General features: G+C 50.2%; 1 protein-coding gene and 1 pseudogene across 1 annotated transcript; one reads left to right on the forward strand and one right to left on the reverse strand.

The window, feature by feature from the left end:
• Window positions 1-943: 943 nt before the first annotated feature.
• On the reverse strand, window positions 944-65,149 carry ZCCHC24 (zinc finger CCHC-type containing 24). Its single transcript, XM_070470926.1, has 4 exons — window positions 64,712-65,149; window positions 52,213-52,413; window positions 12,969-13,133; window positions 944-5,077 (listed from the first exon to the last, which is right to left on the reverse strand). The coding sequence occupies exons 1-4, from the start codon at window positions 64,955-64,957 to the stop codon at window positions 4,964-4,966; spliced, it is 726 nt and encodes a 241-aa protein (XP_070327027.1). The 5' UTR covers window positions 64,958-65,149; the 3' UTR covers window positions 944-4,963.
• Window positions 65,150-91,935: 26,786 nt separating this feature from the next.
• LOC110127747 (RNA-binding protein 3 pseudogene) lies at window positions 91,936-92,405 on the forward strand (annotated as a pseudogene).
• The last annotated feature ends 13,670 nt before the right edge of the window (window positions 92,406-106,075 follow it).

A 106,075-nucleotide genomic window follows, 5' to 3' on the forward strand; every position in this document is an offset into this window, starting at 1 on the left:
AATTCCACCTAAAAACCTGGACTTCTAGTCTCCCCCACCACCCACTTTCCACCACACCTCAGGCGGTGTATTCTCAGCAGCAAGTGGATGAAGCCGAGGATGGAACGGCCAACAGGGAAGTGGAGCCCCTTGCCCACGGTCTCCTCATCCATCCCCATCAGCCCCACGGGACCATAAGGCCCATTTCCAAGCCTGGTGCTGCTCAAGAGTGCATGTGGGACTGATCAAGACTCTAAGAACCTCAGGGAACCCAAGTCAGTGTCTCAGCACCTCTGGGGTGGGCCCAAGCCTCCCGTAGGTGATTTTGGTGAGCAGTCGGGTTGAGAACCAAAAATGCGCTGACCCTGAGTGGAGGGGCTTTGTATGCAGACGGTTCCTTAAGGCTCACTCGGCTGTGGCTCCAGGCTCTGTGAGCGGTCCCTCGGTGAGAGCCCCACATCGAGACAGCCCAGCCTGGTCCCTGCTCGGAAGAAGGGCCCTCTGTCTCCTCTCCCAGGGACTTTCCAGGAGGTCCCAGACACTTGAGTCTGCTCACTGTGGGATACTCAGCATCTGAGGCCCAAATCCCGGTCTTGGAGAGAAGGCCAAGTGGGAGCTGCAGCGGAGGACCGGGGCTGCCGTCTCTGAGGAAGATTCACTCCTATATATGGTCACCGGGAGCCCCACTGCAGAGCGAGCCGTGACCTAATGTGCTGACAATCTCGCCCAGTCTGGGGCCCTGCCGGGGAAGGGCCCTCGCCCCGGGGAATGTATGCTTGGGGACAGAGGGGCTGGGAGGAGGCGAATGCACGGGATAGAGACAAGGTGAGACAAGACATCCCAGACACCCAGAGACTAGAGGGGCGGCCCCAAGGCCCCCCACCCCTCATGGCCTCCTGCGTCTGTGAAAAGGTCCAGCTCCCCACTGATGCTCTGTGTAGACAAGGAAACCCAGGAGCCTCTCTTGCTTTTAAAAGTTCTTTTTAATACAGCATGAAAAGGCTATATCTCTATAGGCAGGCCGTATACAGATTCTCCAGGAATAAGGCACACGACGGAATGCCATCCCAAGGGCGGCCCTCAGGAGAGATTGGGAGGCTTCTCCACGCACCCTCCGAGCTGGCCCACGGGTTCTGTTTGTCTTTTTAGCTGGACATACACATATTAACAGATACAGACACCGACAGGGTCACCACACAGGAGTGGAGGAGGTTGAATGGTGAAGTTGACAACAGAGAGAGGTGAGCTCCCATAAGACGGGACGCCTCCCAGACGTCAGGGTTAGTTGTCACTCTGGGCTACAATGTAGTGATGCTGGATTTAATATTTGTTCCAAGTAGATTCAAGTCCGTTAGATGCTGGAGGGCAGGCGTCAAGGCTCTGGGTGACAAATCCAAGTTCAAAGAGCATAGGGCCCTGAGGCACGGCTCAGATGGCAAAACTCCAAAGAGGGAGGCCGGAGAAATCCTCCTCCTGCTTCCTCTCCCCTCCCTGGGCCCTGCTGAGTGGGAGCCCTGGACCAGGCCAAGGAGGCCATCTTTGGAGCTGGCCGACTTATGGAGGGGCTACATAGTCACATGTCGCCTCCTCCTAACCTGGCTCACTTCCGCCCCCCCCCCAAGATTAATAACCGTAATAACAAGATAATAATAAGAAGGTGCAAGAGAATGGATTCTAATGCTGTGCTATCCTCAGCTGAAGAGGCTCAAAGGGTTCACCATTCCCTTTTTCACTAAGTATCTAATAATAGCTTCCCTTACAAAAGGTAATACTTTCCCAAATACACATATGTATAAATACAGGACAGGAACACATGAATAAGTCTAAGCACTTGAATAATATGCTGGCTACCTAATACTGATATTTTCATCCAAGGAAAACAACAGAGAATAACAATAATATGGCTTAAAGAATTGCAAAGATTTTTTTTCCTCATCAGAATTATGTACCAACTTCATATAATATTCTATGTAGACAATATTTCCTTCTTAATGTAATTCAGTTGCAGACTTTTTACAGACCAAAGCATAGTAAAAAAAAAAAAAAAAAGAAAAGAAAACCAAAACAGGAAAAAGAGAAAAGTTCTCACCATAAATATTTTCTTGCAGCTCAACCAGAAGATTTGCAAAAAATACTTCCAGAAATCTTCCTTTGATATTCTATTGCCCTCCTGAAAGTTCTGAAGTTTTGAAAATGCCTCTCTTTTTGTTTAATCTCAAAAATCAAGCAATCATATTTTTCTTTTTCTTTTTTTTTCTTAAAAAAAGCCCTCAAATATATACAGACAAAAATCACTGTGAAGTTTTCGGGAGAAGGTAACAAATTCAGTGTTGTGAGAAAAATTGGAAACCATGCAGAAATTTTAACATCCATGAATTTTCGTTTCAAAATACACACATAGTATTTTTTTCTTTAAAAAAAAAAAACAAAAGGAATTCTGTGTCAAGTATAACTCAAAATAAATACAAATTCACAAGTAGAACTATCGAATACTTCATATGGGGTAAACACGGTTCTCTCCCAACTGGATCGCTAGACCTACTAACTGCAAGCGATTGTCCCTTTTGAATGTACTACAACCACACACTTTCTTGTCTCCTGGGCACCCAGGCCCTCTGAGCACTTAATTCTCACAGCACCAGCCTGGACAGCAGTGGTTCTTGCTGAGGCCAGAGAGCTCCCAAATTCAGCCAAAAAGTACAGGAGTGGGTGGTGCAGAAAGGCAGCCTCGGGGGGAGGCCCAGCCCCGCTGGCCGGCTCTGTACAGATGGTGGGGTGCAGTGACTGCCAGCTGGACAAGCCCGCTGCAAAGGGCAGTTTGGGGTGATAGCCCATCCCCTCTTGACCTGTGGGAGGTCCTGGCCTCCAGGGGTCTGGAGCCTGGGTCCTTTCTAGGGTGTGAGCTTCCCCCACAACTACAGCCCAGGCATTCTGAGACCAAGGTCCCCCCATGGAGCCAGGTCCCTGGAGGCGCTGAGCCTGGTCCACACAGCAGAGACCAGCGCAATGTCCACCACAACAAATGTTCTCGTTAGCAGGGCACTAGTATGACTGACAGTAACAGCTTCCCCTCCGGGAAGGAGAGCCCTGGGCCAGGATGACTCTGGCTCACCTTGACACCATGGAGCAGGCAGGGAGCAGCCGGGAGGGACTCCTCAGTGGTGGGCGGTGAGCGTGTTCACAGCCAGGGACCTGTAACTCTGTCCCTGCGGCCGGAAGGAGGCGGCTATGGGGCTCAGGCTGGAGCAAATACACTCCTCTTAAGTGCTCAGAGGGCATGGCCTCCCCCACAAACCTACCCTGCAGCCCTCTGGCTGCAAACACACTCACTCCATCTCTTCGTCTCACTCCCTGGACCCCTGATAAACACTTCGCTGTAACTCCTCAGTTGCACAAAGCATATTCATTTGAAAACAAAAGGCGACCGGACACAGGTTGGGTGTCCTTGAGCCGTGGTAAACACTGAATTTCAGGCCCATTTCATGGTCTGACTTTTTTCCCCCCTCACAGAGGCATAATGTTGGGCAAAAATCAAGTGACTCAGCTCTGACAAGCTGGCTCACCCCGGGAGAAAGGAAGGGTGACATAACAGTAAAAATAGGGCTTCTCACTGGGGAGAGAACCAAGAGGAAGGTGATCCCTCCCGCTAGCTGGGACAGCGTGGTCCTGGCCAGTGTGAGTGCCAAGAAGCCTCCCTGTCCCCTGGGGAGGTAGGAATCATCGACCTGGCTTTGCAAATGAGAGGTTCTGGAGCTTGTACTGGGGTTGCCTATGTAAGGGGGGGCACTTCTTCATGTTTGCAGGTAGGGGACAACAGGCAGAGCTGGGGCTTCAGGGGCAAACAGGGAAGGACAGAGGTCCTTCCACGGGACTTATTAAGTGACTGACGACTCCGTGGCGTACAGGATAGTGGGCGTACAGGACCTGGAAACCCTCTCCAAATAAAGCTCTCTACTCTAGGAGATGGTGTGCAGCCAGGACGAACCCCGGGACATCAGAACACCTCTCTGCTGTCATTCTCTCACGGATGAGTGGGGAAACGGGGAGATGAGAACCCTTCTCAAGACTCCGTAGGGCATCACTGGCGGGACCAGCATTAGAACCTGGGACTTGGATCTTCCAGGCCTGTGTACTTCCTGCCAGAGTGGCTATACTGCTGGGTTCTACAGCCTCCATCCAAGGGTGGCCCCCCCAGCAAGGGTGGGAGGGGAAGAGGGACAGAAGGGGATGGGACCAACAAAATCTAAGCAATAGGGGAAGTATGTGGCAGGGGGTAGGGGGGGAGTGGAGGCGTGACCTGACATGCGCCAGGTCACATCTTGGAACACTCTCCAACATTCAGTGCCTCCCCGTCCCTGACCCCTGGGTTTGTGGGGGGTGGGGTGCAGCACCCAGGTGCCAAGCCAGTGACATTAGAGGCGGTCAGATTTGGGGCTCAAAGTGGCAGGGGGCAGAAGTGCCCACTCCCCAGCAGCTGCTAGAACCAGTGTCAGCTCACTATGCGTGCTGACTTGGAAAATTGGGGCTTTGCAAGAGTGGCTTTTCACATAGGGCAAACTGGAAGGTTCTGGGTGGGAGAAGGCGGCCTGGCTGGTCTCAGGGAGACAGTCCCCCGCAGGCTCTGGGATTCACAGTAAATTTAGTGCACTTGTGGCCAATACAAGGCTGCTCACCCCAAAGGGAGTCTCAGAGGAGAGCCTGCAGGGGACACTAAGGACTCTGTGGGGTCCTGTGTGCTGACCTCTGCTCGCCCCGATCCCTTCACACAGACCCACACTCACTGTAAGGAGTCTCAGAGACTCAGCTTTCTGGGGGCGCGCAGCGATATCAGTAACACTGTCAACATACATGAGCCAGGAACCTAAGAGCCCACCCCCCTAGACCTGTCAGCCTGCGAGGACACCCCCGCACACACAGGGGACACATAGGTGGGTGGCGTCTTCTCTGGCGGACGGGAGGGTGGCGGGGCAAGGCCGGTGGCAGGTCATTGCACACGCCGGCAGTAGTAGCCCAGCACCTTGCACTTCTCGCACAGATGCTGGGGGTGCTCCTTGCTCTGGTCAGACACATCCAGGCCATCGGGTTTCTCCAGGGGTCTCTGCAGAGAGGAAGAAGCAAGCGAGCCCAAGGGTGGGGAGGAAGGGGGTGGAGAGAAAGAAACACCAAAGAAGGGGGGGGGGGTGAGACAGATGTGGGGAGAGGACAGGCAGACAGGAGGAAGGTGACAGATACACAGGGAGGGTGCAGAGAGAGAGCACATGAACCTGTAGTCAGAGGTTGTTGCCCAGAGCACCCAGGACCCTTCCTGCCTCTTGCCTGCTGCAGGTAACACACGTGTCTTATGAACCGAAGGGCTCAGGCTGAGGCCTTGAGCTGGGAGCAGGGCTGTGGGAGGGTGTCTTGTACCCAGAGCCCCAGGTCTAGACACCACTTTACCCACCACCTCCCAACACCCCACCCCCAGACAGCACTCTCTGAGCCGCCACCACCTGAAGCTCACAAATGGTACACAGGCGTGATTAAGCTGAAGAAACAGAGGCCCAGCTCAAGGGAGACCCAAGCTACCTCCCCTGCTTCCTAGCACACACTGCTTCTTCCCAGGCCACTTGTCACCCCCACATCTGCTCCTGTGGCCTCAAGACTCAAGGGGAGTTTAGGGCATTCTCTGGTGGTCCAGGGGTTAGGACTCGACGCTTTCCCTGTGGGGGCCCAGGGTCAATGTCTGGTCGGGGAATTAAGATCCTGCAAACCATGTGGTGTGGCAAAAAAAAGGGAAAAAGACTCAAGAGTTCAGCCATGAAAAGGAATGAGTCTGAGTCAGCTGAAGTGAGGTGGATGAACCTAAAGCCGGTTATACAGAGTGAAGTAAGTCAGAAAGAGAAAAACAAGTATCATATATTAACACATATATATGGAATCTAGGAAAATGCACCTATTTGCAGGGCAGGAATAGTGATGCAGATATAGAAAACGGACTTGTGAACACAGCAGGGCAGGATGAACTGAGAGTAGCACTGACATATATACACTCCCGTGTGTAAAATAGATAGCTAGCGAGAAGCTGCTGTCTAGCACATGAAGCTCAGCTCAGTGCTCTGTGATGACCTAGAGGAGTGGGACAGGAGGGGGGCTCAAGAGGGAGGGGCTAGTTGTATACACATAGCTGAGTCATGCTGTTGCACATTGTAAAGCAACTGCTGCTGCTAAGTCGCTCAGTTGTGTCCGACTCTGTGCGACCCCACAGGCTGCAGCCCACCCCGCTCCTCCGTCCATGGGATTTTCCAGGCAAGAGTGCTGGAGTGGGGTGCCATTGCCTTCTCCGTGTAAAGCAACTATCCTTCAATTAAAAGTAAATTTAAAAATAGAGTTTAACCTGGGTGGGGTCATGGCATTTCAGGCTTGAGGTAAGCAAGCCCTTAGCTCTGTGAGATCAGCAGCCAGTGTTCTGATTCATCCCGCACCCCAGGGCCTGGCACAGTGCCTGCCCCGTTTATGGAAGACTGAGGTCCAGACAAAGGAGGTGACTTGTCAGACCTCTGATGCTGATCACTCACAGTGTGACCCTACAGAACCTCAGTTTCCACATCTGTTAAGTGGACCATTTTTACAGCCTGTTTACAGGGAGGAGTCAGGCATCTAGATATTTGTAAATTGAGGGGTGTTCAGCATGTACAAGCACATTTCTGTTACACAGGGCGCTTCCCTGCTCCCTCTGGTATTCTCAAAAGCTAGCTTGTTTCTCTGGAAAACATATGGAGGCTATTAAGCAGACATTTTCTTGGCTGGCAGCTGTAGCCCCAGCCCAGAACCCCTACCTGTAGCAAGGTCCCCTGTACAGGACTTGGAGGGGACTCAAAGGAAGCTGGTCAGGACCAGATGGCAGCCACATGCCAAGGAGAGGGGCAGGAACTGCAGGCTGGTGTGGGCCCAGGGAGCCTTGGTGCCCGTGACCAGGACCTGGGATGGTCCTGGAGGGAAGCTGAGTGTGAGCGCTGCCCCCGGGCAGGCTGCAGACTGCTCAAAAGGAGTACACCAACATGTCTGCGTAATTATGCAGTGCCTGGCCTGCAGCTGACACTGCAGCAGGTGGGGAGCGGACAGGTCAGAGGGCTCTGGGAGGTGATAGACTGTGGGTGGGCAGGGTTCTGATGTAGGGTCATAAAAAGTCATCTCCGTGCTTCCAGGCCTACAACCACATTGGGAAGACATAGAAACAGGGCAGGACCCTTGGCCTCACCTCAAGAAGCTTTTAGATGACCAGCTTTCCTGCCCAGGGGAGAGGAGAAAAAGTTTGTCTTCATGTCAGACTTGGGCTCACGCTACCTATGAGCTGTGTGACCTCTCACAAGTCATTTAACCTCTCTTGCCTCAACTTTTCCCCTCTATTTCTGCTGTTTAATCTCTAAGTCCTGTCTGATTCTTTTGTGACCCCATGGACTATAATCCACCAGGCTCCTCTGTCCACGGGATTTCCCAGGCAAGAATACTGGAGTGGGTCACCATTTCCTTCTCCAGGGGATCTTCCTGACCCAGGGACTGAACCCACTTCTCCTGCATTGGCAGACGGGTTCTTTACCACTGAGCCACCAGGAAGTCCCCTTTCTCATCTATACAATAGGCTAATAAGGGTACCTACTTGATGGGGTTGCTGTGAAGAGTAAATATGTTAATACATGCAAGGTTACTAGAACAGTGCCTAGTACCTAAAGAGCAAACTGTCTATTAGTATTAATATCATGCATCATTGCTGTTGCTATGTAGAAGGGGGCAGGCTGGGAACAGGGGAACCAGCTGAACCCCTGGGGAAATGCACTTGCAGCATCCTGGCCATTCCCGCTCCTTGGCTGTGACCTGTCAGTGCCCCTTCCCTCCACGGGTCCTGGCTCAGCCCTGCCCTGGCGCTGGGTGGAGGAGGTGGGGAAGCTGTCAAGGCGACTGCCCTCTGCAGAGGGAAAACAGTCAGCAGCTGGGACTGATCACCCCAGGGCCACCCCCACCCCCCGCAGGGAGGCAAAGCCCATTCTTGTTTTCTTCTCCTGGAGGGCAGGGCCAGCAGGGGGAAGCCACAGCTGGAGTCTGACGGGAAACAGATGTAGTGGGGAACAGGGAGAGGGGAAGTGGAGAGTTCTCAAGAGATGGATGCCGACAGGTCAGAGCGCAGGGAGCAGGAGAAATAAAGCAGCCCCTCTCCACTGCAGGGAGCGGGGGAGTCTGGGGGGACAGATGCTTCGAGCCCCTCCTCTCAGCTCTTCAAAGGCTCCTGACTGCTGCGGGGCCTGGCAGGGCCATCACCCCCTCTGTCCTGCCCCCAGCTTGCCACTTCCCTGAGGGAGAAGAGCCCTGTGACAGGAGATTGAGGGGTAAAGCAGGGGCAGATCGGGGTCCCAGGCCCCCTTGACTGGCTGAGTGACCTCGTTCAAGTCCCTTCTTCTCTCTGGGTCTCAGTCTCCCTGTTTCACACAGTAGGGGCTCAACTAACAAGCACAGAACAACTGGGAGAGGGAAGAGCAGAGCCACACGCGCTCAGAAGATTCTTCTGCATTTGGTCCAGAGACTTCGGGTCTGGAGGCGATGATCAGGGAGGTGATGCTTGCACTGAGCTTTCAGGATGGAGACAATGAAGCACATGAGGCTGCTGCCAGCCTGGGGGATGGTGGTACAGCTCTGGCCTCTTGGAAGGGGTGCTAAGGCGATACAGAGGCGGGGTCAAGGAGGCTGGAGCCACTGCAGGGGGTTGGGCCCCAGTGGATTGGGTGCATGGACCGGACCCCTCTGCTTCGATCACGGGCCATGAGAGTCATCGGGACTGAGCCTCCCAGACCGCCAGCACAGACTCAAGCACCATACATCTGAGTTCTGGCAGGAACTGGCCTGTTCCCAACTCCTGCCCCAGCCAGCCAGCCTGACCTGCACTTGCTGCTCCCCCACCCCTCCCCTCCATCTGTCTCCTGCAGTGTTCTCTTTAGCCCCACCCTTCGTGAGTTTCGGCTTCTCTACTGAGCTTGGGTAAGTCACTTATGCCCTTTGCCTCAGTTTCCTCCTCTGTAAGAAGGGGAGACAATAGAGCTGACCTCCTGGGATGGCTGAGAGGATAAAGGGTATAAAACACACGGAGGAGTGCCTGGCCACTGCTCACTGCGGTCAGGATCTTCCCGAGTCTCCAGTGGCTGAGGCTCACCTGCAGCCTGGCCTCCTCCCTCCTGCGCTGGGAGCCCAGTGGTGTGCTCCAGCCCACCCAGTTCAAGGAGGGCAGTGCTAGGACACAGAGGCCTGCCTGGCCTCAGGACCGGGCTCCAAAGACAGGTGCAAACTCAATTCCAAGGCCCCACGTCTATGTGGGGGCATTGGAAAGGCCACATGACTTCTCAAGGTTGCAGGTTCACTCCCAGTGAAGCGGGATGAACTGGACACCTGGTCTGCGGGCAGAGCACACATGAAGGGTGTGCAGGCGCTCAGCAAATGGCACCCAGAGCATGGCCACACCTGTGACTCAGGCCAGGAATTCTCTGAACGCCAGTAGGTAGCCCTGTCTGATGGAATCCCATCCCTTGGGTTTGAGAGGAAGCTCCTGGAAGGCCTGGCAGCACCCTGACCTTGGTCTTCCTTTAGAACCTACACAGACCAGTCAAGCAGTCCTCAGCAGAGTGTGTCCAGAGAGGGAAAAAAGGAATCCTTCTGATAGCACTGGCCATGCCCCAGGGCCCTGGGTGCGTGTGCTGATGGTCGGACATTAAGGGAGGTGCTTTTGGACTGGGGTCCCAGACCTGCTCAGGAATTTCCAGGAAGACCTCAGGAGCCTGGATGCTGAGGATTCTTTACCCTGCTCCCCTTCAGCCCCATCCTTGATGTGCTCCACACACATGTGCATGCCACACGTCCTGGGCCCCAGTCACCGGGTCACCAAGCCCGTGTTGGCGCTCCAGGGCCTCGGTGTCTCCCTCGGTGTCATCAGGCTGTGGACCAGGCCCCTGCGCTAAGGAGACCCTCATCCGCTGGGCTGTGTGGCCAGCTTCCTATCTATTTGCCTGGGAGCTGCAGGGTGGGTGCTGGCAACCATGGACACCCTGGGGGACAGAGCCTGCACACAGAGACCACGGAGGCCTGCCCAAGAGTCATAAAATCACAGAAGAGTTCAGCCACGAAAGTGCGCCTGGACAACTCCCAGACCTCCTAGTAGGACAAAGACCAAATTCTGGGTCACAGTCTCTGAGCCAGCCCCTCCCTCCGAGCTCTGCTTCCCTCCTCGGCTCCTCCAGGCTCTCCTGTCCTCTCCACTTTGCACACGTTCTTCCCTCACCAGAAGCGCACTCCGCTCTCTGCCACTCCCACCCCAGTCCAGTCCCCTTGGTCTGCCGGCCCTCCACGGCCCCTTCAGGGCTCAGCCTGACACCACTGCCTCAGGGGATTCTCCCCCACCCTCCAGCTTCCCTTTCCCTATGCCCTCCTCCACCGCCTGCTCCTGCCATCCTCAGGGAAGACTCGCCCGACCCCCAGCTCCTCAGTACCCGGACGCCCTCACCAACCCTAACCTTCTCTCCCACCAGCCCTTGGCCACACCCTGGACTTGGTCTTCAGAAACCCGCTCTCGTGGCAGCTCTCAGCTCCTCCACTGAACCCAGTCCTTGCCCCACCTCTCCATCAGGGCTCCTCTGGCTTCGTTTCCTGACCAACTAGCTGATACCCCTGGACCAGGCATTTCCAACATCACACTTTTCCAAATATGCCCCAAACTCAGCCTTCTTCCCTCTGAAACACTCTCCTGGCACACCTCGGCCCTGAGCCCCTGCACTGTCTCTGGCCGCGTCTGCGTGTAGTGAACACTGCTGGGCAAGGTGCAGAACTGAGCTGACGGCTTTAGTGACACTTAAATTCTTGAAGCTCCCCTGGGTTTGGATGCTGCTGGCCAGTCTGGTTATGTTTCCCTGGTAGACCTGCTTCCTCCTTCATCCTTCAGCAGCCCACCATACCCCTCCTCACCCTGGCTTTTAGCTGAAAACTTCACATCCCATTTCACTGAGAAGCAGAAGCCTTGCAAGTGAAGTCCCCCTTCTCTGCTCCATGTCCCTCCCCAGTCATCCCCCACCTCCCTCCCTCTTGGGCTGACCATAAGGTATGCCTCTTGTTCTGGTATCACCAGCCTTTTACTTTCTTCTGGGCCATCCTCATTTACCCATAACATGCTCCAGGCTCTCTCACCTTATAACATCCATCTCAATGGCCTGTCTCTACTCCAGCTAGGGTCCCATTTCTCTGCTTCTCTCCACAATCAATGCCCTTTGGAAAAGTGGACAGTGAAGGTATTTCCTTTGCAGCCTGGCCCAGGGAACCTCAGCCAGCAGGGCTACCACCCAGGCCAACAGATCCCCTTGTGAATTCATATCTTCACACCACTTATGCCTGACCTGCAGGGCATTGGCTTCAGTGGTTCTCAGACCTGGGTTGCCGCTCAAAAAATCTTCCAGGTAAAAGTGATTCCACACCCAAAGCTTCGGGACCATCTCCTTGTTACCAAATCACAAGGGCCCTTCTCCGTGGTCATGACATCTGCCAGCTCAGCAGCAGCCGGCACCTGAGACCTGGAAGGGCACTCCCTCCCATCTCGGGGACTCCCTGCTTTGTGGTCTTTCTCACTGGATGCTTCTCCTTCATCTGACCTCTGAATGCCGGCACTCCACAGCACATGGTCTCGGGAATCCCTTCTCTACCTTGTCCACATTCTGCAGGAAATCTCATCATTCCCTAAATACCTTTAGGCCAATGGTACCCAATTATGGGTAAACCACCTTGAGTTCTTACATGAACTTCAGAAAAACAAACCCAACTGCCTTCTTGACATCTTGACCTGGATTTTCAGGAACATCGCAAATGTAACATGTAATAGAGGTCTCTTGCCTTTATCTAGAACACCTATGTCCCACTCCAAACTGCCCCCAGCCCAGACTGCCCACCATGGTCATGACCACCTCCATCCACTCAGGAGCTCAAGCCGGATTGCGACTGTTCTCCTGGTTTCCTGGCCCCACCTCACCATCCACATCCAGTCCCGAGACGCTGTGTCAGACCCACAGACTTCCTATGGCTTGCCTGGCACTATTGCCACGGCTTTCCTACAGGTCTCCTCACGTCTCCCAGCCCTTCTAGACCAATCTCTACACACAACCGGAGTAATCACCTGCAAACAAAGCTGTTTCTTGGCGTTCCCCTGTGAGGCCCCCCAAATTCCTCTGGGGACTGTCCCATTTAGCCCTCCTATTCCTCCCACTCCACCTTCCTGTTCCTTCACTGAGCTCTGAGCCTTGAGTATCCCAAGTCCAACAGCCTCAGGGCATTTGCACCTGCTCTGCCCTCTTCCCGGGATGGCCATCCACCCTCTCGTGACAGGTGTAGCTTTCCTCCCTCCTTCAGGTCCCAGAGTAAATGCCGCCTCCTCTCTGCAGCCTGCAGTGAGTGGGGCCTCCCTGGGATGATCCACCTCAACCCCCTCCCAGCAAGGCAGGCAGGCCCTTGGCCACCAGCCCTGTTGCACAGTCCCAGGCACCCAGCAGTTGCTTTGTGTACAGGCGCCAACTGGGCAAATGAACCAATGAAGTGCGCTTCTCTACAGCATTCTGCTGCCCCTCATCCCTCTTTGTGTCATGGTCGCACCCCCAGGCCGTTACTTTCAAAATTCACTGCGGTCTGTGGTCTCAGGGTCTTGGTACAGTTGCCCCTTTATCCTCCTTCCCTGCCTGGGAAAATAGGACCAACCTCTCTCCAACCCCCCCAACCAGTTTCCGATGAGACAAGCAAAGGACAGGGCTCACTTGGATAGATGTGGTCTCATCCCCATCGTATGAAGGAGCAAGCTGGGGCTCAGTAAGGGAAAAGATAACCCTCCCCTATCTGTTCCAGATGAAGGCCCTTGAGTATACCCAACTGCTCCCCTGCCCCTCCACCCACTCTGAACACGCCCCTGCTCCCCCGCCTGCTCCCTGCACACCGCCCCTCACCTGCTTGTGCGGGTACACGTTAATGTGGCACTTGATGCACTCCTGCCCCATGTTGGCCCAGGAGTTGCCGCTCATCCATTTTCTCTTGCACTTGGGACACTTGTACTCGCCGAAGCAGCGCTTTTTGCCCTGGTACGGGGTCAGACCCTCGCCTTTGGGGCGTGCCTAGAGGACAGGAAGCAAACACAAGGGATTGGGGTCCACCAGGCCACAATAATGCCCCCCCCAGGTCCCCACGGTCTCTCCCTTCAGCCTCCATGCCCTGCGTCCCCAGGTGCAGAAATGGGAACACCTTTTGTCCCAGGTCCAGAGGACACCAGTCACCCCAGAGCACACGTGGGAATCCCAAGGCTGGGAGACTCACACGGGAATGAAGGACGGAGCTGGTGGTGGGTTTTTAGAGTGAAGGAAGAAAGTACTTGCTGGTGGCGAGGAATTACTCCTTTAACACCGCCGTCATGAAGGGGCGGCTGGCAGTCACATGACCTACCGACACATGGCCCAGAGTGGTGTGGTTTAAATGGTTACTGAAGGGGCAACGTAGGCAGAACACAACCTTGAAAGCAGTGAAAGTGTGTCTCCCAACAGCATGTATATTATCTATAGTGAAGCAGATCACCAGCCCAGGTGGGATGCATGAGACAAATGCTCGGGCCTGGTGCACTGGGAAGACCCAGAGGAATTGGGTGGAGAGGGAGGTGGGAGGGGGGATTGGGATGGGGAATACATGTAAATCCATGGCTGATTCATGTCAATGTATGACAAAACCCACTGCAATGTTGTGAAGTAATTAGCCTCCAACTAATAAAAATAAATGAAAAAAAAAAAAAAAAAAGTGTGTCTCCCCTCAGCCCTGCTCCCAGCCACCTGCTCCCTTACTCGGCAGCTATGTTAATTTCGTTCAGACCACCCCAAAGATGGGCTCTCCATTTTCAAATGCATACAGCATATACATATGTATGCACATTCTTTCTTTTCCCTCACTCATACGGAGACAGATTATACACTTGGTTCTGCATCTTCCCTTTCTCACTTAATAATAATCCTAGACATATATATATATAATATTTCCCCCAGATCAATCAGTACAAACAGAGCTACTGTATTGTGTTGTCAACTCTGTGCAAGTTTTATAGTGCTTTCTTATCACTACTACAACTATCTAGATTGTTTCTACTCTTCTATTACAAGCAGTGCTGCAATGAATAACTTTGCATATATAAATGTGCGTTTGGAGATGGTAAAGAATCTGCCTGCAACGCAGGAGACCCAGATTCAATCCCTGGGCTGGGAAAATCCCCTGGAGAAAGGAATGGCAACCCACTCCATTATTCCTGCCTGGAGAATTCAATTCCATGGACAGACCATGGGGTCACAAAGAGTTGGACACAACTGAGCAACTAACATTTCCATGTGTGTATATATAATTTTGCACATAGGAGAGTACATTTGCCAAATAAGTTCATAAAAGTGAAATTGCTGGGTATATGGGTATGTGCACTTTTCATTTTTAAAGATGACAGTTACCATGAGCTTCCTCTCCCCACTCCCAGCTGCAGTTGTATCAACTTAACATTCCAACTCCTCAATAGATTTCATCATTGCTAATCTAGGAGGTAGACTTCTCAGAGTAGCTTTGACTTGTATGATATGTACTACAAAGAAGAGAGAATCTTTGCATTTAAGAAGAGAGAATCTTTGCATTTAAGAATCATTTGTGTTTTCTTTGTGATTTTTTTTCTGCTGGGGTTTGATATTTTTCTTGTTAGTTTGCCACTGTACTTTATATATTAAAGAAACTAGCTCTCTCCTACTTGTTTTTTTTTTTAAAGAATTTTTACTGAGATACTATTTATATAGCTAATATTTCACCCTTTTAATGTGTATAGTTCAGTGGGTTTTGGTATATTTGCTGAGTTCTACAACCATCACTACAGTCTAATTTTAGAACATTATTTGTTACTCCCCCACAGAAACTCTGCATTCATTAACTCATCATCCAGCCCCTACTTCCTTCCACCTAGGCCCAGGAAACCAGTGATTTAACTTTCTCTCTATGGGTTCCGTTCTTGACATCTCAGGTAAGTAGATCATACAATAATCGCCCTCTGTCTGGCTTCTCTCACTTGCTGTGACGTTCATCCACATTACAGCATGTATCAGGACTTCATTCCTTTTTGGTGCCAAATAATAACCCATTAGGGCTTCTCAGGTGGCTCAGTTGTAAAGGAGTTTGCCTGCCAAGCAAGAGACACAGGTTTGACACAGGGAACGCAGGTTCGATCCCTGGCTGGGGAACTGGGCTCTCACGTGCCACAGGCAGCTAGGCTTGCAGGCTGCAATGGCTGGGCCTGCACCCTCTGGAGCCAGCACAGCACAGCTAGAGAGCTCATGTACGGCAGCTAGAGGGATCCACACGATGCAAAGAGGATCCTGCGTGCCGCAGCTGAGACCGACGCTGCCAAACAAACAAAAGAAAGAAATATTAAAAAAAAAAGGAGTACTGTGCTATGAGGCAGTCTGCTTCCATAGTAAGGTTTCCCTGGGTATTTGTTTGTGTCCAAAGTAGTGCATAAAGGTCAAGAACACAGACTCTGGATCCAAACCCTGGTTGTGATCCTGGGCAAGTTATTTCACAAGATTAGTGATAGCAACTACCAGAAAAGTCTGTTCCGGAACAAGATTAAGTGAAGCAGAACACTTAGAACAATGTCTGGCAAATGAAATAGGAGTATTTGTTACTATTATTTGCTAATGTAGAACAATAGCGGTATATAAAATAATAACTTCTTCCTCCAGTAATCATGTCTTTTTTGCCCAGGCACCATTACCACCATTTGGTGATAGCCTACTAGAATTACAGACAAAATCCTAAAAAGGGCCATACATGCTGAATGCGTAAATCTAAACTTAGAAGGTGACAGCAACACTGCCCGGGTCTTCTGGGCCTACTGCCTTATGTCTTTTGGATCCTTACTGGCCTTCCTGGCAGCCGTGATATCCTGGGGAGAAGACTCCGTCTGAGCTCCAAGGCAGGGCCTCAGCACTGATCAGGTTCAGGGGAAGACCAGTTATGCCAGAAGGAGCGCTCCGCGTGCGGTCAAGGCCTAGGGTCCAGTCAGTGTGCAGTAGAGAAGCCACCTTGTGACTCTGAAGACGCTTTGAGTTGTGCTGGTCTCAAGACAGGGACAGTGCTGTCAGCCCTCCAACCGCTTCTGGGGCACCTTTTCTACCTGGTTCGTGATGCCCACAACTTCCACAGCCTCCCTTCTCCAGTAATCCTGAAATCAGGGACTAGATGAACTCAGTCTTGCGGTCCTTGTTCTTAAAGTGAAACTTGCTCAGTCGTGTCTGACTCTTTGCGACCTCATGGACTATACAGTCCATGGAATTCTCCAGGCCAGATAACTGGAGTGGGTATCTCTTCCCTTCTCCAGCGGATCTTCCCAACCCAGGAATCGAACCGGGGTCTCCTGCATTGCAGGTGGATTTTTCACCAACTGAGATATCAGGGAAGCCCAGGAGTGAAAGTGAAAGTCGCTCAGTTGTGTGCAATTTTTTGCAAACCCATGGACAGTAGCCTGCTCTTTCATGGAATTCTCCAGGCAAGAATACTGGAGTGGGTAGCCGTTCCCTCCTCCAGGGGATCTTCCCAACCCAGGAATTGAACCCAGGTCTCCCACATTGCAGGCAGATTCCTACCATCCGAGTCACAAGGGAAGCCCTTGAAAGACACCTACATTCCACAGGGGAACAGGGATAGGCATGGGGTGCCACACCAGTGGTAGGATTCCAGATTCCTTGGTTGAAGTGGGAAATGTGGGGGCCATGACCAGCCAGACCCACCCTGGGATCTGGTTCTGCAGGCCTCTTGGTTCAGAGATTGATGGGATCTAGCACCTGACCTCATACAGCTGGGGCCAAGGGCAGGGGTCAAGATGTCAGAGGTGGGCATCGAGGTATCCTGGGGCACTCAGCAGCGCAGAGGGTGAGGATCAGGGCAGGACTGACAATGCAGTCCCCCCAAAGTCTCTGCTTCAGAAATGAACAAGAAGGAAAGCTACACAAATAAAGAAGATACTGCATGTGCACCAAAGGAAGAAGCAGGGAGATGAAAGAAGAGCAAGGGGTGAGTTGGGAAGTATTGCCACACTGTGTAATTAGAAAGCCAGCCATTCCAGAGCCTTCCATCAGGGACCGTGAGCGGCCAGGCAGGCCCCAGGGACAGGGGCTTCTGCCGGACCAGCACACCGTTCCTACACGACTGTCCCCAGGCCAGGTACCAGGAGGGCCAGCTCTGACTCCCCACCATAGAGGATGTGGCTCAGATCTCAGATTTCAGGACCAGATGCTAGCAATGGCATATTCTGTCTCTACCTGTGAGTGTCTGGGGGACCTTCAGCAAATCATACAACCTCTCTGTGCCTTGATTTCCGCAGGCAGAAACCTGGGATGATGATAATGGGCCAGCCTCCCCAGGGCTATTGAGGGAATTTGATGCGTTCATACTGATGAAGGACTTAGCTCAGCAGATGAACATTGCAAGTGCTCAGTAACCATTAGTAATTTCAGTAGCATTTGCTTCTGGACCTTGTACAGGGAGAAGGAGCAGGTATATTCCAGGTGATGTGGAGACAGGGGCTGAGACTACTGAGCATAAACTGTAAGAGGGAAGTCCTAAATATGAGAGGGAAGCCTAGGGAGAGGCTGGGCTCACCATCCCCGAGTTGTGGTTGAGTAGGGAGGGGGCAAGCAAAAGATGAACAGCATTAGGTGTCTTCACCTGCTGGAATCCTCAGAGAGCACACCAAGAAAAGTACAGAAAGGCTGTGAAAGCTCTGTGGATGCTGTGGAGAGGACAAAGAGAAGAGGGAAGAGAACAGGTTTTTACAAAGCACCACCTGTGTGCTTGGCTTTGTGCTCACAGCTCCATGGCCTATTAGGCTCCCATTTAACTCTGCCCATAATCCTATGGGGTAGGGAATATCATCGACCCTCTTAACAGATGGTGCAACTGAAGCATGTGGAAGGACTTGCCGAAGAGTTTCCAGAGTACAAGGGCAGGAGGTCTGGCTTTTCCACAAGCCTACAGTTAACTCGCCCTTTCTGTTTGTCATTCCCAAGTGCGTCCTCACCATGAAGCAGAGGCCTGCGCTCAGGAGGAGAAATCTCCCAGGCCTCCAGCTCAGCCTAGCCCAGTGGCTTTGCCCTCCTGTGGGTCAGAGTGGGGAGAGATGACCTGTACGGCAGGGGCAGGGAGGCAGGGGATGGAGGGGAAGGCAGGCCAGCAGGCAGCTCTGGGCAGAAAGCAGCCGCTTCCCAGAAGGGCTCAGTCCTGTTGTGGCTGTGCTTACAGACGAGGGCAGGGCCAAAGGGAGTAGGAGTTTTGGATGGGACAAAGGCTTCTCTACCCCCAACACATCCCCCCACCTCTCCTCCCAGAAAGGCATGGCTTCTGCTCATAAACGTCAGTGTGAGCAGTGACTGCTGACAGCCTCGCAGGGGCTGCCACCCACCCCGGCTGGGAAGGAGGCCAAGACTGACTGGGCTCTCCTGACCTGGGCCCCTGCCACATTCCCCTCTGGGAGATCACATGTGCCAGGAGCCCAGTCAAAGCTCAGTGGGGCTCAGGAGCCAGCCCTCTTAGCACAGACAGGCCCCCCTTAAGGACCAAAGAAGCCAAGAGACTTGTTCAAGGACACATAGCAAATCAGGGACTGAGCTGAGGTGAGAGATCAGATCGTCTGACCTCCAGACCAGGCTAGAATCAGCATGGAGGGCAGCCTGGGAAACGAGAGATGGTGGAGGTGGAGGTGGGAAGGAGAATTTGTGCCAGGGAGCAGCCAGGGCAAAGCTGGGCAGGGGGTAGGGGTGGGGAGTCATCCAGGCATGCCAGAAGCCTGGGGAGAGATGCAGATGATGCTGACACTACCTGGGCACTTCTTGGGGATGGCTCAGTGTTTTCCTTCCAATAGCTCAGGAGATTTCCTGTGTGGATGAGCAATAGGTAGTGAGCTCCCCGTCACTGGGGGTATGCAAGCAGTGACTGAGTGAACAACTATCAGGGACACTGCCAAGGAGACTTTTGCCCTGGTCAGACAGTGGGACCAGGTCACTCTGAGGACACTTCAACTCTGAAGTCCTCCCAACTCTTGCTGCTGGTGAAGGCCAACCAGGCAGGTGTGGAAAGGGAACACACTCAGACACTGATGGGGGTGGAGCCTGAACAGGCACATTTCCTACTGCATTTCCATAGTGCAACTTGGCAGTAAGGTTTCAGACTTGAAAAGATGCCCATTCCTTTCCCCCAGCAAATCTATATCTGGGTGACCATTCTAAGGAAATAAAAGATCAGAGGTGCTGACCACAGGGAAGTTCAAAGATGACCATCACATCACTGTTTATGATAGTGACAAGTTGGAAAAAGCTAATGCCCTGGTTCCCTAAATGATGTTACACCCGTTGGACAAATGACAACAAAACCATTAAAACATTTATGAGGATTTCTTAAAAAGGGTTTGGGAAAACATTTTATAAGAAAGCAGGATAAACAATCAAATATAGATTGCTCCCAGAGTAAAACTTTAAAAAGAAAAAATGTGTGTCAGAAGAGGGCAGGAAGGAAATCAGTCAGAAATGTTCAGATGTTGCCTCTATGAGATAGGATGCTCGGTTCTGATTGATTGTCTCAAACGAGTAGGTAGGTATAACTTTGATAGAGAAAATGACGACCCTGAATTGCAGGCCCCTCCTACCCACAAGGGGGCGCCCTGCACTTTCCCAAGGTGGTGAACTGGAGATGGCAGCTCTGTCCATACTTGTCCTCTTGGGCCTGGGTGTGGGGCAACGGTCAACCTCCGGCTGCTGGGTCTGTTGGAACACGTGTGTTCGCAGAGCTGCCCTGCCCTCAGCCATGGTATGGGCTTCCCACCCCCTCGATCCCATGTGCTCCCTCAATTCTGAGAACAGCTAGAAGCATCCACACCTGTCACGTAACATGAGTCTGGCTGGTCACTCTGCCCATCAATTTCCCTGCCCCTGCTTCCTGAAGTCCCACCAGGAGTGAGTCAGGCTTCAGCGTGAAGCTTGTTTTCCTCTTAGCCTGTTTTAGACTGAGATTTTTGCAGGGAGATGACATCATCACCTTTGGTAACTCGAAGGAGAGCATCTCACAGACCATGGCTCCGGAGGAGGCAGTGAGCTGGGGTGATAAGGACCTGAGGCTGTGCCCTGCACATGATGACTCCACGCTGGCTTCTGTCCCATACAGCCTGTGCTCTCAGGATCACGGTTTCAGCTACGGGCCCCAGCTGCAAGGTCTCAGCCCAGCCCTGGTCACACCACCTCTGCCTGCCCAACAGAGCATCCTGTGCCCTGGTGAGCTTTGGGACAGACTAACAGCTGTACTCACTCTTAAGAGTGAGTCTTAGGTGTCTCTTAGGAGCCAGGCACTCTTTGTACAATCACCTGTGAGTCAAGTATGCTTAGTCCCAGGTTTTGAATGAGAGCACAGGCATGAAGAGGTGAAGTAACTCACCCAAAGCTATACTGCCAGCAGGTGGTGGAGTCTGGACTTGAACCCAGACGGCTGGCTGACTCAAGCCCACTCTCTCAATTGCTCTGCACTGTGCCCGGATGGCACAAAGATGAAGAACTCACACAGCCAGGACAGTAAGAAACAGGAAAAGGTTGCTACTGTCATGGGCCCTGGCATGCTGGGTGGCCCCTGGGAGCATCCCTTCTCCTCTCTGGGCCTCAGTTTCCCCATCTCTAGAATAAGAATTGATGCTTTCCAACTGTGGTGCTGGAGAAGACTCTTGAAAGTCCCTTGGTTTGCCTGGAAATCAAACCAGTCAATCCTAAAGGAAGTCAATCCTGACCATTCATTGGAAGGACTGATGCTGAAGTTGAAGCTCCAATACCTTGGCCATTGAATGTGAAGAGCCAACTCATTCGAAAAGACGCTAATGCTGGGAAAGATTGAGGGCAGGAGAAGGGGGCAACAGAGGATGAGATGGTTGGATGGCATTGTCAACTCAATGGACATGAGTTTGAGCAAACCCTGAGAGGTAGCAAGGGACAGGGAGGCCTGGTGTGCTGCAGTCCACTGGGCAGGCTCACTTTCCTTCTTGAGACCCACAGGACAGCCCCACGCACGCTGGCCCTCTCAGCCAGGGAGCACTAGGCTGGCCCCACAGTGCATCCAGCTGAGAGGGAATGGCCGAGTCGGGAGGAGCAGGGGAAGAAATAAGGATCAGATGGGCTCCTTGCTGGCTCCCTGTCCCCTGTCTGCATGCTCTCTGCGGCCAGGCGGCCGAGGTGGTGCTGGCCTAGAGTCAAGAGGGAAAGAGCCCTGGGTCCGAGATGCCCTTTCCATAGATGAAGACACAGGGTTGGAAGGGCCCAGGACTCTTGGTGCAGTCTTGCTGACTCTTCCTGGGAAGCCCAAAAGGGTTCTGGGAACCCTCTCTAAGGGCTGGGGGCGTTCTCTGGAGGAGGCAGCACCCCTTTCCTGGAACCTCTTCTCTTGAGCCCACCTTCCTTAGGCCCATGGGGGCACCCCTGCCCTGGGCACTCTCTTCCCAAGCCTGGACGCATGGGGAGGAAGCAGGGGCTACGATCAGAGGCCTGGGCTCAGCCCTGGCTCTCACAGGCCCAACTTGGAACTTCAGTTTCTTCATCTGCCAAGTGAAGGGGCTGACGTAGAGGACCTGGGACGCCAAGATTTCATGAGCACCCACCATGTGCCAGCCACTTGCCAACTTGTCACTCCACAGCTCTTCCATTTTATGAGAGAGCAAATGGAGGCCCAGAGAGGCCAAGCAACCTGTGCAGCGCCCCACAGCCGTGAGGCCAAGACTTAAACCTGATCTGCTACACCTCCTACCTCATGCATAGCTGCTCCTGAAACGGTTGTGAGAAAACAAGAGAACAAGCCTGCTCCTAGGACCACGACCCCACCTCTGAGTGCCAACCCTTGGCTTCCACTGCAATTATTCATTCAACTAACATTTACTGAGTACCTGCTCTGCACCAGGCTCTGTGGAACATTCCAGGAATATGGAAATAAACAGGACAGATGAGGAATGCTTGCACAGTCTGGGGCCTTCCAAAAGAGTTGACCCTGTGTGATCCTTTCACCAAGCGTGGCCTACACCAGTCACAGACACCCTCGGACAAGCACTTCCAGGCTCTGGCTCAAGTCAGACTCACACCTGCAGAAACACTCTCGGACCCGTGTCCTCGGGCAGAGGCGACTCTTCACCCAGTCCTTCCAGCTGACAGGCAACGGGGCCAATGCAGGACATCTGAAATGACCTCTAATCGATGCAACAGCCCTATAAGTCTGAGCCCTACTGACAGATGAGGAAACTGAGGCTGCAGATGGGAGCGGCAGTGCCCAGAGTCACAGAAAGAGGAAGCAGTGGGGCCAGGATCTGAGCTTAAGCCTGTGCAGTGCCGGTACCCACGCTTCTCTTTCCCCTGTGTTCTGTGACACCGTTTAAGCGACCCTCCCAAACCCCCCACGCTCACGTGTCCACACACACGGCCCGGTGAGGCTGGCAGGAGGGCTTCCTCGGCCTCTGCAGCCTGGTCGAGGCAGCTGCCGGCTCTGCGGAGGCCCCAGAGGAAGCAGGAGATCAGAGGGACAGGTGGGCTGGGCCCTGCGGCGGCAGGGAGGGAGGAAGGACACTACAAGAGGCCCCCCTGGGTTTCCTCCGGAGCTTCAAGGGCCCCCTTGTCTGAGCACTGGCATCCCGGCCGCCTCCCCTCGGCCCCCTCCCCTTTTCTGGGTTCCTGCCGCAGCCCAGCAGGAGCCCAGAAGGCCCAGCCTCCTCGCCACCCCTCCCACCCCGTTCCCAGCCCAAAGCCACCGCAAAAATGCCATCCTGATTCCACAACACTGGGGTTTGTCAAAGTGCAAGGGAACAATGCCGCTTTCACAGTGCCAGGAAAAGGTCTCAGGAAAACCCTGGGGAGGGGGCAGCGAGGGGAGCGAGGAGACAGGGACAGGGCTGAGATGGAGCGGAGAAGACAAGGGGCGGCTGAGAGCAGAGGCCAGAGGCAGAGCGCAGTCAGCAGTGGGGTGGGGAGGGGGTGTGGGCTGGGAGCCAGGAGACGGAGAAGACAGGGCGGCGGGCGGGGTCGGCGGGTGAGGAGTGACAGGCGAGGGGAGAGAGAAAGGGGGGAAACGAACCGAAAGGGAGGGAGAAAACAGATACCGGATGGGCACCCCGAAGGAGGCCAAAAAGCCCCTCCAGGACCCAGAGCGGTACAGAGGCCCCTGACATCCCCGCCCCCACGCCTCTGGGCACTGCACCCGAGAAGCTACCCTCCCTGCCACAGGAACCCCTCTCTCCAAATCCCACCCCAAGGCCAGGCAATTGGACTTGCTCTCAGGCAAAACTTTTTGGAAACCAGAGACTTTGTAATCACATGAACAGCCACTCCCTAAGCTATCTGTTTCCTGCTTCTGGCTTTCCTCCATTAGCAAAACCACACGGATCAGAGCCCAGGGGCGGGAGGGGAAGGGCGGCCAGTCCAGAGGGGTGGAAAACATCCGAATCAGAGCGATTGCAAAAGGCCTGGGTTTTCCTCCCCTCCTGTGACTGCAGAGACAGCGATTGCTCGTCCTGCCACCGCCGCCGCCACCGGTGGGTGGATGCAATGGACAGAAGGTCTGCAACCACTGTGTGGTTGGCCGAGAGCTGGATGCAGCTCTGAAAACCATTTGTTCTCCTGAGCGGGTTCCCAGAGCCTCTTGCATCCCTGTTTGGGTGGTCCATTTGCCCGGCAAACCCTTTCTCCGGACTGTGCCCCTCCCCTGCGGTGGCCACAACCTGGGTCCAGCCAGGCAGCGTCGCCCTCAGGTGCTTTAATGGCCACGTCAGGCTTGGGAGCCCCCAGGACCTGCAGGATGGAGGCAAAACACTCAAGACTTTTTTCCCCATCTGGCCCAGCCGACCTCACCTTTGTCACTGCTGCTCCCTCTGACCAAATTTCTATTCCAACAACAACGACGAAATCATTTCCTGCAAATAATTTGGCCCCCTCTGCCCTCACACCTTTGCTCTTTCTATTCCTTCCCCCCCCCCCCCCCCAAACTTTCTCCACCTGGCAGATGCTCCTGTACTCAAGGCCAAACTCCAAGGCCACTCCCTCTGGCCTCCCCCCTCCCAGACAGGGTTAACTGCCCTCCTTGGGGTGTTCACGCCACTCGAGTCCCAGGCCCAGGCCCTAGCACAGAGCCCTTCTACTGCCTCCCTCAGAGAAGCCCTGGCTCCCCAAACTCCCAGGGGACTTTGTGGTCTGCACCACTCGCTTGGCTGCGGGTCATGTCCCGCCCTGACCCGGCCTCTGGCATGCCAGGGATGATCTGGCATGCCAGAGATTTCATCCTGAATTTAAAGACCTTTTTGAAAACTGCCATTTCTTCCGTTTAGTTTCCCAGTAGTCTCTGAGTGCGCTGGGACCACGAGGGGCTTTTGAAGCACCTGGGTGGGGCTCAGGCCACATCCACAGCTGGAAGGGACAGTGGTGTGGGCAGTGCTAGTGATGGGTGAGCTGTGTGGGTCCGGGTGTGGGTCCTGCAGGCAGAAGCCTCCTCCCAGGATGCCCCTCCTGGGCTGTGCTGAGCTCTCTGGAGGGCCACCTAGGGACACCAGAACCATCTCTACAGATTGTCTGGCCTTGGTCTGCATCTGAGGCCATCCCTGGCGAGGTCTGGCCACATGCGACCTGGCTAGATGTGGCTGTAACTAGCTCAGCTCCACCTGGCTGGAGGGAGGTTCTGCACCAGTGCTGGGGCAGGAAGGTATGTGGGTAAGAGGTGATGGCCTCAACCTACAGTGAAGCTTTGGGTGTGAGGGTCACAGCCCTGGGAGGGGAGGACAGGGGAACTCAGCTCAAAATAGCAATGGGGGAAGGGTGTGGAGGGTGGCCAAGCGCCAGAAAAGAAATCTGATCTGCCCTGGCCAATGAAACGCTGACGTCAGCAGTTCGGGGCCACTCTGTCAGGAGCCAGGACTGGGGCTCCCAGGCGGCCTGGTGAGAAGTTGCAGGCCCGACTTCCAGCCTCGACTCTGTGCAGACATCAATCGCTCCTCTCTCTGGGTCTCTGCCTCCTGACCTGATCACGAGGGGTAGAAAGAGGAGAGCTGTCTACCTCTGAGAACTTTCATCAGGGGAGTGTCAGAGCTTGAGATGCTTAGGAGATGGCGACAGCCACGGGGAGGAACTGCGTGCCGGCACGGGCCATGTGTTTGGCTTGTAGGTGGCTTCGTTGTGACCTTGTTTCCAGATGAGGAAACAGAGGCCCAGAGAGGTTAAGTCACCTGTCCAAGGTCACAGAGCAAGTAAGTGGCAGGCCTTCAACCCCAGCCTTTCTGGCAGTCATCCAATTCCCTCGTGGCCGAATGAGGGCCATGTGGCTGCGGACTGGTTTCAGGGTCATCTGTGACAACTGTCATTGGGCAGAGCAGGGGTTAAAGAGGTTCCTGGAAGCCAGCCCAGACATCTGCCAGCCTTTACTCTGGTTCCAGGGTGATGGCTGGTATTAAAATCAGAGAACGGGCCGTGGAGAGAGGGTGCGTGTACATGAAAATGCATGTGTGTTTGTGTGCATACAGGCCTACGTGTAGCTCTCATGCTCACTGCAGGGCAGCAGACCACGGCACGGATCTTCCCACTGTGGGGCCTGGCAGAGGAAGAGCTGACCTTATGTGACTTTTCTAGGTGGTCACAGGGAGGAAGCAAGTTATTTGCCACCCCCACAGTCCAGGCTGCAGCTGACATTGCTTTTTCACCCAGGGGCAGGAAAAGTTTGCAAAACTGTCCCTCCTCCACTGTCTCCAAGAGCAAGGGTGCTCAGTGCAGTGGGCTCTGTAGCAGCCAGGATGATGGAGCCATACTGTCTGGCCTCAGATGGTCCATCCTCCTCCCTGGGCCCAGCTGTAAAACCCTTACAGCTCCGGCCATGTGCACTGTTACCTCCACCAGCCATTCCGTCCTCACTATAACCTTTACAGATGAGAAGTCCAAGGCACAGACAAGATGGGAGATGTGCCTGGGATCACACAGCAAGGAAGCAGCAGAGCTGGGATCCAAACTTAGGTCCGGCTGACTCTCACGGCAGCACGCAGACCTCTGCTGTGGTCTCCAGCACCGACCTTCTGGGGCGGCCCCACATGACATAAGCCTGATCCTTATAAGAAGGCAACAGTTAACTTGCCTTCTCTGTGCCTCTGTATCCTGAGCTGTAGAATGGGCACGAGGGAGCGGGGAGGAGTGGAAAAGAGAGTATCTGATCCTGAGCTGTAGAATGGGAATGAGGGAGCGGGGAGGTGTGGAAAAGACAATATCTGCTCCTGCTCTATTCTACTCAATATCCATGCTCCTACTCTAATAGGCTGTTATCAGAATCATCTAAAACAGTGGTTCCCAAAGTGGGTCCCTGGACCTGCAACGTCAGCATCACCTGGGACCTGGTAGAGATGCTGAGATGGGAGGGGAGGGATATGTACCCATTACAGGAGGAGGCTGGTTGGTGGTACTCATTCTCACATCATCTCTGCACACCAGTCCCACTAACTGGCATACCTCGTCTCCCAATAAAATCCCATGGGGAGTTGCACTTCCCCCTGGAAGCCTTCCTTGACTACTCCTCTTGCAGGCGCCACTCTGGTCTCAAACCCTTCTGCAGCTCATCTCGTGCCCTCTGTGCCCAGATCCAGCATCACTGGAGCTCACTGCACTCCTATGAAGACACATGCCCCTTCACCAGGGTTCTGAACCTGCTCCTTTAAAGTGCTGATGGGAGTGTGAGCCAGGTGTGGAACCTGCCCTCGCGGAGCATCTGTCCCAGAAGAGCTCAGGTGTGTGGTAGCTGGGCTGACCCGGCTGTGTGATATCTGTCTTATTTAATCAGCACAGTAATCCCACCACGCATAGTATAAGAATATCCATCCGCTTTCCTCACCAGGAAACCAAGGCTCATTTCCAAAACCACAGAGCTTCGAAGTCTGTGTGCCATTTTTATGACTCCCGATGCCTCAGCTCTTATTTCTGGAACACAGGTTGCTATTCATCTCAAGCTGCATCAGAGCCACCTGGGGGCTGTCACCACACTGGCCACTGCCCATCCCTAGAGCTTTGGAATCCACAGGTCTGGGCTGCGCCTGAGAATCCGCATCTCTACCAGTTCCCAGGTGATGCTGACGCTGTGGGTCCAGGGACCCACTTTGGGAACCACTGTTTTAGATGATTCTGATAACAGTCTGTTAGAGTAGGAGCATGGATTAGATACTCTCTTTTCCACACCTCCCCGTTGCCTCACGCCCATTCTACAGCCCAGAATACAGAGGCACAGAGAAGGCAAGTAAGTAGCCCAAGCCATACAGGAAGTTAGGCTCAGAGCTGGGAATGGAGCCCAGGGCTCCTCACCCCAGCAGTTGGTCTGGATGCAGGACAGTGAGGCTGCTAGGCAAAACAGTACAACAGCCTCGGATGAGGAGAAGAGCCATCTCTTTAAAAGTGGGACTGGTGGTGGAGGTGGTGGCGGGGTGCTGGGGGAGGGCTGGCCTGCTCTCCTGGCCCAGCCCCAAACCTGTGACTCCTCGGCATCTGGAAACCATCACGAGGAACAATGGAGGGAGCAGGGGGCCTGGCTGCTCGGGGACTCCGGCCCCCGACTGTTCAGGAAAGCAAAGGAACTGGGGCCCTGCAGCCATCTCCCGCCCCCACCTCCATCACCGCTGTTTGTTTTGGCATCGGCACACACAGCTCCCAAGGGGCCCAGCTGTCAGGAAAAGTCAGCCCCTGAACTATAGACACGGGGGCTGGTGGCCAGGTTGGGTGCCCAGAAGCTGGGCCGGAAGTCAGGAGACTCCGCCCACTCAGCTCTTGCTCAGTGAGCAGCTCTCCTGCATTACTGTAGCTCTGGGGGGCGTGGAGGGGAGGCCTCAGTTTCCCCACAGGAGGTTCAGGTACCACCTGGGCTGGCATAGATCTGACCAGCCTGGTGCCCGGGCCCACTGTTGCCCCCAGGGGCCCACTTGTCCTCTGTAGGCCGGCGGGAGCCAAGCAGCCAGCCATGGAATGGGAAAGGGGTGCGGACTGGGCACATTCACCCCGCCAGCTCTTCCGCGCACGCCCTCAACAACACACTGCACTGAGTGCCTGCTGTCCACGAGGCACCGCAGCGGAGTGGTTAAGAAGACAGGTGTGACCCCAGACCCCTGAACTTACAGCCAGGTAGGAAGGAAAAAAACAAGTATCTCATTCAAATAATTACTGTGATGAGAGCTATGAAGGAATGGCATGTACGACAGAGGCGACCACCACAGAGGGAAGTAACCACTGTGGGGTCTGTCCCAGCCTCTGGGGTTTTGCAACTTAAACTCAAGGTGGGTGTTTCTTTTCTAAACTTTTATACAGTTTTAGAGGTTATTTTCCATTTACAGTTATTACAAAATATGGGCTATATTCCCTGTGCCGTAAATACATCCTTGAGCCTATCTTACGTCCAATAGTTTACACCTTCCACCCCCGCCCTGTATTGCCCCCCAACCCCACCACTGGTGAGAACTAGTTTCTTCTCTGTGTCTGTGAGTCTGCTCTGTTGTTTTATTCACTAGTTCATTGTATTTTTTCGATTCCACTTACATTTAGATAACACAAGTGATATTATACAGTACTTGTCTTTCTGTTCAACTTCGTTCACTTAGCATAATACTCTCTAAGTCCATCCATGTCACTACAAAGGGCAAATTTTCATTCTTCTGAAATGGTTGAGTGGTATTCCATTCTGTGTGGGTGTGTGTGTGGCGTATATATATATATGTGTGTGGGTGTATACATACATATTCCATATTTTCTTTATTCATCTGCTGATGGGCATTTAGGGTGCTTTCATACCTTGGTAATTGTAAATAATTTGCTATGAACATTGTGATGCATATATCTTTTGGAATTACTGTTTTAGTTTTTTTCAGATATATATCCAAGAGTGGGACTGCTGGGTCATATGGTAGCTCTATTTTTAGTTTTTTGAGAAACCTCCAAACTGTTTTCCACAGTGGCTGAATCGGTTGATATTCTAGGGTGGGTATTTCTTAACACAGCCCACCCCTACCCAAGCCCCAACATGCTGCCACCAACATGCTCTCTGCCCTGGGACAAGGCCCTTCCTTGTCTGGGTCTCAGTTTCCCCCTCTGTCAATGAGAGCATGACAAGGAAAAGCAAATACCTCATCTAGTGCGTCCAATTACTTGCTATCAGTGTACTGTGTTAAGAAAGATTCTGCAGCAGCAGCCTAGCTTGACAGGCAAAAATAGTGTAACTTTGGTGACTTCTGCCTTGCCATGGCCGTGGGCTGGGGGTGACAGGCACACGTGACTTGTGTTGGCATTCTAGGCCTAGGTGATCCCTAAAAATCCTTCCAGTGCAAATGTCCCACAAGAAGACAGCACGTGGCTGAAGAAGGACAGGGGTTGAGTCTGGTATGGCACGAGCCTTCGCTTGCCATAACGCAGAAGCCATTGCTTCTTCCCACCTCTGGGCCTATAACAGATGCTAGTCTTGCCCTGCGTATGCCTATGGCTGTGTTGTCTTGTGACTCTGGCTGCAGAAACACTTCAGAACTGTGACTCCTCTTCCAGGAAGCCTTCCTGATAGGCCTTCCTGGCAGACACTGTGCCACCCGCACCCTCAGCACTAAGGATGCTCCGCGTAGTCTGTGTGCCTGCTCTCTCCTCCCCAGCTCTCTCCCCAGGGACAGAGACCATGTAGATTCCTCTCTGATCCCCAGGCCCAGCATGGTTCTGGCACAGAGCAGGGAGCCTCTGGGGAGGAGGTGAAAGACAAAGTGACCATTTTGGACATGACCGTCATCCTGAAATAAGTAGCCAGGGGAGCAAGTCAGGAGGGCTGGGGAGGCGTGGGGAGGGGGTAGCAACGGGCTGGTGACTTCCTGCAGAAGCATGCCGGCGACGTTCCTGGTCTTCAGTGTGGCTATTGTCCTCACTGGTCCAGAGAGCAGGCTCAATGGGGCCTCTGTCCCTCCTCGGGCAGGCCGGCCGGCTCGGGGGCGTCCCACCCGGGCAGCTGGGAGGCAAGGGCCGACGCTTCCTGTCCCCGCTGCAAGTGTTCCGAGGGGCAGGGAGAGGGGAGGGGGACCCTCCAGACAAGCACCCATCTATGTCCCCCAGGGGAGGGCTGCCCAGCTGGGGGAGGAGGCGGGAGAAGCACTGGGACACACTCAGCCCTGTGCTGCTGCCTCTGTCCTCCCGACCAGCTCTCCCTCTGAGCTGGAGCTGTCAGCAGAACCACTCTGGCCCTCTTGCTCTGCCTCAAACAGGCCAAGCAGGTCCTCGCCTCATCTCTTACCATTCCCTCGGCCGGGAGGGCCCCTCTCCCGCATCTCCCCACCATTCGTTCCCTGTTTTATCTGTCTCTATTCAGGCTGCTGCTGCCGCAGAGAGGCTGTCCCAGACGCGCCTGTCTGAACATGACCTAACATCCATTTGCACCTAGATCTTTACTGTAGGTCATTCTGCACAGGGTGAGCTGTATTCTTTCCCTTTCTTTCCTCCTCATTATGGCAGGTGAGAATTCTACCACCTTCTCTCCTTTTTCCTTTTCAAAAACCTTTTTGGCCATGCCACATGGCATGCAGGATCTTAGTTCCCGGACCAAGGCTCAAACCCACACGCCATGCACTGGAAGTATAGAGTCCTAATCAATGAACTGCCAGGGAAGTCCCTCCTGTTTGCTATGGACTGGCCCCAGTGCCTGGGGCAGTGCTTGGCACGTAATAGGTGCTCCATAAAAACATGCTGAATGAACAGATAAAAGTAACTCACTTGAACATCAATGTGCACACCAAGAGATGTGCTCTGCGGGAACAGAGTCCTGTGTTTTGGGAGTATATGACAGGGTGGCTGGGGCGGAGGCTGTGGAAAGTACAGGCAGAGCCAGGTGAAGATAAAGCAAAAAAGGATCCATGCACACCAGGTAGCATGTGCAAAGGGCTGGGACGGTAGGAAGCACGGAGGGCTTAGGGCTTGGAGGCCAGTCCACACCACGCCCCAGGACAATGCTCCAGAGCCAGATTTTAGGTGGGGGTCACGGGAAGCTAGGGAAAAATTTAAAGTCAGGGGTGGGCAAGGAGAGTCTGGCATTTCAGGAAGTCTGGCTGGGTTTAGAGAATGAATTGAATTGGGGTCTGGGCAAAACATGAGGGGACACCTCGGGGGCTGCGGCCACATGGCTGGTGAGAGGCGATGGTGGTGTGGTCTGAGAGGAGTGGCAGAGAGGAGAAAGGTGAAGGGACTCCAGAGATGGACAGAAAGTACAGTCAGGATCTGGGGTAGCCCTGGGGAAGGGAAAACCAGGGATCAAGGCTCAATCATCCTGCCTGGCTGTGGGGGTCAGGCCAGGCCCCCTCCGTTGGCTGGTGACAGTGCTAACTCTGGCTGGGGCTGGACAGGGCAGGGGGGGATGACGGCAGTGCCTTGCGGCTGACAGTGACAGATGGAAGAAGGACTGGCCGTCACAGGGCAGCCGGTGGCAGTGGTGGCTGGGACAGCCTCGTGATAATTACCTGCTGGGCTCCTGCCCAGGGGCCTGCCCTCAAGAGTCAGGAGTTGCCCATAAACCTGTCACCTGAGCCTGTGCAAGCTGCCCTTGGGGGGAGGGTGTGCCCCAGAGCTGATGTGGACAGGGAGTCAGATACCCTGGTGTGATGCTGCAATTATACACACACACATGCACGCATGCGCACGCGTGTGCACACACACACACACACACTCTCCTGCAGGTGAGCAAAAGGCTCTCATTCCAAGAAGGGCCACACTAGAAACACCCAGGCCATGAGCACCATAGGCACTCGGTCCCAAGGCTTGTCTACAGTTCTGAGTTGCCTGCGAGGGCCCGGAGCAATTCTTCAGAGCCCAGAAGGAAGAGTTGATGGAAGAGGTGCTGAGTCTTAAAAAGGGAGAAAACTCAGGAGGAAGGGGAAGAAGGTGGATTCAGAGGGAAAGATGCCCCGGGCCCTCCATGGTCCAGCCACGCAGTGTGCTCAGCAGGGAATTAGCAGGGTATCTGGGGCAGGGAGGGGACTTCCAGCATCACACAACCCGTAACGGGCAGGACAGGGCTCAGACCTCCCCGATCCAAGTCCAGTGCTGGGGGAAAGCCTGAGGCTAAGGCGGAGAATGAGGAGTAGGGAGCACTTCCAGAAGCTTTTCCAGCACCTCCTCAGCCCTGGGACCTGACCATGCTCCCTGAGAGGGTCTCTCAGTTCCAGAAAAGCACCTTACACCAACCACATCCCCACGAGGACAAATCTCCTCCCCAGGGGTGGCACCAGGGCAGCACTCAGTACAGGGACCCAAAGCAAGCTCCCCAGAAGCCCATTGTCCTGGTCCCTGAAGCCCACCCACACATGCTCCTTACGGGTCCCAGACCATCTCTCCCATCCCTGCCTCACTCCCAGCATCCCCAAAGATCAGAATCACAGGAGTGGAAGGAATAGCGTGGGAAAGACTGGCATGTGGAAGCTGTGGAGAAAAGCCTCCTTATTCTGCCCACAAAAGGGCGCTGAGCTTGGGTCCTGAACTGGGCCTGGACGGGCACGTGTCTGCAGACATGCAGGTGCACACGCAGTGCCCAAAGTAACGACACACAGGTGCCTCTCTGGGGGACACACCTGGGGGGCTGCCAGCTCCATTTTAAGTCCATCGACAGGGAAGCATGTGGTTAAGACGGCAGCAGAGGCTCCTGACATCTGCCTGGGGCCCAGGGGAGGCAGTTCACAGCGCCTCCCGTCGACCTGGCAGCTGCCGGGGGCTCAGCAGCAGCAGAGCCTCTGTGGGCTCATGTGAACCGGATACTGCAGAGGGGAATGCGTGCAGCATGCACACTTGGAGCTCCGGGTATTTGTGCTATACACGTGACTGCACAGAACCTCCACTCTGGACCCATCCCCACAAGCTACTGTGGACTGTGGGGAGGCCCAGGGCTGGGCAGCATAGGCAGCTCAAAAGTTTCTTAAAACCATCAACAGAAATGCATGGAAAACTGGGAGAATTATCCTGAAGGAAGCAAAACTGCAACCACTCATCTCTCCTGGAAGACGTCTTTCTAGTCCCTGGCCACTGTCTACCCACGACCCCACATCTTCTCAGCCAGCTGAGCTCAAAGTGAAAGAGCCCTGGCTGTGCAGCTCTGAGACCTGGGTTTGAATCTATGCTCTGTCATTCCTGGCAGCAGGAGCTTTGGGAGGTATCTAAAGCTCCCTGAGTCTCAGTTTCCCATTGCTCAAGTGGGAATCATAATATCTATCCACTGGGGAGCTGAGAGAATTTCCTGAACTCATGAATACAGAGTGCTTGGCATGCATGCATGGGTGCTAAGTCACTTCAGTCATGTCTGACTCTTTGCAACCCTATGGATTGTACCCCACCAGGCTCCTCTGTCCATGGGGATTCTCCAGGCAAGAATACTAGAGTGGGTAGCCATGACCTCCTCCAGGGGACCTTCCCAACCCAAGGATGGAAGCTGTGTCTCTTACATCTCCCGTGTGGGCATGTGGGTTCTTTACCACTAGCGCCACCTGGGAAGACAGAGTGCTTGGCACATAGTTGGAACTCAGTAATTGGTAGACTTCATCATCCTCCTCATCGTTATTTGGATACATAAAACTTTACATGTCCAAAATTTTACATTTATATTTTTTCCCCCTCTATCTTGCCAACTTTCTGAAAACCCAGAAAAGTCTCTGGAATCCCAAATTTCATCCTTTCAGCGAATGTAAATAAACTCACTCAGTCTTCCTCAACAAACACAAGTTGTTGGTCAGACCTGGGCTCTTTGCTGAGGGTAAGGAGCCAGGAGCATGTGAGGCCGGCCTCTGTCCCCCGCTATGTGTCAGGTTTTCCCACCTAGGATCTCATGTCGTCCTCACAGTAACTGGGAGCTGTGATCCATGGGCTCCAGGATGGAAAGGCCCAGAGGGGAGAAGGGACGTTCTCAAGGTCAGAGTGGTAAGTGGCAGGACTGCCACCCCAGGGCCCCAGCTGTCCCTCTGCCTCCTTGCCTCTGAGCCAGCCCTGTGCCCGGTGGGGGTGGTACCACTCTAGGTCAGTGAGATGGAAGATGGTGTGGTCGGGCCAGCAGAAAACAGCCAGGGCTGGGGGGTTACAAGGGACAGGAAGAGCCACTCTTGGGTCTGGTAGAATCCACCAGGCTACATGATATCCTGAATCTTAAGACTGGACCCTGTCATCTCTGGGTGCTGTGACAGGTTGACGATTCTGTGCAGAAAGCAAGGCCTGGGAAGGACTAGCTGGAAGATACATGCAGTAGCTGGACGCTTAGTGAGGAGGAATTGGTTTGGACACAAGCTCTACCAGGCAAGTCGCTTCCTCTTTCTGGGGCTGAGTTGTCCCATCTGGAATCAGGGTGCATGTGTCTAGAGATGCTTTAGATGCAATAGACTCTAATGTCTGAGCCACAGCTGACCCTCCGGGGACTGACCACTCTGCTGCGGGATGCGGTTAATGCACTGAGTGAATAGGAGTTGCTGCTACATGTCTAACCTGCAGCCCTTCCTGCTGCATGGTCAAACACGCCCCTCATCCTGCTCTACCTTCCACTCCTCTATTGACAGCGATGGAGCAAGAGCCAGAGCAGAGAGAGAGCTCTGTGGGGTCTCTTCTCTCCCCACCCCCACTCTCCCTCTAGAGAGGCCGTCCAGGCTGAGCAGGGGAGGGGGCACTTGTCCAAGCTTACACAATCAGCACCCTGTCTGGGGGAGACAAAGGCCAGGCTCTGGGCCTTGGCGGCCAACTGCCCAGATGGAATGACAGATCACAGAGCTGCTGAATTTAGAATTTTTTTTTTAATGTTAGCTTAGATTCTGAATCTCTGAAATTCAGAAGAATAATGTGCGAGAATCACAGACGTGGAGAATCTTCATCTCGAAGAACAAGAATAACAGCATGGTGAAACAGAAACAGTGGGAGAGTTCAGAATCCCACAACTTAGACATGAAATGATTGTAGGAATCTCAGACTCTTAACAAACTCAGAACAACCAAGTGTCAGAATCATCCCGTGTGGGAAGCCTCGTTTCCCAGGATAATAAAATGTGGGAATTGCAGGGTCTCAGAAATCCAGGACTGAACGTCGCACAGAGTTGCAAGTAGGAACTCCTGGAATGTTCATTTTCATCTCACGGAACCATCTAATCTTGCCTCCCCAAGACCTCAGAAGGACAAATAATGGTTTTGCTCACCTGAAGGGCCTTTCTACACACCTGCCTGAGCTCCACTTTGGACTGGGCAAAAGTGTATCAGAATCACCTGGAGAGCTGAAAACATGCCCATGGCCAGGCTGATCCTGGGTCTACTGAGTCAGAATGTCCAGCATCAAACAAACAAACAAAAAAACCCTGAGGTGACTCTCCTGTGAAGCCCCAGTTGAGAAGCACTGATCTGGTCAGCCTCACTGTCTTATTCCAGACAGGGTGACAGAGAGTGCAAGTAGCTGGCTCCAGAACACACAGCAGTGGTCCCTAGTCTCTACAACAAGGTCATGCCCCTCAGGTTGTGTTCCATCTCCGCCTGGACATTGTTGGCTCCAGGGGCCCTGTTCCCAACTCTCTGTGTCTGCCTCAGAGTACCCCTGCTCCAAGGGCGTCACCAGTGGTCTTGGGGGACAAGCAGGCCGGGACAGAAACTGCTAGGCTCACAAAGCCAGTCCCTCCCTCCCTGCTCCCTAAACCCTTATACTCAACGTCCTCCCGGTGGTTTCCACCCGTGTCAGAGTACTGCAAAGGTCATCAAGGTCAATCCCCAGCCTCCAGGAGGCCTGTAAGGAAGCGATGTCCCAGGCGTGGGGAGTCATAGGACAGGGGTCCCCACTGCATTAGCTTGCTGAGTGACCTTAGATAAGTCGCTTGACCTCTCTAAGCGAAAATGGTTTCAAGGACAGGAAACTCCTGGGAATCCTTTCTTTCTCTGCCTTTTGACCTCACCCAACATGGCCACACATTTAATCGAATGGATGCCCTCAGCAGCCTTTGCCACACTGACCTCAATCCATTAGGAAGTTCTTTCTTATGTCTAACCTGAAACACTCCTGCTGCAGTGTTAGCCCTTGGCCCTCCTGCATGAAGATGGAGCCTATCTGGCCACAAATGCCCTCTACTTGCTCAGAGGAAATCCCCAGCCATCCTACAGCCCACCAAGGGTGCCCCTGTTGCAGGTCTGGCTGGCCTTGCTGACTCTGGTGGGAGCTAACCTCCCAAACAAATGATGAGGGGGTGGCACTCCTCAGGGGCCACCAGAGCATCAGAGGCCGACACAGCTGTCTGACTGCAGTTTCAATCAGACATGCTCACAGCTCCTAAGTTGTCCAGCAGGGCAGGGGTCCTACTGGGCCAGAGTTTCCTCCAATTAGATGGAGATTTCCCGCCAGGCCATGGAAAGAAAACCCAAAGACAGTCTCCAGGAATGGGGAAGTAGGAGCCCAGATAGTCCCGAGACCAGTGTTTCCCAAATATTAACATGCCCACCAGCCACCTGGGAGCTTGTGAAAATGCCCATGCTGATTCAGTAGGTCTGGGTGGGGCCCAAGTCTCTGCATTTCTGATAAGCTCCTGCTGCTGCTGCTGCTGGTCCATGGGCCCCTCTTTGAGAAGCAAGCCTCTAGATGTTCATAAATAAAAAACTTTCTATTCCTAAGAATTCTTTACTTTTGTCAGGCATGGTATGCAATTCATTTCCAGCTCTGTCAGCTTATGAAAGCCAAAAAGCAGCCTGAGGGGGCGGAAAGGATGCAGACTGTTGGGTTCCCTGCACAGAAGGGAAAACCGAGGTGAAGCAAGGGCGTGGGGCTTGTTCAAGGTCGCCCACCTGGTTACCATTGTTGTTTAGTACTTAGTCATGTCCAGCTCTTTGCAACCCTATGGACTATAGCCCACAAGACTCCTCTCCATGGGATTCTCCAGACAAGAATACTGGAGTGGGTTGCCATTTCCTTTGCCAGGGGATCTTCCTGACCCAGGGATTGAACCTGTGTCTTTTGCAGCGCCTCCTCTAAACTCCTTCCCCATGGCTGTTCAGAACCACACACACCTTGGCAATGAGTGCCCTGAACCAGCGACTGCCTGTCTTGCCTTCTACTCAGCTGTGCCAGCCTGGAGGCAGAGGCCAGCTCCTGTGCTCTGAAGTTTCCTGGGGATCTCCAGGGTCCCTCACTGAGCTGTGTTGGCTGTTGATCTGGCCCCCAGTGGCCTCAGCTGACGGACCAGAGGGTGAGGAATCAGTCAGGCTCACTGAGCTTACACCCACACCCTACCCTTGGCTTCTGGGTGACTCTGGGAGAATTCCTTGACATCTCTGAGGACACAGATGATGTGCCAGGACTCAGCACGCGCCCTGGTACGTGGAGGCTGCTCAGCCAACATTCGCTGCCTGCCTTCTTTTTCTTCCCCACCTCCCAGATGAGTCTTGTTCATTTCTCCCTTCCTCCCTCACACATTCATGACAGCACAGCCTTTGAAGCAAGACTGCTGACTGGATTAGACCTGAGCAGTGTGACCCTGAGCAAGTCACTTACTGTCTCTGTGACTCAGTTTCCTCCTCTGGGCAGTGGGGATGATACGAGCCCACAGAGGGCTGGTGTGAGGATTAAATGGGTCAATACCTGTGAAGGGCTTAGAGCAGAGCCCAGGACACCACGAATGCTCCCTGCACCTGTCAGCTACCGTGCTGTTCACAGCATCTCCACACGATGGCCTGGCTCTGCAGCAGGTGCCACGGCTGATGCTGGGAGCACCGTGAGAAGCAGCACTTGCCAGTAGTGATTTCATGCACTCCTGCCCATCCCCGCCCCCGCCCCAGATCACAGTCAGAAGAGAAGACAAAGATACTACGCTGGTTGTGCAAGGGTCCTTTGGGAACACGGAGGAAGGACTGGTGGATGCGAGGGACTGTGGAGGGGAGGGCTTAGAAGGCCTGGGAGGGGAGGAGATAACAGCCCTGCTTAAGCCTCATACTTAATACCAAAGAGTGAGGGGAGTTTGGGCTTCTGTCTGCTTTTGCCCTGTGTCATCGTGCTTACCGCCTTGGGAACACGCCCCTCCTCACCACTTTCTCATACACTCAACTCCTGCACACAGCCTCCCTCTCTGGCCAAAGTCAGGGAAGTGCGGGGATGTCAGGCAGAGAGAAAGCCGAGGGGCAGGGGGGTGGGGGACACTCTCTCCGGCAGCCTGATTATTGCCTGGGCCAGAGCACAGCAGGTATACAGCGTGTCCTGGAGGATGGGTCCATTCTCATGGGCAGAGAGGGCTGGTGGGAAAGGTGGGCTCCTGGGGTCAGAGAGACTTGGCCTGACCCTAACCACCTTTGGGACCAAGGGCAAGTTGCCTAACCTCTCTGCGCTACTTCGTTACAAAATAAAAGAAGGAAGGGAGAGAAGAGGGAAAGATGAAGTGGGAGAAGAAGGTGGCCAGATGGACTGTAGACACGGTGCAGGCTAGAATGAGCATCCTAGGAGATCATGAGATGCTGGCACTTTGCAGGCCGGGTATGAGGGTGGGCACATTTCTCTAGGCTTTCCACCCCACTCCATGGTCGCTCCTTCCCTGCATTTGTTGCCTGATTTCTCTGTAGCCCAAATCTTAGATGTGGGAGGGGGTGGTGAGAGAAAGGAAGCCTAGATCTTAAAAGCAAGCCAAGTCAATGGTATCAAGTCCTAGAAACCAGACACAGAGCCACCTCCTACCCCATACAAAGCCATGGGGTCCAGACTCCATCCTGAGGGGCCACCCAGATGCAATGGGAAGGGAAACTGCCACTATCAAAACGTGCCTCCGAGAACCCCCAGCAGATGAAAGCAGAGTCAATGGCAACCTCCGGGCTCACACTTACCCTAGGAACCCATGCACTCTTACTCATTCACCCCTAATTATTTCAACACACACTTTGTGAGTGCCGGCTGTATGCAGGACCTGTGCTCAGCTGCTCACTGGGCAGTGGGGCAAATGGTACGACTTTATAGTTTTCTAAATGGGTTTGCCTGCCCCTATCTCATTGTTTCTGGAGCTCACAGAAGCCCTGATTGATGGGCTTCATGGCTTGACCCTGCTTTAAGTACTCAGGGGTGGTGAAGGCTTATGGGCAGGGTTGACTTGGCCAAAGTGGACCAGCTACTGAGGCTTGGGATAAGGACTCAAGGCTTTTGACCCCAAAGCCCAGGCCCTCTTGCTGGCCAAGCAGACCTAGACCTTACCCGCGGTGGGCCCCCCAGGAAGCAGGAGAGCTGATCATGGGAGGATGGGCTCCCGGCTAGGCAAAGCTCAGCAAGAGAGTAGGAGCAAGGTGGGAGGGTGAGGGGCACAGGGGCTCCTCCACAGGAAAGGGCACATTTGTGCTGGGCTTGGAGGAAAGGATGGAGCAAACGAGAGCGAGCTATCAGCTGAGGGCACAGCACAGGCAAAGCCTTGGGATGGGAGGGGCTTAGCAGAATTCAAACAGCAAACAGCCAGAACCACCTCCCGGGGGGCCCAGGTTGGGGCCACACTCCAGGGCAGGGCACTGAGGCTATAATGAGGGGGCATCATCTGTCTTCCGAAGATAAGGTGGGGAGGCAGATGGATGAGAAGCCATGGGAGGCCTTAGGACCAGGCTCTGGATGGGGTCGCAGATCATGAAAAGTGGGATTCTAGAGAAGAGCTGGTGGGCCTGGGTTGCTGGGGAAGGAGTCTTCACGGAGGTGAGTTTGAGCTGAGCCCTGAAAGGGGGCGGGAAGGAGATGTTAGGGAAAGGACTGCAGGCCGGGGGGCTCTGTGGGCACCGTTCACCTGCGTGTGTGGTTGAGCAGCCTGGCTGGGGTAGGGCAGGGAAAAGAGGAGGTTTCAGGGACTACGGCATCCTAGGCTGCCTCTCATCACCTACATATCAACTCTACAAAGCCAGGCTCGTGGGGCCTCCCTTTACAAATAAGAGCAGATAAGGCTCAGGGAGGCCCAGCAACCTAGCAAGTAATACTAACAAGAGCTGCCACTGAGCGCTCATGTGATGCCAAGCACTGGAACAGCTAGCCCATTTCCCACAAATATGTTGCAAGTGGGTAAGCCCATCTCACAGATGGTTGGGTGATGCTGTGTAACACAAAGACAGAGCTGGGGAAGGGGAGAAGTGAGCTCTGAGCCCAGCTGGTAAGACTCAGAGGGTGGTCCCTTTGAGCTTAGAGGAAAGGGGAAATCAAAGAGGGCTGCCTGGAGGAGGTGACATCAGCAAGCTAGTCAGACCAAGAATACAGTCACTCTGCTCCAGCCCTCCATTCCCTGGGCTTTGAAGCTGGTTAAAGGACCAGGGACAGGTTCTGGCTCCCAGACTCTGCCATCACCCCTGTCCCTCAGGGACCAGAGATAGAGAACTGAGGTGAGGCCAGCTGACACGGCGAGATTACTGGGGGCCTTGAGTCACTCTCTGTGATCCATTTAAAAGCAGAACTGGCGGCAGAGGATGTGAAACCGGCCCTCTCAGACTCTCTCTTGCCAGGCTCGGGGCAGCAGGAAGGATGTAAAAGTGGTTGTCCCGTGAGCCCCCACACCCTGTCTGTCCATCCCTCCCACTTGTCTTTGCCCGGGTAAGCACTTGGCGGGGCCATCCCTCTGCCTGGCCAGAGGGCAGCTGACAACCCACAGGTGCATTTGACACCTTCTAGCCGTGGTTCACCATCCCTCCTCCCAGAGCCCCCACCCTGGACAGAGTGGAGCCTCTGGGACCCAGTACCTAACCTTTCGTCCCTCAAGCCAACCTGCAAGACCCAAAGTCATCAGAGCCTGTCCCAGTCACCCTCCCAAGCCTCCTGAGAAAGCCCAGGCTCGTCACATGGCCTTCCTGCAGCGCCCCCTGAAGGCAGCCTGTCCTGTGCGGTAACAATGGGATAGGAGAACCAGCGACCCCTCTGATGACTCCATAGCTTTAAAACACTTTTTTAGACCTCTGGGACTTCACAACCACTTGGAACAGCTGAACTGAGGCATAGCAATCATGATGGTCATTAACACAGCCACAACAGCTAACACGATGCATATGAAGTGTTCTCCATGAAGCGCTTCAGATAAAATAACTCATTCATTCTTACATCTTGTGAGATAGGTTTCTATCATCTCCACTTTACTGAGGAGGAAACTGAGGCCTAGAGACCTTTCACTGATTTCCCCAAAGGCACACAGCTAGTCTGAGGCACTGTTGGAGGTTGAACCCAGATGAGCTGGCTTAAAGGTTCTGCTTGGAACCACCACACCAGAAAGTGAGGGCCTTGGAAGGGGAGGAAGGAAAGACTCGAGGCCACAATACAGGGTTTGGGGAGGACCACCCCAAAATTAGCAGGCACTATACCATCCCTATGAACACCTGTCCCAGCTAACATTCTCCAAGCGCTCACGACATCCCAGGTTCTGTGTGGAGCTCTGGAGTATCAAGCCCAGGCACCAAGATTAAGAGGAAGCCTGTGCGATGATACCTGCTACGTGCAATGCAAGCCACCTCCCTGAGCCCAGTCCTTCCTCACTGGAGTCACAAAATGACCTTGTGTGTCCACCCTCTTTCCTTCTCTCTCCCTTCCTGCCCTTCCTTTCTTCCTTTTCCCTCTCTCCTTCCTTTCCTCTGTCCATTGATCTTTTGTAACTTGTAGTCCTTATAGTCCCTAGCCCAGTGCCATGAGAAAACGTCGGTTTCCACATCCATATATTGATAGCTCTGAACTAATCAGTGGTCCCTGCCCTGAGCTTCTGTCTGTCCCTTTCTGTCTGTTCCCTCCCCAGGCTCAGACACTCTGGCCTCAGAGGAAACTCAGGTCTGCAGGGAGGTCAGGGCCACAATGAGGGGTTGGAAAACCCAAGAAGAAGTCAGACATGGGCTGGGGGCCACAGCCCTCCCAGTCTCCTTGGGACACCACACAGGAACCAGCCTGCTCTAGCCAGGGGTCCAGGAACTGCAGAGACCAGGTGGGGAGGAGGGGATCTGTGCCAACCTTCACTTTCCCCTTATCTCCTGCCCTGCCCCCAGCAAGACCCTGAGACTATTCACATCCCACCTCTAAGGTTTCAGCTGTTCTAGGATTCAATTCTCTCCCTGCTCTATTTTTCTTCTTCTTTTGCAATCTCCAAGAAACCCGAGCTGCCAGATGGGTGGGGGAGATGATTGTTTTCTGTCTGACATCTGGATTTCATTAGCAGCCCTGGGCATGCTGACTCAGGAATGGCAGCTCCCCTGGGCTCAGACCTTCCCCAGACCCCTCAAGGTGCCTGGTCCTTGCTGGACGCAGGAGGCACAGGTGCCAACATCCTTCAGACCTCCCTCAAAGGAGTAACTAGCCCCCCAAGAACATCTTGGGCGTGGTGGAGGCTGAGGACTTAGAGAATTTCTGCTCCCAGCTCAGCGCCCGCCTGATGGGTGGCTGCCAGCTGGGCGTGGCTGGGTGTGACCACCATGAAGGGTGACAGATGGCTGCAGGAGAGGACGCTAGGTCCTGGACGGACTGCCCCATCTGTACCCCAGTCTCCATTCCTACAGAGGCTCTGGTGGGCCATCGAGGCAAAGAGCCCTTCACTGATCCGCAGTAGCAGATACAATTTGGAGATGAGGAAATGTGGCCCAGAGAGCAAGTGACTCATCCAAGGTTGCACAGCTGGTAAAAAGTAGAGCTGGAACTTGAACTCTGGCTTTGAGGTTATACATTTGAAGCTGTTTCCTCTGACCTCAACAAGATGTCCCTTCACTAACACCAGGGTTCTTCCTGTTGGCCTAGGGACCCTCAACCCCGTCTGAGTTTCAGAGGAAAGGTAGTATCTGGAGTTTTCACATTATATCATCCATCAGAGAGGCCTACAGTGGCCATCTAACCTAAAGCAGCCTCAGACACTCTTCAGGGAGGACACCTGTGGGTCCCCTCCTCCATGGTGAAAGTGAAAGTGTCTGTTGCTTAGTTGTGTCCAACTCTTTGCAACCCCATGGACTGTAGCCCACCAGGCTCCTCTGTCCATGGAATTCTCCAGGCAAGAATACTGGAGAACACTGAAGAATATCCCTTCTCCAGGGGATATTCCTGACCCAGGGATTGAACCTGGGTCTCCTGCATTGCAGGCAGATTCTTTACCATCTGAGCCACTATTTTATGACCTTATTGGCATAAACATAAATATCACTCAGACTGGATTCATTATTATACACTTACTATTATTCAATTTTTCCTTCTGGTTTTAAGATAAATGAAAATTACGATATTTTTGTGGGCCCCTGAAAGAACAGGGCATGCCTGCTGTTTCTCCCAGAGACGCTGGCCTGGCAGTCTTGGTCAAAGCACTCATATTCTGCACTGCAGTTCTTGTCATCTCATATCTCCTTCTTCTCTTATTGATTTGTGCTTATTGTCTGACTTCACCCAATACTACATGAGCTCCAAGAGAGTGGGACTCTTTCCTAGTTTGTTCACTATGGCATCCTCAAATGCCTGCTACGTGCTTGGCACATGGTAGGTGTTCAATAAATGTTACTAAATGAATAAAGGAAGAGAAACCTATCTTCTCAGGCAAGTGTATTTGAATCCCAGGTAGTGGCACCCTATTGGCGACTTCAGCGATCTAGCAGCACCTCCTTAACTGCTTACCCCTGTTGCCCCTATTCACCTGGTCACCAGGCCCCACGAATGCTACCATCTCATCATGTCTAAAATTTGTCTCCTCACCTCCAACTTTCCTTGCCCTTGCCTTGTATCCAGTCTTATCATCTCTCCCTGTGCCTGGACTGGTCTGGTCTGCAGTCTTGCCTCCTCCAGCCTGGCCTCCCAACTGCCACCAGCGTGATCTTTCAAAATGCCAATCTGAGTGTGTCACCTAAAACCCCTGGATGGCTTCTTCTGGCCCTCCAGATAAAGTCCAGACTGTGTAGCCTGGCACACAAATCCTCCACCACCTGCTGCAGCCACACCTCCTGCTCCTCCCCTCAGGCACCCAGAGTGCTAGCTGTCGCCAAGGGCTCGTAGTTCCCGGAAAGCAAATTCCTACTATTAACACACTTTCCTGGAAGCCTTCCCCGCTCCGCACTCAGACTCCTCCTCTCTGAGGCCTCCCATGAAGCCCCAGGCAAAGCTGGTCCCTCACTGCAAATGTTATAGCCCTGACCACCCTGAACAGCCAACAGCATTTCTGTTGTCCACACTGGGCCACTGTGGGCAAAGGTCAAGCACTTGTCCAGCACAGGCCTGACATACAGTAGGAGCTCAGGAAGCACTGGGAGATCGTACTGAGGGCTGGGCTTGGCTCTGTCCTGGACAGATTGTGTGTCCTGAACACGGATGTGGCACTTAGTCAAGGCCCCACCACATACACACATACCATACAGGCAAATGTGGATGATGCAGAGCAGGTCCTGCCACATTCGTGTGCAGAAGCCAACGTGAGACACACGGGTGACCCTGTGGGCAGCCCTAACAGAGAGCACCCATGACTCCCCTACAGCTATCTGGAATTTCTGCGGTCACCACAGCTGACACCCCAACCAGCCCTGGCCTCCTTGACTGCACTGGGTCAGCAAACACCCTGAGGCTGGACCAGTGGAGGAATCTGCCAGATACAATGACTTGGACAGACCAGGCCTGATACAGTTTTTGTCCACATTGTCCTTATCCCTCTTTATTTCTAGCAACCCATCTTTTTATAAAAACGCTGACTTTCTGAGAATGATGGTGGAGATCAAAACCTGGATGCTGATGCTGGTGGTAGGATCTAATTTAAAAAGCAAGGGCTCTGGAATCAGGAAGGCCTGAGTTTCAATTCCAACTTTGCTGTTCATTAGCTGTGTGACCTTAGGCGAGCCACCCAACTTCTGTGGGCCTTGGTTTTATCATCTGGCAATTGACCTGATGGAGTTTTTGAGATAATTAAAGGAACTGGTACATATTACACACTAAGCTCAGAGGTAAACTCAATGCTTAGAGAGTACTATTATTGCTGTTCATATTATTACTATTACCCTTGAATATAAACCTGGTACACTGTATACGGATAGCTACAGGGACAGATTTTTTAAAGAGGTCAATGATAAATATTCTTGAATCCTAGTTTTCTTGGGCCACTGCTGACATTAGCTGGAGAGAAATCCTGGCCAGGCACAGCCTCACCCCACAAAGAGGGATTGCCTTTCACCAACACTGGAAATTTATCTCCAGCACTTTCTGCCTCTGCTTTTGGGCCTCCTCTTCATACAGTGCCCAATCCTCTTGCACTGCACCTGGTAGCTATGAGAAGTCTCACCAGCCTAAGGAGCTGAACTCTGGACACCTCTCTCTATCCTTAAGGTTGGAAAAGAATCAATTAACAGGTTACCATCCTCTGGTGCCTGTATCCCACTACCCAGGCTGTTGGCAGTGAATGCTTTAACCAGGTTTTCACTGCTACCTTTCTCTGAGCCTGGGGCTGCATGGCAGCTTCAGGACCCAGGGAGGGCTGGCCTAGGGTTCTGCATATTCCACCCCTAGTCAGACCATTTGAGATTTTAAAAGCATTTAAACCATTTAAAAGTCATTCCACAAAAAGGGAGGAGAGAAAGAAGTAGAAAAGTCATTCAAAGAAATGATGGCTGAAAACTTCCCGAATCTGATTTAAAACTTTAATTAACACATCCAAGTAGCTCAACAGATCCAAAGGAGTATCAAGATGAAGAGATTACAAATGGACACATCACAGTAAAACTGCTGAAAGCTAAAGATAAAAATCTTGAAAGCAATGAGAGAAAAATGGCATGTCATTTACAATTGATTTCTAATAATAACTGACTCCTCATCAGAAACAATGGAGACCAGAGAGCAGTGGTATAACATATTCAATGTGCTCAAATTTTAAAAATCTGTCAGCCAAGAATTTTATACCCAACAAAGCAATCTTTAAAAAATGAATGTGAGATAAAGACATTTCCAGATAATTCCCCACTGCTAGCACACCAATCTTTCAAGAAATACTAAAGGAAGTTCTTCAGGCTAAAAGCAAGTGACCCCAAAGACCAATGAACATACACATTAAAAAGCAAGGAGCACTGATAAGGTGATTATGTATTTATAAAAGACAGTATAAGTGTGTACTTTTTTTCTTCTCTTAGCTAATTCAAAATATCTGTCTTATAACATATAGAAATATAGTACCTTTTCCAATAATAGCACAAAGAAGGTGGGTGGGAGAAAATGTGTCTTGAGCTAAGGAAATGACACCAAGTGGTAATTTGAATCCACAAGAACAAATGATGAGAATTCAAAATGTGAAATAAGAAGGCTAATATGAAAAAAACAATAGATATATAATTGGTCTCATTTCTTCTCTCAGCTTCTCTAAAACACAAAAAGTTAAATGAAGTAATAATTCTAACAAGCATTGTTGAGTCTGTAATATACATAGATGTAATATGTATAACAATAATGCCACAAGAACAAGGAACATAGAACCATAAGAGAGTAACATTTTTATTTTGGAGTTAAGTAACATTTCTCACTGGAGTTAAGTTAGTACAAATATGAAGCATATTTTGATGAGTTAAGGGGTATAAGACCTGGAGCAACCACTAAGGAAATAACTTTAAAAAATGGTGAAAAAATACTTAAAGAAATTAGAATGCTACATTAGAAAATTATCACTTAATGAAAAAGGAAGCAGTGAAGGAGGAACAAAGGGACAAAATGGACATGAGCAATTTCAAAAACAAAGTAAAATGGCAGATCTAAATCCAACTATATCAATAATAGCATATATAAAAAGTGCATTAACAATAGCGTTATCAATAATGTAAATGGATTAAGCAACCCAAACAAAAAGCAAGGATTGTCAGGTTGGATAAAAAGTAAACCGAGATCTAACTATATGCTGTCTACAGGAGACACACTCTAGATCCAAAGATATGAACTGATAGAAACTAAAAGGATGGGAAAAGATATATCAGGTAAACAACAACCATAAGAAGGCAGGCTACACTAATATCAGGCTAAATAGACTTTAAAACAAAAAATATTGCTAGATAAAGAGGGACGTTTTCTAATGACAAAAGGATTACTCCATCAGGAAAACCCAGCCATTATAAACAAGCATGTGTGCATGCTCAGTCGCTTCAGTTGTGTCTGACTCTGCAACCCTATGGACTGGAGCCCACCAGGCTCCTCTGTCCATGGGATTCTTCAAGTAAGAATACTGGAGTGGGTTGCCATGCCCTCCTCCAGGGGATCTTTCTGACCCAGGGATCAAACCCGTGTCTCTTGCTCCTCCTGCATTGCCAAGCAGATTCTTTACCACCAGCACCACATGGAAAGCCCATCGTAAACACAGATGTACCTAATGGCAGGGCATCAAAATACATCCATCGAAAAGCAGCAGAGCTGAAGAAAAATTGTCAATTCAGTAATAATAGAGATTTCAATACTCCTATTTACAATAATTTACAATATAACTAGGTTGAATGTCGACAAGGAGTCAGAAGACATGAACAACACGATGAACCAACTAGACCTAATAGACATCTGCAGAATACTCCACCCATCTGTATACTTCTCAAGCGCACATAAACCATTCTCCAGGACAGACCAAATTTTAGGCCATGAAACACCACAATAAATTTAAAAGCACTGAAATAATATAAAGTGTGTTTTCCAACCACAATTGGATAAAATTAGAAATCATTAAAAAAGGATACTTGAGAAACTCACAAATATGTGGATATTAAATAACATACTCCTAAATAACTGGTGGCTCCAAGAAGAAATCACAAAGGAAATTAGAAAATATGCTGTGATAAATGAAAATACAACATACCAAAACTTATGGGATGCAGCTCAGAAGAAAATTTATAGCTAAAACCACCTCCATTTGATTAAAAAAAAAATGTACAATCAGTATTCTAACCTTGAACCTCAAGAAACTAGAAAAAGAAGAGCAAACTAAACATAAAGCAAGTTGAAGAAAGGAAATTATAAAGATTAGAGTGAAGAATTGAAAGCAGGACTAAAAGATATTTGTGCATCCATGTTCAAAGCAGCATTATTTACAACAGCCAAAAGGTAGAAATAATCCAGTTGTTCACTGATGAATAAATGAACAAATAAAATGTGGTAGACACTCAGACACATGGATACACACACACACACACACACACACACACACACACACACACAATGGAATATTATTTAGCCTTTAAAAGGGAAGGAGGTTTTTAATAAAAATATATCACAAGGCAAAAAAAAGGAAGGAACTTTTGACACATGCTATAATATGAATGACCTTCGAGGACATTATACTAAGTGAAATAAGTCAATCACAAAAGGATAAATACTGTATGATTCCATTGATATGCGGTACTTTGAGTAGTGAAATTCTTGGAGACAGAAAGTATAATAATAGTTTCCAGGGGTTGGGAGAGGGGAGGGGAGAGAATTATTGCTTAATGGGTACAGAGTTTCAGTTATTCAAGATAAAAAGAGTTCTGGGGATGGTTGATGGGGATGGTTGCACAACAATGTGAATGTACTTGATGCCACTGAACTGTGTACACTGAAAAATGGTTAAAATAGTACACTTTATGTTATATGTATTTTGCCATAATTTTTTAAAAGAGTAGCATAGAAAGTAATGAAATGAGAGTAGAAAAAAAATAGAAGAAATCAACCAAACCAAAAGTTGGTTCTTTGAAAAGCTCAACAGAGTTAAAAAACCTTCAGCTAGAATGACCAAGAAAAACAGAGAGAAGACTCAAATTATAAAAATCAGACATGATAGAGGAAAACATAAAATAAAAAGGATTATAAGAGAATATTATGAACAAACTTCTTGCCAATAAATTAGATAGTTTAGTTGAAATGGAAAAATTCTAGAAATACAGAAACTACAGAAATTGATTCAAGAAGCAACAGAAAAGCTGAATAGACCCGTAACAAATAGATTCAATTGGTAATTTAAAAGAACCTACCCACAAAAGAAGACCCACACTTGGATGGCTTCACAGGTGAATTCCACTAATCATTTAAAGAAGAATTAATATTAATTCTCCACAAACTCTTCCAGAAAGTAAAAGCAGATGGAACCCTTCCCGAATCATGGAGCTAATAAACGCTATTACATGGACGAACCTTGAAAACAATATGCTAAGTAAAAGCATATGCCAGGGACAAAAGGCCACATATTATATGAATCTATTTATATGAAATGTCCAGAATAGGGAAATCTACAGACATAGAAGGTAGACTAGTGGTTGTTAGGAGATGGGGTGATAGCTAAAGAGTATGAGGTGTATTCTTAAGGTGACAAGAAAGTTCTTTAATTGACTGCGGTGATGGCTGCACAACTCTGTGAATATACTAAAAATCATCGACTTGTCTATTATAAATAGTTGAATTATATCTCATTAAAGATGTTCCCCAAAACAAGCATTCCACTTTTAAATATTAAAAGTGCTGAGCTCTTACATAATAGTTCATTTGGAACAAGGGTTTCCACCTGTTCCTTCATTCAGGAACATACTGAGCACCTGTTGCACTGTGTGGTACCTGGGTAGGCAGAGGGGTACAGAGATAAATTCAGTTCAGCACCTGGGGCTTGTGGTCAGCAGAGAGGTGGGGAGCATGCAGTCCTATTCCAGCCTGCTAAAATCCTTAGCCAGGCATGTGCACTCCACATTGTGACATAAGGGAGACAAAAACAATGCTAGCCAACAGTTACTGAGCACTTACTGGGTGCCAGGCACTGTGCTAAGCACTTTTCATGCATTACTTCACTGAGTCCCCACAGCAACCCACGATGTGAGTGTTCTCGACAGCCTCATTTTACAAATGGTGACTCTTGTGAAGAGTAAAGGGCGGCCCTCAGGCCTGCAGGCATCCTAGACAGAATCAGGTTTGAGATGGGGCTAGAAAAGGACCTCTAGGGAGAAAGTGAGGCTCCACAGGCTATGGCTTCTCAGCTTGGAGCAGCAAGGATGCTCAAGGAAGCAGAGAGCACCGAGGTCTCAAGAGCAGGGTTCAGCCCTCTCTGCAGCCGTCCTCTCCTGAGACTCTGTTTCTTCAGCTGTAAAATGGGGCTATTATTCCTACTTCGGCCACAGAGTTGAGAGCCCTGCACAAGATTCGTGAACACACTGTGTAACATATAGCACCATGCTAGGAAGCAAGAGACCCTGAGGAGAGGCACCCTCTATCCTGCACGTTGGCAAGACTCTGGCTCCATCTGGGAAAGAGCAGCGCATACACAAAACTCACACACACACCTCGTCACTGTCCCTCTGTCTCTGTTTCATCCTCCATTGCCTTTGGATACCGGTCACCCCTTACTCATCAACTTGCCAGCCCCACTCAAGCCCCTCTCCTAGAAGCTTTCCTGGGCTGCCCACCCAGTAGACACTCTCCGGGGGCTCTGAGGAGGTGCGCTCATGCACCCGTAACAGGAGGTTATTAAAAGCACTCAGCACACTGGGCAGATGTGAGTGTTAAAGGAAATGCTTAGAGAGCACTTAGCACAGTGTCCATCTCCTCCTTAAACAGAGCGGAGTCCTGCTCCACCCTGGAGGCAGGGTGACTGAGAGCTGACAGGCCCTGCGTGTGGAGTGGCCTGGGGGGCTCAGTCAAGGAAAGCACAGGGGGCTGCTCCCTGGGTGGGCCTAGGCGTATCCTTGAGAACCAGCCAGATCCTCAGCCACCTGCTGGCTTCTTGTCCCATCCCTAGAACCCTGGGGGCTAGGGGCCTGACCCTCTGCCAGGGTGCCCTTGTGCCAAGGGTCCCTTGCTCACTGCACACATCTGCCCAGGGGGTGCGGATCTGGAGGTCAGCCAGCAATGGGTCCAGGTTGGGTGGGCCTCTCTTGGCCAGGGGCGGGGGGAGGCTGAGATCACCGGCTGAATCACCAGGAATCACAGTTCTGGCTTGGGTTTGCAGTTCTGCATTTCTAATAAGCTCTGGGGCGACATTGATGTGGCGATGGCTGACTGCACTTGAAGGAGCAGGGACCTAAAGCGTGGCGTGGCCATTCCTGAGAAGAGTGGTGATTGGCATCTCGGCACCCCCACAGGTCTTAGAGGGACCCAGCCCTGCCTGGCCACACCCTCAGCTGCCAACATCTGGAGAGCAAGACTACATGGATTTTCTGAGTTTCCAGGATTCCATTTCCATTACACGTATAAAATAAAAGTAGTACCACGCCATGAAAACAGTGAAAAGTATGAAAAAATAATAGGAAAAAAAAAATCGCTGATAATCTCATACTGTATGTAACCCAACTGTTAATCTCTCCCCAGGATTCCAAAGCCACACCTGTCAGAGTCAGGGGTCGCCCGGTGAGTGAGGTCTGCCCCCGGAGCCCCACCTTGTTGCAGCAAAACACTGGGGGAGAGATGGGGGCTGCTCCTGACCCTTTTCCCACCACAGGGAGCAATGCCCAGCCCTCCGTGCCCGAGGCCTTCGTGTGTGCGTGCTCAGCTGCATCTGACTTTGTGACCCCACAGACTGTAATGTAGCCCGTGGGATTTTGTCCATCTGTCCCATGGGATTCTCTGTCCATGGGATTTTCCCAACAAGAATACTGGAGTAGGTTGCCATTTCCTCCTCCAGAGGATCTTCCCGACCCAGGGATCGAACCAGTGTCTCCTGTGTCTCCTGCAATGCGGGCAGATTCTATACCACTGAGCCACCTGGGAAGCCCCTGCCTGAGGCCTTCACCCAGACCTATACTGGGGGCACCCCTCCCCCTCACAGGCTGCAGGCCGCAGAGCAGGCAGAGGTGGGGTCTGGGGGAGGGGGCGCACATCTGGGTTCCTGGCCCGGAGCCCACATTCCTTCCCTGTGAGTGGGAGGTGATGGGCTCTCAGGAGAGCCAGCCCCTCCTGCCCGACGGTAACAGGACCCACCTTGGCAGGAAGACTGGGGTGGGGTGAGGGGAGACTGGAAGGCCCAGAATCTCACTCTGAGGTGCCTCTCCCAGACTGCTGACCGGCCAGTGCAGGCCCAAGCTGGAGCTCTGTCCCATCCACACCAGCTAGCCTGCCCCAGGAAAACCAGAGGGGACAAAGAAGTGGCGGCCAGCGATCACGGGGCGAGGTGCTGGAGGAAGGGACCCCGGCGAGCTGTTTTGCCTCCTCTACCCACGGAGGCTGGTCCACAGGCCAGCCAGGGCCCCGAGCCCCCACTGGGGCCGGGCTGCCTTACCTGGGGGCAGTCCTTGATGTAGTGTCCTTTGTTGAAGCACAGGTGGCACAGGTAGTTGGGTGGGGGCCGCTTGCTGGGCTTGCGGGTCTCGGAGGTGAGGGTCAGGTCGGAGAAATGCTCGGTGAGGGAGCTGAGGCCGTCGGCGATGTTATTGAGGGAGCCGTAGGGTGAGGCACTCTTGTACACGCTGCTGCTCAATGCCTGAAGGGGACAGAGGCTGTGAGCCCTCTGGAGGCCTGGCCGCTGGTGCAGCCACGGCCTTGTGGGCACTTCCACAGGCTTGTACACACACACAAATTCATACCGATTCTTTTTTTTTTTTTTGTCTTCCCTGATCTTTTCAATTTATTTTTTATTGAAGAATAATTGCTTTACAAAATTTTGTAGCTTTCTGTCAAACCTCAACACGAATCAGCCATAGGTATACATGTATCTCCTCCCTTTTGAAGCTCCCTCCCATCTCCCTCCCCACCCCACCCCTGTAGGTTGATGCAGAGCCCCTGTTTGAGTTTCCTGAGCCATACGGGCAGTTCCCATTGGCTACCTATTTTATATACGGTAATGTAAGTTTCCATGTTACTCTTTCCATACATCTCACCCTCTCCCCTCTCCCCATGTCCATAAGTCTGCCCTGCCCATGTCTCCATTGCTGCCCTGTAAATAAATTATTCAGTACCATTTTTCTAGATTCTGTAATATATGCATTAGAATATGATATTTATCTTTCTCTTTCTGACTTACTTCACTCCATATAATAGGTTCTAGGTTCATCCACCTCATTAGAACTGACTCAAATGTGTTCCTTTTTATGGCTGATAATATTCCATTGTGTATATGTACCACAATTTTTTATTCATTCATCTGTTGATGGACATCTAGGTTGCTTCCATGTTCTAGCTATTGCAAATAGTGCTGCAATGAACAACGGGATAACTTGTGTCTTTTTCAATTTTCGTTTCCTCAGGGTATATGCCTAGGAGTGGGATTGCCGGGTCATATGGTGGTTTTATTCCTAGTTTCATACCAACTCTTTAGTCACCTGCAGGCTCTGGCTTCTTGGAGTCCGTGTTCAAATCCCAGCTTGAGTTGTGCATCCATGGACAAGACAGTGAAACACTCGGGACCCCAGTGACCCCATCCAGTAAACAGGATTAATGACAGCTACCTCCAAGGGTTTCTAGGAGGCTAACATAACCCTTTATTTCCTGCCTGGCACTGGGGAAGTACTCAGTATATGATGATGGTGATGATGGTGATCATTAGTTCTTTACACACTGCCAGGGGGTAAGACAAGCAGCAGAAAGCCACCTGCTAGAGCCAGAACTCTGCCATGTGCTGGTGGGGTGACTAGCAGGCAGCCTTGTTTCCACTGTACAGAAGAGAAGACTAAAGTTCGGCACTCTGCCTGGCCTCCTGCAGCCCGTCGCCCGTGCACCGTGTGTCCGGGGAGCCCTCAGCCCAGCCCGGGCCAGCTCTCTGGAAGCCCGGGGAGGAAACGGCCCACCTCTCTCACCTCTCCCACCTCCAGTTGACAGGAACCAGATGTCTTGCCTGGCTTCAAAGCAGACGCGGCCCAGACCCCCTCCTGGTGTATACAGCCTCTATTTATAGGAGTCACGGGCTCTGGGCGGCCAGGCACACTGGAATTCAGCAAAGGTGGGGCCTGCATTGAGGCTGGCAGGGAATGGCCATGAGACCCTTCTCCTGGGGCCAGGCCAATGCTAGAAAGAGGTAGCTTCCCCAGGGCCTGATGACAAACCTGGGCACGGGGCTCAGGCTTACTAGGCTCCAGTTCTTGGGCATACCAATGGGGATAGTTCTTTTTCTGTGTCCCTTCAGTGTTGGAAGGGAGGGGAGTAAGCTGAGAGCTGGTCCCAGGGAATCAAGACACCCCTCCTCCAACGAGGACAGAGCCCATACCTCACACATGTATGCCTCTGGAGGTCCATCACTCCTCACTGGAGGACACAGCCCTTACTCTTCTTGGCTCCCTGGACACCCTGCTCTGTGACCCTGGCCCAGCCCTTTCCCTCTCTGGGCCTCTTTTCTCTCTCATGTAGGCTTGGACCAAAGCCTGGGATCTGGAAGGAGAGACAGACACGACAACCAGGGCAGCTCAGGCCCAACACACAGTCAGTCCTAAGGGACTGTGCATTGAACCTAAAGGCTCCTGATGACATCCTGGGCTTCCCTGGTGGCTCAGCTGGTAAAGGATCCGCCTGCAATGCGGGAGACCTGTGTTCGATCCCTGGGTTGGGAAGAGCCCCTGGAGAAGGGAAAGGCTACCCACTCCAGCATTCTGGCCTGGAGAATTCCATGGACTGTATAATCGGTGGGGTCACAAATCTCTGCTCTACCACTGCAAGGGCCACTGTGGAAGATCCCACAGGAACCTGCATCCAGTCTGAGGGCAACCTTCCAGCTCCCAGGTGGCCCCAGACGGTCCATCCTGAAAGGGAGAGGGTCCCCCATCCTTGGGGGAGTGGTATGCGAGCCAAGAGAGGACAACCTTAAGGGATGTGGGGAGAGTCCCAGCGGAAGTGGGATTAGATGATACTAGTAACATGAACTGAGCACTTTAATGTCCCTGGTGTTGGAAGCTTTACATGTATTAAGATAACTAATGCTCACCACAGCGCTGAGTCACTGTCCCCATTTTACGGATTAGATCAGTGTGTCCAAACTTGTATTGAATGACCTGGGAAACTTTTAACAAATACAGTTTTTCTGGGTCCCACCTGAGACCTACCAAAGCAGCCACCAGGCCCAGAATCTGCTTTGCCTCACTGTGGTAGAATATACGTTATATAAAAACCTATCCTTTTAACGATGTTTAAGCGTGCAGCTCAGCAGCATGAAGCACATTCACATTATTTACAGTGCATACATCACCACCATTCATCTCCAGAAATTTTTCATCATTCCAAATTGAAACTCTGTCCCCATTAAACACTAATTCCCCACACCCCATTCACCCCTAAGCCCAAGTCAGCATTTTCAATCTCCCTTGGAAGGTACAACCTTCCCAGCCCTACCTGGCCTTGGGAGCACCTGGACTTTCCAGCCATCAAGGTTTCTCCTTAGCTTGTCTCTAGGCCTCTCCCCATCCAAACTGGTCTGGGGGAGGGCAGTGTTGCCCCAGCCTCCCAGAGAAAAGTTCATCCAAACAAGAAACTTGAAGTTCCAAATGGTGTGACTCATTCTCATGACTGGGAAATGCAATTTCACAAATAACAACCCTCTTATTTTTTTTTCTTTCTTTCCTTTTTTCTTTTTCTTTTTTTTTTTTTCTGGATAAGATTTAAGCAAGTCCACAGGAATCAGGGCTGTTTTGGCAGCAAATTGTCAAGAGGAAGGGGAAGTTTGGTGGGTGCCAGAAACTGCACTAATTATACCCTGAAAAACCTCTCCCCTATCTTGTGGCCACACACCCCTGTCCACGGGCAGCCCCGCGGGTATCCCTGGGCAGCCAGAGGTCTCTGAGCAGGCTGTTCCCCCACCCCCGGCAGCCTGACACCCCTCCCACCACCTCAAGAAGGTCACGGCATTGTCCCTGAGGAGGGTCACAGAGGCAGCTGTGGGTCAGAGGAGCGGGGCCAGGCCTCCCCTCCCCGCTGCCTCTTTCCACCCAGTGCACACTGGCCTGGCCCTCACAGCTCCTCCAACTGCCTTCCCCAGCCCCAGTTCAAGACGACACCAGGAAAAGACGAAAGGAAGGCACAGTCAGCAGACCCAGCCTCACTCTGAAGTTACGATGGAGAAAGTGAGACCAGGGGCACAGACCAGGGCGCGCAGCCAGGCCTAAGGGCCAGGAGTTCTGCTTGCCGGCTGGCTGGATGGGCGGGTGGGGCGGCAAGCTGTTTCCTCTCTGAAGCCCTGAGGAGCTCGGCCCATAGAGGTAAAAGGCAAGCCGGTCTCTCAGCCGTTTCCACGGCCTGTGGAAGGCCAGGACACCCAGAGCGCCCTCCCCTCTGCCCATGGAGCTGGGCCCTGGGCTTTTAGATTCCCCACATCTAACAGGGAGCAGGGAAGGAGGGCAAACTTTATGATCTCTGCAGGCCTGCTTTATTAAGGTCCAGACAGTCAGGTACTGAAAGATGCCCCCAGAGCACGGTACACAAGAGGGCACTTCATTCACAAAGGCTCTACCTCTCCCAAGTCCTGCCGCCCGTGGCTAGAGGGCAAGGCTGGACAGGGCTTCCCTTCATCAGTCAGCCCCTAATTCTACAACAGTGAGGCTGCTCCCCTTGGTGTCTCACTGGCCACTGTTTTTCTCTCTCCAGGCCTGCACTTTCTGTCCACTCCTGGGATGCCCACCCTGGATCCAAACCCTCCAGGATCTGGCTCTTGACCTGGTTCTGACCCCAGTGATGTGGCCATGAAACCACCCCTTCTTGCTCAGGCCTGAGCTGCAAGGGACAGTGTGAAAAGCACAGGTCCAGGTGCTCCTGAAGTCCCACTGGCCACAGAGGCCCCAGCCCCTTCCAGAGGCCTTCCAGACCTCCTGGCCATAGCCCTGTACTGTGGGCTGGGATGGGGACTCCTCTGCCCTGGCCTGAAGGAGCTCTGAAGTCTGTCTCTCATCTCCTTATACAGAGATACCTCTTCATCTCTTCATAGGGCTGAACATTCGCAAAGGCAAAGATTCTGCCATCCTCCACTGCCCCAGAGACCAGACTCCAGTGCTCCTGCAGCCCCTGATAGTCCTGCATGTAGGCAATCACAGGCAGGAAGGGGGCTCCATTTGACAGATGGGGGTCTGGATGCCCTAATACCTTGAAGGATTTAGCCCAGGGTCTCTGAGTTCCCACAGACTAAGTCAGAGGGTGCTCTCACCCCAGATTTTGTTGCTCTGGCTGGGGGGTGAGGGCAGCCCCACTAGTGTATGGTTCTGGGTCATCTAGGCCCAAAAGAACAGCCTTGGGGAGGAGACCACCCCTCCTTCCTCCCTGGGTCAGTGACCCCAGCAGCGAGCAGGAAGCGTGGGATCCTTATGCCACATGCAGGGAACAAAGCAGCAGATTCCTGTCCATGGCTGGAACTTCTCCAAGGTTCTGGCCCGACGGTTGGGGAAAGTTAGATGGGAAGAACTATAGTTTATTCTGAGCCTACTTGTGTCACATACTCAACTGGATCCTTTCCCTTTCTTAGACTCATACCTGGCAAGAACACTGTTCAGATGGGCCTTGTCGGGCCGGTTTTATAGAACTGGAAACTGAGGCTCAGAGAGGCTGAGTAACTTGCCCAAGGACACACAACCAGTACGTGTCTGAGAGGAGATTCACAGCCCGATCTGCTGGCCTGTTATGTTTCAGCTCCCAAATGGCCTCCAAGGCTTGTCTTCCCCTACAGGAAGGGGAGCCACCTGGCAAGGACCATCCTCCGTGGCACAGAGGCCCTGTGACTCCACACTGCCAAGCCCCTCAGGCCTGGTGAGACAGGGTACCAGCTTCTCTGGGCTGTGTGAGGGGCTCGGGCCCCAGGAGTGGTGGTTCTGCTGAGGGTACACAAGGAGAGATTTTCAAGGACAAGTCAACCTGACAAACTGTGCTTCCTTTTGGCCACCATCCCCAGGACAGAAAGAGGGCACAGTGGGAGAGGCAGGCAGGAGTCAAGGCAGGTGGGCAGGAGCTTCTGAGGGCAGCCAAGAAGAAGAAGAGATGGGTGCAAGAAGAAAAGAAGGGACAGCAGGCAGAGGTGGGCGCAGCACCGCAGGAAAGGTCTGTGCAGAGAAATGTGGAGTCTGCTGCCCCTGGGGCCTGAGAAAGCCTTAGAGGAGGAATCCTCTTGTCCTAGTTCCCAGCTCTGTGGGGGTTTTTCCATTCTTCCATCAGCTGAACAACTGCTTCCTTATCCCCCAAAGCCATCCCTGTCCACACTGCTATACACACACACAGACATGCGCACACACACATGCACACACAAGCACCCCCACATGCCTCTCTTTGGGACAAGAAACCATTCATCTCACAAATGACTCCACCCCTTCTCCAAGGATATCTGCACTTCTTCACCCCTAGGGTCTATCTGGGGCTCCAGCTCCTGGGGTCAGACACATACACATGCTCACAAACTCACACACATTCTATAGAAAAAGCAGGGGTGGAAGTGGGCTGGGCTCAGGGATGGGAGACAGCCATGGCCAAGGATGGAGCGGGCCAATGGGAAAAATGAAGCCAGACCAAGGGTTTCCCCAGCTGTGGTTAGACTCCAGTTCTGCTCCTGTCTCCTAGGTCCAAAGATGACCTGTGGACCAAGAATGCAGCAGTGTTGACCATGACAGATACAGCAACCCTCCACTCAAGACCCCTAAGGGCACCATTGCCTCCTAGAAGTCCATTCACCTGGGGTGTGCAAAACACAGCCCCCTGGACACAGATAGAACTTGATGGGAGATTCAGATTTCAATAAGCAGGCTGTGTTCTTCTTGGTAAGGGGAGTTGGGGAAGAGAAATGGGAAAAGAAAGGACCAAGGGATGGAGGAGCACAGTGACAGCAAGATGGAGTGGAACAGACCCAGAGGAGGCTCCCCCTCCCTACTTAGTCTCTCCTGCTCCCCACTCACCCGGCAGGGGTTCACATTTCATAGCCACGTGCCTGCTGCCCAGCTCCCCAGCTCGAACATAGGCACTAAGGAGTGGGCTGCCTCTCGCGACTAAACCAAATACATTGAGTGAAAGCAGAAAGCATGGATCTGAGAATCCGAGGACTAGACGGTCCCTAATATTTAGACAGTCTGGGGCACCACCAAGACGTATAGCCTCTACAGCAAGGGGCTTGGATTTGAGGTCCACTGTCCACATGATCCCCCTGAAATCATGTGCAAATGCGAGTTCTGCGTGTACATGGACAGGTGTGCTGTGTGCATTGCACTGAGGACAGGAACTTGAGCTGCTTTCAGATTCTCAAAGAGGCCTACAGCCAAAGAAGGTCAAGAACACTTTGCACACCTAAACTTCTGCTGGGACACCTCTAGGCATAGGGTTTCATGACTCCCACGTCAGCTCTTTAAAATTTATCAAGCAATTCATAAACACTTCTTCCGTGAGATAAAACAAAAGGCTAAGAGGCTGAGGAAAGTGTTCTCTAGTCACAAGTCTGGGGAAGGAAGAGGAGGAGAGAGTTCAAATCATCCATCCACCCATCCACCTAGCAAATGTTACTGAGCACCTAGTCTGTCCCAGACAGTGACCAAGCATCGGATGCTGGGATTGCCAAGTGAAATATGACAGGATTCCTATTCTCAGAGTGCTGACACATAGGGTAATATTTCACAGCAATGCCGACTGTTCAGACATGCTTTACCAGAAGCATGTACCATTTCTCTGTCACAGGACATGGAAGGAGGGAGGTGTGTTCCCCATGGCAGCCAGATAAAGCCTTCAGAGAAGAGACATCCACTGGGGCCATCAAGAAGTAAGCTGGAATCTGTCAGTCACACAAGCACAGTCCGCAGCAGTAGAAGCAACAGCAAGTGCAAAAGCTTAGAGTGAAAGCTTGGTGCTTAGTGTTTTCAGAAACCTCAAGTGAATCTATATAGCCAGAGGAGGGCAGAATAAAGATTATACATCACAGCCACCACCACCCACATACACACCCACACACAAGAGGCCAGGAACCCTGAGACACACCCTGGAGCCCTTATCCTCAACTGATTCCCTGGCTTTATCTTCCTCCTCTTGAAGAGCCTTAGTTTCCCCATCTGCATAATGGGGACGCCGCACTCAGTGGGTGCTATGAGACAAGAGTGCTAGGAAGTGCTCGGTGTCCATCTCCTCTGACTCCCCCAAGCCAGGCCACCCTTGGACTCACGCCCCACAGAGTCCCAGGCTGGAGCAAGGACATGACAGAAAACCCCCCCATGAGCAATGCCTACCACTCCTCAGAAGGTTTGGGATCGGGGACAAATCAAGAGAGGCACTGAAGCCTGGGAGAGCACCCTGGTTAATGCATGCCCCATACTGGCACCCAGGACATGATCCAAGTGAATGCCACCCACACCAGCAGGGTGAGCCAATGGGATGGCTGTAGTCGGAATGGAGAAGACTTCTAGGTCAAGTTCTGCCACTGACTTGCTGAGTTACCAGCCAGGCCTCTGTTTTCTCTTCTGTAAAATGGGGGCCATGAAGAAAAGATGCCTAGAATAAAGCGCCACCACCCAGAGTAAGGGACGCTTCTCTGCAGGGTCTTTCTCTTGGTGCTGACGGCGCCTGACTTTCTGCTGCTGCTAATTCCCTATTACTAATGCTGCCTGCTTTCCTCCCTTCCACCTGACTCAGAAGGTCCACGAGGTGTGGTCTCCCTCCGAGTCTAGGCCCGCCCAGTCAACTGAATTTGACGGAGGGAGGGTCAGGCCACCTCGGCCAAGAGGCCCTCAAACAACGGTCTCCCTTGCCTGAGTCAGAGCTCAGCTTTCCAGGGCTGGCCAGAGGGAGCCGGGCATCTTCCCAAGCTCCCAGCTGGGCTGGAACGGCTGTTCATCCCAGGCCCTGGGGCTGCCCCCCACCACTTCACACGACCACAAAGGCTGCTGGGAACAAACCTCAGCTCCTGAAGCCCACTCAACCCCAGTGAGGCAAGCTCCCACCCTCAGCAGACAGGTGGCTTTGTTCTACACATCCATGCCAGTCAGGCAGCCCCTCGGCTCAGCTGCACCAACGGAGAGCAAAGGTGATATATCCAAGCCTTCAGAAGACTGTCAATACCTAGGACCTTTTAAATCAGGACACTGTGGTTACCCCCCTCGAAGGGTTCCAACAGCCTCATGTGTGTATGAGCCTGAAGCCCTGTCTGGTAAGCCTCATGAGACCCTTACTGCTGTTCTCAAATCTCCAGTGAGACCAGAGAGGCAAAGAGGAGGGTGTCCTCGGTGCTATGAAGATAGCACTAGGACCCAGGAGGGCATCTGGGTTAACAGCTGCAGGAAGAGCCTCCTACGGGTTGAAAATATCCAAAAAGGAAGAGGTCTGCTTTGAGGGAGCATGCCCTGAACTTGGAGATATTCAGAAGAACACTGGCAGGTGTTCTATGCCAAAAATGTACTCCAGTCCAATAGTTATAGAGAATGTTGGGCTGCAGGTTCTGCCCTGCAGGACTTCTCAGAGCCTTTACTGTGTTAGTGGGCAGTGTGTGTCTCCAAGGGAAGGATACTAAAGCTGTGTTTCCCAAATGGATTTGACTCCAAAGCCCTTCCCCTCAACCTCCACAAAGCATCACTTGACAGTAGAGCCACAACTTCAAGCCACATCTGGCCCTGGAGGAAGAAGAAAAGAAAACAGCTGCCCTAAACATCTGACCTGGAATGAGACAGCTCCATCTCCCTAAAGGGGTGCTGGACCTACCCAGGAGGGGCTCTTGGCATCACTCTGAGGTGCTTGAGCACTAATGCTCAACAGGAGGGTACTCTACTTTTCTGGAGGTGGAGTCCCATAGCCTCCGCACTGCTGTGAATTTAAATTCCAAACAAAACCTGGCAGGGAAGACCCCCCACCCTCATGCCACCAACCCCAACTGCCTCTAAGACCTGCCTTCCTCGGGTACCCAGAGAAAGAGAGGAAGGGCATAGACGAGGGCCTCACAAATTTCCCTCCAAAGACATATATTAATAGTTGTTTCCACAGATCAGGGGTTGAAACAGGGGTTCGTTCACAGGGTCTAGTTTCTATACCCAGAGGCCTTTTTAAAAACTACACCAAGTCCCCGTGTGTGCTTTGGCCTGGCGGGCTTACCACACACTAAGAAGCCGAGAAAACCCCCACAAGCAACCAGTCACCCCCCAGTGCCAGTTTCTGCACTTGCCCATGAACTCCACCATCTCCCTCTCTGCTCCCAGGGCCAGTGTTCCACTCAGAACCCCTGGCTTATCTTCAGCTTCCAGAGCTGAGGTTCTAGGGGCACAATGGGCTTCTGTGCCCCCATGTCCTCAGCCCCCACCCCCGCCCAAACCCCAGCTGCATTCATGGTGTTCTGCTATTGTGGTGGGAGCAGCCTGGGGGTGGTGCAGAAGGGGGTGGGCTCTTGGCACGCAGACTGGCGCAGACAGGCCATGGTCAGTGGTCAGCATGCAAGTCACATCCGCAGACACTGCCACTGGGCCTGCCAGGCTCTGCACGGAATGGCGGCGCTCCTGGGGCCCTGGGGCCCTTCGCAGAGTCCCTGCAGGCCCACACACAATTTGCTTCCTGTCGGACAAGCCCCTCGGTGGCATTCAGGTGGGGGGTATTTTTCCTTGCCTTCTCAACCAGTTGCTATTTTGGAGCCATATTAGGTCACCAGCTAAGCCCTAGATGCAGGAAAGGCCTGTCCCTAGGAGCACAGCTGGGGCTTCAAGAGGGTTTAGTAGGCGAAACGGGTGAGGGGGAGGTGGTGAGAGCGGGTGAGTCTGAAGCCAAGAGAGTCTTCCGGAAGTCAGCAGGCATGGCCTTCCAGCCCCTGCATGGAAGCCACTGGCCCATGAGCATAGGAGAAGCCCCTCCTTACTCTCCCAACTCAGCTTGTCTGTAGGCACATCCTCTCCTGTACAGCTCTCAAATCTTACACACATCACCCTGGGGGAGAGCAGAGACTACATGTTACAGATAGGTAAACTGAGGCCCAGATAGAAATGAGGGTTCTTCCAAGGTCAGATCATGAGAGAGTGTTTTCCACCATTGCTCTAGATAACCTTTACCAGCTCCTTCTACACTGGCACTAGCAAAGGAATGTGCCCCTTCAGTGGGTTCACCGAGGTAAGCAGCTAGCTGAGGCTGCTTAGGGACCCCCACTTGATCTGTGAACCATGGTCTCCCTTCTACCTTTGGGCTCCTACAGGATCCCCATGAAATCACCCACCATTCACACAGTATCATCTTATCTGTCTTCTAATCGGGGGTCCCCATGGGACTATGGTGGAATCCCCAGGGGGCCAGGCGGAGCTCAAAAATGTTCTGTAAAAGAACAAACAACTGACAAGACCCAGGCACTGTCCTCCAAAGCCCCTGGTCTCAGAAGACAGTTCCCCGAAGAGGAGGCAAAGTCCCTTGTAAGAAAGAAAGATTTCTAGCCAAGAACAATTCCTCACGTGGAGAGAGTGCTTTACAGTTTACAAAGAGTTCTGGAATACGAATGCTGTCGCCTGGCACCAAAGGGTGCTTTCCAGATTCATCTCCCCCAGCTATGCCTGATAGTCCAATACAGGTCAACCATCCCTTCTTTCTGCTGGCCTGCCGTTGGCCCATCTCTAGGCCTCAGGCCAGCAATTCAATAGCCATGTCTTCCCTAGTCAATAATGGCAGAGGCAAACACATTATGGGGTCACAAAGGGTGACCCTCTGTCTTTCCCACCTCATCACCAGCACACTGGTGTATACACAGGTCTTCTCCAGCAAACTGGTAAGGGATTCTGACTCTCCTAAAACTAACTGGTATGCCCTGGTCTAGAAGGCAAGTGCCCCTCCCGTGGGTCCTCTTCCTGGGCCCCTCCCTCTGCACTTTTGCAGGGAGAGCTGCCAGAAGCAGAGTGAGGGAAGGCCACAGAGGGTGTCTGCGGTTCTCACATGAGGCAGGAGTAAGTGCGAGTGGGGCCCAGGAGGAGTCCAGCTGAAGGGAGAGAGGATGGTATCCAGGAAGGCTCTGAAGAGCTCTCCAAGGGGCTGGGAGGTCCTGGCAATCTGGGTATTTATCTAGCCGGGGAAAGATGCAATCTGGGTATTTATCTAGCTGCCCGTCTGACTTTGTAACTGAATCCATCCAACAGGCAGACTTTGCAACGGCAGCCGGCCCAGGTTTCTGGAGAAGGCACTGGGCAGCTGGAACCTCTCCCCCTACCGAGCCCCCTCCCAGGAGCTCAAGAGATTTCCCTTTCATTTCCTTCCAGGCTGGAAGGGCGGGGGACAGCACAGTCTGTGGGGTCAAGCCCTCAAAAACCACTTCCTATGTGGCTGGGGGAGGGCGAGCGGCTGAATAGTGTTATCTGGGGGTCCCTGCGTGAGAAGAGCAGAAAAATTCTGCGGGTGAGTCACTGCTCTCCAGAGTGCCCGTCGGGTCGGGAACAACCGAAGTCGGAGGAGAAAAGATTTCAGGGCCCTCCGGAGGAACTCGGAGAAAATCCACACTCTCCGTCCCAGCGAGCGGTGGCCAAGAGGGGGATGGGATTGGGCGTGGGAAGGACACTTGGAAGGGGCTCCCCGCACAAGCCGCGCCCGGGCTGTCTGGAGACAATCCGGAACCCACCCACCCGGTCGGGCCCCTCAGCCTCCTTGGAGCAGGGCGCCCCAGGCTGGGAGAGAGGGAAGGAGGGCTCCACCCGCCCCAGAGCCACTCCGGGCCGGGCTCAGCGGGGAGGTGACGCGCTCCCGGCGCCCCGGGGACTTCGGGAGGCGAGTTTGGCAGAGCTGAGCGAAGTCAAGCCAAGCAGGGCCGGGCAATACGGAGCCGGGCCGGGCCAAGCCAGGAAGAGCTGGGCAGATAGAAAAAGGCCCTGCGCGGTCGCCGGAGGGCGGGGGCGCGCGGGGGCACCCACCTCTCCGCGCTGCAGCTGGAAGAAGCTGTTGAGATAGCTGGAGTGCAGGGGCGAGCCCAGCTGCTCTGGGCGGCCCTTGCCGAAGGCCAGCTCTGGGGGCGCGGCGCCGGCGGGCGGCTCTGGCCGGAAGGCATCGAAGGCGCTCGCCTGGTGCGTGTCCTGCAGCGACAGGTAGACCCAGTTGAGCAGCTGGGTCGGCTGGTACACCGAGGCGGCGCTCGTATCGATGGCCGACAGCAGGCTCATTTTGCGGCGGCGGTGCCGGCTCCCCGCCCCCCACCCCGGCCGCCCGCTCGCGCCCCCCCCTCCAGCGGAGGGGCGGGCACCGGGGAGCCTGCGCCCACTGCCGCCGCCTGAGCCCGGACGGCGATCGCCTGCACCCCGCGCTCAGCCCGCAGCCGCCGCCGCCGCCTCCCCCCAACTGCAGCCGCAGCGCGCGCGGGCGGAGGAAGGAGGCAGCGAAAGTTGGGCAGGAAACTTTTGGGCCCGCCCCCTCCGAGCCGCCCGCCCCGCCCCGCCCGGCGATCCGCTATCTGCCTCTGTGCTGACCCCTTCAGCGGCCGCTGCTGGGGTGGGGTTCTATGAGGCCCCGCCCCTTGTGGCACTATCCTCGCCTTTCATTGGCTGTCTTATTGAATATAGAGTAGCGGGGGCGGGGTGAGAGGGGGGAAGGGGAGCTCATCTACATAGGTAGCACGGTGCGGGCCCGCCCATGGGCGGTCCTCTTGCAGTCCCCGCCCGCTGTGTGCGGCGGGCCCACCTCCCCAGCTCTGTAGGAACCCTCTGCTCCCCGGGCCTGATCTGTCCAGGCTCTCTCTGCTTTCGGCTCACTGCTGTCTCTTTCCAACTCCTTTACAGTTACTTCATTTTCACTTGTTTTTTCCCCCTATTTTCTTAGCTTCCACATACTCTCCTTTCTCTCAGACTAACATCTCCTGTGTCCATCGTCTCTGTCAACTTCCTCGGCGGATCTGTTTCAGTCTCTAGTCTTTCCTACATTCGTCTAGTCTGATGTGTGTCTGCCTCTCCCCTTCCCCTCTCAGACCCAGACACACGCGCGCACACACACATACACACACACACACTCACACACACATCTCCCTCCTCTCGCTATCACCAAAGGACCCTCCCCCTCCCACTTAATTCCTTCCATCTGCAGAATCGTTTCTCGGGTCGGCGTAGCCAAGGGGGGCCTGGGTTCCTGCCCCAGGAAGGACTCCCCGCCCCCTTCCCTAGCCTTCCTCCCTCCCCCTCTCTCTTCTCCTATTTCTGCTCCTCGGCCACCTCACTTCTTGCATTTTTCCTTCGCCCGGACCCCGGGTCCCAGCCCACCCCAATGCCTCTGCGGGTCGCCAGGACTCTAAATGAGTTTGGGGAACTGAGGAAGACATCTGTCACTCTGCTCCCCAGGGCAGCCCAGCTAGTTGAAGTATGCCTGCGGTGGGAGGGTGGGGGCCTCCACAACCATCCTTCGCCCCGCCCCGCCCGACACACTCCGAAGCCCCGAGGCCTTCACCTTCTCAGACTTAGGTAATCTTCGGGCGACTGCGCTGCGCCAGCGCCAGGGACCTAGCGACAAGGCGCCTAGAGGGGGACGTGAGTCACCTCTCCAACCTCCAGTGGTTCTGGAGCCATTCAGCCTGGCGTTCAAGTGCCAGCTTGGCCTCCTTCCAGATGAGTGGCCTTGCCATTGCGCCTAACCTCTGCTGATGAACCTTTCTCTTCTGTAAGATGGGGAGGGTCACTGTCCTACCTCTAGGAATATTTGCGAGCTTACCAGTTTGAGCTTGAAAGTCAGAAGATATTCCTTGAAGGTCAGCTCTCTGCTATCCCCTGGAAGAGGTTTTCTCCCACCACCTGCATGGGCACACATCTGTGGATGCTGGGAAATGAAAGGACTTCAGTGGTGACCAATTGCCAGCCACCCTTTCCAACCATGTCACCAACCAAGAACCCCTTGGATTTTTTTTTTTTTTTTTGGTCTCATTTGATTATGTTTTCAAAGATTTTGTCTATCAAACAGTTTGGGATTATTAAAACAAATGATAGCACACATACCAATCTTAATATTTTTCATCATCAGAGACACATGTATATAGTACCCTTTATATTTTAAACCTATTAGCTGAAAGAGAAAGTACACATTTGTTGGGAATAAATGTTACAACCATTTACTTTTGGAAACATTTGGGATCATCTCTGGAATTCTGATACTATCTTTAAGGTTCCAAGGGGAGGGGCTGTATAGGATTTGGAACTACTGACCTAAACTTTCCCTAAGTTTTACAGAGAAAACTGCTAGTCAGAGAGGAGACATCTTCCAATTGCACATCTTCCAATTCCAAAAGCAGGCAGTTGGGAAGCCTAAAGGAGACCCCAAGTTTCACAGCACTAGCCCAGAACTCTGTCTCTACCCACTACTCTTCTTCTGGGCAAGGATAGTCCTGTTATCTTGAAGTGCATATTTTTTCCTAGTATGGGTTACAAATTCAAATTGCTTTAGAGACCAGGCAGGTACCAGGCAATAAACAGGTAATGATGGGGCATGTGGAGAAACAAACTGCTAGCCACACAAAACCCTACTGCTGTGGTTCTCAGCCTCAGAGAGCCTATGCATCTCAGGCACCTGGTCTGGGAACCCCTGTCCCTAAGGACGATGTGATGCTGCAAGGGTACTGGTCCTACCTGGTGACCACACTGGTGGCCTCTGCCCTCTTCACCACCACCCCCACTCCATAGTTCCTACACAGGGCCTGTACATAGATAGGAGATGATCCAAAAATGTTTGCTAGGTCAATGGTTGGATGGAGGGATTATGGGAGCCTGATAATTCTCCCCTTTGAAGCCTGAATGGCTTCTTTGCTTTGTACTTTTCTCCCTCCCCTTGCCCACAACACACCTGCTCAACACGTGGGCTCTGTACCCAGTCAGTGATCAATAAATTTGAGCAACTGACAGGCAGTTTGCCTGGATAGCAGCTGACTGGGTCCCTCATGTCCCTGAGGCAACTCTTCTCATGGGATGGAGGGTGATGGGTAAGAGTGACAAGATAGGTATCAGAGGCCTGGGTCCCAGGATAAGAAGATGGGTCCAGGCCCAAACTCTGTGCCTCCCCATGCCCCATCATGTACACATTAAGAAACCTTGCATTCAAAATGTCAGAGGGGCCTTTCCTGGTGGTGCAGTGGATAAGAATCTGACTGCCAGTGCAGGGGACACAGGTTCAACCCCTGGTTCGGGAAGATCCCACATGCTGAGGAGCAACTAAGCCCATGAGCCGCAACTACTGAAGTCCACGCACCTAGAGCTTATGCTCTGAAGCAAGAGGCCACCACAGTGTGAAGCCTGAGCACCACAAAGAATAGCTAGCCCTGCTTGCAGTGACTAGAGAAAGCCCATGCAAAGCAATGAAGACCAAACACAGCCAAAAATAAAATAAATAACTTTAAAAAAAATGTCAGAGGTCCTATATCAAGCCTTCAGTTTACAGAGAAGGAAGCACCCTGACCCAGAGAAAGAAAAGGACTGGTCCAGGGTCACCCAGGAAGTCTGAGGGCTAAGCCACCTGCTCCTAATCCAATCCACATCTAACTTGCTCTTCCTTGGCCCTCGTCTGGCAGTCTCCTACATGGCCACTCTGGCCCCTACACCGTCCTCAGGACCACAGGGAACTCTCAGATGAGGGTTGGATCCATGTCCCATTCCCTTTCCATCCAACTCCATCCACCCTGCGGTCTCCAGGATGGGACAACAGAGAGAAGACACGGTTTGGAGAAAAGAAACCTGGCTGAGTGGCTTTGGACAAGTCTCTGTTCACTCTGTAAACCTCAGTTTTCTCAGTTAGTGCCCGACAGGGTCAAACAAGGAGGCAAACAGGAAGGTGCTTTGCTAGCTGGGAATAAGCAATCATGTGGGAAGGAAGTGTGGTATTAATAATTTCAATAAGAGTGATATTCAACTTTCCTGGCATGGTGTTTGGAGGAGGAGGACCCATGTAGGGAAGTGTCTCCCTCTAAAGTGGCCCAGGCAACAGATTTGATAGGTCCTTGGTGGCATTTCAAACCATGAGCTTTGGGGTCTGAGCAGGAGAAACTTTGGACAGAAGAGCAAGCAAGGATCTAGGGTGGGGGGAGGGATGGGGGTCTTGGGCAGGGGAGGGGGAAGAGGGACAGGAATCAGCCTTCAATTTGGGCTTGAAAGGCTGGCAGAGATGAGCAGAGGAAGAAGGGACTTCACAGTCCTGTGCAAATTGATGCTGCTTATTTCACTAGAAAACATCCTATGGTGATTTGTAATGCAAAGAAAGCCCTAACCCTCTTGAACCCACCTGCACTCCATGTGTCAGGAATTAAACAGCTGATACCCACTGGGAAGGCTGACGTTTGCCTTTCCTCTGGGCCGGGGCTGTGCACTGGGCTCCTTTGGGCTGTGTGTTGACACAGAAGGTGTCAGTTTATAGCAGTGATAGCAAAATGGCAAATACTCTCCCTGCACACTCTACTGCCCCATCCCCCAGTGAGGGCAGAAGTCACTGAGCGCAGCACTCCTTCCCAGATGGGACTCCAGACTCCATCTCCACACAGCACTCTGGGTTTGCCACTAAGAGTGGAGCTGGTCCACAAGATGAAAACTATTTGCCACCCCTGATGCAAATCCACCATCCCAAAGAACCCTCTGACACATATGGGGACTTTGTGTAGAATTACAAAGAGGCTGCGCTCAATCCCAGTGGGCTCAAATCTTGTATACAAGTCACCTTTGTACAGACACACAAAAGGTAATCCTTCTTCCCAGGGATGCAGCTCCCTTGTTGCCAGGGTCCAAGACTTGGTAAATGCCAGCTAGAGTTTGGTACCCACCAATCCCAGATATGGTTGTGCAGTGCTCTGATGAGAAAACCAGAGGCCAGCCTCATCACTCCAGGCCCCGCTCACAAACTCTTGTCCAGAAGGGAACCACACAAAGTGGGCAGAGCCGTGAACCTTGAACTTAGCTGGCCACTGCATGCAGGTTTGGAGCTGTGAAAAGTGCCTGGGCCTTTGGAATCTACCCCCTTTCTCACTGTGTGACAGTGGTAAGCTGAATATCCTCTGCTATGCAGTTTCTTCATTATAAAATCTTTCCGCTCCTTGAATTCCAAGACACAGGAAGGACTTGGACACCTGATGGCCCTGGCCCTTAGAAGGCCCTCAGAGAGTGCTTGCCCAGTTTCAAGGCTAGATTCTGTGAAGTGGATGCGAGGGGCACCAGCTTGGATACATCCAAGGGTTCTCAGCCCAGCCCTCTGGACGTGACCTGGGGCAAGATGACAAATGCCCCTTCACCTTTGATCCCAGTAGTCACAGGGACAACCCTAGCAGACCTCGTGCTCCCCAAGGAATGGTCTTCAGAAAAATGGTGGGGCAGAGATGGGGGCTTCCTCACAGGGACTGTGGCAGCAGCGACTCCCCGCCCCCCGCCACTTCCTTCTAATTTCCCATCCACTTTTCTTACAAAAAAAAAACCAGCCATATAAATTTTACCAATAGTCTCAACCACCTCAACTCTGTGGAGAGACCCCAGACCTTCAGGATTGGAAAGAAGATGCTTGGTCACTGAGAACCAGGGATGGAAATATGTGGAGCACAAAGGGCTCTGAAATTTGTATGAATTTAGGGTTGTGGGGCATCTGTTTGGAAGATGGGAACTGACACTCACCCAGAGTTGAGTGTGCAGAACTGTGCACATGTATTGGGGAATGTTTTGTCCATATCAAAGGAAGGAAGGGAAACTGGTTAATGGAGACTTTGGGAGTGGCTTAAATGGCCCTTCCAGTGACCTTTGGCCTTCCTTGCCTCCTTAGAATCTTTCCATGGCTGCCCAGTGGATAAAGTCCAAACATCCACTGGGCATGACATTCAAGGCTCTTTTGATCTCTGACTCTTGACCACCTTTCTACCTTAACTGCTGTTACCGAGGACTTCTCTGATAGTCCAGTGGTTAAAAACGCTCCTTGCAATGTAGGGGACACCAGGTGGATCCCTGGTCCAGAAGATCCCACATGCCTCGGAGCAACTAAGCCCACAAGCCACAACTGGAGGAGAGCCAGTATGCTGCAACAAGAACCTGACACAGCCAAATTAACAACAACAAAAAAATTGCTGTCACAATCTACCCTTCAACCCCTACACCATATGTGCCTTGCCTTCCAATAAAGTGAAAACACTGGCCTTTTCCCACTCACGCGAGGCCTTCTTGGCCTCCACACCTTTGCACATGCTGTTCCCCTACCAGCAAGAGCCCCCTCTTTCAGTTTTCCCAGTAGGCTACTCTTACCCTTCAAGATCCAACTGAAAAAATTACTTTCCCAAAGACTTTTGTAATCACAACCCCCAGCTCCACCGTCACCCAGTAGATATTTTTTCTTTTACTCTTGACACCCGTGGCTCAGTGGTAAAGAATCTGCCTGCAATGCAGGAGACTCAGGCTCGATTCCTGGGTTAGGAAGATCCCCTGGAGGAAGGCATGGCAATCCACTCCAGTATTCTTGCCTGGAGAATCCCCTGGAGGGAGGAGCCTGGCAGGCTACAGTCTATAGGATCGCAAAGAGTCACACATGACTGAAGTGACTGACCACGCATGCATTAGTGTTTGCATGGTATCATATCTGTAAAACTGTTATTCCCCCCTTCTCACTCCCTTCCACTCAGCACCACTGCTAACTGGACTATGAGCTCCTCTGCCTGACACAATGCTGGATCAGAGCACGCCCTCTGTTTACTTAAGGAATGAACGAATAAACTCAGAAAGCCTTTGTGGTTTGTAGACTCACAGACAGGAGACTGTCAAATCTGGTCTGGAACGACTCAGAGGCTCAAAGGATTGTAGAAATGCAGGGGGCTCTGGCAGGGAGAGTCCCCATTCTCTGAACATCCATGCCCTCCCTCCTTTTCCCAGTATCCTCTGCAATTGGGCTGGGGCCATGGGACTCGTTCTCAGCGACAGGGACGTGAGAAGAAGAAGCAGTGTGTCTCTGGTGAGGCAGCAAGCGTCGGTGGGGCTTCTCCACATTTTCTCTCTTCCATTTTGCTGGTGGAGAGTGAAAAATTGCAAGGCAGAAAAGGCCAGATCCCTAAGTCAGCATTTCAGGAGAGCTGACAAGGAGGGCCTCTTAGACTGCAGTGGGAACTGGAACCAAACTCTCTGGTGGTCAGCTTCTGAGACGGAGGTGGAGGTGGGAGGATTATTTGTTACAGCAACAGAGCCTGCTCTAGCCCTGCTAACTGTTGTTGTTGGTGGTGTTTTAGTTGCTAAGTTAGGTCTGACTCTTTTCATCCCCATGGACTGCAACCCACCAGGTTCCCCTGTCCATGGGATTTCCCAGGCAAGGACATTGGAGTGGGTAGCCACTTCCTTCTCCAGGTGATCTTCCTGACCCAGGGATCAAACTCTTGTCTCCTGCATTGGCAGGTGAGTTCTTTACCACTGAGCCACCAGGGAAGCCAACTCAGTGAATAGGGGGGCTCAAAGTTGATATGGTCCCCAAACCTCATTTTACTGATATGAAAACTGCCACTTAGGGAGTTTCCTGGTTGTCCAGTGGTTAGGGCTTGTGCTTTCACTGCCATGGACCCAGGTTCAATCCCTGGTCAAGGAACTAAGATTCTGCAAGCTTCCCACAAGCTGTATGTGTGGATACACACACACACACACACACACACACACACACAAGAAATATGAACTCCTCTGGAGGTCCAGTGGTTAAAACACAACATTTGTAATGCAAGGGGCGTGGGTTTTATCCCTGCTCTGAGAACTAAGATCCCATATGCCACGCAGTGTGGCCAAAAAAAAGAAAACTGCCACCTAGAAGAGGAAAATCACGTGGCTTCTGGTTCTGTGATTTTTGAACTGTTGCCCTGAAAACTACCTGGTAAAAGCAGCCAAGTCTTCTGATTTGCAGTGCCAACCTTCTCCCTCTTCCTCAGCCTAGGCAACAGAAGGCCATTAACCATAATCCTCACTCTGTAATTTTATTTAATTGTTTGTTTATTAATATAAGTCTCTATGAACAAGTCAGTCAAAGTAAAAACTCAGATCTTGACAATACCTTATATCTACCTATGAGGTTGACCCTTAGCCAATCTCCGAGGTCTCCCCAGCCTCCAGAACCATTCCCTTGCTTTCCTATTTTTGAGTTTTGTCTCATATTTGTACACATATCCTAAAAATATTTATCTTTGACTTGTTTAACTTTATTTAAAGAGTATCATACTATGAAATCTTTGACTTATTTCACTTTGTATAGTCCTGCTAAACTGCAATCTTTTTGAGAAAGGCCACCATCACCCATTCATTCAGATGGCTGTAATTCTATTTCATTGTGTGATTACAGCACAGTCTCCTCAACCATGCTCTGTTGATGGCTCTTGCAACAGTGCAGCTGGGACTTTTCCTGACCTACCTTTGCAAGAGTATTTCTGGAGTATATGCATTTGCTGCACTGTAAGATCCATCAATGTTCACCTTTGCAAGATACAGCTAACTGTTGTCCAGCAGAAGAGGTCCCACTGGTCCATACCCTTCCCAACACTTGATTTTAGACTTTTTTAGTTTTACAAAGTGTGTGCAGTTCTCTTGACACCGCGGCAGGCTCCCTGACCTTCCTGACCTCAATTTCCAAATCCTCTGAAGGGTGGTGATATTCTCAATGCCTATACAGCTCCCAAGGGCTTCCCAGGTGGTGCTAATGATAAAGAACCCGCCTACCAATGCAAGAGACGTAAGAGACACAGGTTCGATCCCTGAATCGGGAAGATTCCCTGAAGGAGGGCATGACAACCCACTCCAATATTCTTGCCTGGAGAATCCCATGGACAGAGGAGCCTGGTGGGCTACAGTCCATAGGGACACAAAGAGTTGGACATGACTAAAACAACTTAGCATGCATACACACATGTGTGGCTCCCAAAGTGAGGCCAACAGGGAAAATGTGTGATGTTCGCGCAGGACACAGGAAGCCATGGAGCAGGAAGGCTGGCCTTGCTCTGCTGTGGTCTGCACAGCGAGGGACAGGCAGCTAGCTACTCCCTCCCAAGTCTCCTGGCCATCCTCTCCATTTCAAAATACAAGAGGCTGAGACTCAGCATGTGCAACCAGCATGCTGGGATGCAGAAAGCAGAAGCAGGCAGACCCTGAGAGCTCAGAGCTGGGAAAGGACTCCAAGTCCATCCAGATTAGCCAACTCATCCAACCCACACTTAGGGGGTTTTCCTGTTGGCTTGTGAAGTGATATTAAGTCAGGGGTATTGTTCTCCCCAGTCTCTGCCATTGATAAAACAGAGAATAACAGCTCCCACGATACTGATGCCGCCAGTCTTTCCTGCCACTTGCCTTCCTGGTTGGAGTCCTTTCTCCTGTGCTCCTTCCTCTTTATCCTCCCAGAGACTGTGATTCAAGCCAAGATGCCTTGTGGGGCTGAGGAGTAGAGGGCGGGCTCAGAGCCCACCTTCCATGCCTAGCCGGCTCCTAGCTCCTTCTAACCTTGGACCTTCAGACTGCCAGAGGCTCCTAGGCAGTGGCGTGCAGGAATTGGCTTACATTGGCTCACCAGAGCAAATTGCTCAGTGTTTCCGGATTCTGTAAGCCTGTTGTTAAACACAGTCATTATTAAAAATTAAATTCTATAGTATTACAATTAAATAGCTTATAATAAAAGCACAGGTAATGAATACTCAAAACTCATCACATCCTAATTATTTCATCACCTTCTGCTATTATTAAAAACACTGCACAAAGTACTGTTTTGTGATACTTTTGTTCCATTCATAGAAAACAGACACTTGTATACATACCTGGTATACCTGATCATGATATAACATGTAGCTTTTCCTTTTTCTTAGTTTTAATAAGAACACTTCACACAAGATCTACCTTCTGAGCAAATTTTTGAGTAAACAATACAGTATTGTTAACTATAGGCACTAAGCTGTACAGTATGTCTCTAGGACATATCTTGTACCCCAGAAACTTTGTACCCTCTAACCAATACCCCTCCCAGCCCCTGGAACCCACCATTCTACTCTCTGCTTTAATGATTCTATGTTAGCTGCCTCATGTAAGTGGTAGCATGTAGTATCTGTTCTCCCAAGTTTGGCTCATTTCACTTAGCACAATGTCCTCAGATGTATTTCTTAAGCCACTGTTTAACATCTATCAGCTGCTATTATGCTGCTGCTGAAAATCCTCCAATAGCTTCCATCATACTCAGAAAAAGCCCAGAGGCCTGATCCTGTCCACAAGCCCTGCAGAATCTGCCCTCTTTCTCACTTCACCCACAACCGTTCTGGCCACTGGCTTCTTGCTCTCCCATGACCCTCAGCTCGCTTGCCACTAAGGTCTTTGTGCTAGCTGTCTCCACTGCCTGGACTGCTTGGCCCCAAATTTTTACCTGGCTGCACAGACCATTCAGATTTCAACTCAAATGCTGCTTCACTACTCATCTATTTGTTCACTTATTGTGTGTCTTCCCCGCTCTGTTCCCATTCCCACACACACCAGGATATAAGCCCCAGGAAGACAAGGACTTTGCCCAACACACGGCATGCTACCTGGCACACAGTAGGGCAACAGTTCACGTTGGTGAATGAATGCACCGATGCCAGCACATGGGGTCATCACTCCACATCTAACAATTGGAAACTAGTTTGAAGGTCTCCCTAAGCTCATCAGCAGAAAGCAAGTCCAGAAAGATAAGATATGCCATCAGGTCCCTGAGGGAATGATCAGGGTTATGCAGCCTTGGGATCCTGACACCACTGTCCTCTGTTGCCCTGGCAACCCAGTCTGCAGCCAGAGGCTCTGTCCTACAGCCTATCTCAGGTCTGGACCTGTAGTAATTCTGACGCTCCTGGACCTTTACCAGAGGGTTTGGCACCTTTATTCCTTTTAGTTTGATTGCTTTGTTTTGCTTTCTTCTATTTTATTTTATTTCACTTCATCATTTTCTAATAATGATCCACAGTTCTTGTGTTCCAGTGAAGGCTAATGATTTACTAGTGGATCCTGAGCGTTGGTCATGTTTCTTCTCCCTGCCTTTCCCTTCCTCCCCATTACTGGCTCTCGCAGGCCACTCACTGTGAGTGGCCTTCCCACTGTGCCCCACCTGTCCCCTTACTGGTAGGAAAATGCAGTGCTCCCCAGGGCCTGCTGGGTGGGTTTTAGGGCCTGTCTCATTCACCTTGCATGAGCTAGTGCCCTTCTCTAAGGCCCCTTCCTTTGTGGGCTCTGACTCTAGAACCTTAATGAAATTTCCCTGAACCTCAGTTTCCTTACCAGTGCTTTGGGCTTAAGTGTCTGTGCTATGCCTACGCCCCAGGGTTGAGAGGATCCAATTACAATAGGAGTTGTGAGCATCCTTTGTGGGCCCTGAGGTTCTATCTGATCTTAAGCATGTTTTTGTAGTTATGAGCAGGAAGACTTTCTTACTTAGACCATTGGCCTTTCCATCCAGAGGCTGACTTGGCCAGTTTGGGGCTCTTTCTGCACACTGTCTGCCTCCTTTAACTGACATGCTTCTCTCAGCCTGGCTCAGACCTGGTCCTGCCCTCTCAGCCTCCTGGGCCAATAACAAGGCTCTCTGATGCATACAGCTACTCAGACCTATTCCCCTTCCTCCTGAATTGCCAGACTTAGCAAAATAAACAAGCAAGGTTGCCCAGAATTGATTTTTTTTTTTTTTGATGTAAGTATGTCCCGTGCAATATTTAGGACATCTTTTTGTGTGTGTGTGTGTGAAGTTGCTCAGGCGTGTCCGACTGCTTGCTATCCCATGCACTGTAGCCTACCAGGCTCCTCCATCCATGGAATTTTCCAGGCGAGAGCACTGGAGTGGGTTGCCATTTTCTTCTCCAGGGGAATCTTCCTGACCCAGGGATCAAACCCAGGTCTCTCGCATTGCAGGCAGATGCTTTACTATCTGAGCCACCAGGGAAACAACTCAAAGAACTATTCGTTGTTTATCTGAAATTCAAATTTAACTCAGTATCCTCTATTATCTTGGGGTTCCCTGGTAGCTCAGCTGGTAAAGAATCCACCTGCAATGCAGGTAACCCCACTTCGATTCCTGGGTCGGGAAGATACCCTGGAGAAGGGATAGACTACCCACTCCATTATTCTTGGACTTTCCTGGTGGCTCAGACAGTAAAGAATCCACCCACAATGCAGGAGACCTGGATTTGATCCCTGGGGTTGGGAAGATCCCCTGGAGGAGGGCACGGCAACCTAGTCCAGTATTCTTGCCTGGAGAATCCCATGAACAGAGGATCCTGGCGAGCTACAGTCCATGGGGTTGCAAAGACTGACACGACTAAGCACCTAAGCACAGCAGAGAACAGCATCCTTTTGCATCTTATCTGGCAACCCCACTTCAGAGGTTTCCTCAATTTGTCTTGGGTCAATAACCTAGATCACACTCTGCCTTGGTTCACTTTCTGAAAACAGGAAGCACAGTAGATAGCTCTCAAGAAAGTTATGAGACTAAAAGAAAAAAATGCTTTGGAAAGTCCCCCCAAAGTGTGACTTGTGTACAAGATTGAGAAAAATCTCATTCTCAAGCTTAAAACACCCTACCAGGTCTGGAGGTGGTGGAGCCTGTGTCCTCCGCCCTCCCTAGCAAAGCTTCCCACCTGGGCTTCCCCACCTCTGTAAAGCCCCCACTCGGGATCTTCTTGGCACAGACCATGCCCCTACTCTGTCCTCAACTGCTTGAAAGTCCCATCAGTCCCCTGGTGACATGTCACCAGGGCACTGATTTTCTTCTCCATCCAGAGGCCTGCCATCAACCCAAGAGGCTAAACACTGGGATGACCCTATGTGTTGGTTAGCTCATGAAAGTCCAGGCTCCTACCTGTCATTCCTATGTGGGATTGTAAGTTAGTAACACCTCCTTTCACTTTCAAACAGAGAAGGCAATGGCACCCCACTCCAGTACTCTTGCCTGGAAAATCCCATGGACGGAGGAGTCTGGTAGGCTGCGGTCAATGGGGTCGCTAAGAGTCAGACACGACTGAGCAACTTCACTTTCACTTTTCACTTTCAAAAGTGGACAATAAGTGATATGTGACCCATCACCACCCTGCCTTCTCAGCTCCCTGTCTGTCTAATCTCCAGGGACCATCACATCCCACTGCACTGCTATACTCATGCTTTCCCATATTCAGGCCATGCCACTAAAGCCTTACTACATCTGACATGGAAAATGCAAGCATCTCTCTTTGACCATAACCCCTCTCCTTCTACACAGCTTCTCTTATTCCTTTTTTAAAATTTTTCCCCATCTCCCTTACATGTCTTGGTGCATCTTGTCAATCACACAGGTCAGCTTCCCACTGGTTCCATTGGCCTGGTATCTCATTCACCAGAAATTTTGCAGGGTAGATTCACCCATCATCTGCCTTCTCTGGACTGGTCTGGACTGTCAGAAGATGCTGGAGAACCTCACACAGTCACACAATCTGAAGCCATAAATTCTCAATCAAAGGTATTGCATCACTGAATATGTGCTTCTGACAGGACGCTTTGGCAAGCAGTTTACACTGGGGTGGGGAGGGGGGTGCCAGCAAGCAGGAACTGTTCGTTCACCAAGACTTTACTAAGCACCTACTCTGCAAGAGGTGCTAGAGATAAACCGTAAACAAAACATACACAAATCTTTGCTCTCAGCAAACTAACAGCTTAGTGGAAGCATTTAGACAGTAGACAAGTGTATTAACCTGTGTTACACTAACAGAACCAGTGGAAGATATATATATATATATATAAATATATATATGATCTATATCTATAGCATATATATCTACATCCACATAGAGAGAGAAGCTTATTGTAAGTAATTGACTCCTCTGGTTATGGAGACTGAAAAGTCCCCTAATCCATATGGCAAGCTGAAGACCCAGGAGAGTTGATGGCCAATTCTAGTCTAAATTCAAAGATCTGAGAACAAACAGAACCTATGATTAAAGTTCTGGTCATAACCTGAGTCCGACCAACGTTCCAGCTCAAAGATGGTCAGATGAGAGAGAGAATTCTTTCTAACACCACCTTTTATACTACTGAAGCCTTCAACAGATTGGACAATCTTCTTAATTCAAATGGTCATTTCATCCAAAACACCCTCACAGACACACCCAGAATAGTGTTTGACCAAGTATCTGGGCAGGCTTCCCTAGTAGCTTAGTTGGTAAAGAGTCCACCTCCAACACAGAAGACCCCAGTTGGATTCCTGGGTTATGAAGATCTGCTGGAGAAGGGATAGGCTACCCACTCCAGTATTCTTGGGCTTCCCTTGTGACTCAGCTGGTAAAGAATCCACCTGCAATGCCAGGGACCTGGGTTTGATCCCTGGGATGGGAAGATGATCCCCTGGAGAAAGGAAAGGCCACCTACTCCAGTATTCTGGCCTGGAGAATTCCAAGGGGTCACAAAGAGTTGGAAAAGACTGAGAGACTTTCACTTTCAAGTATTTGGGCACAAAGTCAAATTGACCAAATAAACCATCACCATATGTAGCTAACTAAAATAGCATGTGAGAAAATGTAAGTGCTAAGGAGAAAAAAACAAAGCAAGAAAGGAAGATAAGAAAAGTTAGCAGTTGTTTTTGATGGGGGCAGTCAGGGTCAGCCTCTCTGAGGAGGCAACAAACGAGGACATGAATAAAATGCGGAAGTAGAACTTTGGGATATTAGAAGGAAATGCGTTCCAGGGAGAGGAATCACGAAGTTCAAAGGCTTCGAGGTGGGACTAGGGTAGTCATATTCAAGGGACACAGAGCAGAACCTAGGCGAGCAAGAGGAAGTATAGACGGCGATAAGGCTTAGAGAGGAAGTGGGGTCCCATTGCAGAGCCTTGAAGGTCATTGCAAGGATTGTGGCTTTTACTGGGTGTGACATGCAGAAGCACTGGAGGGTTCTAAGTGTAATGACAAGATCTGACTTTCACTAGAAGCAAGTGAGCGTGGAAGCAGAGACAATGATTGGAAACCATCATAGTGATCCAGGCAAGAGAGGATGGTGGCTCTTTCCGGGGCCTCTGAGCTTAGCAGGGATATCAGACTCTCAACCCAAACACCCACAATCAGTGTGCTAGGCCCGGTGCTGAGGTCCTGGCACGAGCACACAGTAAGAACCCTCTAGATGACTCCGGATCACAATGTGCTAGTGAGTTCTGCCAAAGTCCACAGCTGTGTGCAACCCAGAATCTGAGGCGGGTCAGCTGTAGTCCCTGTCCTCTGGCGGAGCATGCCGGGTTGGCTTGCCTGGCACAGCCTAGGAAGATCCCCAGATACAAGCTTCCCACAGGGGTCAGCGCCAAGTCGGCCGACCTAAAACAGCTACAGCCCACAGAGATGCCCCTGCAGACCAGGAGCCGGGCAGCCACCCTCTGTGGGTCCCTGCAACTGCCTTTCTCACCCTTGACTCCCCTTAGCCAGAGCTGACAGGGCTGGACACTTGATCTTGTCCAGGCAGCACAGTTTTCTCTCTTGCAGCAAGAGAGGCCCAACCAAGTCCCAGCCCCTACCATCGTCCCAGCACAACACTGCCCTTGGTTTGGTGGAAAGCCAGATTTATCAGAAACTCTGGCTCGGGTGAGCAGGCTCCAAGCAGATCAGCCATTCCTGACTGTCTGTCTGTTGGGTTCAGGAGTCTCCCCTTTCTCTGGAGCCTTCACATCAGTCCTTCTTAGAACCTGTAAAAGGGAAATGGATTTGTTCTGGAATATGAAGTTAGACTCCAGGGAGGACTCACTGATCCCCGAGTCACTATCACAATCATCATTAAAGCTTAATTAATTGCACAGCTTGGACTTGTTTTTCAGAGTTGGTCACCACCCCAGGAATTTGTAATCTGAGACAGATAGACTTGTTCAAGACACGAGTGATAGAAAAGACTTTGCCAACCTTATGCAGAATTCAGAACTCCACGATGGACAGACTCTGAGATAAAGACACTGAGTATATCTTAGATATGCCACCAAACATATAAGCAACAAAGGAAAAAAATAGTTAAATTGGACTTCATCAAAATTAACTCTTTTTGTGCTTGAAAGGGCACAAAATAAAATTTTTAAAATAGGTAATAAAATAAAGTAAAAGGGCAACCAACAGAATGGGAGAAAATACTTGCAAGTCATATATCTGATTAAAAAAATTGTATTCAGGATATATAAAGAACTATTACAACTCATTAATAAAAAGACAACCCATTCTTTTCAAAATTCAGCAAAGGATCTGAATACATATTTCTCCAAAGAAGATATACAAATGGCCATTAAGCACATGAGAAGACACTCGCTATCATTAGTTGTTGTTGTTTAGTTGCTAAGTCATGTCTGACTCTGTGACCTCGTGGACTGTAGCCTGCTAAGCGCCTCTGTTCATGGGATTCCCCAGGCAAGAATACTGGAGTAGGTTGACACCTCCTTCTCTTGGGATCTTCTCAACCCAGGGATCGAAACTCCTGCATTAGCAGGCAGATTCTTTACTACTGAGCCAACAGGGAAGTCATTAGGGAAATGTAAACTAAAACCACAAGGAAATACCATTTTATAGCCACTAGGATGGCTACTTTTTTTTTTTTTTTTAAAGGAAAATAACAAATGTTGGTGAGGATATGGAGAAATTAGTGGTGGGAATATACAATGGTGCAACTGCTGGAGAAAACAGTGTCTCAAAAAATCAAATGTATTACCACATGACCCAGAAATTCCACTCCTAGCTATATACTCCAAAGAGTATATACTCGAACAAATAGTTGTACACACATGTTAACAGTGTGTGTGTGAGCACTACCCACAAGCGGCAAAAGTTAGAAACAACAGGGACTTCCCTGGTGGTCGAGTGGTTAAGACTCCAGGCTCCCAGTGCAGGGGGTGCAGGTTCGATCCCTTTGGGGGGAATTAACATCCCACATACCTCCCGGCTCAGGAAACAAACAAAGTTGGAAACAACCAAAATGTCTCTCCACTGACAAATGGGTAAATGAAATGTGGTATTATTCAGCCATTAAAAAGAATGAAGTACTGTTGTATGCTATAACATAAACTCTGAAAACACTCTGCTAAGTGAAAAAAAGCCAGACAAAAAATAATTCATTGTGCAGGATTCCATTTTATATGAAATGTCCAGAACACGAAATTCTATATATAGGGAGAGAGCAGTTTAGGGATTGCCAAGGGCTAGGGAGAAAGTGAGGAAAAAGAAGAATGATTGCTAAAAGGTATGGGATTTCTTTTGGTAGTGGTGAAAATGATTTGGAATAGAGCATGGTGATGGTTGCACAACTCTATGAATACACTAAAAAACACTGAATTGTATACTTTAAAAGGATGAATTTGTGTATGTTAATTACACCTCAATGTTTAAAAAAGACTTGAGTGTAAACGCCCAGGCTCTGCAGGGCTGGGGGTGGGGCGTTCTCCAGCGCCCCCTATGGGGGAACAGACTCTGGTTTGTTGCCTCCATCTTGGTCTGAGTTGAAAGAATGGACAGCTGGCGGCGTGGAGCAGGGGCCCTCTCCAAGCAGCTGGAGCAAAAAGGGGAAGATTTGCCAGGTAGATGCAGGAATGGCTCATGATGCCTGAGGGCAGGCAGTGCAGGACTCGAGGCGTGAAAACGGGAAGGGAAAGTTGTCTGGAACCAAGGCCGACTCTCTCCCAGGCTCCTTCCTGTCTCTGCTCCTTGCTCCTCTGCCCCACAAGTGGGGAGCACTGCTCTCTCTATTTTTGTGCGAACCCTCATGACTCCCCGAGAAGGCTCTGCCCTTGAAGAGCTCCGCACCAGCTAATAGCTGAGGCTGACACTCCATGCTCCAATTCTAGGAGACACAATATGATTGGACCAAATCCACCTTCTGGATTGATTCCCCCAGGTCATATGCACCCACAGTCTGATCACTTGGAGCTCGGAAGAGCCACTGCGGGGTGGGCAGGGCGGGGGGGGGGGGGGGGTGGGACAGACAGGGCTGAAGCTCAGTTTTCTCTGCTTCTCTATGTATGTCGGCTTTGTCCCCTCGCTACAATCTGGTGTTTTCCGTGTGGCTGCCAGCAGCTCCACACCTCAGAGAAGGAAAGATTCGTCTGCTTCCAACCTGAAGAATCCCAGAGAAGATTTCTGCCTAGTCCAGTTTAGGTCATGGCCCAGTCCTGAGGTCAGTGGAGACCCAGAGGATGGGCAAGAATTCAGCAAGGTGCTTCCTCCGTAGATGTGTGAATGGGGTAGGGATGACTCCCAGGAAGAGGGTGGGATCCAGAACTACAGGATCTTCTATAGGGTTTGTGAAAGTTGGCGGTTGGGAGAGGATAGGACCTCCTGCCTATCTGATCAATGTGTGAGGGCACTTTGGAGAAAAGCAGGAGTTGAGGGGTGTTTACCTGATGGAAGATTATCATCAGGTTCCTTGAAAGCTGTGAAGTCACTAGAACAAGGCCTTAGGAACCATCTCAACAGATTCAAATAATTAGGGCAGCCTCTAGGGAAGCCTTCACCAATAAAGCACCCTAATACACATGCCTGGTAAGAACCTAGCACATGCTCAGTACTTCCATATCCAAGAGCACCTCCACAAATGAGTTCCTCTCCCTGTTTTTTAGATAAGGGAAACTAAGGCTCTGAAAGGCAAAGTCTTACCCATCCCAGTGGAGGAGGGCTCATTGGAGGGTTTCTGACTCCAGCTGAGACTCCGCCCATTGTCCTGTCCAGCCTCACCCTTTGCAGACCTCTGAGATGGTGGGAGAGGTCACGGCTGGGGCTGGGTGTGGGGCCTGAATGTGTGCAGCCAGATGGGAGCAGCCCAGACCTCAGGAACTCCCATTACAGAACATGCAGCCATCGCTAGGCTGCTTGAAGCCCCGTGTGGGAGCTGCTGGGGCGGGAAGCAGGAGGAATATTTGTGCGTCTGGGAGGTCACATCCTCCAAATAAACACATCCGTGAGCGAACTGGGGCACCTCCCTGTGACTGTGGCCATTTGTTTCTGAGCAGTAAACTGTGGCTGACCTGGAGACTGGCCGATGCTTCCAAGAAAGAATCTAGTCTGATGCTCCACCAGCTCTGAGATGCCTGCCCCCAGGGCCTACCCTAGCTCCCGACTCCGGATGTGGGGGCCTTTCTGTGGTCACCAACTCTGAGGTGACAGGCCTAGAAGTGGTCAGTTTGTTCCAGGGAAGTCCTGAGGGAAATGCAATCACTGTTTACATGTCCCTGTAGGGCTCAGCTTTAGGGCAGATGTGTCCTGCAAACCCCAGAGATGACAGAGAAAGGAAGATTCCCACCCGATATGACAAGAGTCTTCTAGCGGTTGGAGATGTCTCTCGAACAAATGTGGGTCACTCTGAGACTGGGTGGGCTCCCTGTCATTGGAGGTGTGCCAGCTGAGCTTGAATGTTACCATGGGGGACAGACCAGGAGTGAATTGCAGTTGCTTTGGTGGACTAGGCTAGGTGAGTTTTAAAGTCCTCTTCCAGGCCTGTCTTCATGGTTTCTGTACTCCTCCTCTTCCAAGCTTTATTTTCATTCCATTTCTTTTGTTCTAGGAAATACTTCTGTGATGAACATTGCTGTTTGCTTCTCAGCATCCTTCCCACTCTCCCCAGCATTCCAGAACAGCTGCCATGCAATTCTGATGGAACTGACCCCACCCCCAGCACAGGAGGAGGCCTGATTGGCCTCAGCCAATCAGCATGACCCCATCTCTTGCCACAAGGATGGGTTGCTGGGCGGGCAGGAGCTGAAGACAAACAGGAAAACTGACACAAATAAGAAAACACCAGGGCAGAGTATTCCCCCAGACATAGGTTTTGGTTCAGGTGTGGGGTGGGTGCGGACCTCAGCAGGATAAACCGGAGTGCAGTCAAGGACTATGGTGTGATGGCGGTGGGAAGGACCCCTCCCTGTTGCCCAGGGGCATGACTGAAGAAGCACACACACTGGAACAGGTGCATTCAGCGCCCTCCCCATATTCTCTGTCCCATTTCCAGTTGCCAGCATTTGATTTCTTTTTTTTCAGACTGAGGCTTTTTCTGGCTGCTGGAGCCCACTCTGCCTGCTCCTAGGACAGGCCAGACGTAGCTGGGCCACTTGGTGGGATAACTGTGGTGCAGGGTCTACATGGTTCCCAAAATTCCTCAGTGAGATTGCACTCTAGTTTTCCAAAGATAACTTTCTCAATAACTCTTTATGGACTGTTTGTCTTTTCTATCTCAGTTTCCCATTTTCCTACTACTGTTTTGTGGGATATCTTCCCAAATATATTGCTTATTCTCATATCCTCATCCCAGGATCTGGGGCAGGGGGTGGAGCTCTAGATTAAGGCACCTAGATTGTTGCTGACAGCCATCCCAAGGCTACATGGGAACCAGGGTTAGGCTGAGACCAAGAAATGAAAGAAGGCAACACAGGAAAATGAGAAGTGGGATCTTGGGGACATTGATAAGCTGCTGGATCCACCAGTGCTTGAAGTCTGCCTTCCTTCTAGACATTGCATTTTTGTGATCAAATTCCCTTTCTAGTTTAATCAACTGGCTGCAGTTGATTTTCCACTAGTTGCAACCAAAAGCATAGAGAATGATGTGATTCACAATGTGCAGAACCTGAAGCATAGCCTTGCAGGTTGGGGTGACGGGCAGTGAAAGTTTGATAGTCAGACAGGGAGAGGTAGCTTGCTATGGGAGACAGAGGTGATGGAAGTAGTTAAAATTGCAGATCTGCCACTTAGCATTTTACTGCATCAAACACTGACTTTCCCTCTCTAAGGCACTGTTTTCTTATCCATAAAATGAGTGATGTCCCCAGTCTATCAGGGTTATTGTGAGTTTTGAAAAAAAAACCCAACATTTGAAAAGTAACTAGCCTGTAGCAAATGGTCAATAAATGATAGCTATCATTGATAATAGAAGGAAAAGAAGAAGGATAAAGAGAGAAAGAGAATTTAGTTTGTGCCTAGTTAACAGAAATTCAGAGTTAGACAAGGGAACAGGAAATGGTCCAGGCTGATTGAAGAGGGACTATTTTGGGATGCAAGGAGTAGCTGACAGCACTTTCTCAGCATCAGGCGCTGTTCTGAGTCCTTTTCACTTATAAATTCATTTAGTCTTATCAAAAAAGACTAAGGCACATATCCCTGAGGCACATACTATTTTTACCATCACTCACCACTTCACCGAGAAGGGAACTGAGGCACAGAGAGGTTGAGTAACTTTCCCAAGGTCACACAGTATGTGGCAACTTGGTTGGGAAGCCAACAGACATACAGAGCCCACACTCCTAACCTCAACGCTCCATTGACTCTTTTCAGCCCCAAGATAAGGGAAATGCTACAGATGCTGAGTGGTTTTGATTACAGGATAAGGCACCTGGGCTCTACTTATAGGCAGTAAAGCTCTACTAGCACAGGCCCAGGGACAGTAAGAACATTGCATAAACCCCTGGTAACTGTTTAAATAGTTATTGACTCATCTCTGGAACTAGATTTTCATCCCATCCTTCCCATGGGAACAAAACCTCCAGTGCATTTTCCAAAAGGGAAACCAGGGACCTGGGAAGCTGTTCTTAACCCCAGTGAGAGAGAAGAGATGAAGTAAGAGAAAGAATGAAAGAGAAAGTAAGAAAAACTTCCAAGCACTTCTGAGACCCTAAACTGAGCTCTCGTAAGAGGTTGGGAAACATTCTTTTCCAAAGAAGGCAAACTTTCACCAGTCTTAGGATGGTTTTGGGGCTGAAGGAGTACCACAAGACCCTTCCAAAATGAACCCTAGCAAGGACTTCCCTGGAGGTCCAGTTGTTAAGACTCCACTCCTCCAGTGCAGGCGGTGCAGGTTTGATCCCTGGTTGGGGAACTATTAATAAGATCCAACACACCTTGCAGCATGGCCAAAAAAAAAAGAACCTCAACAAAGGAGATAACAGTTTTTTCAAGTTTTATGTCACATAGCCCTTCACCCAACGGCCTTAAAAGTTATTGCAAATATATTTTAAAGCTACAAAATAAATACATCACACTTCACAGAGATAAGAAGATATATAAGTGAATCGGAAACTTGGAGGAATCTTTAGGAAACCCAACACAGATGATGGGCTCTGATGGGAGGAGGGAAAGCGTGGCACAGGGTACCCATGGCTGTGATAGCTGTGGTAAGTCCAGGGCAAGGCATCGTGACTCAGCTCGAGTTCAGGAAGGGGACTGGGGCTGGAGCTATGATTTGGGGAGGCCTTCAGATCCCTACTGAGAGTGAGAGCAATTCAGGATGGAATCACCCAGGGAGAAGTTGCTCTGGGTAGAGTAAAAAGAGATCAGGGCAAAGGAGATCAGAGGCTGGGCAGACGGAGGTAATTCTGTTCAATGACCAATTATCTAATTTCTTCATTGCATCCCTGACTTCACCTTCTTTCTTGGTTTCTCTTTCCCTATCACTCCCCCGACTCCCAGAAGGTTTTCTACAAGACATTGTTTGTTAGGGAGGTGAGCGTGGATGTACCAAACAGGGACTCGAGAAATACTTTGCTCCAATCTATTCCTGGAGTCTTGCTCTCTTTGCCCCTTCCTCCTATCCCATCATTTGCATCACTTTCCCAGTGTAAGCCATAGCCACACATGACCTTGCTCTGAGGCCTCCAGCTCAGAATGTTGAGCCAGTTCCCCTCCCTTCCTGAGAGGTTCCAGCCTTCAAAGCCCTAAGGTCTGGATTGTTAAGGGCAGGGGGTTGGAACTGAGATCCTGACCCTCAGGCACTGGGAGAAAGACTGGGAGCAAAGGGTCTTTCCACACACAACTGGAGTCACAGCAGCCCTGACTTCACATTCCCAAGGAGATCAAATCTCCATCCCTCAGAAAAGAAGCAGGGGTAGGTGTTGGGGGAGTTGGTATTTCTGGTTGAAACTGGTGGGTGGAACACTGACATTAGCATTCACTCCATCCCACCAAAATGACCATGAAAGGGTCAAGATATAAACCCACAAAACTAATGGGACTATGAGAGGGGATTATGCAACATACTTTTCCAGGCTGGAAAGCTGATGGGAGAATGTAACTGATTTAGCAGACCAGAGAGAGCTGAACCACAAGCGGGCAGATAGGAAGACATGAAGCAAGCTGATCTGCATTGCAGAACCCCTCAAAGGCTTGGAAATAAAAAACATCCCTTTTCTCTGGAAGTGGGTATGAAGGTGAAGCCAAAACAAGGAATGATTAATCAAAAGCCTATTTAATTATCCAACTGATTTAAACACTTACACCAACACAAAAACCCTCAGGCAAATATTTATAGCAGCTTCATTCATAAATCCCCCAAATGAAGCAACCAAGATGTCCTTCAATAGGTGAATGGATAAACAAACACATAAAATTGTACATACATACAATTATATATTATTCAATGATAAAAAGAAATGAGCTATGAAGCTGAGAAAAGACATGAATGAATCTTAAATACATATTGCTAATGAAAAGAAGCCAGTTTGGAAAGGCTACACATACTGTATGAGTCTAAATATTAATATGTGACATTCTGGAAAAGGAAAATCTATACAGAAAGTAATTGCCAGTGATTGCCAGGAAGTAGGGGGAGTTGAATTGGTAGATCATTTGGGAATTTTTAAGGACTTTGAAACTGTTCTATATGTTATTGTAATGGTGCATTTGTCAAAATCCATAGAACTTTATAGCACAATGAAATTTAACATATGCAAATTTTTTTAAAAAATCACTTAGGTTATTTTTATCTAGGATGGGATACCTATCCCAGGATGGAATGTATAATATGATAAAATGGTCTAACTTTATTGTGAATGTATGAATGAGCCTGATTGAAGGAGACGGGGGAAAATCTGCTGACCTAAGTAACTTTGGAAATGAAATAAGAGTGCAGGCAAAAGAAACTGTACATAATCACTATATTCTAGTTGTACTCTAATTCTTTCCCATGACTTTACAGATTAACAGTTCTGATAATCTGTACATGTGTAGTGGAAGTGAGTGATTAGATAAATGAATAGGTAAATGGTCGTGGTTTCTCACTGTTGGAGTGGGAGGTTACAAATGAGTAAGAAGAGGCTAGGATGATCCACTTCTTAATGGATCAGAGTGAAAGGGGAAGGAAATGGGATGAATTTATGTTTAACTTAATATACATACCATATAGATGGTTACATATAGAACTATTTACAGATATGTGTGTGTGTGTGTGGTTTAGTATACACACACACAATTTTTCTTCTGTCAGCTGAGCAGGCCTAGAAGCTACAACATCCCTATATCAGTGAGCATATCCAGCACCCAAATCTTGGTTTCCAATACCCCTGTCCAACAAAAGGAACCAGGACTCCTTGGAAAAACGGATGGTTCTAGAGTTGGGGCAGAAAATATACAAACAAGCCTGGGATCAAAAAGTAGGAAAGTGCTCACACATACATAATGCACACACAATGGTGAGGGCATGTCCAAGAGCAAGGATGACAACTGGAAAAGCTCCTAACAGCCGAAGTTGGAACAAGTTGAGCAACTACAGTAACACTGGATTATAACTCAAAGTATAAAATAGATGCTCCTGAATTCATACTGATACAAATAAGGATTAAATAAACAAGCAGAGGAGACTAGTCAAATCTCCTGTACAGAAGAATTCCAAATAATTTATGCACATAGTCTGCCCTCAAGAAGTAGAGCGTAACACCCAGTCCTTAAATATGGGTTGTGCATAGTGACTTCCTTCCAAAGATTACAGGGTTGAGAATGGATGGAAAGATTCACTTTAGAAGGGAGAAATCTGACAATCGGTGTCTCAGTCAGGTAATCAAAGTTAATATCATTAATGATAAGCCATGTTGATATCATGTCCTTTGGATATAATATGATGAGAATGGCGCTGTGCCTCTGTGGTCTTTCTCTCCAAAACATGTAACCCAAGTGTCATCACTAAAGAAACATCAGAAAAATCCCAGTTGAAAGACATTTTACAAAATACCTGAAAGTATTTCTCAAAATTGTGAAGATAATAATAAAAAACACAAAAAGTTTGAGAAGTTGTCGTAACTAAGAAGAGCCTAAGGAGACATGACTACTAGATAGAAAGTTTATTTTTTAAATCCATGGAAACAATAAATGTTAGATAATGCTAGCTAGAACACAGAACACCTTGAAGAATCTATTCAAATAAAATATATAGAGGAGGGATAAATTGGGAATTGGGATGGACATATACACACTACTATAAAATGGATAACTAATAAGAACCTACTGTATAACAGTAGGAACTCTCCTCAGTATTCTGTAAAGACATTCATGGGAATAGAATCTAAAAAAGAGTGGCTATATGTATATGTATAACTGATTCACTTTGCTGTATAGCTGGAACTAACACAACCTTGTAAATCAACTATACTCCAGTAGAAATTAGTTAAAATAAAATGTATAGAAATACTTTCTGATAGGAATTTTTCATTCAAATTCATTCATTATAAGTACAGACTGGGGGTAATAAAGCTGGATCTTTGGATGAACAAATGATAGAAAAGTATAATTTTAGTAAAATCTTATTTTAGGATGACAAAATAATCTTATCAAATTCTTATTAAAAGAAGATGATTAGAAACTAGTGTGAATTATATCTTTTCTAGTATCACCACTTCTAATTTAAACATTTAAGCCTACAAATAATATGAAAAGACATTAGATGTTATTCTTGTTGAGTATTAAAACACTGGGGGAAAATGAAAATTTCCTCCTGGAATAAACTCATAACGTTTTATGCCCCCCAAAGTTTAAAAAGCAGTTTAATCCCAGACCCATTCCCTCCCTCACCACACAGGTGGTAAACTGTCTGTTCTGCACCTCAGCAGAAACCTGAAGCTTCACTATCTGAAGAAGATAAAATAAGGATTTCCAGACAGGAAGACAGCAGACATAGATGACTATGGAGTATTTAAAATAGGGATGCAATGGAAATGTACTTATTAGATGTTGAACCTTCTAGGCTTCTTCTCCCACTCAAATCCCAGACCACTAGTAGCCATGTTTACGAGGTCCAGCAAGGACTGGATAAGAAGTCTCCTCTCAAAAATATTGACCCAATTACCCTAGAGAGAAGCACGCCCTCCCCTCCCCCACTTCCCAAAACACAAACACAGAGTGTACAGTCAGATTCTGGTGTCTTCCTCAGACAAGAAGGCAAACAAGAATCCCCTGTTGTTAGGGGAGAGCCTCTACTAAGAAATAAAAGCGCTTTGGGAAAAAACAGAGGCTTGCAGGGAGAGGAACACTTCAGGAAAAAATTGTCATGAATATCTTCAGAGAGATTATTCTATACATGAAGGAAAAAGAAGAAACTATTAAAAAGAACATTTAGAGAACAAAAACGAACTCTTAGAAGTTAAACACATAATAATAATAAAAGCTCAGTACATTAATAAAATAAAAAGACATGTCAAAGACTGGGACAATATATTTGCAAAACACGATCTGATAGAGGCTTATGTCTAAAATACACAAAGAATTCTTAAAACTGAACAATAAGAAAACCAACCAACTGAAAAATAGGCAAAAGATGTGAACAGATACCTCCTCAAAGAAGTTATATTGATGGCATATAAACATATGAAAAGATGCTCAAAACTATATGTCAGTGACTTACAAATTAAAATAGTGAGATACCACTATACACCTTGGAGAAGGAAATGACAACCCCCTCCAGTATTCTTGCCTGGACAATCCCATGGAAGGAGGAAACTGGTAGGCTACAGTCCATGGAGTTGCAAAGAGTTGGACATGACTGAGCAACTTCACTTTTATTTTTCTTTCACTATACACGTATTAGAATATCTGAAAGCCTGATCACACCAAATGCTGGCGAGGATGTGGAATGATAGGAACTCTTATTTATTGCTGGTGGGAACACAAAATGGTACAGCCACTTTGGAAGACAGTCTGAAATTTCTTACAAAGCTGAGTATAGATTTACCATACAATCCAGAGATGGTGCTCCTTGGTATTCACTTAAATGAGTCGAAAACCTAAATCCACACAAAAAACCTACACACAAAGTTTTATAGCAACTTTATTCATAGTTGCCAAAATCTAGAATCCACCAAGATTCCCTTCAGTAGATTAAAAAGTATCATTATAGCCCAGTCTCTTGGCTCCTTCGCAGTAGCTGTCTCTTTGGCCTTTTATGTCTTCATTTCCACGACTCAAATTTACTGCCATGTCCTCTGAAGAAGGGAAGCTCTTTGTGGGAGGACTTAACTTCAACCCTGATGGGCAAGCTCTGGAAGATCATTTCAGCAGCTTCTGACCTGTTTCTGAGGAGGCCATTGTCAAAGACTGGAAGACACAGCTATCCCAGGGTTTTGGTTTCATCACCTTCAACAGTGCCGAGTGTGCCTCAGATGCTATGAGAGCCTTGAATGAAAAGTCTCTGATAATTGCCAGATCTATGTAGACCACTCGAGCAAATTGGCCCCGGGGAACAAGAGGAGGTGACTTTGAGCCTGTGGGTGTGGTCACAGTTACTCTAGAGGAGGTGGGGATCTGGACTATGGAAGTGGCCAGTATGACAATTGACCTGGAGGATATGGATAGGGACATGGAAGGTTCAGAGACTATGGTGGCAGAAGTCAGGGTGGTTATGACCACTATTGAGGAGGAAATTACAGGGACAATTATGACAACTGAGATGCATGCATATCCCATGTAGATACACAAGGAATAAAACTTCTGATCCAGGACCATCCTTCCAAATGGCTGTATTTATAAAATTTTTTGGAGCTGCACAGAAACATCTGTTTTTAGTACATTTACCTCTTTTTTTCAATTGAGCTCCCAAGGTAGCTTGTTAAAGACCTTTCAGAAAGCTCCATGTGTTTTTAAAAAATTTTTCTCCCATTTAAAAAAAAATTCTGAGACATTTGTAGAGTCTGGGTATTTTTTCCTTTCTTTACCATTTTTTCAGTTCAAGCTCCCAGGATTATTGGTTCGGACCAAAAAAAAAGTTTAGATGGATTGTTTTTAATAAAGTGTATCTAGGAACATTTTTTTAAAAACCTGTACACAATGTTTAATCATGGTTGAGAAGTAATTTCCAACTGTTAACTGTAAGAAATCAAGGACATGATTGAAATATGAAGTGAAGTATTAGTTGCTCAGTAGTGTCAGATGCTTTGCGACCCCATGGACTATAGCCTGCCAGGCTCCTCTGTGCCTGGAATTCTCCAGGCAAGAATACTGGAGTGCATTGCCATTCTCTTCTCCAGGGGATCTTTCCAATCCAGGGATTGAACCTAGGTCTCCTGCATTGCAGGCAGATTTTTCACTATCTGAGCTACCAGGGAAGGCCAAGAACATGATTACTTAGAGGTTTTTTTCCTCCAGCACTCTGTCTGATTATATGGAAGTTTCCTAAAAATATTTGTCATGTCATTCTTTTTGTTTGTTTGTTTGGTTGTGCTGCATGGATTGCAGGATTTTAGTTCCCTGACCAGGGATTGAACCTGGGCCATAGCAATGAGAGATGGAATTCGTAACCCCTAGGCTGCTGGGAAACTCCCTCATTTTTTTCTTAATACTGGAAGTAAAAAATGTTCTGTTCTGTCTCACGTAACATTTAGAATGTCCTTCACCAGGATGATTAAAAAGATGAAACCTGAAAGCAAAACAAAAAATACCAACACAAGCAAGTTATTTTGAAATATGCAAGTAAATACCAGAAGAATTGAAAGTGGTTGCCTCTGGGGAAAAATAAATAGTGGGGATGGGGTGAAAAACTAGTTTTTGTTGTAATGAAAGAAGAATTTGCCTCTTAAACTGTGTTAGTGGCTCACTGTGATAAAAATTAGAAAATAAAAATTAAAAAAAAAATTACTGTAGAGAAAGGATGATGCACATATAGACTGAGCCCCAACTCGGAGTCAGTGCTGTTCCAGACCTGCTCTCATGCTTTGTCTCATGTAAACCCCGTCACCACAGGCATCTATCACTTTCCTATGATCCAGACGAGGAAACAGAGGCCCAGAGATGCCAAGAGCCTCCCTGGGGACACACGTCTGAGAGCTGCTCAATCCATTCATTCCTCTCTTTCTACCACTTTGAGCAGCTCCTACCGGCACATTATTATCATTATCTTTTTCTATGGGTTAGTTCCTCTAAGGAGAAAAGGTCTTCCCCCAAAGCCTTCCTCCAGCCTCTGCTGACTTGGGGACAGAACTTTGTCAGTGATTTGATACAACCCAGATGGAAGGTTCCACTTGGCTCCCAAAGCATGCCTTTTGGGAACACTGAGATTTGCAGATAAGCCTTGGGATGCGAGTGGAGAACTAGTAAATAGGAGGGGATAGAAGATGAAGGCTGGGAGTAGGGCAGTCACTTAGGGATGAGTGAGAACCTGACGGTGCAGCTCCTCCACAGCTGTCAGGCCCATGGCCAGGGTTTGGGGCTCGGCCACCAGCCCAGAATCTTAGAGTCAGAGACACATGCACTCCACCCATCCACAAATTCCGGAAACGCTTTTGAAGACCCAGGGGCAGGCAGTGGGGTGGGAGCTACGGTGTGGTGTTGAATCAGACACAGACCTCTGCCTTGAAAGGTTCATAGACTAGCAAATGAGACAGAAACATGTACAGATGGATAGCCAAATATTTATGATCCAGTGGGATCATAAATAAACATTACAGGGACAGAGTACAGGAAGAAGACAAAAGAAGGGTCCTTGTAATGGAGGAACTGACATAGGGCTGGGTCGTGATAAATGAACAGACGCATGCCAGCAAAAGAAGCTGGGAGGGGCCCCTTAGGCAGAGAAAAGAGCAGGTGCAAAGGCATAGCAGCTTGAATGGATGGTGAATCACAGAAGCAGAGTGAAAGGCGCTCTCAAGGCTCTTTGGAGCAGCCCCGTGGAGCTCGGAAGAGCTAGTGTCCTGAGATATGGCATTCATTCCTAATCGCTCTCTTTCCTTGTGCTGTGACCTAAACAAAGTCATCTTGCCTCTCTGAGCCTCAGTTTCTTCATCTATTATAATGGCGATGGTATATTTTGATTTTTTTAACAACATGAAAATAATATATTACATTGTAGGTTTTTTTTTAATTAAAAAAATGTTATGCCCATGCATGTCATGGAAAACAAGTTTCTTGCTCCAGTTCTTTCTACCCCTGACTCATTTCCTCAAGGAAACCTCTTTTAACCATTTATCTTATTATTTAGGTGATAAGCCTCTGAAACACTAAATAAAATGCTGATGGTTCCATTTATTTTTTAAAATATATGTTTATCTTATTTATTTGGCGGTGCTGAGTCTTAGTTGCAGCAAGAACATGGGATCTTCAACCTGCAGTTGTGGCATGTGGAATCTTTAGTTGCAATATGCAAACTCTTCGTCAGCATGTTCCCTGACCAGGGAACTAGAACCCAGGCCCCCTGCATTGGGAAGGCAGAATTTTAGCCACTGGACCACCAGGGAAGTCCTATGGTTCCATTTGTTGACTTATGGACTTTAGGTAATCTATTGATTCCACGATATGAAAAACAAAAATTTAGTTCCCCAAAACACCCTTTTTTTCTTCCTCCTTTTCGATCGCCTGCCTGTGAATCTATCTATCTAGTCTATGTCTTCTGTTTACCTCTGAATATTTAAAGAATGTACTTACACTTCTATCCCTTGTTTTATCAACGTTAGTCAATATCTCAACAATCTTGTATGTGAATGAAGCTATTAACACATCTACTTTTTATTTCATTTCCCCACCTCTAACACAAGTATTCCACTGACTATACATTTATTTTTATATTGTCAAAAATTTTAACATTGGCATTCTATCTTCAGTCATCACTAAGTTTCTATGCTCTGTCTGTAAATTGCTTCTAAAAATCAAAAATAGTGTTTATATTCTTATGACTACATATGGTTTCCGATGTAATCAATAGGATGCTGTAATTACACTGTGAGGCAAACGTGATAACCACTACACTGCGGAAACTATAATTACATTGTCTCTCTCTTTCTTTTTTTTTTTTCGCTTTTTTCCCTTGGAGCTTGTAATTGCCTTTCGTTTTTCCTTATATTGTCTTATTTTGCTCTGTCCCTAAGTTTTTCCAGTGTCTCAAGGATAATATGGAATCTACAGAATTTCTAGATTGTAAGCGCCTCGGGAACTGGCATTTTCCTTTGTTTTGGCACTGCTATGTATCCTCAATCTGCCATCTTGAACCTGAAGTCAGAATAGTTTTCAATCTATCTCTCAAGACTGTTTTAAAACTACAGTTGTACCAAAACAACTTTATAACTGTCAAGAACTATCAATGTAAAACTATTATTTCCATTATTTCTATTTAATTTTATTGTTTTTGTTTAAATGCAGTAAGCTTCTCCATCACCTCCCAGATGAATGACTCTTTAAACTCTGTGTGTGGTAACAAGAGGCTCCCTTTCTATATTTAGGCATCTCTGATTCCTAGGATATCTTTCCTCTATTAAGCTTAAATTTTCCTCTCTGAAAGTTCTTGCTATTGGGTCTAGCTCTTCTTTCTAGTGTCTCAGAGTGTAGGGCAGCTCACTTCTTCATGGACCAGTCCTTCAGGACAGCCACATCATGACCTTCTTGGTCATGATGTAGAGTGTACTCCCAGCTCCTCCCTTCATCACCCCACCACGCAGCTTTCCACCCTTCACTCGCCTGACCCTGCTGCCCAAAGGGCAGCACCTACAACTGTCCACAGATTCTAGGCCCATCTAAGTCCTCACAGCAGACAGTAGGTATATGAATGTATTATTTTCTTAAACTCTCAACCCTTAAAACATCATGGGAACCAAATATAGAAAACCACCACCTCTCTCTTTCATTTAAAATCTCACGTATTGCTAATACACAAAATACGTACCAAAAGTGCAGTATTGATACTCTGCCTCAGTACTGTAATCACAACACAGCCCCCTAGCATGGAGTTGTTCTCAAACCAGGTCCTCACATCAGCTTGCTCCCCAAACTCCAGCCCAAGAACACAAGCTGGTCTGTGGTGAATTTTTCATTTGTTTGCACAAAACAGAAAAACTGAGGGCAACAGAATGAAAGTTCCATAAAGTTAAATTTATTAATGTAGAGGACTTTTCTGTATTTGGACACTCTGTTCCTCTTCTTTATTTTGGTATTAAAATAAAAATTATCGATATTAAAATGTATATTATAACTGTTTTATAAAATGATGAGTGATTCCCATTCAAAGGTTCCAGGAACTACATTTTGGGAAAACTGATGTGCAGATCAGATCATATTTTAATGGGCTTCTTGGAAACCAAAATGTGGGGAGTCTTTTGTAGTCTTCCAAATTGCAGACTGTGGGGGGTAGATGTTGCTTACAGGCCCTGTTCAGTCATGTCCGACTCTTTTCAACCCCATGGATTGTAGCCCGCCAGGCTCCTCTGTCCATGGGGATTCTCCAAGCAAGAATACTGGAGTTGGTTGCTATGCCCTCCTCCGGGGGATCTTCCTGACCCATGTCTCCTGTTTGGCAGGCAGATTCTTTACCACTTAGCCACCTGAAAGACTTTTTTAAGACTTTTTTAATTCCATGTGAGAGGCTCAGTCTCCGAGAATCAAATATACTGTGTTTCCTCAAATTATGAACCCATTACAGAGAAATGACTATGGAAAATGCGAGAAAATGATAAAGGGGTTTAATGGGGGTAAGAATACAGAAAGGCTCCAACATTAGTTTTCGGTGCCGCCTGTGTATGAGATGAACCTGGGCTGAATATGAAACATGCATATTCCTGGGCTCCAACTCCTGATGAGAGGTCTGGAGCAGGGCCCAGAAATGTACGTGTCTACAGACTGGTACCCCTGTGACGGCTCTAAGGACCATACTTTGAGAACAAGGAGTGCAGATGAGACATGTCCACGAACAGAAGGCCTGGAAGCTACAGATGTCGTGCATAGACTCAAACCTCTGATCTGATTGAGGGCCAGGAGCTGAGAACCTAGCGGCAACTCCTTTCAGGCTGGAAGGAGTGGGGGCGGGGAAAGCGGAGCTGTCTTCTTTCTATCAGAGGAGAGGACATCCCAGCAAAGCCCCTTGTCCTCCCCCTGGTGTCTGAATGAGATACTGCAAGTCAAGGCTCACGGAGAGCGCGATGGATGAGCAGCTGCCCTGGGAAAGGTAAGTGGACAAGGTTCAGCTCAAGTCTTGCCTCTTCCAGAAAACTTCTTTTACCTTCATTCTCTCATCTATGCCCCGAGAGCCCTCATTTCTGAAACATACCACCTCACTCTACCAAGCCTCCTGTTGATGTCTCTGGAATGGTTAGTTTTATGCTTATGGGGATGCAAAAAGCTTTATCTCAGAAAGCCTTGGGGATACCTTCTACAGCTGGAAATATGCATATAGTACCTAGAGTTATGAAGATAGCAATCAAGGAACAAATACCAGCGATGCAGCTGGACAGGGAGAAAGGGAGAAGGAAGGTAGAGTAATCTCTCATCTAATACAACCGAACCTCAAGAGAGTAGATAAATTAAGATACAGCAGAAAGGTTGCTTACTCTGACTCTCCATTTCTATCACAGTGTGAAAAAGGCAAAATCATGCAGACATAAGTTGGATCACTGGTTGTTAGGGAAGATTTGGGGATGAACTGGAGAAGGTAAATGCTTTGTAATCAGACTTGGAGGCAGGAAGAGAAGAAAATATATTGGGGAGCAGAAGTGGGCTAGAGAAAGTCCCAGAAAATGTTCTACCTCTTAGGCCATGCCATAGTGGTGGGGGAAAAAACCTCCTTGGCCATGCACAGCACTCTCCCAGCTCTGCCCTGGCAGCTGACTAATGTCTTAGGGATGTGAGAGGCCCAGGAAGAGATGCTGCCAAGGATTTCAAGAGGGGAATGTCACAGGATCTTGGGTAGGAGGGAGAACAACAATAAGAGCAACTGATGAACTCACCTTCCAATGCAGGAGACATAAGAGACATGGGTTTGATCGCTGCATCAGGAAGATGCCCTGGAGGAGGGCATGGCAGCCCACTCCAGTATTCTTGCCTAGAGAATCCCATGGACAGAGAAGCCTGGCAGGCTACAGTCACAAAGAGCTGGACATGACTGAGGCAATTTAGCATGTACGCAAGACTTGATTCAAGCTTCCCATGTGCCAGGCATTGTGTGCTATAGTCATCTAATCCTCATAAATGTTTTTGGCGTTATTGTTGTTGTTGTTCAGTCTCTAAGTTGTGTCTGACTCTTTGTAACCCCATGGACTGCAGCACACCAGGCTTTCCTGTCTTTCACTATCTCCCAGAGTTTGCTCAAACTGTCCATTGAGTAGGTGATGCTATCCAACCATTTCATCCTCTGTAGCAGCCCCTTTTCCTCCTGCCTTCAGTCTTTCCCAGCATCATTATTATCCCTATGTAACATAGGAGACTGCCGGAGCCCAGAGACGGTAGGTAGTCTGCACCCAGTAACACAGCTAAACAGAGGAAAGAGGATTTGAACACAGGCACCTCTGGCTCCAGTGCCCTTGCCCTTACCCACCACCATGCAGGCCATATCCCACCACGCCAGTGATGGCAGAGGCTCTCCTGCCACCTTCCTGCCCTGTGCCCATCCTGCCTTGGCTGGCACACTTCTGTTGGTGGGTACTCACTATTTCCCAGGGAAGGTCAGACAACAACGGACTTGAAATTGACCTCAATGCATTTACCCATAACCCAGTTACCCCTTCCAGTCCTGAGTCCTTAATGCTGCCCATCAAACATTTCCATCAGCTCCTGGGCACTGGGTGGGTTTGCACTTCCAGCCCCTTGAAACTACATGCTTCCACGTGACTTCATTCGACCAATAAAATGTGAAGTTTTAGAAGCCAGTGTGCAGTTCTTCTCTTGCTACAGTGTTGAGGGTAGGGGAGGGAGAGTGGGGGCTCCAGCTGAGCTATTTCAAATCCTAAAAGATGATGCTGTGAAAAGTGCTGCGCTCAATATGCCAACAAATTTGGTAAACTCAGCAATGGCCGCAGGACTGGAAAAGGTCAGTTTTCATTCCATTCCCAAAGAAAGGCAATACCAAAGAATGTTCAAATTATCGCACAATTGCACTCATCTCATATGCTAGCAAACTAATGCTCAAAATTCTCCAAGTGAAGCTTCTAGAGGAGGTGAATAGAGAACTTCCAGATGTTCAAGCTGAATTTAGAAAAGGCACAGGAACCAGAGATCAAATTGCCAACATGTGTAGGATCATAGAAAAAGCAAGAGAGTTCCAGAAAAACATCTACTTCTGTTTTATTGACTATGGCAAAGCCTTTGACTGTGTGTATCTGGAAAATTCTTCAAGAGATGGTAATACCAGACCACCTGACCTGCCTCCTGAGAAATCTGTATGAAGGTCAAGAAGCAACAGTTAGAACCAGACATGGAACAACAGACTGGTTCCAAATCAGGAAAGGAGTACATCAAGGCTGCATATTGTCACCCTGCTTATTTAACTTGTATGCAGAGTACATCATGAGAAATGTTGGACTGGATGAAACACAAGCTGGAATCAAGATTTCTGGGAGAAATAGTAATAGCCTCAGATATGCAGATGACACCACCCTTATGGAAGAAAGTGAAAAAGAACTAAAGAGCCTCTTAATGAAAGTGAAAGAGGAGAGTGAAAAAGTTGGCTTAAAACTCAACATTCAAAAAACTAAGATCATGGCATCTGGTCCCATCACTTCATGGCAACTAGATGGGGAAACAATGGAAACCGTGACAGACTTTATTTTTTCGGGCTCCAAAATCACTGCAGATGGTGACTGCAGCCATGAAATTAAAATACACTTGCTCCTTGGAAGAAAAGCTGTGACCAACCTAGACAGCATATTAAAAAGCAGACACTACTTTGCCAACAAAGGTCTGTCTAGTCAAAGCTATGGTTTTTCTAGCAGCCATGTATGGATGTGAGAGTTGGACCACAAAGAAAGCTGAGCACCAAAGAACTGATGCTTTTGAACTGTGGTGTTGGAGAAGACTCTTGAGAGTCCCTTGGACTGCAAGGAGATCAAACCAGGCAATCTTAAAGGAAATCAATCCTGAATATTCATTGGAATATTGCTGTAACTGAAGCTCCAATATTCTGGCCACCTGATGTAAAGAAGTGACTCATTTGAAAAGACCCTGATACTGGGAAAGATTGAAGGCAGGAGGATGAAATGGTTGGATAGCATCACCAACTCGATGGATGAGTTTAGTTTGAGCAGGATCCAGGAGTTGGTGATGGACAGGGAAGCCTGGCGTGCTGCAGTCCATGGGGTTGAAAAGAGTCAGACACAACTGAGTGACTGAACTGAAGTGAACTGAGGAGGGGAGGGAGGGTGGGGAATCATGTCTGGAGAAAAGGCCCCTTGACTTGGATTCCTAAGTGGCTAGGACGAGTGGCGTCCCTCCTGCCCCGTCCTGGGACATGAGCAAGAAATGAGCCTTGGGTGTGTAAGCCACTGAGATTTGGGGATTGACAGCCAAACCTAGCCTGTCCTGACTGACTTGGTCCCACAGAGTAAGTCACTATGCTCCAAGCCAGCAACAACCCAACGTCCTCTAAGCCTTCTCTAAGCTACCTAGCCCCAGTCTTTTCAGCTGAGCCTCTTAGGACTCAGTTTGTTGACTTGTCACCTGATCTTTTCTTCTGTACAGGGTGCAATGTGAGAATGAGTCCAGGAGCAATAGGCAAAGCCCATCACCTCTCCCCACCTCCTCAGCCCTCGGCCTCAGTCTTTCAGTGATTCTACTGAGCTTTTGGCAGGCAAATAAGGCTAGCCTTGTTCCTGGGTTCCATTCTGACCTGCCTGTTTCCAGTTCTTTGGTGGTGGTGGTTTAGTCACTAAGTTGTCTCTGACTCTTTGTGACCCCATGGACTGTAGTCCACCAGACTCCTCTGTCTGGGATTTCCCAAGCAAGAATACTGGGGTGGGTTGCCATTTCCCTCTCCAGGGGATCTTCTTGACATCTCCTGCTTGACAGGCAGATTCTTTATCACTGAGCCATCCAGGAAGACATTGGGCCCTAGCTAAAGACAGAACTTAAGATTTAGAATTGGAGTGACCTGGATTTATATCTTGGCTCTGCTACTAACTTACTGAGTTATTGTGGGCAAGTTACTTAACCTCTGTGAGCCTGTTTTCAAAAAAAAGGATGTAAATGATAAGACTAACCTGAGATAGTTGTATCAGTCAAGCGCCCAGCTCTTCCCTGGAATCTAGTGGGCCTGTACAGATGTAATTTCCCCTCTTTTCCTCCTAAACCCCATGTCTTTCAGGCTCACAAAGTGGGGGGAGGAGAAGGCATTTTTGGAATGAGGCCCCAGGCGGCTCCTATGCCATTGCAGTGTTCCCTGAGTCTCAGGCCAGTCGGGGGGCCCCTTCTACCTCCCCTCCCAGGTCACAGCTGTCTGCTCCCTCTACCCCCATCTCAGGGGGCTGCGCTGCGGGGCTGGGAGAGAGGGAAGTGGACGCCAGGCTGCAGATGTTCAGAGCTCAGAGAAGGCTGCTGAGCTAATCCCAGGGCTGCTGGCGAGACTGGGCCAGCGCTCAGAAGTGGGCTTCCAAGAGGCCCTCTCCTGCCTGCCGGCGGCCTGTGGCTCGGCTCGAATTTCCGAGGCCCCAGCTCGGGAACAGCTGCATGGCTTCCCCTCCCTGCCTCCGTGTTCTCTCCTCTCTTCTCCCGACATGAGTCAAGGAGACTATTGAGCAGGGCTAGCCAGGGGTCTGGAAAGAATCCAGAAGGCTCCCAGACACTCAGCTCAGGTCTCTGAAACCCCAGGGAGCTCAGACACACGGGGTTTCTCGGGCCTCTCTGCTTGTTTCCTGCGGCTCTTCATTTGGCCAAAAACCTCAGGACTGACTTTGATGTTTGGATTGGTGTCCACCCCTTTGCTCCCTGCCTGGCTGGCCTTCCCAAGACACCTCCCTAGTGTGGCAGGCAGAACCAGACTTCAGGTGGGGCCTCTTGGTTCAGCGGCACCCCCACCTACAAGCTTTCCCAGCCTCATCCTCCCCACCCCCAGGTCCCTAAATATCTCCCAGGGTTGAACCTCTGACCTCCCTTTCACACCCCCATCAAAAGCCCCCCACCCTGCCCTCCACCAGCAGAGATGTGTGTATGTGGGCGCTCACCACCGTTTCCTGAACATTTGGTACATGAAAAGCTTGTTTTCTTTTTTCCTCAACTATCTTGCTTTTTCCTTTCTGACAAATAAGGAAATGGAAAACCAGAGAGACTAGCTTCTTCACAGAAATATGAAGTGGCAAAATTAGGATTTGAACCCACTTCTGATGTGCTGATGACTTTTGAGCCCATGCCCCCTCTCCACCCAGTCACCTGGCCTGGTCAACACCAGTCCAGTCCTCTGGCCTGGAGCACCCATTGGGGCTGCATGATTCACCCTGACCTGGACCACAAGTGTTCCAGGAGCCGTGGATGTGTGTGCCCTTTCAGCTGAACACATTTGGCCAAGAGTGAGAATGAGGAGAGGATGATAGAGCTGGTGATTAAGGAAGCAGGCGATAGGAGGGCCAAATCTACCACCTTCGGTTGGGTTCCCAGTCTCCAGCTCAATACATGCTCCTTTTCATGCTGGGAGTAATTCTGAGTGAACATAAGTGTACCATTCAGGTGTGACCTTGAAACACAAGCTAGCTACCACTCAGGGATCTGACCCACTCCTGTATCTTCCTGGGCCGGAGAGGAAGACCAGGAGTGGGGCAGAGGAGAAAATTGTACTGGAGTGTCTGAAGTGGTTTGGGAGGGTGATAGCCCTGCCACGGCAATGCAAGGGGCTGAGCTGAGGTCTAGCCACCCACGGAAGAGCAGCAATGTAGGGGCACTGGGAACCTCACAGCTCCTTCTCTGTCAAGGGGCATCATTTTCTCATCTGCTCAGTGGGGGTTGGTATACAGTAGGCTCTAGCTAAATGGGGATGGCTGCATTAAGCTTAGTGAATCCCCGGAAGGACGGACTCGGCATGAGGGGCTTAAGAACCCTCTGCCTGTACTCAGGGCTGGCCTGGAATTGAAGATGGGTTGAATCTCAGTGATAGAAGAGGAGGGTGTATTGGTGGGCCAGTGGTGGGATCTGGAGGCAGTAGAGATTGGGGAAGGAGGGGTGGTGCTGAGATGAATGCATTAACTCAATTTATGAAAATTAAAATTCATGTTACAGAATTTACCGCTTTAAAGTCATAATTAAGTGGCATTTAGCACATTCACAATGGTGTGCAACCACCACTTTTATCTAGTTACAAAACATTTTCATCATCCCTAAAGGAGACCCCTTACTCATTAAGCCATCGCTCCCCAGTCTCCCCTCTGCCCAGCCCCTGGCCACCACCCAGTCTGTTTTCTGTCTCTTGGATTTACCTATTCTGGTTCAGATACATGGACTCAAACAACAGGTGCCCTTTTATGACTGACTTGCACTCAGCGTAATGTTTTCAAGGCTCATCCTTGTTGCTGCATGAATCAGTATTCCATTCTTTTCTCATGACAGAACAACATTCCGTTGGATGGATACACCACATCTTGTTCATTCATCGTTCAACTATTCACACTGTTGGTGGATGTTTGCGTTGTTTCCTCCACTGGACCCGTTTTGAGGCGAAAGTCACAGAAAAGCTGAGGTCCCACCATCATCACTCAAACGTTGGAGTGAGCAGCGCTTCAGGCAGAGTCCCCCCATCAAGTCCTTTTCCGCCCAGGCAGCTGTTCCAGTGGCCACAGCGGCGTGCTGGAGCGGCTGCTGGGCAGCGTGCCCTGCAGAGCAGCTGAGTTACTTGGCCTCCATTCAGATCCCCTGACCCAGGGCAGAGGGACAAAAGGATGGGCAGAGAAGGGAAGGTGGAGGAAAGCAAGCTGAGCATGAGTTCCCACGGAGGCCTCTGGAGGCTCCTGGCTCATGAGTAGAGTCCACCGTGTAGGAAGCCTAGCTGTGTCCGAATCTCACTGGAACCCATCTGACCACCATCAGCTGGACGGGGCTTGTCCGAGTGGGGAAACTGAGCCCCAGGCAGTGGCAGTGGCTTGAACAACCTGGAGCCAAACCAGAGATCAAACCTGGGTGCTCTGATTCCCAGCCTGGGCGGGCTCTGCCCTCCTGACATCAGCATGGGGCCTGGTGCAGGCTTAGAGGGGCTGGCCCATCTCTCTGGTGGGCCTGTTGCTCAACCAGAAGCAGGTAAAGGGTCTGTCTCTTTCTATCATATGTGGAGGACAGAAGAGGAAGGAGCAATCACTGGATCTAGAGCCTTGGGTTCAAGCCACCCTCCAGCAAGCCCCTCCCACCCTCACAGCTTCCCTTCCCCACCCCCGACCTGTAAAGTGGAAACTTTAGCTTCCTGGCAGGTGGTGATGGGGTCCAGATGAGTCCATACATGGGACACGGGTAGCAGGCTATAAAGTCCTATGCCAACTCTTGGTTCACTGTGGCCCCAGCAGGCAAGATCTGGCCGTCCTATCCTGGAAGAAGGGCTGTCCCAAGAGTGTGTTTATCTCACCTGGCTCTGGGCCAATAACGCACTTGATCCAACCCGGCCCCCAGCCGCAGCTCCAGCCCCAAGGAAAGAACAGCATCCCGTCTATATTAATCACCTCCCCCAACTCCGTGCCAGACTTGGGCTAAATTAAATGCATCCCCAGCCAGCAGCTCCGTCCCCAGAAACTGAACACATCCTTCCTGGCTTCCCTCCCACCCACAGCTGTGCCCTCCCATGAGGCCGGTGGCTGGGACCCTGACAGGCCTCCATCCGCAATCCTGGAGCTGCCCTCTGGCCTCTGGCTGTCCCCAGCAGGACCAAGGACGCTCCCCCACGCCCCTCACCATGGCTTGGCCTAGGGGGGAGGTTGGCATCAAGTCCCTTCCTCCTTCTTTCCTTCCTTCCACAAACATTTTGAGTGCCTTCTAAACATCCTGCTTCCTCTCCTCTAAGTACATGAAAGACCAAACACATTCCTGCCCTCCTGGAGCTTACATTCTAGTAAGGGGAGACAAAGAGAAAACAAATCAAGTAAATCATACAAAGTGTTAGAAGGTGAAAAGCGCTCTTTTAAAAGACAGACAAAAGAGGCCAGTGTGAGGGGTCAGGGTGCAGGTGGGTGAGCATGAAGGGCGATTTGCCATCTGAAAGAGGAAGGTGGGACAGGCCTCACTAAGAGGATGACTGCCGAGGAGGCCACTGTAGTCCCCACCTGAAAGGTTTATGTTTGTAGAGCACTGGCGGCAGGCGCTAGTTTTGACTGTTTTCAGGGGCGGGGAGGGCAGAGTTGTTGACGTGGCCATTCTGTCCAGCTCGGGGATGGCTCCTCCCGTCCTAGGCAGGGAGGGGCTCTCTTGTGGGT

This window comes from Odocoileus virginianus, chromosome 7 (assembly GCF_023699985.2).
Source record: "Odocoileus virginianus isolate 20LAN1187 ecotype Illinois chromosome 7, Ovbor_1.2, whole genome shotgun sequence".
Classification (NCBI taxonomy): domain Eukaryota; kingdom Metazoa; phylum Chordata; class Mammalia; order Artiodactyla; family Cervidae; genus Odocoileus; species Odocoileus virginianus.

What these genes read in the sequence shown, in the direction of transcription:
- ZCCHC24 (XM_070470926.1), bottom strand. Translation starts at nt 64,957, where the DNA reads ATGAGCCTGCTGTCGGCCATCGATACGAGCGCCGCCTCGGTGTACCAG. An exon ending in ACATCAAGGACTGCCCCCAG is followed by an intron (nt 13,134 to 52,212) that starts GTAAGGCAGCCC and finishes CCTGTCCTCTAG; the next exon opens with GCACGCCCCAAAGGCGAGGG. An exon ending in ACGTGTACCCGCACAAGCAG is followed by an intron (nt 5,078 to 12,968) that starts GTGAGGGGCGGT and finishes TCCTCTCTGCAG; the next exon opens with AGACCCCTGGAGAAACCCGA.